This window comes from Aquila chrysaetos, chromosome 2 (assembly GCF_900496995.4).
Source record: "Aquila chrysaetos chrysaetos chromosome 2, bAquChr1.4, whole genome shotgun sequence".
Lineage (NCBI taxonomy): Eukaryota > Metazoa > Chordata > Aves > Accipitriformes > Accipitridae > Aquila > Aquila chrysaetos.
The window spans coordinates 67,270,944-67,415,122 of NC_044005.1; the positions used below are offsets into that span (position 1 = coordinate 67,270,944).

Here is a 144,179-nt window from a genome sequence, read left to right on the forward strand (position 1 = left end):
GTTTTATTTCATTTTTCTGATTTGTTGTACATCAAAATCAATTGTAATAACAATTGTCATTGAACTGCTAGTTAATATGTTATTTTTTAATGTGGCCTTAGGCAGGATTAAAGATGAAGACACCCCAAGCAGGTGAGCTGAGTTGCTCTCAGACTCCATTTACATTTTTAAACTTGTAACTCCTTTACACGTAGTGGGAACTTAGAAATTCATTGCACCTCTGTACATCTACATGTAGAAATCTGCTCTGAGATGTCTTAACTGCAGCCAGGTCTTTTGCCTAAAGGCTTGTTATCCTATCCAAAGACTTTATTGGAATTATATTATATGTTGAGACAATGTATGTCTTGAAAGGAAGCTGTTGTTTTAGTCAGTGTGAGAATTGACATGGGGTGTTTTGTGGTGCAGTGAGCCAGGATGCAACCAGCTAATGGACCCAGAAGTAGCATAACTGTTTGTCTGTCTTACCTTCTCTATTAGCCTTGCTGAGAGGTGCTAGCCTGCTCTCAGACTCACACTGGCTGCATGTTTGGTTCAATGAACTGTTTTGTGCTGAAGGACCAGCCTATGTAAAGCTTACGTGGGGCTTATTGCTTGTTTCACTGCGTGAGGAAGTTGTCCCCACAGCAGCCTTATCACCCCCAGATGTGGTTTCAGGATCTGTAATAGCTCCCTATTGCTGGCAGCGTTAGGAACCTGCACACCTTCTATGCATGACTGGGGTTTTTTTTGGCGTTTCACTTCAGTGCTGTGCTTTCAGAAGCAGATCATTAGGTCGGCTGCTTCTGACATTCAGGGGCAGAGACCTGGCTTTCCAAACACACAAGGCTTTGTGTTCAGTAGGTTGGTGTATCCAGGGGGAGTTTGTAAGTGAGACAAAGAAGAAATGGATAATTTCAGGAAAACAGTTCTGTTTTAAAGACAGAAATTTGTATGTTCTGTCCTAGGTAGAATTTTTGACATGGTATTTGAATGCGAGAAGGAGAAATGAGAGGGGGGGAATGTATAAAATGTGGCAGGGACTTCTTTCCCGTATACTATTAAAAAAATTAATCTGTCTCTGTACTTGTCAAGGATCAGTTCAAGATCATGGTAAATTTGGTTTAAGTAAATGGCATAAATTAAATAAACTTTTAAAGAATGTATCCAAATTATCAAAGTATTATAAGCTCAGGAGGAAAACAAATTTGCCTGTCTGATAGAAAGGAAAAGGATTTTTGAAGACCCCAATCCATTCTTCAAGCTGCACAGTAGCCAGACACAATATTCTGTCTTGGATAAACTTTGCGACCACTGGGGCCAAATGCTCTGTTCTACTGGGAATACTGCATTATTTATTACATTTATCTCAGTGACAGCTATTTCAACTTGTTGTATATATTTTTAAAAATAAAACTGACACTATTGTGTTAACCATTTGCTATTTTAGATACAGTTAATCTCTGCAAATGTAGGTAGATAAAGCAATGAAATGTCAGCATGTAAATTACTACTCTAATCCTCTGAGAACACTTAAAGATAATTTTTTTTTGTAAGATTACATAGACCTAATAAAGCCCATTTTCCAGTAGCAAATATCTTGTAAATTCAGAAAAATCAAATGATTGCTCAAAGACTGCTGCATAATTATGTTGCTAAAAGCAAAGCAAAATAACCTCAACTGTAGTACCATACTGATTCAGCTCTGTTGCTTGCTGTACACAGCAAATGCATGCGACAGTCCATATGAATTCAGTCTGACCCTGAACACTTACAATAATTTCATGTGTACAGCTTAAAAAGAACTAAAATTCTGTTTGTGAGATCTCAGCCAGAAGTCATGGGAATGACTAGCAACAATCTTCAGATCAGGCTCCTGATGAGAGCTACGGCAAGAAAAAAAAGAAGACATTAGACCTATGAAATAATGATCAAAGACTATAGTACACTTAGAATGTTCTCTTTTTATTTTAAATATACCTATTACAATAATTTGTTAGGCTTATATAGAGCACTATTATTTACATAATTCAGTGTTTATCCTTTGGGGAGAATTCCAGTGTTCAATAAATAAGAGTCAGTGAGCTGCTTGTTAACCATCTTGGAATCAGAGTTCTGAAATATTGATTTCACATAAATGATGAAAGTCCTTGAAATGGTTACAGTTACCTGTAGTTTCATACAGTAGGTATCTTCTGACTGCAGTCAATTTGTGTTGAAAACTCTGAATATAGCTATACGTAATCAGAAAAAAGTTAAACAAAAACATCAAATTAAAAAAATACTGAAAAACATCAGTGAACCTCTAAATTTTTCAGATGCATCTCAGGCTGATGATATTGTTAAAAGGGAACAAAGAAACAGTTTGGTAGAATCCCTGTTATAAAATGTCTAGATCATGGGGCAAAATATACAATCACTAATAAATAAAAAATACAGCTTTTTACAAGATCTCCCTTTAACATGGCATCTTAAAATGTGCCTGCAGGTAAGAATGGTTTTCATTATTTTTATTAAAATTCAATTTTCCATGGTTACTGTTTCTCACACATGAATTTATGCATTATATATATACTGTATAAAACACATAAAAGATTAAGTTGTCAGTACAAGGAATATCATTAGCTGAGAACATGAAGCAAGGGTTCACATCAAATCCCACTCAATGCTATGTGTCTAAGCTCAAATACACAAGAAAGGGACTTCGGTCCTGATCTTGCACTAAGAGAGTAAATGTGGTCCCATGTTTCTACATACAGAACTTACTATCTTTACTGACATCGTACCAGTCCTGCACGTGTCAACCAACCTATTTTCACGTGACCCACCACAGAAAGTGGGCTTGAATCAGGACAAGCAGCTTAAGGGTTTTTCTCCTAATTCTCATCAATATATTTCAGAGGTCAAGTCCATGGCACATTGTGCGAGTGGCTGAATATCTATGACATTCAGCTATGGCACCCAGTTTCGTTTCCCCAACATACAGAAAGACAGAAGGGGAACACAGCTCATGACTACCAGACATTTATCCTAGCAAATGTAACATTATCATCATTATCATGGAATAGAAACTATCATTTATTGACAGCGTGCCTGCTTGCTCAACAAAACATCTTTGATTTCAGTAGCATTACAGTTTGGCAAAGAATAGTTTCTGAATTATCTTTGTTACAGTTTTGAATCTCTGGCACATTTAAGACACCCACCCACCTATTCAAATAATATTTTAAAGCAAAATTAATGTTTGATATAAAATAACAGTTGTGTTGTAAATGTGGAAAAATAGTCTACAAAAAATAAGTATAAAAGTGATCTCAAATTTATGAATATGTTTCATATAAACAAGTCCAGATGACTAATCTGTGTGTTAGAAATGGCCCTTGGTAGGCTGTGTCACAACAGTACATCACATTTTTCACAGTTTACAATAGCACAGTTAGATTCACAATGTGATGACACCTTATATAAGAAAAATAGTATTTTACAAACTATACATTTGGCATCTATTTTTAGATTTTTTTTGTTTCTTTTTCAGTTCCTTTTTTCTTTTTCCTTTTTTCTTTTCTTACAAAATAGTGCAAAATTACAGTGCGTTAATAGAAGATTTTGCAAATCCTAATAAAAAACAGTATATGTAACTGTTTTGTTCATTCACTGGAAACAGTTTGGCACATTAAGATTTTGTGTAGATGGAAAAGCTTCTCACTTTCTTCTCTTCAGTATATCCACTGAATAATTAAAACATTAAATTACACCAAGGGAGTTAACTGTCCAAACTTTTTAATCTCATGTCTTATAACATGTGTGTTACAAAACAAAACAGCAAAGGCAAATGTAGATTTTGAGGTTAATTTATTTGCCAAACAGCATGTATCATACTGACTTTTCTTGTCATGTTATAAAGAAAAGGATTGATGGGAACATTTTTCATCTGGTGACTGCTAAAGTGTTTAGTTACAGCTTCAAGGCTCTATAGGAAATTTATCCCAACTTTAGATATATAAGGGCTGGATTACCATGTATCTTTCAAATTTTGCTATCACGCATGTCCCTGTATCTGGATCCAAACAGGCTGTATCAAGCCAGGGGGATAAAGTTTCACCAAAGCCTGTTTTCCACTGGACTAATTCATATAAAGAATAACAAACAATTGCTTTTGCTGCCAATTTGCAATGATGAAATTATTTTCCTACTAATTATTTACTTAGGAATGTTAATGAAGAGTTCCCCCATGTATGAATAGTTCATTTGTACAGACTGGCACCATACCTCAAAAAAATGCCAATACTCTTATTACTTGGAACAGCAAAGCCTTCTGCATAATCATAAACAGGCATGGTACAGGCTGCAGGAGTGAGAGTGTCCTAAGCCACCCCGTGAGCGTGCCAAGAAATGCACAGAAGATGTCAGATGAGTCCCTGGTCAGTTCTTTGCCTCCTTGGCTGAAAGCAGGAATGAGAAACCTGACTGAGATCACCAAGTCATCTACCAGAGGTTGCCAAACAGTGGTCTGTACCAACCTACTCATAATTCAGGCTATTAACCTGGAGGTGAAAGGCTCTCTGCCATACGAGCAAATCTCTGAACTATTCACTGCACAGAGACTGTTGGTTTCAGTTAATTGCGTAGAGAATATGGTGACATAAAAGATTCCCAATTAATTACCTTTCCAATAGAGTAATGAAGTGACTTTTTCCAATATGAAAACTGCAGGGTGATGTCTCTAGGCCTAATTATTTCTCATGAGTTTATGGTTTTATCATCTGTATCACTCTGCGGCATTTGTGCCATGAATTAAAATTACTACTGCATGGTTTATTTAATACATTTCTTGGCATTTCTGTACCTTTTATGAACATATCTAACCAGTATGAATTTTACACTGATTCTCTGAAGGTAGAATTGGCTATAGCACTAGAACTAGTTATTCAAATATTAGAAGGGAAACATCCATGCATAAGAAGGCTGGTTTTTACCCCAGCCATTCCACCCTTGGCTCAATCCTTTATCACTAGCATGGAATCTCCTAAATTACCTGCTGACTCTGGTGGAAGATTTGCCTGAGCAAGGAGTGAAAGATGAAGATGAAGCTGAAATAACTATCTTGTATGAATCATATTGATTGATTTCTAACATTTAAAAATCACTTATATTAAAAACAAACAAATAAACAAAACAGAACTGTCAGCCAATATTAATGAAAAAGCCCACCAGCTGGCCAATAAACAAATACTTCCCCTGGACTCTCTTCTCAATAATGTACGAGATTTGACCAAGGAAACACTTCAGTATTTGATTAACTTTCACCGTTAGGTTTAAATAGGTCAGAAGCCTCCTTGTCAGCCTGCACACACACACTCTTGTTCCCGCTTTGCACACACAGTTAGTTGATCACTCACAGAGTCTCATCTAGACTGAACCAAATACTTTCCTCCAAAAGGAAAATTGGGTATGGCTGAGACTGACTCTCTCTAGGGCACACAGTCCAGTTTAAAAGGATGCACATGTGACCAGGTTTTATGCCTTCTTCCTAGGACAGTCCTTGAAACACCATCTCAGCAAGCCTCAGCTCCTCTCACCTCCTTATACCTTAAGCAGGTTTGCTCACCCTGCACAGCACAGGCAGGCTGTAAGGTGGAGTGCCATGCTGGGTGGTTGGCATGAGGTGATGGTGGCACATATAGTAAGCTGAAGCAGAAGAGTAGGGCCAAGGGATATTGGATAGACACTAAGCCAGAATTAGTCCAAACAGTTTTCAGTGTGGTGTAGCCAGTCTACTCACAGGGTGGACACACATGAAGCAAAAGAGGCCACACAAATTGGCCTCTGTTGGCTATAGACTGTGCTTTCTGGCACAATTCCCAAAGGCAATAAAAACATACTGTTTGAAGCCCCAGTGCATTAAAGCATTTAAGATGCTCTTAAATTTAAGCACGTGCTTGAGTCTCATGGTCATATGCATATGCGTAAGGTCTTTCTTGAATCAAGTCCAGAAAGTATTGTTGCATGAGTACATGAAGATTTACTTCAAAATCAAAAAAGAAAAGAAAATAAGAATAAGGATTCTTGAAGTCAGATAAGAAATGTGATTAGCTTACTGACAGACTTCAGTCTTGTCTCAAATGTTATTTTTTGTCTAGTAAAAGAGATAATTCAAGGCCAACAGGAGTCCCATTCTTGAATAATCAGCAACAGTTATTGGTTATTTAACTGAAGCTTGCTTGATTAGAGATGGAAGAAAATTACCTGTTATGTTTGTTTTTTTAAAGCCCAGTTTGAGAAACAAACACGAGTAGCTAGAAAAAGTAAGTAGTTGATCTGTGCTCAGTAGTGCCAATTTCCCATAACTTGCTCAGCCTGCATGAACTCTACAAATCCCCACATTCTTGCTCTCTCAGTCCAACCTGCATTTTATTTGATCTGTTTCTTAAAAGACAAATATATTGCTGTATGTGTCTCACACAAGCTCAGGCCGCTTGTTCATTGTGAGTACAGCTGTCTTGGATGGCAAGAGGTATGCAAAGAAACTGGCAACCAGGATTCACCAAGGAATGGAGATCTCATACTGAGCAAGAGCTGCTGTGTCTGTGAAATGAAAGGAAAACTCTGCTTTAAAAGGATCTGCTGTCAGTTTTGTCTGATGTCTGTTCACGTTCAGTGGGGTAGCAATGCATCTGCAGTTAGTATTGTATCTGTTTCAGGTCTTATTTTCCACACTGAGAAAGGCAGTAATGTTGGTAGCTCAGTGCACGACAGAGAGCCTAAAAACATCCAAAAGAACCCATTGTAAAAGAAAGAAAAATGATTACTCTCTGTCTTCAGAAACTGCTGAGTTAACTTGTGACAAGTGCATATGCAAGGTTATTGTGGGCTGGCAAATAAAGTAAACTGAATGCCTGGGATAAAGTTGTTGAGAAAATAGTAAGAATTGGTATGTTTTCTCATCTCTCATTTCTTTTTTTCTTTTACATCTTCATTTGCCAGTGGTACCAAGGCATAAATAATGCTTTGTTCTCTATTTTAACTAATTCAATGTAATTTACCCTTCTATAATTAATTGATTTTCCCCATGCTCCTTCATAGTGATTTACTATTTGAGTCTATTTATGCTGGCTGTTCATGTAGGGTAGCTCACTGAAGGAGCACAGACATCACAATGCTAAATGTTATATACAGACTGGAATCAATCTTCTGTGAGTTAGGTGTGTAGGTCTAGGTAGACTGCCTTTATGCATGCATGGAGTCCAGATGTTTTACATCCATTGCTTCACATCATTTACCACCTAGGCTGGACATGCCCAAAGATGCTTTATCTTCTGTCAGTAAAACTCTTTACATCCAGAACCGCTTAAGGCTTGATACCTCTAGATGACTTTAAAATCTTCATAAAATGGCTGGCTCACTTATTTTCCAGCCCACAGTCCTCAAGAATGTCAGTGAGGCATTAGGCTCATGTTTCTTGTTTAGAATTTGGTCATGTTTCTTGGTCATTTCAATCTGGATTAGATTCCTCTCCTGTTCTATCAATCTTTGAAACAATTTGCAAAGTAGACAAGCCTTGTGTGGAGTTTCTGTGAAGAGAACAACTCTCTTTCCAGTTCCATCAAAAGACTTTCACATTTGTTAAAATGCAGCCCAAGATTAGCCGTGCTGACTGGATCCAGTGCTCACAGAAGTAATGACATTACTTACAGTCTTAAAATTAGTATATATTTTAAAACTTTCCTGTGTATACACTGACTGATATTTTTAGTAACAAGACATCTATCTTATTATTGTGCTTACTTGTTATTAATATAAGAAATTATCAGCTGAATCTTAATGCCAAGAAACCAGTCTGATTTGACATAAGGATTTGTAACACACAGCACAACTCCCACTATCTGAAATGAGGAATTAAATAAGGGACTGTGCATGTTCACCAAGGGGTGAATGTACTTCCACTGAGATCAATGCAAAGAACTTCCAAATTCCAGCATCAAGGGAATCACTTTATCCAGCCAAAGCAGTGGCATATTCAGTGACTGAGAATTTCACAGTCCTCCTGAAAACAGAAGGTATGATCTCCTACAGGACAGACTGTAGGCAATAGCCACTTGCTTTCAAAATGATAGAAATACTACTCACATTACATCCATGTCAGCACTTTGTTTTTAGAAGATTGGGTTTCATTATATTGCATTAATTTGCAAGGTAAGATCATCTTGTTTTGTACTGGAATGCTGGTGAGTTTAGGAGGTTCACAGTATATTGCAAACTAGCTTTTAAAGACCACAATAAATAGTATAAATAAATATCTGGATCAGAATACAACTTTTGACACCATAGGGAGAGCACAAGTGTTTCTATAACCTTTCTGTGTAGTTTCCTGTTTTAGAAATTTAACTACATTACATTACTCTTACAGCTTTCTGTGTTTCTATTCCAGCCTGGGGTAAAAAAAAAATCTGACAAATCACCTTATCTTTTGCTAAATGCTTATCATTGTTTATCCCTTTTTCCTTTACTTCAGCAACGCTGTTGTCTGCAAGTTTAATCTGAAGTACTTGATCAACTACTTTGCTTGATCAGGGTCTTAAACATCACATAAACTAAAGTTTTTCCAGTTAAACTTTTTTTTCTTTTTCAGTAGAAGGTGTTGACCTGAAAAACCAAGCTGATTGGCTTTCACTTGATGCCAAAACATATCCATACATTTATGTCATTAAACCAACCTTGTACATATAAATGTAGATAGCAGCAGATATTTAACTCCTAGCTGAAAGAAAAAAGTAATAAAATCAAATGACACATATTAAAAGCAGGCATTTTAAACAATCATGACAATCATCACATTTTCATATTTTCTATCAGACCAAATTTCATACTTAAGAACCTATTTATATATTCAAATTTTGATAGCATCTGCTGCTCTTAAGAGTGCATTTGTTTATACCTGTCACATAAAATATTTTCAAAACCCAAAATTCATTAGCTTAATGAGTTGAATGGTTGAATATGTCAGCCTGATAACTTATTTACTGAATTTTAACATATTTCTTTCAGAAAATAAACTGGTCATTTTTTTTTCCACATTCATGAGTCATAACAGTGAGTTGTCCAGCTACAGTTAAAATTCAACAGATCTTCACAAGACTGGGGAAAAATTCACAATTATTCAAGAAATTATATGAGAGAAATTTCTAAAATTTCTCAACAAGTTATTTCTAAAAATCCATTATTACCAGCTGAATTCAGTGCATGAGGCTGATGTAATCAAATGCCTGTGTTAAGATCTGTTTATCTCCGTATCAGTATAACACCACTTAAAGCCCTGGTTCAGGTAAACAATACTTGAGACACAATGAGACTGAAGGACATGCTGCATTTAAATACACTCAAAAGTTGGATGAATCTGGACTTTGGTCACTAAGGTTGTTCATCTTCTCTATAGCTGACTTCTTTATTCTTCGGAGGGTAAGAACAGACATATTCCTAAAGTAACTTACTGGAGCTATTTGTTAGGAAACATCTTATTTTTAGAAACAAAGACTGTCTACTACAGTAATACCTTTTAAAAACTATATTTCTAGGTTCATCACCCTTAAAAAGGGGTGCACTTGATCACTCTGGAATAATGGTAGGTATTGAACTTTACTGTGTTCTTAAAATGTAAGAAGAACCATAAAAAACTTTACTGTCTTTTGAAATATTAGACACGTTTCAGACTGGAACAGCAAACTATGTTCTTAAGGTTCTCTCTGGCATTTAAAAGTTGTGTCCTCATTTTCCAAACAGGTTAAACAGCAAATGTAATGTAAAAAATAAAAAGGAAGTGTTAAAAATGACTACTTTAGAGTGTAAGTCTGGGACATATTTCACAGAAAGTGTGGAAAATCTTGTTTAAAAATTATAGTAAACAATCAAATATTCTTCAGTGCACATAATTAGTATGTACATTATAATTTAAAACTGAGTATTGATGACTGCTGCTGCTGATCTTTTAAAATCTCTTCCAAAATAGAAATAGGTTAGCCAAGAGAGGATAGCTGATAAACCGTGACATAAGGTTCTCTTTTCTTTCTCTTTTTTCTCTTTTTCTTTCCTCTCCACTTGGACTGAAGTTTCTTCTGGCTTCTTCAAAAAAGTGCACGCACACACACACACACACACAAACACACACACACACACACACACACACACACACACACACACACAGAGATTAATTCCAAAACCATTTTTCTAAATTTCCGATGGACTTGTATTCCTGGTGTCTTTTCACATGATCACAGGCAAGACATGCATGTGACTCCCAGAATCTAGGAAGATGCACTGAGAAATCCTTCTTCCAGTTGAAATAACTAAGGTACATCTTGTTATTTTTGTCAAGCATCAGAAGATATTCTGCCAGCTCTCTGGGGGAGAGAAAATCTTCCACATGTATGAAAGAGTCTGCTGGAATGTAATTCTCATAGTTTTCTCTGGAAGGGCCCAGTACAACCGGTACTGATCCAGCCAGAAGAGCATTGTAAAGTTTCTCAGTAATGTAATCTTTGTGGATTGAATTTTCAAAGGAAAGGTAGAATTTGCAAGTAGAGATAGTTGGAATCAAGTTTTTATCATTGACATAGTCTCCAAAGGCTTGTCCGTAGGTATGGATTTCAATGTATTTGCTAAGCTCATTGTAATACTTGACTCGAGCGTGTTCAGGGTTCCAGTTACTTACAACCCAACAGACCAAGTTTTCCTTACTTGGCACTTCAAATGTAAAGGAACTTGTACCAACCATCATGAAGCCGTAAGGCACCTGAATATCTGAATCACGCCGGTAAGTCAGGGTCAGGTTAAAGAGGTGTTCAATGCCACTCTTTTGTGGAGTATGGGTTGGAGACTCCAAGTTCATCCAAATCCACTTCTGGAATGGTGGCCTGGCTTGCTGAGGTAAATTAGTCAGATCCCAGCTAATGTCCCTGTGATGGATGAGAACAGCATGGGATCTGTTATATAGAGAGCGGTCAATAGTCAGATGGCACCCGTGGATATTGAACATTGTTTGGCAGGATGTTAGGTCGAATGTCTGACCAAATGGCCAAACCCAGATCAAAATAGTAGTTTCATTAAGATTATCAGTTTTGGAAGAAAAGAAACTCTTCATTTTCAAAACTGAACTGGCTGATTCTATAGGACCAGAGATCCAGCTATTTGTTGGTTTGATATAAATTAGTATAAATGCCATGAAACAACCAAGGACAATGAAGATAATAAAAAATGGCCGGAAAATTCCTTTAGATGTCGATGTCATAATTTGTTCTGAGAAAAAAAGAGAGGAAGAGAAAGAGAGAAAATAACATCAGGTATTAAATTGCATATATACATTCTGTTAAAGCAATCAGACATCAGACATCAAAATGGATAGAACTTCAATAACACTGAGCTGTAACCTTAGAAATGTCCTTTGAGTGGAGAGGGTATGGGTTCTTGAATGCTATTCATGACAAAGTGACAATATTTCTCCTCTTCACATTAAAAGCTAATTCACATAAATTAAAAGCAGGATTTTAACAATTTCATACTTGATATAAATCAATATGTATCTTGAGAAGTCTTTTTGCTTAGAACCTAGGCCAAGAGTTTAAGAGACATACAAGACAAGACAAAATTACCCTTCGATTCTGTCCTTGTGTCTGTGTAAGGGATAACATGCTGCAGATTTGGTCCGTTCATATCTGTATGTATGTACGTATGGAGGATATTTGATTAGAGGAATGAAAAAGGAAGGGACTGCAACTTTAATTCTGTAATCAATAAGAATGTTAGAATACTAGTTCATGCCTGATGGCTACATAGGGATGAACATTCATGCCTTCTCCAGAGGACTCCTGAAATAGCTAGGGAAGGAAAGCAGCAATAGAGGTTCTCAGCTCTTCTGTTCCCATATGCAGCCCCACATAGTTCCCACATAAAGAAAAACAAGTAAAAAGATGTCCTTAAATATTTGATTATGTTTTTATGCCACAGCCCTGTGTTAAAAATTAGGAGAAGTAGATATATGCTGCATCTTTATGAGTTACCATTTTTAACATGGGGAAAAAGGGATGAAGAGTTCATATAGCCTCTGTTGTCCTCACTCTAGTTGTCTCTTCCTTAAATAAGTGATAAATCTCTTTCCAGAACTTCTCTTCCATATAGTTCTTGTGAAACCTAGCAAAGTTAGGTTGCTTATTGCTAATCTTTGCTCCTGAACATAGTCTTACAACTCAGAGGTGTTCTAAAAATAAAAACAGTTAACCATGTAAAGAGCAGTATGACATACAAGAAAAAAGGAGTGGAAGTTAGTTACCAAAAAGAAACGTTCTGAATATACTGGCCTAAATTCTACAGTGCATTTCAATGACTATAAAATTTGTCTGGCTTTCTTTTTTTTGCATATTTTTCAATTATTTGTGTTTTTGTTATCTTTACTAGCTAGCTGCACAAAAACTTTTATAAAAATCCCACCCCTAAATACATATGAATAAATAAATAAAAAAAAAAGTTCAAAGTCACAGAAAGCAGAAGGAGAATTTCAGGACTTTTAAGCCAGTTTCATAGCTCACCTCCTCTAACCCATGAAATAAGTAAATTCAGAATGAAGACATGGCAGAATGTGATTCAGAGATCTATTAATGCAACATAACTTTGCTGCTTTGTGCGTGTAAAAACTGATGTGTAAGTGTAGCACTACAGTTACAAAAAAATGCTTTCACATTCATTATTGAGGAAAGGGAAAAGGAAGGAACGTCATGCTTAGCTTTACTCTAACATTGTATCTTGAGAGAAAAGGAATTTGCCACAATGTCTTCCCTGTTTTGGGAAGGCAGATGGTCTTAATTCTGGTTTTAGTTATAATGGTGGGTTAACCTTGGCTGGCTGTCAGACACCCACGCAGCCGCTCTCTCACTCCCCCTTCTCAGCAGGACAGGGGGAGAAAATAAGATTAAAATCTCATTGGTTGAGGTAGACAGGAAGATCACTCACCACTTACTGTCACAGGCAAAACAAGCTCACCTTGGGAAAAATTAATGTAATTTATTGCCAGTTAAAAAAGATTTGGACAGTGAGAAACAAAGACAAAAGTGAAAATAATACCTGCACCACCACCCCCCCCCCCCCCTTCCCCAGGCTCAACTTACTCCTTCATTCCCAACTCCTCTACCTCCTCCCTGCCCGTGAGCGGTGCAGAGGGATGGGGAATGGAGGTTTGCAGTCACTCCACAACGATTCCTCTCAGCTGCTCTTTCCTCCTCACACTTTTCCCCTGCTCCAACATGGGTCTTTCCCATGGGATACAGTCCCTTCAGGAAAAAAACCTCTGCTCCTTTGTGGGCTGCCCATGGGCTGCAGTTCCTTCAGGGCATATCCCCCTTCTCTGGTGTGGGGTCCTCCCCAGGCTGCAGTGTGGATACTGCTGCATCGTAGTCCTCCGTGGGCTGCAGGGGTATCTCTGCTCCGGCACCTGGAGCGCCTCCTCCCCCTCCTCCTTCTCTCACCTTGGTGCTCACAGGGCTGTTTCTCACACTTTTTTTCCTCACTTCTCCCTGCCACGCAGTGTTTTGCCCTTTCTTAAATCCGCTTTCCCAGAGACGCCGCCATCTTGGCTGGGGGCCGAGCGGTGCCCTGCGGCGGGCGGGTTGGAGCCAGCTGGAACCGGCTGTGTCCGGCTCGGGGCAGCCCCGGCCTCTCCTCACAGAGGCCGCCCCGCAGCCCCCCTGACAGTGCCTGGGCACCTGCACCCAATGCAGTTATAGAAAATATAGTGGTATGTTGAGTCTGACTCTTTTGTGTTGGCCCCTTTCTTTAGGATGTAGTTTAGCAGGTCCTCTCTGCTTTGAGCAAAATGATCCTGAAAGGAATAAAGGGGAAGAACTGTTGTGTCCATGGCTTTTCCACTTATCCTCGTCGGTTTAAATCCCTCTGAAAGAAATATGTGGTTTTACAGCAACATCACATTGGCTTTTTTTAGCTTAAGTTGATTTTTCCTGGAAAATATGTCTAGAGGGGAGGTTATGACCCACGAGAGCAGAAGGCTTCTTCCCTGCTTTAGTGTACTGAAAGTCAGAATGGGGTCTCTGAGGAAGAAGGGATTTAGGTTGAGCAGCTCTAGGAGACGAAGCACAAGCAAAAAACAAGAGGCTGAGCTGGTCTTCATGTAACTCTGTTCTTTGTTTCTGTGCTGTTGAAACCAACACACAGAATAGGTGTAGCTTTTCACCGAACAGACAGCTTGAGCTGAGTTTGAACAATAGGTTGGGAAAGGTGTCTATTCACAGACATTGTTCATTATCTAGTGATTGAAATGGATGAGAAATCAGAAAATGACCTTAACATTGTGCCTTGTAACTTAGTCGCCCTACAGTTAAAAGCTCTTTGACACAAGCGTCTCTGTTAGGGATTATTTTACACTAAGCTCTTCTGCTAACTAATAAAAACCTCTGCATCATCACATGGCAATTCTTGCTACATCGGAAATGACCAGATATTATGTATTCTGTTCTCTGCTTGAAATTCTAGTGAGTCCATGGTGTTGCATTTGTGTAGGAAGCTTTTGAATTGTAGTGCCAACGTGAGGATAAACGCTTGCTGTTTGTGGTACCCAGGGTACCAATATTAACATCTCACAACACTAAACAGGTGAGTTTACCTATTTTATCCCTTCTAGACCTGTTTCCTCGCATTGCTTTTCTGCCCCGTGAACTCATGTGCCCCCTCCTGGTCTGGGATCATGGTTCTTAGATTTTGCCTTTCACTAAAACACTAGCCTACAGTCAAGATAGTTCTGTTTAGTTTTCCATTCTTTGGATTCAGAGAATTAACCATTCATTACACAGGCTCATACATCCATTAGATATACAGGCATCACTGGCATGCTTCAGTTTGAAGCTACTACTAATGGGATGATGGAAGAGGGTTGTAAAAGCAAGATCCATTAAAGCCCGCAATGAAAGGCTTGCAGGGAAGCAGCAGAAGACCTGAGCAGACCCCTAAAAATACCACTTACCTAAACCCCGAGGAGCTGGACAAGATTTTGTCATGGAATTCTATTTTTCTATTCCATTTTGTGTTAACTCCAGTAATAACTATTAAGACATGCACTGGGAATAGCAGTATTTTTTCAGGATGAAGTGCTAACCTCAGATGCAATAACTTCTGTGCTTCATAAAGCAGATTGAGGAACCTGTGGAATAGACCAGCAAACTCTGCCTTCATGTCCTGTACACAGTCAGGCAGCAGTACAGTGAAGGCACGTGTTACGTGTTAAGCACCTGTTGACAAATACTATTTTCTTGAGAAGTAGCTTGTCCGTATAGCTAGGAAGTATTGGTTGTGTTTTTCATTTGTCCACTAGAATTCACAGAATATTTTTTACACGATATTCTCCAAAATGTGGAGTCTTCCATATTTATTTATTTCCTTCTTCTCTTTTGTGCACAAGATAATCATTGACCTCCCATTGTAATTCTCACTATAAAGGTAATGCTAAGGAGACTTGTTACAAGACACCCAGCCAACTAACCTTAGCTCACCATTCCTCTTTCATGGCTTTCCTTCTACCACAGAATCACAAACTTCCTTTTTGCAGATCCCCTCCCCCATCAATCTCTGGCATGCTAGACTCTGAAAAGAAAACTGTCAAAGAAATGTGTTTACTGAGACTTTTGCCAACTGGAAGGATTCAGTACTTTTGATAGTTTTGTTATAAAGTACATTTCAGAGTGTTGTGGCATAGCAAGTATTTTCTGGGTGCTTTTTTTCCAGGTTGAAAGTATAGTATTTCATCAGTACAAGACTATTTTTCTTGGTACAAAACTTAGCAAGGCTTCTTTTTAAGTGCAAAACTTGGCATTCAATCAGCAAGCAACTCCATTTAGTAGCAACACAAACAGTGGGATGGTAACAGGGTACCAGCAACATTAACCCTAAGCACACCAGGCAAGCCTTGCAAAAATATATCTATTTTGTGATGCATCATGTTCACTAAGAAAAAAAAATGGAATTTTATGGAAACTGTTTTATCATGGCTTCATTACAACAGTGACTTCTCAATCATTCCAGAAGGGATAGACATTTTTTTTCTGGTTCTCAATCATTCCAGAAGGGATAGACAATTTTTTTTCTGGTTATGCAACACTACAGGAGGGAGAAAATGTAACCTTTTTGGTCAATAATATCAATGCCTGTTTACCTGGTACGTTTTTACATCAGTTTCTCTGGTATACACTCAAGGTTTTTCCAGTAGCCCAAAATATGTCACTACTTGCAGAGGTATAACTTTTCTTAGTAGCCTAGTATTGAGATTTTCCAAAGGAAAAGGACAGTATTTTAAAATTAAGCTAGAGCAAAGATTTTTGAAATAATGGACATCAAATAATGAATAAAAAAATCACTTGTTGCTTTTCTCATCTTAGAATTCTTAAGTGTTCAGAGCTAACTCTTATCTTCATCATCACTTGGTCTCAGTATAACTCAAGATGAAATACTTAACAACCTCAAGATAGTCTCTGAAGATCACTCCTGGGATCAGACAGGACATTTCTGGCATAAAGGACTTATCAAGATTGAGGAGCAGGACGTGGAGGCAAACAGAGGTGTCAGAGGTAGGCCCATTTAGAAGCAGACAGCTAGCTAGGTAGATACCCTGGAACTATTAAAAGGACAGTCAAATACTGTGGCAACTGAAAAGAATCACAAGCAAACAATTGTTATTGTTAGAAAGAAGGCTCATTTGAAATTGCTGTCCCTGTCCTCTGGCACGTTTCACCAGCCTCGGCCATGGCATATCTGCATTTATGCTAAGAGCTGTGTTTTCTTAGACCATACTTCCAATTAGCTGGAGTTTTTCACCTGCAGTATTAAAAGAAAACTGATTGCCTCAGGATAGCCTGAGTGTGACTTCTTATCTCCAAGTCACTGCCATGCGTACATGCCCCAAACTGCTTTTGCTTCAGCTGTCTGAGCCTGAAGAATGCTTCTTTTTATTGGAATTAACTCTCAGTGCTCCCAGTTAAGCCTCCTCTGTCGCAACTGGAATGGTGGATTTTTTTCCCCGCCACTACCCAAACATGGGCATACTTCCATGCCTTTCCACGCCTGTCCCACAGATTTCTGAAAGCAGCCCAGTATGAAAAGGCTCAACAGAGCTGCATACAGTTACAGGCTGAAAGATGAATGAGCTGCTAATCTCAGACTGCATATTTTTATTCTATTGTTTGCAACATTCTTTTTCTTCCCCTCTCCACCTCCTTTGTTTTCGGGTTATTTGCTCAATTCCTCAGATTCCAGTTTTGTGTATTTGCACTTTGAGAACAGTATAGAATCATTTTATTCAACAGTAGTAATTTTTATTTTGAACAGTTTTAGAAAAATGATCTAAGAGCACCCCGAGGACAGGTAGCCATTAAGATAGATTGCTTAGGGATGGTGCTGAACCTATCACTGGAGACTGTTAAGAACAGGTTAGACAAGCACCACTAAGCAATGAGAGATCAGATTCTGCCCCCAGGTTCTGGGGCTGGGCTAGATGACCTCACTTGATTCCTTCCAGCATTGTGCGCAGTGATAATATTAAACACAGATTCTTGTAAAATGCACCTAATAAAAACACAAGCTGGCAGTCTAAAACTGCAAAGAATTGCTGAATAAATGATTAAAAAAATCCCCCATCTTGAAACTTGTCTTGCAAACTATGAAATAGCCAGACTGTACACAGTGAAAATATGAAGGAAACTGAAAAATTACATGGACATCAACAACAACAAACAAGTCAGTATTTTCATGTCAATTGCTAGCTGGGGTACTGCTGCTTTTTGAGAATCTCTGAATCTTGTCCCCTCAGGCCTTGCTGAGGAAAACCCTATTCTCAGCTCCCTTCTCCCAATTGCTGTGCAGCACACAGCATGCTGCTATGGCTCAGCAGCCCCAGCCTTCCCCTGTGATTGTCATCTATCTTCTCCTTCTCCCCATGGCAGTCACACACTGTCACTCTCCAGCTGCTTAGGCAACAGCTCAGTGGTTTCTTTCTGTGATCCAACTGTACAGCAAAAGGCATTAACCAGGGACGGAGTGTCCCAGAATAACAGAGGGAAATGGCTACAGCACTGCTGTCCATACTGGAGTGACCCTATCTCTACCCCCACTGCCACATATGAAGAAAAAAACCCCAAACAACCAAAAATCAGTGGAATTAGCCCCAAATCCTACCAGCAAGGAATTTTCCAGACAATCTGGCATTAGTGTCAGGACACCCCACTTCACACTACAGCTGTGTCGCTTTCTAATTAAGAGCTTTCAGGTTTGTCTCAGAGGGAACATGAATACTCTCCATTACACCCCTGGCACAACTGGAAAACACATGCATGCAAACCTGTCAGAAACCTCAGCAGAATTGCCAGCCTTGGTAACATGCAGAGACAAGACCTTTTTTACCTTAAATTCCACGTTGGCTTGTCCTCATCACATCTAGTTTATGACCGATAGTGTTCTGTGAAAGAGGTGGTGGCTTTCCATAGGGTGCTAGCTACAGAAAAGGGAGTTCTTCACCACTGTGGCTTAGTAGCAAACTTTATGTGCCTTGCCAGGAAAGTGCTTTTTATCTTCCTGAAGATAAGACTCATCCTATCTATGCAGCACAAGCCAGTCCACACTTCTTTCAAAAGCCCTGAAAAGGCTCTGCACCAAATGAAGCTGATCAAAGAAAAGCTGCTCCAGAAGCAAGTAGTCTCTTTCTCAGTTCTTTCCATGTGGTTTGGGGACAGCAAACTGCTGTTCTCTCTGATTCTGCCAGAACTGCAGAAAGAGCTCTTCAGTAGCTTTGTGGCTGGCTTGTAAAACTGCAGCCGACCAGCTGAAATAGGAATAACATACCTGCACAAGCTATGTATTTGTGATGGCCACCAGCCCACCAGAAAGCCCTAGTTAATGCACGGTAGCTGTGAAAATGGTGTGAGCTAAGCCAAACAGAGATGGGGCATAAAGTGGCAGAAGAAGAATCATAGGTTTTCTGTGCATGTGCTAAACTCCACATCCCAGAATCACAGTTGCTGGCTGATTTCCTAGTATATAGTTCCCTAGTACAATGGAAAAACACCTCCCCATGCAAAGCAGACAAATCAGAATCAGGAAAGAGCAGAGAATGCCTGCTTATAATAGTGAACACTTACTGTAGGGGACATTACTTCTGTGGCAAAGCAAGACTTTTGGAGCTCTAAGCACCAGCTGTTTGTGTAGATATGATTAGAGGCTGTGTGCAGTAGTTAGACTGCTGAATCTTGCTGCATAGGCAAGCTCGAAAATTTTAATTGGGATTTAATGCTGCTTTTTTTGCAGATACAACTGCATAGATCTGGAGGATTCTGCCAGTGGCAGCATAACTCCTGAGACAGCTCTGTAGCCTAAAAAGAAAGCCTGAGAGGCCTCTAAAAAATACCATAAAATCCTCATAATCTGATCTCTACTTAACATTTCACTTCTCTGCCTGCCTAGCACCTTTTCCTTAAGAAACATTATACCTCTGGGCTTGGGATCTGTACTATGTAACTGTTTTTTTAGGATGCAAGTCAATGTCCTTGCTTTAATTTGCAAAGTCTTAAGTGCTATGGATACTAGTTGCCAGAGAGACAACAACTGCCCTAGAGAGAAAAGAAAGCAACTGAAGTGCTCAAATCAGTTGCAATCTGCTCTGTGGTTGAAAGGGAGAATGGCGTTAACTGATACAGTCAGAAGGAAAGTGAAGAGAGGTGATGATTTATAGGCCTATTTTTTTGAAGTATGTCCATATTCTTTGCAAATAAGACTTTTTCTTTTTTTTTCTTCCCCTCACAGAGTGGAAGGGTGGACATTTGTTTTAGAAATCCAGCCAACCAAATGGGATTTCTTGACTATTCTGAATAAAGAAGTAACTAAGTGTTGGTCAACAGGATTCATGATGGCCAAGAGTCCTTATCCAGGTTCTGCTATTTGTTGTCTAAATGACTTGAGCAGAGATCCTCACTGCTCTAGCTTTCATAAAAGAGCCTCAGTGACTCAAAGCTTCAGGTTAGAGTCTCTGTATAGAGAATACAAATCCTTCATATTGTAAGATACTGAGTGCCAAAAACGATGGTTGCTTATTTTCCATCTGGGAAAAGTGCAATTCAAGTGATGTAATGTAGAGCATTTGTGAGTGTAAGGACATCAGCACCAAATTCACGGACAATTAGAAAAATGGAAGACTAGCACCAGTCATTTTCCCATTTTGTGCCAATAGCTATGTTTTCAAGGTGACTTGTGTTGGTAGTGCTGAACATTTTAAAGAAAGAGGCTGGTAGGTTTAAGATAGCAGGTGATTATACGAAAGGACTCTTAAATGAAGTGCTTTGTCTTGCTGGAGCAAACATATTAGTGAGTCACCATAAAGATTAGCCAAGTTTGGACACTGAAAACAAGAATAGAAGACTTTTAAGAGTCCAATCCAAGTGGCTCCTTACTCATGCACAGAGAGAAAGAGCAAGATCCACACAAAGTAAATTCAGAATCGTTCCTAATAAAATCATAAGAAGTTTAAACATATGCACACACACAAACAGAAACAAAACCATAATCCCTCCAAACCTAAAACATTAAATAGCAAGACCGTAAGCATATTTTAAAGAGAATATATATTTTAGGTAGTACATATTGTAAAACCAGCAAAAATAACAATCCCTAAACCTCTCAAACTGCACACTCCTCTGAGAAAACAAAATCGCAGTTGAGAGAAACCAGTGGTTAATTTCTTGGAGTGTTTCTTTGTGTGCATAACAAAAGGAAGAGCAGAGAGCTGGAACTACTAGTATAACAAGCTAAGAATTACAAAGCTTAACAAAAAGTCACTGAAAAGACTATTTCTGTAGAAAAGAAAAAAAAGGAATCCTTCAGTCAAGAAATAGCAAATACATAAGAGGAATGGGTTGAAGGAGCAATAGTCTGAAAAAATCCTCCAGTAGTTACAAACACCTACATGTTCTAAGGTGATGTTTTCTTGTTACCACTTACTGTCCAGGTTAACGTATACACCGACGCCTCTGAGAGCAACTCTCAAGGTTAGAATACGGGAATGAAGAATATTCTGCACCGGCTGTTGACAGTACATTGTACAAAGCAGATCAGTAAGTGCAGACATCACACTTCTTTTGAAAAGACTCAAGCTATTTGCTATTTCTTAGCTTATTATATTCCTTTTATGCTTGTAAAAAAAGAGAAGTTAAATATTTGCAGTGTAAGTTAAAGCAATTCATTCTGATGTTCAATTACGGGATTTTACTGTCATACATTATTCTGCTCTTAATAGAGCAAAAATTCCATAATGAATTAATAAAATTTTTACCACTACAGTAACAATTTAATGTAAAATTATTTACTATATCTTGGAAATACAATTTGCCAAACAGTCTTTTTCCCATCTTAAGGTTTGCAGCCCATAGTCTTTCCCCGGTACAACCCTACTGTACATATTAAAAACAGGTATTTAAACAGGGCAAAGAAAGAGTTTTCATTTGTTCGTACTACATGAGGAAGACTTTATATAGCCATCTTACTCAGTAACTTTCTAAAGAAGGTCAGCAGAGATAGCTAGGAAGAAATAGGAAGAGAAAGAGAGCGAGCAAGGGAATAATTGGAAAAGGGTAAATAAATAATAAATAATAAATTGGAAAAGGGTAAAAAAAGGAGCTAGATATGAGGTCAGCAGCACTCTGTTTAATTCTGTATTCCTGTGCTTTAAGGACATTGCTACAAAGAAAAGTGAGGGCAGGCAGTTGGCTTTGCAAACAGTCTGTGGATCCCTGCAGTGAACACAGCTTAGCAAATGTGGGTAAGACTAATTTGATGACAAGAATGATAAGAGGGACCTAAACCCCTGGTTGATTAGGCTACCCCAAATCCTAAGGAGCCCCAAACCAGAAACAGGCACTACTAGTAGGGATCAGGGGAAATGCTGGTATCTGGCTCCAAAACTGCAACCCTGAAAACCTCTGTTCATTTGTCTCTTAATGCTGGTCATGCTTAAACTCTCCCTGGCCCTCTGCCTTTCAGGCTTCTGTGCACTTAGCAGCCTGGTGCCAGCACATCCCCAGAAGGGGCTCATTCTTCACAGGGAAGGCCATTCAAAATCGATAAACTAGCTATTCCCCCAGCTCTCAGCCCTAAGGATGTAGATGTGCCTACAAGAGCAGACTCCATCTTAAATGCACTGGTAGCAGCTGCTTTTTGTTTGTCTGGTTTTAAAAGAAACAGGCATAGGATGAAGTCCCTTTATGCACCAATTGAAGCTATGACCTATGAGATATGAATCCTACTTCAGCCTGAAGTGATTCAGACCTAGATATTTCACTTCCCTCAAAGATTTCCTAGCTCCTAGGCGACAATGGCTGTCGATTTTAAAATGTGTGAAGAGCTTTAGGATTAGAGGCAAAGAATCCTTTCCTCCATATTGGTGCCCTAGCTGCTAATCAAGACACTACTATTTTCCCTTGACCTCTTTCTGTCTCTTGCCTATTGAGTCCCTAATGATTTATGCCCAGGGGCACATCTGCAGCAGTAGAGGGTGGAGTCAGCTTCCTTCCCTGTGCAGTTTTACAACCCTGTAAAGAGAAGGTGGCAGAGGTGGTTTGAATCTCCTTTGCTGGAAAGATCACAAAAACCGGTCTGTATTTTGGGTGAATCCTCCTCTGGCTGTGTTTCAAAAGGTGCAATTCCCTAATTTCTTCATAAAAGAAAGGGGCTAGCTCCCTGATCTCAAGGGAGGATTCCCAGCTTTGAAACCCAAGGAGGACCCACTCCTTCAGAGCCACTGGATGTGGCTTGGTGAGGGATGGAGGAAGACACATCCCAGTCCTGTTCTGGGCAGCCTTTTCCACTACTTGTGCTGTGTGTCTCCATCCTTAGGTGCCTGATCTCCTGCATTAGGTAGGTGGTCTAGGCACCCTAACAAGGCTTTTGGGCTAGCAGCCAGACATGCTAATGCTCGGTACACAAGCTGGTTTTTGAGTGCAGCCTTTGGTCTGCATGGTCAGATGCAGTCAGATGTCACACAAAACAAAGTTAGAAATACTACAAAGTCTCCCTCCTGGCCAAATTAAATGGAATTTCTGCTAGAAACGTATATCGTAAGTTCTCATAAAGGGAGTGAAATCAAAAGCAATAATAATAATGTTAGGAAATCTTGATGTTACTGACCAGCATCTTGGTCTGATGCAGGACAGCACAGTTTTGCCAGGGCAATTAGATCCTGTTGGTGCCCTGACAAGTCTCATATATGGGGCAGAGAACAAAGTGGTAGGAGGACTTCTGGGCTTTTCTACAGTTTAACCTGAGTTTAGTTGAGTGGAATTTAATTTGTATTAATTTAAGTGTTAATCACTTTCTATCTCATAGACACCTATAGCATGAGGCTAATGACATTTTCCCTCCGTTAATAAAATGCTTTAAAATCTACAGATTAAAAGTGCCATATGAGCAAAATAAAATGCTGCTCTAATAACAACAATACTTCCACTTCTGAAATACCTTCCCTTAAAGAATCTTTTGGACTTTTACAAATATTAATTAAGTTTTAATCACAGCACGGTCAGAAAATTATTACTGAGACTGCTTTATGTAGAGTAAAGGAGGGGTGGAAATCAAGTCCCAGAAAGATAAAGTGATTTTCACAATATCATAAAGATTTTAACAGATATTTGACAATGATGACTTCAATTTACATGAAAACAGTTGAGTCTGTGGGATAGAATATTTTCCTTCAAACAAATGTCACTAGAAACTAGTCATATCATGTTTATTCAGATCAGATATCACTGGCATGTATCTTTGTTTCCAGTCTCTGAAAACACATCCTAAACTTCTTGATTGTAGTAAATTAGTAAAGCGAAATGGAAGATTTAATCAGATTAAAGTCAACGACCCCTTGATCTGTACAATAGGAAAAACCACAACCCTTTTTCAGAACTATAGTCGAAACTCTGTCAGCAAAGCTGGATTTGCTGAAAAACAAGAAGTATCAGAGATGAAATCTTGCTCACAGAAACACTGGAAATCTTTCTATTAATTTCAGTATGGTTAGGATTTTTTTCTTTCAGTTGATTGCAGCAACATATAAGAAGTGAGAAAAAGAGCTCAAAAGCTATTCCTTTGTGATTAAAGTTAACTTAGAAATGAAAAACCTAAGGCAACTCAGGAGACAGCAAGACAGATGTAAGTCAGAGCTCAGGGAATCTAAACACTGGAACAAGTTGCAAATAATAAACACTCTCCCATATATACACATATGCACAGGCACACACAATCTGTAACTATACAAAAGATTTAATTCCTTATTAAAAGTGTGTCTCAGTTTTCACACCTGCAACATTTTATAAATATAAATATATACTTTTATATATATATATATATATATACACACCTTTTATGTGGTATTTGTAGCACACTTAATTCCTAAGATTCCCTGAAATGTGTCTTATCAATTCTGATTTATATTTCTTTGTATCCATACCCTTACATTCATCTGTATGTATGTAGTATATACACATGAACACATATGCTTACGAATATATAGGGAACTACTGTCCAGCCTGCTGGACGTGAACAGAGGCAGTGGTCCTAATGAGATGTGCTACTGCTTTGCAATGTGACAGCCAGCAGGTGCAGAAGGCAATGGAGCGACTACTGCTGCCATACTGGCAAATAGGAGGGAGAGAAACAGAGCATTGAATTCACTCAGGCAGTGAGCCAGGGAGGGGTGGATGGGAAGAGGAGGTGGAAAGTGGATACGGGGATTATTATATATGAGAAATAAAATATTTTTCTTTCTTAACCCTTTTATCAGAGAGGACATGAAAGAAGGCATTGCTCTCAAACAGTTCTGTCAGCAAGAAGCACAGCAGCATGCTGAATCCTGCAATCCTGAAGATTATTTACAGCATGAGATGCATGAGACCTCTGTATACGTATCTGGAGATGGGAAATCTGCCTTTAGACTTTTGGAAAAACTCTAGCAAGGAAGAGAAGGCCATCACTCAGACTAGGATGCTGATGAAATATGTCATGGGGGAATGGGGTGATTTTACCCACGAATCTTTCCAAATAAGCAAGCAAGCATGTTTATTGACATAGTTGATACGAATAGAAAGCTTTAAAGATAAAGGATTCTTAAAACCCAATTTAGTTTTCATTCATATTCTGCCCCTTTTTGCATTTTCAGCGTCAGCAATGATTATCAGCTTCATTGTTTTTACCAGTCAGTTTCTTTCAAGTTTTCTGTGCTTTCAGGTTTTGAGTCATGAATATGACAAATATGGTAATTGTTTACAACCAGCTATTTCTAGTGGATTAATTTTAAATGTCAATACAAAGGTCTAAGATTTATGTGTGTCTTTAAAAAAAAATAAATCTAAGGACAATTTAGAATAAACTCTTTCAAAGGTTTTTTCCACATATCTTCTGTTTATTTTCTGAGTTGTTCTGTTCAGGTTCCTATGTCATGTCCGACACCTTAGCATCTGGTTCTGTTATTTATTGTTCTGAAATTATGCTCTGCAATGCCAAAAGGGAAGATTAAAATGTAAGTAGAATACGTGGGAATTTATTCTATTTAAACGATTCCGTACTCATAGAGGTCGTTGTTTTGCTCTGTTCTGCATGTGAGAATGAGAGGAGGATGACCTGAGTGTGCACATCCTATTTGCTTCCTTAGCGCTGCTGAGACTGGCTGCCTCACTGGGAAAATGTATCTTCAGCAGAACTCAGCTTCTGTGTAGGATCAGTCTCTTACTGACTAGCTCCTGTTGCAGGACCTTCAGCGATAGAGAGGGTTTCTTTTGCAGAGCTTTATTCATCCTGCAGACTGATTTACCACTAGAGAAAGTTTGGCCAAGTCAGAACAAGGAAGGCATTGTACGAATATATATGAAGGCGGGAGGAGATTTTATAACTCAGTCTTTGTTGTTCATTATGGGATAATCAGCAGGTGGCAGCTAATGTGTGCTTCCATAATAGACAAATATGCCATATGTAATTGTAATATACATATTAACTGAATGCATTTTGCTTCCTTTAAACAAGTAGAAAAAAAAATACTTGTTTCGAACTGTTAGAAGCTAGAAATATGCATTAGAAACCTGAGGTTGAAAACCTAGCTGTGAGTCATTTCTACCTTATGTCAATCTGTTTGAGCATATATTTGAAGTGAATTCTAAATTTTATTTCTTGGATGCCAAAGGAGTGGCAAAGAGCCTGAAGATGTAGTTGCTGGTGGCAGCTGGCAGTGAAGAGGAAAACATACATAGTATGTTATAAAGTGGGTGGCCCCTTATAAAGCGTGAGAACCATTTCAGGCTGCTGTAGGAACTCTGGCTGTTTTGGAAGCCCTGTTGCTGAATGCAGGTAGGGTTCATGCCACAGGACCTCGGGGTGGTCCAGCCCTCCCCTTGTTTTGGGGCTGAATATTCTCATGAAGCTCTGGAGAAGTTTTGAAACAAAGCCTCTGACTACTTCTTCTTGGAAAGGAAAATGGTTTGTGCACACCTAAATCTCTTTAAGAACTGAACCAACAGACAATGAGGGGAAGCAGTCAGGGAGTCCATTTCATAACTGCAATATGGCTTCAAAGCAGATCACTAACGCAGGCAATGACCACAGCAACAAAGACACAAGAATAATTAACCATGCTTGATTCTTTCTTTGCAATCTCAACAGTAAAATATGCCAAAGGTACATTTGCCAAAGGAACAGAAATAACCCGACATATTAGCTGTATGCCTAATGGTATATTCACAGTTAGTGCATCTGCGAGTTATTTCTGTGCTTGTTTGTAGTTCCTAGTGAGCTCCCAATGACACCTGTTATTAGCAATTGATACAACAGATGAGGAGAAAGACTACATTTAAAAATCAGAGAGGAGTACTTTTAAAGATTGAGTTAGTTTGGATTTTTAGAGGTGTAACTACGTGCAGAATACTTTTTCTAGATTCTAAATAATGTAATATTAACTGGTCAATATAGTTTTTCAGGTACTCACGAAATATTTAGAAAATTCCTTACAGTTTAAAGGAAGTCTTCCTGCTTTTAGCTGTTTGTTTGAATGTCAAGGAAGCATTTATTCAATGTCCATGGTGTAAGCATTTAAACAGAAAGTAAATGATTACTTAACAGAACTTGTGTGCGATTGACAGATATTGGAATTTGACTGCACTTCTGCATTATTTAAGATGATAACAAATGAAATGTGTGCATCCAGAAAAGCTGGTTTTGGATGGATGACCTTTACTTGCTGATGAAACTAAAATGTAATAAATTACATTTCAGCCTTTCTGAAACTGGCGTATAATGCTGAACTGAACTGTAAGTATTTCACTAGAAGACTTCTAATAGGTTCTCAAACATTTTTGCTTTTTTTTTTCCTAAATAGAGAATAAAATACGATAATCTCCCGGGAGACTTCTGGAAAGATACTTTAAATTGCCATTTTGTGCAAGGAAGCAAGACAGAGTTTTGCAGAGCTGATGTGTTGATAGTATGATTGCTCTAGCTAGATTTATTTTTCCATTGGGATTTTACATCACTGTTTTATTTAACTGCAATATATAAGGGAAATTACATAAAAGGGATTCTGTTCAGGCAAATGTGGCACAGAATTTAGCTTTGGAATACCTTGATTTACAAAACCTAAGAACAATAGAAATGTTTCCACTGTTATTATTGTTTGAAATGCAGAGGAAAGACTTTTTATTTCTTTTACAAATTCCTGCAGTGTATATGCTGTTTTCCTCTGCTAGCGGAGGACAAACTCAGATTTACTGGACAGTAACTATAAACTATGGTGGAAATGACTTTCTTGTTTTCATTGGACAAGGTGAATTAAGTGCCCTTTGTTTCCTATTCTCTCTCCATACATTCGTTATGAAATGATTTTGGATTCTGATGCATTGGGCATAAAACTATATTTTGATCTGTGAAAGTTCAAGGAGACTTGATCACAAAATGTTTAATTTTTTTTTTTTTTGTCCATTATCAGTTTGTCAAAACAAAAACTTATCTCAAGAATGTCAGGTCTGTTAACATTTTCTCAGGGAAAAATATCAGGGATATTTTTTGTCAGATTTTGAACAAACTTTCAGGGATGCCCATAGGTGCTTTAATACCAGTGGATGTCATTAGGGAGGGAATGGTTTGAAAGATTTCAATTTTGCCCTGGTAAAAATGAGAACATTTTCAACATCACAAAAATTTGCAGAGGACAAGAAATCATTCCAGCTATCAATTTATGGTATCCTTAATGGCTGGAAGATTTCTCATCCTCTGTCAAGCCTGGAGGACAGGTACACACTGTCACATGCTGTCAGGATGGGATGTGACAACAGCATCACATCTTTCTTCTGAGGTGTACAACTGGATTACCTTCTAGAGGAAAGCAAGGGTGGAAGAAATACATCTCACCTCAATACAGACATAGCCTGAGTAATTAGTAGTTTCCATCAGTAGACAACCCAGCAACTGTTGCTCTAGCAGCAAGCACCCAGAGGAGTACCATGCTTCCCAGTGTCCCTTAAGCTTTTAGGTAAGGGTACTTCTTTTAAGGCACATCAACAGAAGTTTGAGTGTTCTTGATAGGGTCCAGCACGTTAATCCAACAGCAATTATTACATACATGGAGATTGCTGGAATAAACACCCGTGAGAAGACTAGGAGAAAAGGGTATGGAAGCAGTGGATTTTTTTTCTTCTGGTACTACTCCTCTGAGAGAGGGAAAAGATTATCAGTGCTCAGACAACTAATGCTAGATAAAGAACTGGAAGCCTTAGGACTTCAAGAGTGTTCAGGAAAGACAGGATCTCCAGATTCGCCCAGAGTAAAGGTTGCAGAATAGAGGCAGTTTCTTGATACTGTTTTTTGTTTGTTAAAGATATTTTATATCATATACATGTCCTACTGTGTTATTTAAAATGGGTTCAGAATTGAAGAACCATGCTTTACCGTGTTATTTACTATGCAGAATTAATTTCCATGCCTAAGAGTGTATACTTGACTAAGGGTGCTACAGTTACTTTCATAGAGACATGGTACAGCACGAATTACATCCCTGCTATTTCCTGCAGACTTCTTTCTTAGTCTTACATGCATTTCATACCAGCCTCACTCTGCTCATTATTCATTACTAGAGTTATTCCTTGTTCTCACAGCAGCAGACACTCCAAATTAAAAATGTCTGCAGGATCCAGATCACTAATGCTTTCAGGTGAAATCTTCGTCCAATTAATGAGCATGAATTAAAATCCCATGAATGTGGTTATAACACTGGTGTTTTGCATACATTTTCTGGATCTATGATTGCAGGCTTCATGTAGATTACTATGTAAATACCTCGTTTGAAATAAGAGACATTATGTTCTTCCAACTGTGTTCAGCTCTGTCTGCTTCCATCCCCAGTTCCCTCCCTGCCCTGCTTCTCAGGTCTTCTGGGAGACACTGGATGCAGGTGACAGTGCTGCCGCCAAATGATGCTGCTCTGAAGCACCAAGTCACTTTTTCCCATGTTCCTTGCTACGCCTGTTCTAGAGCCCTGCTCTGGCGAGGTATCCAGCTGTCACAGGTCCCGCTCTGATATTTAGTGGAGCTCCATGCTGGGCCTCGTTTTTAACGTTTTTACTTTACTAATTGGGAATCACTGTTCTTGAAGTTTCCCTAATGGTTGGCCACAGTATAAATATGGCCACTAAGCTATCAAGATGTCTATACTCCAAACTGATCAGGCTATGATGGCATAAAAAGCAGCATAATAAACAAAGCTACAGAATGATACAGAGAATAACTAATACCAAACTGAATACAGCACACTAAAGTAATTCCTGCTGTAGCTGCTGAGGAGAAAAATCACTTAGATAAAGCAAAGCAAGGGAGGCTTGGCAAATAAATGATACAGTGAAGGCAATTCTTAGCCCTCTGTCTTTTGACTTTAATGGAAAAGTCTCCTAAGCAGAATAATTCCAAATGGAGGATGAAGGAGGGGTAACAGAAGGACGTTCTTCTAAGGGCAAAAGGATACGGGCACATATCCCACAAATGTGGGCTTTCCTGGTCCTCAGTCATCAGATGCCTTTTGCTTGGCATCTTTGAAAGCTGTTGTTACCCCCTGAATAATAAGCCCCTCTTTCTCTGTAATAACGGTAGCAGATGTTTGCTACTGTGCATCGTAAGTCTGCAGGTATATTGCCATTGTAAGTAGAGAGTATGAAACCCAGTATTTGAATGTCATTCCCACAGCTCGACTAACACTCTGTCACTGTCATTTTAGCGTCCTAATTACATCAACATTGTCCTTTGTGACTCATACTGCAGATTTCCAATCAAAATGTCTCTAATGAGGGAAGTAGCATTATGGCAATCAAGCAGCAGAACAACATCTCTAAATAATCCCAGCTTGTTCAACATCCCAACTGCACTGTAGAACATAGATCTGAACAGCTAAACATGGTAGGAAAGTACACATCACTGTGAACTGCTCTGGCTTAGATAGCTGTTGAGGAGCAATTAGATATGGATGAGAATTGCCAGACTTCAGTGCACCTCACACCTGGAACCCCATAACATTGAATGATGGTAAAGAAACAGCAAAACAATATAATTTATGGCCATTAGTATCTTCCCTGTATGCTTGCATATGTGCATATGAATTCACACAGAAAAAATTCCCACACCATAGACTTATTAGAAATGTTTTCAGCAGTTATTTTTTTATTCAATGGCGTGGTAAGCCTGAACCCAGGAAGCCTTAGGTTCCTGGCTACCGCAGCCCTATGAATGCACAGAGCTTCCATTTTTCCAAGGAAATACATTTCCAGGAATCACAGCTGCAGAGCAAAGCTTGAAAAAGTAACCTGGTGTACCCCAAAAACTAAGACAAAAAAATACAGTACTGATTACAAGAAATCCTATCATGGGACTATGGGAAAGCAGCTCCTGAGTTTCACTGTTTGGTACTTCCAATACAGCTTACAAAACTCACTTCTTGTTCTCTCAAGGCAGAGGGCTTTTAAAGTGGAAGGTTTGAAGTAGTCTCAAACAAATGCTCTTTTTTTTCCCTTTTTTTTTTTTTTTTTTTTTTTTTTTTTTGATGCCACATGGATCTGAACCATGACTGCAGACCACTTTGTATCTGGAGCAAAATTATGCTGAATACATTTGACTGCAATGCTCCATTAGGAACTGGTTTAGCAATTGAGTAGGCCCAGAGTAGAAAAATATTTGGGTGATATTCTCTGCATTTTGGAACTCATCAGAGATGTGGAATGGATATGGTCTGAACTGCTCTAACTCTATTACTGTCACAGGATGACTGCTATAATTTAGAGAAATTTGCCATTGATTAGATGTCCCCATGCTGTTTTACTGCATGTTAGGGCTATGCTAGTTAACATGTGCTGTGAAGTATTTTCTGCACAGTTTGGATTTTTCAGTTTTTCTCCTAAAATGATCCATGAACTTTAGTAGTGGAGAGTCCCATCCTCTGTTGAGTACTCCAGGACTAGGACACTGGTAAAACAAAGACTCCTGCCTAGGCTTGTCTCTTCCCTGAGAATGGTATACCCACCGCTGTCTGCACAGGATTGCCACTTGGTAAAGCAAGAAATGCTCGTGGTTTGCCAGCAACTCTAAATCACTGTCTTCACTTCTAAAGCATGAAGAATGGGTTTATTCTGTGATAATGCAAAAATACACAGAACTTTTTTTCTGTTGGGAAAGATATGCTGAAATGAAAAAAAATGTTTCAGAGCTACCTAAGCTATAAATAGCTAAGTGTCTTTTTTCTTATTTCGTTCAAAAAAAAGAACTCAGGATGCTTACATAGCTCTCAGATCTGGGATCTGTTCTTGAGCAAGAACCTCATCCTCAACCATCAGAACTGTTTGTTCTGAATAGGACATTGATCTGCAGCAAGTCTTCCCGAATGCACATGTACTCCCCATTCACATTCTAGTCTCTTCCACAGATTTTCCTCTGATTCTCAATCTTAATACTTAATCAAGGTATCAGTTTTTAACATTGCTCCCAAAGGATTGCTGACTGTTACAGCATAGGTTTGGAAATGCCTGTATCTCTAAGGCATAGTTAGAAGAGCTGTTGCCTGTAAACAAGCCTCTTTTTCAGAAAAACTGTGGAAAGCATAATGACTGGGCTGGTATTAAATTTTGCTATGAATGAAAGATTTATGTTATATAAATAAAACCTTCCTCTAGACCAACAGGGAGAGGCTTATCTCAGTGTAAACTCGTTTACACATTTAAAATATCATTTAGTCCCTTTACATAGACAAACACACTTTAGACTACCATAAAAGAGAAGCTATGATGGTAGTTTCGACAGAGATTGGAAATGAGAGCAACCTATTAGGAGGATACTCAGAGTTTCAGTGTGGATGACATTGTACCTGGTTTGCTTGAGTGGTGGGACAGGTGACAGCAAGACTGGCAGGTCAGATCTTATGCCTGATTTACTTTCCTCAAACATAAAATGGAGTTAAAGAGACTCACCTTCTTTGTACAGTATTCTGAAAGTACGTACAGAAATTATCATGTAACTAAGACTGGTTTCCTTGTACTGACTGAATCCTCTGTTAAGTAAGTAATTGGGATCTGTGGCAGCTTTAGGCTTGCAAATTAGCACAGATGAGATCCAGCAGACTGGAAAAATAAAAAGCGAAAAGTGATCTATCAAATTACTTCCTAATATCAGTGTCATGCCAAGTGCACGAAGTAGGTTGTACTGATTGCAGTAGAAACTGATTTGCACCACTGGTAGGTCCATATCATCACATTATAACCTCAGCATGTTTGCCCTCCAAATAAGCCCAAAGTAAGTCCTTTTTAGTTCAGATATCATGTGAGCATGAGCTGTAATCTATCTGAGTTAATGTACCCAGCCTTTCAGCATGACTTCAGGAAGGCTGGCTGCACTGATGCCCTTAAACACAACCCAGAGCGGAGCCAGCTCACTTCTTGAGTGTGGCCAGAGAAGTTATAGAGCATAGAGCTTATATAGCATAGACATTGTGACAGTCCTTACGAATCATAGTTCATTAGCACTTCTATTAATTTGTGCAAAAGGGCAGTGAGGTCAGAACTTTGCTCGCAGAAGGCACATACAGGTAATAATACACTGCAGAGCACTTGTGTGTGAAGGCTTTGCCATCTGAAAGATTGCCATGCACTTTCTTTGATGGACACCAATCTTTTTAGGTTGGTAAAATACAACCTCTATTCTAGTATAACTTGAAAACCTGGAAGAAGAATTTCTTAGTCTCAAGATAATATAAAGAAGGGATAGATGGAACTGATGGATACAGAGGAAGAGCAGAGTAGGTAAATATACTCCAAGTTGATATGCAGTACAGCTATTATTTTTCCATTTCCTCTCCCTTTGTATATTGTATGTTTAGAGACTTTGTGAAAAGACAATGAATATGCTATATGAAAGCAAATGTTAAGTAAAGACATATTAATGACAGGAAAATGACCCAATCTTTCATTCCATTTTCTAAAATACAGGAGCGGATAGTATCAGCAGTCTCTGTTCATCTGTTCATTACTTTCAGAGATGTTTCAAGTGCTTTTTAGCTGACATGGATCTAAAAAAAAAAAAGAAACCAATTAAAAAAAGTAGACTGCAGCAGTTATGCATTTGTAAAAAGAAAAAAATGTATTTATGGAAATCTGTCCTGTGTCAACTCCTTACTGCATGTTACTGTTGTATTATGCCATTGCGGCATGTTGCTATTAAGACACAATAACAAAGAAATATTTTGAAAAGGATTATAAAGTTTTTGATTGTGATGGACTCTACTGTCCCCAAAGCAAAAGTTACCCCTGCTTCCTTCCTTAGTTCTCTTCTCTCAGCTACTTTAGATTATTTCCCTAAATCACAATTTCCAATTCAGAGCTATTTTTTTAATGACATACGAATTACAGCTGTGATCACAGGTAACCCCTTTTTCTGTGTCGTAACTTTGAAATTGTCCATTGCAAATCTGTAAGTACATGCTCTTTGTAAACTCATAATATTGTTTTATAAACTTAGTCATAATGACAATAAGGATGAGTGAAGCCCCTTATTTCTGTTTTCTTCCAGAATCCCTTCTATATTTGAGCTAAAAAAGGAGGAGCTAAGAAAAGAAAATGATGTTGTGACAACCAGAAGATTAAATATTAAGGGTCAGCAAGTGTTTCCATTCTTCTCTGCAGAGACTTATACATAAAATTAGCTTTTTAAGGCTTCTTACATAGTATTTTGTAACTATGTTTTGGATAATATTTTATAACTGTCCTGGTTTCAGCTGGGATAGAGTTAATTTTCTTTCTCTTAGCTGGTATAGTGCTATGTTTTGGATTTAGTGTCAGAAGAACACTAGTATCAGTTGATAACACACTGATGTTTTCAGTTGTTGCTAAGTAATGTTTAGTCTAAAGTCAAGGATTTCTCAGCTTCTCATGCCCAGTCAGCAAGCGGGCTGGAGGGGCACAAGAAGTTGGGAGGGGACACAGCCAGGGCAGCTGACCCAAACTGGCCAAAGGGGTATTCCATACCATGGGACGTCATGCCCAGTATATAAACTGGGGGGAGTTGGCCTGGGGGGATTGCTGCTCAGGAACTAACTGGGCATCGGTTGGAGAGTGGTGGGCAATTGCATTGTGCATCACTTGTTTTGTATATTCCACTCCTTTTATTATTATTATTGTCATTTTATTGTTGTTATTATTATCATTATTAGTTTCTTCCTTTCTGTTCTATTAAACTGTCTTTATCTCAGCCCACAAATTTTACTTTTTTTTTTTTTTTTGCTGATTCTCTCCCCCATCCCACTGGGTGGGGGCGAAGTGAGTGAGCAGCTGCATGGTGCTTAGTTGCTGGCTGGTGTTAAACCACGACACTGTTTTACACAGAATATAAGCAAATCACTCAATTTTAGACTAGAAATTAAATAAATACAATTAATTTTAATGGAACTCCTCTACACAGAAAAAAATTGTTAACTCTTACAATTTGCATCTCATAATGATAGCCACATTAAAATTTCTCATTTAATACACACTAATGTTTTTGAAAACAGGTATAATTTAAGCTATAGCTATACGTTGCACAATTCTGCAAAGTCCCAAATTAAAACTTTAAGCTCAGTGAAATGCATTAGGGTCCTATTTGCAGAAGTGCTAAGGGGACACTGTTCAAAAGCACCTATCATCCATATGCTTTAGAAATCCATCACTATTTTCAAAATTAACCCAGACGTTTTAATTGGCATTTCAATCTCCTAAAAGTTAGGTGTCTGTTCTAAGCTGATTGTATAATCTGCTTCTCATATTAAAGGAGAGAGATAGACATCTCAGTAAGTAATTCAGCTCATCATAAAATAACTGTCTGGGAGAGAGAGTAGATGCTTATTTCTTATTACCCCTTGGGATGTAAAGTCATTAATCCTCTTTTGGAGTCAAGTGGATGAAGCAAGGTCAGTGCTTTCTGGGTTGGCAGGTGGGGGATGTAAGGAGCAGCTGTCTATAACACTGTTCTGAAAAACAGAATCAAATCCAAATCTCTTCTGTGTTTGATTTGGTTTCCTATCTTCTAGGAAAGAGTCCTAACAACTAAACTGTAAGGAGGCATTCAAAAATAAAGGTCTTTGTGCATCCCAGGTGAAAATTAAATACTTGACTACTGTAGCAGAATGTGAACCTGACCAAAACACTGTGGTTGTGGAGACAAACATCCTCCATCTGTGATGCAATACAAAATACAGCAGCTTCATGTGAGAACCTGCAGAAGGTGTAAATCCCTGCTTCAGAACTTCAAACAAAGCACATTTTAACCACATCTCGTGTCATCATAGGTGAGTACTTCCAGCAACATGTCAAATAGTTATCCTTCCGCTTTCTCCATGCTGACTCATGTGAAGCTCAGGCACGCTCCAAAAATGGTGATGGGGTCCGAGTATGCAGGTAGCACTGGGAGAACACATTTTGATTTGACAGTCCTTACAGGGTAATGGGATGCCGCTGAGGTTCTGACAGGTCAGTCACAGTAGAAGGGTGTGTGGTTTCATCAGAACTCAGGAGCCAATATGTGGACTTTTATGCTGAAGACTTCCCTGACAAAAACTTGGATGCAGAGGTCTCCAGACATGGGAAGCCTACATGGCAGCTGAGAGGGTGTAGTGTCTCAAAGGTCCCTAAATGTTTGAATGTAAGAACATAAAGTAGACGCCTAAGTCCGCATGTTGTTTTAGGTTTCATCTTTGATGAAACTTTGACTCTTTAGGCTCTATATAAAAAATTTCCAGAAGTACCTATAGGTCAAATGTTTTCCTTTTATATCAGAACCTAAAAATTCAGCTAATATGCCAGGGGGAATTTTCTAAAGTTTCTCAGTATTATTGTATTCAGTGATTAACATGCATACATTCAAATCATGCCCTCTCCATCCGTTGTACTTGCTTTTGAAAATGAGATTTAAAAAATTGTTTTATAACATGTTTTTAAAAACTACCCTCCCATTTCTCTAGAAAAATGCAGAGCTGTTGTTGTTCAAACAGTGCCTTAATTGTCATAACAACAGGTTTGCTTAAAATGTCATGGAGAAGAAATAAAGAAGAAGGAGAATGTAAATGCTAGTCTTTTAGGGCTTTGATATGTTTGAAAATGGAATCCAATTAAACCCCTATATTTGCTAATCTTTGTCTTAATAAAGTTGCTGTGGGTGTTACTGGCTGTTTATACCATGAAAACATGGAGAAACAGCATGATTATTTTCAGATTTGTGTTTAGGTTTTGTGCCATCATGATCACATAAAAAAACTGCTTGAATGGATTCAATATTAAAATCAGCAAATAGTTTTAAAGGAGAGAAGGTAATTAACTTCACTTCTTAACGATGCTTCTAATTTAGACTATGCATGAGATGTATCATGAGTGAGAGAGATGTTGCAGAAAAAGACTGTTCTTTGGCTAAAAAGCCAAACTGGGAATCAGCAGTTTGATTCTATTTTCACATCTTCAGCAGACTTACTGTGTGACCTTAACCAAAGTATTTAATTATTCTGCTCTGCAGTTTATCTATAAAATGGAAATAATGACAGTCAACTTGCTGAGAGGTTGCGGGGATTAATTATTTAATATTTATATCTTCAGACAGAATACAGATAGAATTGCAGAGTATTATGACTGATTAACATTATTTTGCTATTACCAAGCTCTGAGATTATAGCCTGGCTATTTTATTGTACAAAAATCTTCACTTTTCATAGTCTTGCATCTGACAACAACCCCCCCTGAAATGTATTGAGCAACAAATGTAAAGTCCTTCTCTTGGTCCTTAAATCTAATTAATGCCCAAATTACTCTCAGAAGCAGCAGAGAACAATAATGTGCAAGTCTACCTTTGTTGCTCACACCTGCCAGTTCCACGGAAGGATGCGTGAAGGGTACCTTCCAGATAATGTATATTTACCACAATCCAATGGTTTAAAAAAACCCAAACCTACACAGAGCACATTGACTGCAGGCTTAGCATGCAGATCCTAGAGACTGAAAAAAAATAAAATATTTTCTGCTTCTGGTCAGTATGCTCATGGGCAACAGACAAGATTTGTTTTGAAGGTGATGCTCTCCTGAAGCACAGATCTGGCCCACACAGCTGCTGAATCTGGCGACCTGAGATAGCATATTAAGCAAACCTCTCAAGCAGTAGGTAAAAGAAAAAGGCTGCATATATGCCCCAGAGGTGAGCCAAACGCACTCTAATTGATGCTGATGAATTGTTCAGAGAAATTACAGAGTAATATACATGAGGTACAAGTACTGCCATTTTGAATCAACAAATAATTACCAACAAACGTCTTTAAAAATTTCCTACATAGTTCTATTCAATGGTAATGAATAGCAGCGGTAAATGGTCTTTTTAATTCAAACACTTTCTTGCTGTTATTGGCTGTACGTCATGAATTATTACTTTGAATTGGGGTGTGCTGACAAAGGTCTTCAACTTCTTTAAATATCTGATGCAGCTGAGCAAGTTGAACTTCCCACCTGATTTATTTGTCAACACAAACTAGAAGAAGGTGGCATGTATCCTTTCTGGTATTAAAAGGAATGAGGCATTGAGTAGACGAATGCTATCCCTGTGACCATATCCTAAGATGACTCCTGCATATCAGCATCTGCTCCTGATCACAGGCAGGGCACACAGCAAAGCCCGGGTCAGCTCACAGCTCAGCTGTGGTCTCTCCCTACACATGTGCAAGGAAAAGTGATTTTAACTGTAGAGCTGAGGTGCAGTTTGGAGAACAAAGATCTCATGCAACTACTTTGGAGAAAAAAAGAGAAAGGAAGACTCCATTCTTTCCTAGCAAGGCACCCAACAGATTTAGACTAGACAAGAGAGAAATGCAATGATTTTATCTATGCTACTGTTATGTCTGAGGATGATGCCACTGAACAGGGAGTATATCAACCTCATAGCTTAATATGAAATTTTTACAAATGCATTTGATTCATGTCTTCATGAACAAAGAGGTTCCCTGTGAAAGGAAGATTAATTGCATAAGCCTAGGGAGACCATGCGCTGTGGTGTTTAACCCAGGGGTAACAGACACGAATTAGCCTATGATCTTGTAATGACGCTACAAGCAAAGTTTACGCTATGTGAAAGGAGCAGTCTGTAATGGTTCTTGAAACTGAAATAAACTGTCTAAATGACTTTTCTTATTTCATCACTTCTGTGAACTCTGTTTCTGAGTGTGGCTGTACAAACACAGATACATTTAAATACCCTAACCTATATAAATGGCATATAGGAAAGAACTTCCACCTGTGGCTTGAATCTCTCCTGAGACTTTGTATAGTTGTATCACCTTTGGAGTTGGAAACTTTGTTTCTGAGTAACCCTAGATCCTGCCCTGTTGTAAACAAGCATTATCACCCTCAGCTCCCTGGGGAAGCTTGTATTTCTTGGTCTTCATGAGCAAATGAAAGTCCTGCTAGTTCTACAACATGAAAGAGTAAAACCAGGAATAGCTCTAAAGCATCTCAGTTCTCATATGACTGCTGCTCAGAGACAGAATCATACATTAGGCAGCCAGAAAAATTAACACAAAATTTCACGTTTTCATTAAATAGAACAGAAATGAATGTTTTGAGGGCAGCTACCCCCCCCCCCCCCCCCCCGCCCCGACCCTTATTCCAACTCATAACAGCAAGAAAAGCCTGATCTGCCAATCTAAAATAAAAGCAAATTCCCCCAAACAATTATCTTAAATGACAGAACCAAGTTTTCTGGTCAGGCTGTCAGTCCCAGTCAGTCACCTTACAAAATCTTACTATGGCCTGACGGGATATATGAAAGCCCTGATAGAATTAAATCTGGCCAGGGACATCAAAGGCAACAAGAAAAGCTTCTATAGGTATGTTGGTGATAAAAAGAAGACTAGGGAAAATGTGGGCCCTCTCGAGAAGGAAACGAGAGACCTGGTTAGCCAGGACATGGAGAAGGCTATTCTTCAGGCACTTTTTTGCCTGAGTCTTCACGGCAAGTGCTCCGGCCACTCAGTCCAAGTCACAGAAGGCAAAGGCAGGGACTGGGAGAGTGAAGAACCACCCACTGTAGGAGAAGATCAGGTTGAGAACATCTAAGGAACCTGAAGGTGCACAAGTCCATGGGACCTGATGAGATGCATCTGCAGGGACCGAGGGAAGTGGCGGATGCAGTGGCTAAGCCACTATCCATCGTATCTGAGAAGTCATGGCAGTCCAGGGAAGTTCCCACTGACTGTAAAAGGGAAACATAACCCCCATTTTTAAAAAGGGGAAAAAAGAAGACCCAGGGAACTACAGGCCAGTCAGTCTCACCTCTGTGCCCAGCCAAATCATGGAGCAGATCCTCCTGGAAACCATGCTAAGGCACATGGAAAATGAGGAGGTGATTGGTGACAGCCAACACGGCTTCACTAACGGCAAGTCATGCCTGACAAAGTTGGTGGCCTTCTATGATGGGGTTACAGTGTTGGTGGATAAGGGAAGAGCAACTGTCATCATCTACCTGGACTTGTGCAAAACATTTGACACTGTCCTGCATGACATTCTTGTCTCTAAATTGGAGAGACATGGATTTGATGGACCACTTGGTGGATGGATTGGCTGGATGGTCACACTCAAAGAGTTGCAGTCAATGGCTCGATGTCCAAGTGGAGAGCAGTGACAAGTGACGTTCCTCAGGGGTCGGTATTGGGATCAGCAATGTTTAGCATCTTTGTCAGCAACATGGACAGTGGGACTGAGTGCACCCTCAGCAAATTTGCCAATGACACCAAGGTGTGTGGTGCGGTCAACACGCTGGAGGGAAGGGATGCCATCCATAGAGACCTTGACAGGCTCAAGCAATGGGCCCATGCGAACCTCATGAAGTTCAACAAGACCAAGTGCAAGGTCCTGCATGTGGGTTAGGGCAATCCCAAGCACAAATACAGGCTGGGCGATGAGTGGATTGAGAGCAGCCCTGAGGAGAAGGACTTGGGGGTGTTGGTTGACGAGAAGCGTAACATGACTTGGCAATGTGCGCTCACAGCCCAGAAAGCCAACCGTATCCTGGGCTGCATCAAAAGAAGCATGGCCAGCAGGTGGAGGGAGGTAATTCTCTCCCTCTACTCCACTCTCATGAGACGCCACTTGCAGTACTGCGTTCAGCTCTGGGGACACCAGCATAAGAAGGACATGGACCTGTTGGAGTGAGTCCAGAGGAGGGCCACGAAGATGATCAGAGGGCTGGAGCACCTCTCCTATGAAGACAGGCTGAGAGAGTTGGTGTGGTTCAGCCTGGAGAAGAGAAGGCTCTGGGGAGACCTTACTGCAGCCTTCCAGTACCTAAAGGGGGCCTGCAGGAAAGATGGGGAGGGACTTTTTACAAGGGCATGTAGTGATAGGACAAGGGGTAATGGCTTTAAACTGAAAGAGGGTAGATTTAGATTAGATGTAAGGAAGAAGTTCTTCCCTGTGAGGGTGGTGAGGCACTGGAACAGGTTGCCCAGAGAGGTTGTGGATGCCTGACCCCTGGCAGTGTTCAAGGCCAGGTTGGATGGGGCTTTGAGCAACCTGGTGTAGTGGAAGGTGTCCCTGCCCATGGCAGGGGGTTGGAACTAGGTGATCTTTAAGGTCCCTTCCAACACAAACCATTCTATGATTCTATGTAATCGGGAGGATCAAAAACTCTTAGGTAAATCCTGCCTGCTGCTTACTTCTTGAGAACAAGATCCTAGATGTGGTGATCCCCAATGTGAAAAAGTCATCCTAGGGCTAAGGTCTTTTTGTCCAGTAAAGAGAAAAAGGAATCTGCACATTCATGCAGAGAAGTCTAATATCATTATAAAATAATTTTCTTTAGCATGGAGAAAAATCTAATGCTATCACATTAAATATGTAGCAGAAAATAAAACCAGTGGATTAGGACACTTTCCTATCTATTTTTAATCTCTGCTCTGTGAAATTTTCATAGATGTATTGTCATGAGTAGTAAGTATGAAATGCAATGACATCAAAAACATTCTAGACCTAGTCTATAGACTAAGTTGAACTGTATAACCTGAACTGGTATAAACAGGGTGCAGGGCAGTGTATATACACCTCTTATCTGTACATGTCTTCTCTAACCTCTTTCAAAATAAGGCTCTAAAGGACAGTGTCAGTGGCTAGGACGTTGCAGACTATGAGGAGCTCTTTATTGGTCAACAGCCAGCAGCAGCCTGGGATCTAAATTCATGCAAACAGGCCATTGCAAACATGAAATGAAAAGAATGCTCAGGAAATAAAATCTGTCCACAATAAACACAGATTCAAATATGGTTTATGAAAGTGTTGTGGCAAAACAAATATCAGAATAAAATAGTTAAGTAAGTAGGGAACAAAGATTACTGTTTACTTATTTGGTTAAAATTATAATTTCATCTTTGTCATTTAAAATGCTATTAGTAACATGCAAAATGTCTTCAGGACAGATTCATAATCTCTTCTATCAAGCTCAAAGAGAATTAAACATTTGTCATTGTGAACATTTTTAAATTTACAAAAAATAATATAGGGAGGAAAAAAGTAGAATTTCATATTATTGAATGACAGCTATCGACATGACAGCCACTAGCCATGACAAGTGAAAATGACAGATCTGAGCCATGTAATAAATAAAGTCTAAATGTGTTGAGTAAACTAAGGATGCAAACAGAAAAAACCCACTATTTCTGACTTACAGGTCAAAAAATTCAGAATGCCCTTTTCAGGACAAGATGCAGATATTTCAGACCAATATGATTATATTTTTAACACATGTCAATTACATTTACAGCCCTGGATACACATTTGCAATCTCTCAGATTAATCTAAGTAAGTAAGTGTCAGATGTGATTTGAAGCAACAGAAGGAAGCAATGCAATTAGAATACCAAAAAGGCACAACATGTTTAGCCCTTTTTTGCATGCAGTTCTGTCCAACTTTGCCATGTGTTCATCACACTTCTCTGGTCCGAACTCCAGCAAAACCAACCAAATGTGCAAAACATGAGGTGTCTTCTTTTGTAGACTCATAGCCTTTTTTTCCCTTTCCTCGCCATTTTGAACCCATTAAATATTTCATTTGTAGTTTATGTCTTTTAAAACTTAAATAGAAGAGTTTCTTGTTTTGAAAGGTTACAAATGGGAAAAAAAGTTGATTTTTATAGCTTCATACACACTAGAAGATTCCACTTAGTTCACTGCCATTGACTATGTCAATAAATGCCTCAGTGTTGCTCTTGATTAGCCTCTGGTTTTCTCTGGATTATGTCAAATTCTCCTTCAACGCTGAGGTCAAAGCTTTTTGAATATTCCTGGCTTGCTGTTGTGTAGGTCAAGGATTTCAACTGAGTGTTGTAGCTTGCATTAAAACTGTCTGTTTGGTCTGCTAAGGACACAGCTAGGCCTGCGCCAAATACACAGGAGGTTTTGGAACACAGTTCCAGGAGATAATGATCATGCTGCACACCCTTACCTTCAAGCAGTTGAAGAACCCTTGGGTTAGAGCATTTATTAGCTATGTGCTTATAAGGCCAAAATTGTACTGTGGGAAAACATACTAACTTAAAATGGGATTAACAGCTACGTGCCACAGTGAGATTTCCCAGTGAGGGACTCTCCTGGATTCCCTGAGCAGTTTCTTACAGAAAATACTGAAAACAGATAGCAGCACAAAACCTCTCAACTCTCTACACTTACCGATGACATTTTTTTCCACTCCATCTCCTCCTACAGGCTTTTCTTTCAGTCTCTCTCTTTACCCCCCCAGGGAAATCGAAAGTGAGTGTGTGTCTTCATTCTCTTTTGCTTCTTCTCATATCACATTAGCTCTCAGTCACCTGCATTCTCATGAGCTCTCAGTCTAATCCGGAATCGTACTCGTTAACTTACCAGAAACAACAGTTTACAAAGACATCACTAGTATAATGTACATAGTACAGAGTCAAGGTCAGGTTGCTTAACATATGCATTTGTTCAGGTGTTTTTGACTTTCTTCTGGCAAATGTGAGTTTGGGAAGTGGGTTAGCAAGCTCAAGGACCTCAGAGATCATAAAGGGAATAATTAAAAGTAAGTTCTTTAGCTGCATGTGCAAAACTGGGTTTTCAGTCTGGGCTTTTAAGATTTTTTTTATTGTTTTAAAGACTTAATTTTTTTTTTTTAAATATTAGCTAATATGTATAGAAAAGACATAATGTTAGAGGGCATTACATTATCTGAGAAATACTGAAGTATGTGTTAATAGTGACTGTACTTGTGGAAATGTGTAAAAGAGTAAGGTTAAGACTGCAAATGGAAGCTGTCATTTCCTGAGGGCTCTAATCTATGCTGTTACATATCACTAGAAGAATGGTCACTTTTTTTTTCCTAATAACACACAGAGAAGATTTAGATGATCTGGAAATCTGAAATACTTTTTTGTATACAATATATTTTATTATGAATACCATTAGTTCTGTGGAATTTGCTTTGCACTTTTCTATTGAGTGATGTCTTGCTTGTGTAATAGATGATGGACAGACCGTACTCCATAACTGAGTTGATTTGGATCATGAGGGTGTCTCAAACTTCTTTAATATTTTGCAAAAATCACAGAATCCTCTCTACAAAGGTGTATGTGTTTGGCTGGCTGATGTACTACTTAGTCATAGTTTCTAAAATAGTATTGAAATAACGTATATTTTGGCAGGTTCCTGGAGGACTCCGTCAGAACAGAAATTTGATTGTATTTGCATTATGAACATCCACATGCAGGTGGAAAATTTGCCACACGGAGTATTTTGCCTGAGCCAAGATACAATAAATGATTGCAACAAAAGATAAGAAGAAACATAAGAAGAAAGACAAAGATAACAGAAGTAAGATCATGCATTTAAGTATGCATGTCCAAATTGCTTCAGAAAGCTTAAAATAGATCTATATCTGCCATCCTGTTTGCTGGTGAATTCATATCAGAGTACAGTCTTTTTTTTTTTTTACTTTTTTTTTGGTACTTTTGTCTGTTTGTTTTCTTTCCAAACAGTGTGTCCTTAGGTGTTAATGGGAAGGTCAGCGCTAGGAATCTATTGTAGCATTAAGGGATTGCCTAGAAGGAACTTGAAAGATGTTTGCCACCACAGCAGCGAAGTGAATAAAAATGGACGTGTTCCCAGGTGGTGTGCAATGGCAACACAAAGGTTGACTCTGATGTGGTAGGAAACAGGGCAAGAATGTAGAGCTGCAGAACAGAGGCAAGCCTGCCATAATAACTGTCATGACTATTTTGGCAGCTGTATTTTATATGAGCAGAAGAGTGCAGTGAGGATACTGGTTAAAAACCCAAGAGAACAGATGAGGGCTTTAGCAGCAATAGCAGGAAAACACAATGTAACCTTCTTTGGAGGAGCGAGTGGCCATAGATCGCCTTATCATGGCAACAAAGGCAATGGAAAAGGAGGAACTGAAAATTTTGTCTAGCAACTTAAGGGGTCACTGTTTTTTATACCGTTTGGATTGTTCAAACACTCTGCAAGTACTGCCTCATGGCAATCCAATTTAATGGTGAGGAGGGATAGGCCATCTGGGTAAGAGAAACAGAGTATCCCTATGTCCACAGAGTAAGTCAATATTCTCACTACTGCCCCTCAGTTTATTCCTTTTCTTTCCAGTGTACTTTACAATTGTTCTATTTAGCAAATATTTCCCAGCATGGTCTTAAGTCTCTCCAGGCTGATTTCTATTTGCTCAGTGCTTATTGAATCCCCTAAATGATCCAAATTCTTTAAATCTAATTGCATTATTTATTAGCTTAGTGCTTTTTGAGTAGACAACTAACTTTGCACATATCCTCTGAGGTGTTAGAACTTGTTAGGATACTGCCTTGGCTGCCATGGAGGCCAGCATCGTCTTCTCTTTTCCCTTCTCCAGTGTGGCCACCACAGTGAAGGTGCTCTCACCTTGATGGTTTAAATAAAAAGGACTTTCTCTGCAGGATATGTCCTCTTTGAGCACAGGTGATGAGGGAGCTTTATAAAATGCATTTATACTCAACAAGTAGAAGTTAAAAGGCACTTATTGCCAGTCCCAGGGATGTCTCAATAAATGCATTGCTACTGGGTTAAATAATTTCCTTACCCATTTTTCCAATCAGTTTTCTCCATCAAATCACAGGTACATTATCTAAACACAAAATAGCCCTAAATTGTCCTAGCATACTACAGTCCTTTCCCAAACTGAAAGTTTCCATCCGAGATTACATTTCAGAAATCAGCTTTCCATCCTGCAACTACTCACTTCTCTTCACTTTAAACATTAATCTCTAGAGGTGAAATCATCTTAAACAGTTTTTGAAATAAATCCTGCACAGTAGTTAAGTGTAACTTCCTCTGCTCTGAACTCATATACATCTTCTACACATTTCTGCAGGCAGCAGAGTGGCCACTTTTTTCTGGCTTTTCTCAGTAGAATTATGCTTTTTCTTTCTGTAGTAGGTTGATTATAAGCCAACACTTGTGGCAATTTTTGTCATTTTTTCCTAGTGAACAGGAAAACTGGAGAATGAGACAATACAGTGCTCAGTGTCACCTGCCTTAAGAACTAGAAAAGGGTTCAGGCAACTACAATTTAATGCTGCAATGCCTAAAACTTATGCACTCAGACCCAAGTGTAATGTTTGCACTGAAAAATGCACTGTGCTACTGAGAAGTGGAGCACTTGGAGTGGGGTTTGCAGTACAAAGTCAGGTGTCCCTGTTCCCTTGAATGAAGGGGAGGTCTAGAAGCCTACAAGAGGGATTTACACCTGTCAGCAGGTGAAACACTTTGATTCTTAAACCAGTCCAGGGCAGGGTGAATCTACAACTCTATTTCTGTTACAAGTAAGCATCTTAAGGTGGTAGGTAGTCATGTCTCTTAAACTAGGACATGGACACTGAAGCCCAGCTCCTGAACTTGGCTACCAAATTGTGTGTTGACTGATCTTTGCTTTCTATGGTGTGAAGGACACATGACTGTAGAGTGCAGCACTCAGAGTGTATGGTCTCAGAAGAGTGTCCAAGCCAACAAGCAGTAACTCATTGTGGAAAGATGTTGGTGAGATAACTTTTCTTTTTTCCCTGTTGCAACTTGCCAGCCAAGAATACGAAAGACACGGAATCAGTTTGAAACCAAAGCCTGAAAGGTTCACATCTTGCATATCTTAGGAGCACAGAGGGTTTTTTTTACAGCATTCAACTGAGAAAGAGTGTGCTAGGGGTCTCCTGCCAACGTGCTCAATTGTAGGTACTGAGTAAATATATTGTTTGAGTTGGAGATAATTGAAAAAATGAGAAGTAAAATCTGCTTGTGTTGAGGAGGCATAAAGCCATCATAGCTATGTTGCCTTAAACGCTCATCTACAAAACAGAAGAGGCCACCTGTGAAGCTTGGACGCTACCTTGAATTTAGACTTGGAAATGTTTATTTTTTCCATTTGAACTTTCTGAATGTTCACACTTAAACTCAGCAGAACTACTCATGAACTTAGCACTGAGCACATGCAAAGTATTTGGATGCCCATGGACACAAAGTCAGATATATGATGCTCAGTAATGGGGATGGGATTTTCAAGAACACCTATCCAGGTTAGTATAGACTTGTCTCCCTTACCTTCTAACTCATATATACAACTGGAATGGCTACTTTGGCTTGAAATGATGAGGTCTGTATCTGCTTCTGGTCTGCTGGGAAAGCCGTTCTCTTTGGGAAAGATCTTCCTAAGTCTTGTAAGCCGTTTTAAACTTTCTCCAGCTTCATCCAAGACAACCTATTTGTTCTATATCTTGACACTATGTAAATCCTCTTGATGGGAATTGGGCTGCATGATACTTTCTAGAATGGAACTAGTCTCTTGAGACCTGAAAGCCTTTCTACATTAAAGTGCTGGTGGTTGATAATTTCTTTCTTGGTTCACATAGGCACAAAAATACCAATAAGCATCTCTGTAAATTCCAGTAAGTGTCTAAGTACCACTGAAAAACTGATTAAGACTTACTAGTGTTCTATTACAAAAAGGTACACTGTACTACATAATTGTCTTTATTAAGAACTAAAATGCTTCACAACTGTATAACATTTTATCTCCTTTTGCTGCCTGTAAGTTCAGCTGGCATATAAAATTAAGTCATTATAAAAAAAAAAAAGAAATTTATGACAAAAGTGAACATCTAGTTTTTTTATAAAACAAATCTGCTGCTTCAACCTCAGGTAGTTTCTCTTTCAATCATCATTAAGCTGATTGACAGTCAATCCACACTGTTCATCAGAAAAGTTGAGAGTGCCATTTCCACCACAAGTTCTTCTCTGTCACTTTTAAAAGATCTAATAACTTCCTTTACCTTTCCAGCTGAAACAGCATTCACCGTATCCAAGAATTTTTTTTTTTTTGCATTTTTTATCCACTGGTTATCTTACTTTGACTTTTTATTTTTGTCAGTTTTCTGCTTCTTTTCCATTGTCCCAATTTATTCTGATTCTGCTATTGTTTTTTTTTTTCCTAGAACTGATCTTTTTGCTATTTCTTTTAGTTTGTAATATATTTTTTCTTGTGCTGTTTCCTATGCTTTTCTTTAACTAGTGATGATATAAATGTACTCAGCTCACAAAAAAGCTGGTTTAACAATACTTTCTTAATTGACTTACTTCAAGACACAGAATAGATTTTAATATATTTTGCAATGCAAGCCAAACATTTTTTATGAATTAATAGCTAGAATCACTCTGTGTTTCTCCACAATTCAAAATATTATAGAGATGTTAGTATTCCTTACTGTACTAAGTTTCTAAAGGAACTGTAACAATCGTTTACATTAATGCATGTTGGTAATTCTACTGAACTGTTACTCACATGTGTAGAGCTAAGCACATGCAAAAACATTTCACAGGAATAATTTTAAGACAATAATCATCTTTGTGTAGATATTTAGAGAATATTGTTCTAGAACAATTTGGATTGAAGTGTCAGATTTTTGGTTTGTGAAAGGCAAAACTAAGACAACATGCACATCTTTTACACCTGCATGTGAGTACTAAAATTTTTGGCACCGCCATCTGAAAAAAATGAGCATCAACTTAGATAGCTGTAATGTGGACAATATCATTGTAGCTTGTCTATGTAATATATTAAAAAAATGATATGTGATTTCCTTCTGGAAGTTCTGCTTGAATGAAGAGTTCATGATCAATTCCCAAATTGAGGCTTATAAGAGTATTGGCCCCAGCATACATGATAGTGTCCTGTGTCCTTTGAAGACGCTGCAGCTACGTGTAGGCAAATATGATAGATAGCAGACCAGGCTTAATAAAAATCAACAACAGATTTGTTTGAATAAGGATTGCATGATCAGGTTATTTACTAGCAGGCTGGCAACTGTCCAAGGCTACAGGACCTTAGAGGGAAAGAATAGTCTACACAAACAGTGAAGACAGGCTGAGATTTATGGAAAATATTCTTTTAAAATTTGAGAACAGTTGTCTCCGGGATATATAGCAATATTATATTTCTGCTATATTTCTGCAGTGCTACATACTACAAGCCTGATCTGTGTTGGCCCTAGAATCTTCATCTCTATGTATTAGGTCAAACTATATACTTCACAGCTACTCCTTGCTCGCTGTTTCCTGTTATTATTCCTTACAACAGGGACAAGTGACACACATGAGTTGGCAGTATTAGAACTAGCACAAGATAAGTGACTTTATGCTGCATTTCTCTCTCATCCACCTAAGAAGATTAAGTGATGTAGCATAGATTTTATATGCAGAAGACTTTTCTTGCAGTGAATTATAAAATGCTTAAATCCACTTGTATGAAACTTTTCTCTGAAGTGAAATGCTCTTAATGTTGCAAATGGGCAGTTCCAACCAGCTCATGTTTGTCCTTTTGTTAGTGTGTCCTTCACATAGAAGTGATTTATGCCATGAAAAGAATGATATAGCTAGTGCAGACTTTAACACATATCCAAACAAAATAGTTGCATTACGAAAAGGATGTTTTTCTGTGTACCTGCACAGGAATTAAGAGTATTCCACCACTATGAACACTGACAAAAACCAGTGCAACTGTCCTACCTGACACTATTGCGCTACCAGAGAAGACACTATTGCCTTATAGAAGAAACCAGATTCAAATACATGAATGGAATGGGTAAGGGACATTATCCATAATTAAAAAAAAAAAAAAAAGTGTTCCTTAATCTTTTGGGTAAAGAAGTACATTGGTATTTCATTAGAATCTGGCAGCAGAGGATGTGAAAGGGAGTAGCGAGGGAGAATAAATAGATACATAAAACACTTAAATGTTAAGTTAATTTTTTTTTTAAATCACCAATTCACTTTTAAAATTATGAAATAACAAAGACATCAGTTATAAGAACTAATAGTAAAGATCTCTATGATTCAGCTTTGCAATTCCACCTGTAAGCAGCACTTCTCTGTATCTGCCAACTTTCAGAGAGGGGATGCTTAGTTTCAAAGAAAAGAATTAAATAATTTTTTAAAAGTCCCGTTAGTTTACAGATCATCTTTTGATAGATTTAAACTCACCAGTATTCATGATACACTACTAAGCTGCAGATTAATAATCTAAAATGTTTGGCGGTTGCATGAAATGCTGGTTTGGACCTCTTTGTAGTCATACCACTCAAATCTCATTATCTTCATAAACCAAGATTATCACTTTACAGTTCTGCTAGAAGTTAAGAAAAAGTCAAAACCCAAAACAAAATCCAAAGTCTAATTTCACTAGCACCAGTGTGTATTTTCTCACAGACTTGCATGAGAAAATCATTTGGCTTGGCTCCTAAACCCTTTCTATCTGCTACCTTTAAGCTACTGAGAACTGATGAGATGGAAGCAGATAACTACAGACACTAAGCATGGTCAGAATCAACGCTGTGACAACCATTGCCTTATTTTCTCCAAAGTTCTTTACAATGAAAAAGACTCCTTTGCTTGAAAGTAGAGCTGTTCATTTTTCTCAATGATCCAAAGCCCACAGGAGTAAATGGTTTGCCTGACTTAAATTAGTTTTGCATGAATTTCTGTGGAATGACAAATAATGGTTCAAAAAAATCAAAAGCCATGTTGTGGTGAACAATTCTTGTGTGGAATTACATCATGAATGATGATGGTCTCTTAAATACCATATTCCTTTTTTTTTCCTTAAAACTTGGCCTTTTTTAACCTTTAACAAATAAAATGAGCTGAGAACAACATGGAGTTCAAATTAACATGTGATTTCCATTGGTTTCCTCTAAAAACTGTTAAACAGTGACACTGTGGCCTTTCATGTGAAGTTTTGATTATAGGCACATTTAGGCTACAGTACTGGAAAGGTATATGCACCTGCTTACCATTTTGCATTGAAAAGAGCCCCATTGATTTTAGTGAGTTAAGCTAAGCCTCTGAGCATGCCTTTGCAGGATCAAAGCTTAGCTGCTTCAAATTTCAAACAATAATAACATGACATGCCTAGGTTAAACTTTTCTGTTTCAACAATCTTTCTGTAGTTGTTTTTGTTAAGTATTCTGTTCTTTGTCCTGCCTCACATAATTAAAGTTGTAGTTCAAACTCGTACTTATTTAGTGATTTATTAAAACAAAACTCAAGCTAGCTATGCTGGGTAACTGGTTTTGTCAGAAAAACACAGCATGAGTAAAGCAGGTCAAAATTTTTGCAGGCAAAATAAACCAAACCAACATGTCAGGTAACAATACAGAAAACTTGGGACTTATTTAAAGATACGCACATAAGAAATCTTAGAATGAAACTGGAAAGACAGAAACAAAATTGTTTTCTCCCAGATTAAGTGCCTATGAATTGCACAATGCAAAGATTGCCCAGCTTTTTCAGTTTAGAGCATAACATATTTTTCAAAGCCTGAAATAGCTCCATAACTGGATATAAAATAAGTAATGGAGTAAAGCACAGTGAAAAAGTTTCCTTGTTTCCCTCTAACAGAGTCTGAAAGTGCAGGCAACCCAATAAGACTTATGTGCCCTATATTTTAAATCATTTGCAGGAACCTTGCCACATGACTGTCTCACCTCAGAAGATTTTTCTTCCTTTCATTTAGACCTACTTTGTGCATTCATACCATACTGGTTTGCTAGGTGGAAAAGTCAGTGTTTTTAAAACTGACTTTCTGATTTGGGAGCTTTGCTTTGTAGGTACAAGGGAGAGTAGTCAGACTTTATGTCAGACACTCATGAATCAATCTAACCAGACATGTCTATGGTGGAGGTTAAACTGATGATTAGGTACAGACAGAAGTGAGCTTTATTGGCTGGCATAGCATCTAATAGCTTAGAAATGACCAAGAAAGCTCCATTTTATGAAATGGCTATAATAATCTAAGGTGGATTAATCTTGTCTCTTTTTTGTTCTGATCAGCCTTCAATTTGCTTGGAGAATATTATGCATAAGAGAGACAGTCTTTGTGCTCTTGGTGCCTGGTGTTAGAGGACAGAGTAACCTGTAGAATCTGGGAGGAAAAACTGTAGGGAAAGTCCTTTTCAGTCTCCACAGGTCTGGCATGTCACATTCTTAGTTTAGCTAGGTTTTTTTCAGAGAAATTAGTAGCTATGCTATTGAGCATGTATGAACTGAAACACCTAACACAGAAAAATCCAGTTTGAATGACTGAAATTTTACAAAATGGCAAGAAACTGAAAAAAAAGGATCTTTTACCTGATTATATCAAGTATTAGATCTGGCTATCATAAATGACATGGCCTTGAGGTTTTGGAAACTGACTTTTAGGCCACTGCGTCACTTTTTTTTTGCCTTCAGAAGACATTGTCAGAAATCCTATGTGGTGGCACTAATTCCTTTTGATTTATCCCAGATTTCTCCTGGAGTAAGTGAACGAAGTACTTGGTGTTCTTTCTCAGATCCTACCTCCTGTCTCCTGGTTTTGGTGATCTATGGACTTTTCCAGATGGTGAATAATCTTCATAAGGTAAGACAATAAATCATAATCAGAGAAAAACACTGCAGTCTGAGGCTGAATGGGAGCAGTGTGGTTTCCTGTGTCTAATGATCTTCCAGCTATACACTGGAACTACCTGATCATCCACAATATACTTATTCTACTGTTGCCATGCTCTATCTTCCTAGCACTGAAATTAGCAGCACTTTTGTTTCTCCAGCTGCTCTACTGACTAGCAATTAAATACAACTAAAGACAACTACTTACTTTACAATTTGTCTGTGTAACTGGGCTGTCTTATCATTTGTTTCAAACTGTGCATGATAATCTCTATTATAGAATACAATATGGAGGAAAATTTGTAGTGGTGCAGAGGAATTTAGCTGTGCAGCTACTATTGACATTAATAGAAGTCACACAGCTTGATCCCTTTAAAGTTTGCTGGAATTTAAGTACTTAAATATTCAAAAAATTGTTTAGGAAAACAAAATACTTCTAATCAACTCCCATGTCAAATATTTATCTGTATTTAGACACCTTGATGCCACTCCTAAGTATTCGCCCACTTCACCTCTGTCAAGTGAAAATCAATTTCTCTTGTATCAGTTTTGTACTATCAGCCAAAAAGTCTTTAGCTTGCTTTCAGGATAATAGTGCCTTTTGAATAGCTGATCCTTTATTTTCCTCATTCACTGAGCACTTTCCAACTTTTATGCTGAGTGAGTCAGAGGTCCTTTGGGAAAAATAGTATTTGATCATGTAATTAAAGATTTTATATGCACATTCACATGAGGGTAGACTGAAGGCTGACAAACAGCCTTGATTCTGGCATTTCCTAGCTACCAGTGTTTTGGCTTTCCAACCCAAGTAACATTCTTCGACCTACGTTTTGTGGGTGAAGAATTGATTCATGTGAGTGAACATTTGTAGAAAGTGTGATTTGAATAAAGAAAGGAATAGTCTGAACTAAATTCAAATGTTGCACAAATTCCCGAAGAAGGTGATTTCATTGTGCATCATGTAGACTAAGCAACTTGTCCTACTTTGCTCTCAAAATGCACTGACTTGACATCATCATGTTACTTTATAACTTTCTGTGCCTCTGAGGCAACTCCTCTGCTCTTCATCATAGCATGTAATTATTTATCTTCCTCCCAGGTATGTTTATCTATGGCTATCTGTATATTCAGCCTGCAAGTTAAAGAAGTGACTTGATTGAATTTCCAAGTTAGTCTACAGTAGATCAGTATTTGAACTTTGTAGTTTAAAGATAGGATAATAGCAACTTTGGAGGGATTCTTATATGCTGTTACTCAGCTATGCTATTTTTTGGTAGAAGAGAGCCTGTTTGGTGCAATTGGCTGCATTCGGAAGTAAAAAATATACTCCTAAAAATACCTATGGAAGCTAGATCCTAAGAATCTTATAATCTCCCATTTTTTTTTTAGTTCCACTATTGGATCTATCCTGCCTTGAGGGAACTGAGACCTTTTCTGATAAGAAACCCTTGCTCAGTTCTCATTACTCACTCCAGCAGCTTGATGGATATTAACTGAATTTGAGTTCATTAGATGTGAACAGATACCAACAGGATGGGATTTTTTAACTGCCACTATTCTGGGATTACATTTGAGTCTGCAATTGTCTTATTAAAAGTAAGTAAGTGGGAAAATAAAAGCACACAGGCAATTGCACATATAAACCTAAGCTACTGGGTCATAAAAAGATGACATATTTACCATAATTTTAACACACTGTGAAACAAGCAGCAGATATTGGTCTCAGTGAACAAAGCTCCATCCTTTTCTTAGCATCTGAACCTGTAGATTTCTAAAACAACAATGCCATAATAAAGACAAAGGTGCCTGCCATCTGTTCTGTTTTATGAAGATTATTTGTTGCCCTTGTAATCCTGGAAAGTTTCCAGCAAATGTTCCAGCAAATTTGAGCATAGAAATAATCAAGTATGAGGCATATGACCATTATTGTGTCTGATGTGCTATAAAACATGAAGCAGTGAGGAAACACAAAGGAGAAGATAAAAATAGAGCTCCAAGCAGAAGAAAACAAATGTTAACAGAGATAAAGGATATTTGACATTTTTTTCCATTTTCACTGAAAATTGATAAATCTATACATAGAAAAAGTCAGTGATAAGGTTATGACTTCAAACACTTAACAGCTAAAGAGTATGCTGTTGGTGAACACCTGATCAACTGCACAGAGGTCCCTGATGGCTCTAGGAGAAACTGCACTGCCTGAGAGGAGCTTAGGCGACTGTGAGGTTTGGAGCTTGTGACAAAGATGACAACGTACTGACATCATGTGTAAAATGGATGGCAGCAACCAGCTCTAACAAAGGAGATGGAGGGAATACATAGCTGACACTTTAAACTAGGAAGAGATTACTGTAAAATCATTAGGTTTGGAAGGAGAATTGATACCAGGTTAACACATAACATTTTTATCTCATTTTGTGAGACACTGCATAAATTTTAGCTTTACTATATTCACTTGAGTGTCTGAGGTTGTCCAGTCCTCGCTAAGAACTAATGAAGTGCTTTCACTGTTACCTGTTCAAAGATGCAGCAGGAACAATTTCAGACTTTCCAATAAAATGTCTTCTAGAAATAAAAAAAAAGAACCAGGTGCAAGTAGATTTAGGAAAGCATTCCTCTGACCAGTAGATTCAGATTAAGAGGAATGGTGTTTTGAACAAAATAGAGAGCTAGCTGTTCTGATTTCTATTCAGATCCTTGACACAGTCTTCCTCTTTGGTCATGGAGAAGTCTTATATGAGCCTGGATAGTCTGCTAGAAGTTGAACATCTAACAGACAGAGTCCCTTGGAATCTTTTCCATTTGGGCTTTTTTTTTTTTTTTTTTTTTAATCTGATTTCCTAAAATTTGAATTGGAAATCTATGAAATTACAAGAAAAAAAATTGAAAATACCAGCTACTCCTCAAAACCTGAATGTAAAAAAGTCTCAGATTTCTTCTTCAGTTTGAGTTTTGTGAGCTGGGATTAGATGTGTAGTTAGTGCCTCTAGAATCTGAAATAGAGCTACTGCAACATCCAGGCTAGAATGGTCATGCAAAGTCAACACTGCTATCTCAGTTCTCCATCAGCGTAACTATGCTTACTCTCGCAACGTTCTCCTGAATTGCTATTAAGATGTTTGACCAGCCAACAAACAAACAAAGTGTTTATTTTGAAAAGAAAAGAATAAGGCTGTGGTCCATGGTGAAGAGAATACAAGCTGCCAGAATTTTCAGGGTTACCAGAGAACTAAGAAAATATACTCCAGTTCAGGATTTCTTTAGATGTTTTTGGTTTTGTAGTTAAAGCCTCTTTTCATGTTAAGATATTCATAAATAAACTCAAATAAAATAATATGTTACAAAGAGCTGCTTTTGAAGATGCATCATAAGAAAGAAAGAAAAAGAGGCAATACCTCTCTGTACCACTCAGGGGAGGACACAGTCCTGGACAGGAAGGCTTCAGAGGGTATTGGTGAAAACAGAGAGAGACCATGAAATGGAAGCAAAATAATAGAGAGTCCTGGAGGAACCAATTTATGAGAAAGATCAAAAAGTTAGAACCAATCTATAGCTAAACAGTGACTAAGGATAAAAGAAAGCAGTAGAAGTTGGCAAGCTTTATAGCCATGCAGGGAAATGTTACTGGAATAATATGGGGGTTTGGGGGAATGGTAGCCCTGTGAATTCATTCCAAGATGAGCTGGTAGAAAAGCTCAATAGGCTGACTAACATTAGGAAAACAATGGGAGAAAAAAAAAAGTAGTGATTGGATACAGATGACACAGACAACAGGACCAGATTTTTAATTTCAAATTCGGTAGCATATTAATGTTAAACTGGAGCTGGGAGAAAGAATTGGTGGTGCTGGCTACTATAGTGGCTGGCCTCAGCCTACGTCACTTGCCTTTTTTCAGTGATCATCTCTATCACACTGGGCAAGGAAAACATAAGGATCATGTATATCTATGATGCTAAATTGCTTGTGAGGCAGGAAGGATACAAAACCTTCATTCAGCCTAAATTCACTGCATGGGGCTGTGGAAAGAACTGAACCTTGTTCACTGTAATTAGTGCCTGACTTTCTGAATTTGTCTGCCATAATCAGACATTGTATGAGGATAGATGAATGACCTCTTACTCTAGTGACCACAGACGTACTGCCATCCACTTGGAAAAAAACCTTATCGTTGACCTGAAATGAAATACTGAAGGACTTTTCTGGTGTGTGAGTTGATGGAAAGATCTTAATACCAGGCTTCCAAAAGGGCACTCTTGAGTTAATCATATGAATTACAGAGTCTGGCAGGTACAGCTGTGGGGGAAAAAAGACAGGAGGAAGGTGTTCACTTTCTTCTCTTTTGGATGAGATGAAACTCCCTGGATACTCTAGTGAGGGAAAAACACAGCAAGTATATGAATGGACCTGTCTGCCAATGACAAGCCTGGCTCCAGGATTTCTGGCACTGAAAAACCGATGAGTGGGATTTAGCATATCAGGAAAGAGAAAAAGTATTATCTGAAGATTCAAACAAACTCCATACTGCTTTCAACAAAGGTGGGTCAGATCCTGTGTTCTTCTGAAGCAGCCCTATTCAGAAGCAAAGCAAACCCCAAAGTTGCACTTAATCATCAGTGAATGCCATATGAGGGCACCAAAAAGGGCACTTTCAATAAAAATTCATGTTAGTGTGGACTAAGAATGGCTTAACCTTCATGAGCTCTCTGGTTCTGACTGTTAGTTTGACTTGTGAATGACCATTACCCACCTGCACCAGTTACAACAGCTATGAGGCTGCTGCACTTCACACAGGATGCAACTGCTTCTCCAGGAGTCTCTTGTGCCTGTAAAGCCATATTTGTGCCCCAGACCATAACCTAAATAAAGTTCTTTCAGTGCTGAACATTTTTACATTTAACACACAGAATCTGTATGAGCTGGGTATTAGAAAAGCCAGACACTTGACCAAATTTCATACGAGGAGATACTCTCTGTCACCTCTTCAACTGGAAAAACTTTCAAAGACTTCTGTCTTTAGATGACAAAGGTGTTTCTTGGTGAGGAGTGTTTTGGTAAGATTTTTTTTACCTTGGGGAACAAGTAAGTAAGTGCTAATGGGCAGGGATGCAATTCAGAGGGACCTAAACAGGCTGGAGGGCTGGGCCAGCAGGAAGATTTCGAAATTCAACAACAAATGCCAAGTCCTGCACCTGGGAAGAAGATCCCTTGCAATGATATAGTCTGGGGACTATTTGGTTGGGGAACAGCTCTACCAAAAAGGACCTGGGGATCTTGGCTGACAGCAAGCTGAACATGAGCCATCAGTGTGCCCCAGCAGGAAAGAAGGCTAGAGGCATCTGGGACTGCGTGGGAGAATAGCCAGTAGATCAGGGGAAGTGATTATCCCACACTATTCAGCACTCAGATGACACCTAGGTTCTGTGGCTAGGTTTTGTGTTCCCCAGTACAAGACAAACTGAAAAACTGGTGTCGGTTCAGTGAAGGAGCACCAAGATGCTCAGAGGGCACTTGCCCTGTGAGGAGAAGCTGAGGAACCGGTGCTTTTTGAGCCTGGACAAGAGGTGGCTTTGGGAGCACTTAGCAGCTCCCCATACCTATGAGGAGGTCATTGAGAGGACTAAACCATGATCCCCTCTAGAGGTACATGGTGAGAGAACAAGAGATTATGGGCATAAACTGAAGAGAGAGGTTCAAACTAGATATAAAGAGAAACTTTTTCATCCTGAAGACAGCCAAGCAATGGAGCAGGCTGCTCAGAGATGTTGTGCAGTGTCTATCCTTGGAGGTTTTCAAGACCCAACTGGATACAACCCTGAGCAACCTGGCCTGACCTCAGATCTGAGACTGCTTTGAGGAGGATATTGGACTAGAAATGTCGTGAGGTCCATTCCTACCTGAATTACCCTAGGGTTCTTAGTCAATAAATATCGAGGAAGTACATGAAGCACAGGAAGGATTAGGTGAGAATATTTATGGTAAAACCAGATAATAGTCTGTAGGCTGACTCCTGTAGTCTTCATTCAGGTGAAATTGCCAGTTCATTTGGGCCATCTTGAATTGCCTAGGCAATTGGAATCTACTGAAGGATTTAAATAAGAGTACTACATTGAACTGAAATCAGAGAGGCCTGTAGCTAACGATTTTACTAGAGCTATTTAATACCCAAATCTACTGAAATGTATCACAGACTTCTTGAATAATTTCAGCAGGACTTCAGTTCCACCTTATTTAAAAAAAAAAAAAAAAAAGAGTAAGCTAATTTCTGCTCACAGTTACACTAACTTAAGTGCTTGCTTTTCCACATTTTTGCATATGCAAAGAGGAGTACATTCACTGATATCCTTTAACAGTAGCAACTAAAATATAATGATTCAGTGTGCAATCAAGGGAAAAAGAGCTGCACATGGAATTGATATTACTTTTTTCTGGTTTACCTGTATGATTTATAAAATCTCTAAAACCCAACCAACCAAAAGTTTTAGCAGAAAGAAAAAAAAAAAAAAGTACACTTTTAAATGGATTGCACCCCAGAACAAGATTCATCCCATTAATTCTGTGTATTATTTAATCAAGCAGTACAGAACTCTTGTTATGTTACCAAGCCATTTTAAAAAGCAAGTTAATCATGCTCAAGTGACTGACAATACAGCAGCACTTTCCCCAGGCTTCATTTTGAATCTAATTTATTTAATCCAACAAGCATAGTAATGCAGCAAGCAAGGTAGTCTTTTCTAGTTTAAGTAAAGATGTGGTGGGGAAGAAACTGTACATACATCAGAAACTATAAAATTTAACTTCCATCCACAAAATTATTTTAAATAAAAGGACATCAATTTTATCCTGTAATTACCTTTGTCAAGATTGCCAATTTTATACGTAGGCTTTGCCAACAAAAAGTTGATTTTTTTTTTCCTGGTTATCTTCTCTGCTGCCAAAGATACTATATTTGAAATAAAAGGCACTCAGAATACACCTGGAAAATCTACATTTAAAATCTGTACACACTATCTATATTAACATACATTATTGTTATAACAAAGGTACAATAAAAGCAAATTTGTTATGAACTGGATTAACTCGGTGTAAGAGTGGATGCAGATTTTAATTTATGTTTGCTGTGCTGGGTTAAGAGTCTCTGTAACAATAATAAATATAGTTTAAATTTATCTTTTTATGTATTCACTTTCCTTTTACCTTTGAAATGCTTCCTTTATTATGTGTATTTTCTCTTTTCCTCCTTTTAACTTCTGGAAGTTATCCAAGTTATCTCTATATTTGAACTGCACATTTCCTTTTTTACTTATTCTGTAAATCCATCCTTCCTTTCCCTTCTTTGGTACAGATTCATCTCACTTTTATTCCAATCCATGACTAGACATTCGTTACTCTTAGGAGTGGATGTCACGGAATCTGTAATACCTCATGAGAGATAATAGCATGCAGCAGGAGAAGCATGCAAACTATTGAAAAGAGGAATGGAGAAAAATTCAGTATAGAAGGGTGGCTGAGCTGAGAACAGGCAGGCAGTCCTCACTGTCCCTTAGATATCAGGAGTCTAAGACTGAGAGGTGGAACAGCTGCGTGATGAAACATCAGCACAGAGCAGCTGTTGTGATGGCCTTGTTCAAGACAAATAGGAGGAAGGCAATGTCGTATTATAATAAAAACCTTACATATATATATATATATGCACCATCATTTCTATTATATTTCCTTTCACTGTGTTTCTGGTTTCAGAGCTAGAAATTGTCTAATATTCCTTTCTGTATATTTTGATATCAGAATTGATCTCTTTTTAAACACCGTGCTTCAGTTATCAAGTGCATGCTTTCACCACAGGCTGCATAATTAAAAGACTATTGTGACTATCCTAAAATAATGAGTAATGTGCAAATTAAATTGTCTGTGGAAGATGTTAAAAATTTCTAATTATGGAATTCGTCTCCCTGGAATACGAAAACATAAAAGAAAACAAGTGAGAGCACTGCTTAACTTTCATTCTAAGAACAAGACTGTAATTATGTACAAGTTATACATAAAAAACAGATATCAAACTATTTATTACAGTTATGTTCAGAAGTCCTATTAGAAACATGTTTCTGAAATTATATTAAAAGACAAGGGTATATACTTTTTATCAGAAGAGATATGATACTTCTGTCTTCTAATGAAACAGTTACATGAAACTACCTGCATTGTAAAATGACAAAAGTATCACTTTTCTTAAATTGAAATTAATTTCATATCATATTAAAGATGGTGACATCTATTGTTTTAAAGTTTGGTAGTTTCCTAACTATTTACCTTGGGATTTTTAAAAAAAATCCATCAAGCAGTTAAGGATAACATGAGTCATTGTCACAAGTAATAAGGATATTTTGACTGCAAAATATAAACATTTACTAAGATTTATTCAGGACAGGAAGAACTGATTTTTACTGGAGGGTGAAAAGAAAAAGATACTTTTTATGAGGACTTGAAGTACTTATACATCATACACAAGTTATTATAGAAATACTGCGTGCTTTCTGATAAAAATGTTGAAATAAACCAAGTTAGAGGAAAGCAGGTTGTATTGGTCTGTATAAGTCACCATGCGTGATCTCTGTCTCAAACTGACAGTTTTTAACATAGTGACCTGCTGTGAGTTTAAAACACAGAGTGCCTTCTCCCAAGTTTGATATTAAGGCACAAAGATTTGAATCCTCATTTTTGCCATTTTAACAGAATAGGTGGTCATACCCTACTGCCGTGGGTATAACATAAACCCCTAGGTGTGATGAGTTATATTAGCCAAACTTCCCAAGAGAATTTGGGATCATGCTTCAACAAAATTATAATAAGGTGACAAGCACATACCTGAAAGAAAGAAATACTGCCCATTACAGGTACACTGTGTAGGCCATATGGAACTGAAATTTCACAACAGGAATGTAATTTGGTTTTAAAAATTAATGAAATGAGCGGGTGTGGGATAACATACTATGAACAGAAAGCCTTTTAAGCATGAAATGCTCAGAATAATGGGGAAGTTACAGCTCAGAATGGAGAAACACAACATAACTCCACAGAGATGTTTGCAAACAACTGCCCTGCACAGTAGACCTTAATCAAATATGCTGTTCAGCTCTTGTTTTTAAGATCCCTAATAGCCATCTTTTTTCATTCATTAATATTCTATGAACTTCTTTATAGAGAAGGAAGATGGGACATCAATGTGTGCCATCATATACAAATTATCCCAGACTCTCAACAACTTCTTCACTTTCAGTGCTTGTGCATGGGGTTTTGATATTCTGCCAAGCGCTACTGCTTCTGTGACAGTCCAAAATACCTCAGCTTCCCTTCCTTTCCATATGTTTCTTCCCTCATAGGAATAACACAGACTTTTGACAATGCAGGGGAGGAAGGGACAGGTCCTGTCCTGATGACTAACAGAGATTCTGCAAGAGCCATCCCACTGGTAGACCATGCTAACAAAAAGTGGGCAAAGAGGAAAAAAAGACACGTGTGTCGTGTGACTCAACACACGCTTTACTAAAGGAAAATTACCTCTTAAAATTGTATTCCCCGCACATTTTGGAGTATGTGTAGGCACAGACATTTTAATTAGGATTTTGTGATCCCCAAAGGGGAAGACCTCCATGAGATGAAGCAGTGCTTCAAAAGTGTTTTTACATTTTGAATTGGGTTCTTGGAGTTAGATGCTAACATTCTCACTGTGTTCCCTGAAGTGCCACTATAGGTGTCTTCATTTGTAAGATCACATGCCATTTCCAAGATAAAATGCTATTATATCTCCAACGCTGCACAGATGATCTTATTTTTCTTAGTACCTTTTTTACCCCAGTTTTTAGGTTAGTGCTACATTTTGTAATTCTAAATAAATTTTATATTGAACCACATTTTTTACAGTTTATATCGATCATGCTTTTATGTGATATTCCCTTTGTTCTGATGCATATGTTTTAGTAATTGTCACTGTGTACATTTCTTATATCATTAGCAGAAAATGTTTCTCTTTTGCAGATAAATGCTTCTCTGACATGTAATCTATTCATACACTATTTCATAACTCGTTTTTTGTGTAACTCAAAGCCTGAGTATAATTGTTTTGTGTTTCTTTGCTGTCTATTCTTTCAACTGAAAACAGTAAATACTACTTTCTCCAAGTACTGAATATGTCTTCAAAATACTATTAAACTATGTAATGACTGGGAAGTATCTAAAAATATGTGCTTAGTACCATATTTATAATTGGAGGAATACAAATATAGGGAAAGATGCACTTTTCCATCTTTGCAAGTTGACATATGTTTGTGTTTCCAGTTGCAAAAAACTAATTAACACTGTAATTTAATGATGCTCAATAACAATCAAATATTTGTGCTGAAACACAAGGATCCTTACCCAAAGAAAATAAGCCAAATTATTCTGCATGTAACATAATGAATATGAGAATAAGGAATGAGGGTAGAAGGACAGAACAATAGAAGTAGAGGAGTTCCCTGCATATGAGGATCAGACCCTTGTCACAACTTGGCTAATGTTTCGCAGGATGGATCCAAATCAGGACTATTTATTATGCTATCTAGATAAATGGATAAAACATATCTAAGTAGATAACCGACTGATGAGATTCTTGCGGACATCACAGAAGAAAATGTTATCAAGAAGAGATTTAAAGGAAAGGGTAGACGATCTGTAGCTATTTCTAGAATGATGTATAGGTAGAACACAGAAGAAAGAAAGGGTCATATGAGAAACAAGAACAAGAAGTTGAGGTTGATGTACCCACACTGAAGAAGTTCAGGTACCCGCAGAGCATGCAGACAGAATTACCATTAAATTCTGCACCTGAAGGATTAGCTAGTAAAATGCAGAGAGTGTAACTTCTGTATAATCCTACTGGCAGTGCAAAAGAGCACAAAACTTGAGAATGGTGAAGAGGAATTAGAACTGAAGGAGTAATGGTAAATACAGACAGTGACAAACTCTTGTAGATTTTTAATCTGTATGACAAAACCAGAAACTGATTTAATTTTCAGGTTTTAGGAAGAAAGCTGTATCAAGGAAAATAGCTCTTGGAGAAGATATAGTTGCAATTTATTTCTAAATGCATTGCTCTGTAGTCAAAATGCGCAGTCATACAGATACTGTGTTGCAGGTCTATATAGTGACTTGGAGCTGTGTTTCACTTACAGACTGATTATTGAGGTTTTTCACAGGAATGGTTTACTGGGCACAGAATGAAATACAGTCCTCCAAGAACATGCACAAATGACTGCCTATAGGATAAAGAGGAAATAGTGCCTGAGATAATGTTCAATTTGAGCAATGTTATTCAAATGCAAAGCATTAAAAGAATACACAAATCTTGTAATACAATTAATTCCAGCATGTATGAGTAGTTTCAGCCTATGGAATCTTTATAACTGTAATATTTAATTTCACATAACTCAGTTTCATGCTCTCCAGTAAACAATAGAAGAGAGAACAGTAACCTAAAGAGTATCTGAACAAGGGACTTTATCTAGGGCTGTGCTACTTTTTGAAAAAATAAAGAGCAAAGAGACACAGTCCTGTTTTCATTCAGATCAAGAGCCTGAACTTGTGAACTCAAACAAGCACCTTCATACCCATCTGGATTCTGCAATCATCTTTGCTTTGTTGCTAATGGGGATGAAGTTATTTGCCTGCTCAGTGAATCCCAGAGCTAACACCTGGTCCCTGTCCCAGCCCCTCGGAGTTGTCAGTATGGAGGTATGAAGGGTAAGTCTAACTTTTGCGCCTGCCTAAAAACTTCGGTTCCAGCAAGTAAGTTCTATTAATTGAAACAACATTGTTAAAGAATTCAAGAACACATTTTCATTTATTCAAAAGCTCCCAAATCATATTTCCTCTTTAACTCTGGTTCTGGGCCATAACACGTCACAGGGACCAAGCAATTTACTGAGCACTTAATTATTGAGTGCAAATTTTCTCAAGTGCCTAGCTAATGAGTTTAGCAGAAACAAGCAAAGGAATAACAGAAAGAGGTTCAACACAGGCTAAGTTTTATGAAATTAATGTCAGTGCCTTAGCCAATTTGCATGTGGGTAATACCTGTCTATATTTCTTTTGCAATTACAACTTGAAAAGATATGCTTCCTTTTTCACCTTTGAACTTCTCTATTTTGTTTCTACGTGCCATTGATCTGATGCTGCATTTTAACTCCAAGATGAATTCTTTTTGTGGCTTCAATTAACTCAGTGTCCACTAAATAAGGGTCTGATCTTTCATCTTCAGTTCACATCTATACTCTTTATTTGATTCACATCTATACTCTTTACTTATCTGGGCTATCCAGTAATAAAAGTAACAGTTTGCAAAAATGACCTTTACAACTCTAAGGCACTTTCAAATGAAACAGGAATCACTGTTCTATAGCAGATTCCTAGACTCTCTACTGCAATGTGTTCCCTCTTTTTGTAACCAATGCTATAGTACTTAGAGAAGGATTTTAGAAACTCCCATTGCTTTTTCTAAATACGTACTTTCCTCAGTTAGGTCTTTTCTCCATATCTCACAGCTAGATACTTGTTTAAGCTTCAAAACATGAAGCCTCAGGACTTTTCATAATGTTTGTAAGTAGTAATGGTAATAATTATGGCAGGTTTTGGTTTTTATTCCCTTTTTATTGAATCACACAAGGAACAATGCAAACATGGTCATCTCAAGATTGTTCTCACTATATTACATCTTGTGTAACCACTCACAACTCTGCTAAGTTGGTGTAAAGCCCTACAACATCAGGACCGTGCTGGTCTATGTCCCTTCTGGGATCACTTTGCACTGGTAAACACGTGTGCTGATAAAGGTGAGGGGGGAGAGAAGACAGAGAATCAGACCTCCCCAGTTTAGACAGTTTAATTTTGGATCATAACTGGATTCCTGTAAGTTATGATCCAAATAAGCTAAGTGCCTAAGATCCAGTAAGCTAAACACCTACTAAATTCTGTTTCTTGGATGAAATTTCAGAAACTGCTTCCATTTTGCTTACAATACAAAATATATGTTTCTAACTTGATAGTAGTAAGATTCCTTTATAATGTGGATTATTGGAAATTATTTTAGACTTGTTGTCAAATAGACTCACTTAACTATTCAAAAAGCCTTGCAATTTTCATTCTGCATCAGGAGAGAAAGTCTTGAACAGTGAAAGGGGCGGGTGGAGAGGGAAACACTTTAGTTGAACATGCCGAAGGGTAACCAATAAAGAAAGAAACCACTCACCCTTTAAAATTAAATCTCATTGTGTGTGCTGTGTATTCTATATCCAGGGCTGTTCTTTTTGCTGTTCTTGAAGTTCTCTTCCAGTCCAGAGCCAACAGTTATTAGTGTAACTGATCTGAATTAATTTACACCATATTTCACAGCATATATTTTGACAAATAAGGTTTTATTCAAATAATCCATATCAACATATAATTATCAATCACAACTTTCTCCTGGAATATTACCAGTAAATTTCAAATAAACTGGGTGCCTGAGAAATAAATATAATTTAAGCTCTAAATAAATATAATATAAGCTCTATTTCTGGAAAACTTTGAGATCAATACTTCTGAGGCTGTGGAATACTCTGGTTGTATGAATATGATGTGAATTAAGTTATTGCCATGACTGATGTGCTAAAATGCATTATTTATTATTTCATCCCATTCTTACTGAATCTTCGGCATGTTCTGATATGTAACTCGAATTCTCCTCATTTTCCCCCAATTATTAACTGACACAGCCTACAGAATTGCTCTCAGGAGAGTCTAAGGCAAAACTTCATTTGCTTCAGTAGTGCAGGGTAAATTCTAGCAGTCTTAAAATAATAAATTTGTTTAAGAACATCAATTTCTGAACTGATCTCTTTTATGCTTAAGTTATATTCCCTGTAAATATATGTACTGATAAAAGACATGCATATGAAACCAAGGCATGTGTACCAGTAAGTGTATTATTTGAATATGAAGATGGGATTGGAATTTAAATGTGAGATACTAGGATATGTCTATAGTTCTCTATTTCTGGATATTTTCTGAAGTCCTGAGCCCTGTGTGAATATAAATTCCATGATCTTTGGATTGGGAAGTACCAGAGCTAAAGCTGATGAAGATGTGAAAGTTGATTATGTTCCATTTCTATGCTAGCTATGCTAAGCTATGTTATGCTATGCTATGCTACTCCTGACAAACTGCATCTATTTACCAGGACTCCTAAATACACTACTTTTATCTATAAAGAGACTTCAAAGGAACAAAGGTTTCAGCTTGGCCAGAAGGGGGGAGAATCTGGAGAATGAAGGATAAACTGCTTCAAGGTGGTAGTACATTTACTTGATGGAGATGATCCATAGAGGAAAAACATGTACAAGTAGAACCAACCACAAGGATTTTTTTTTAAATCTCATGGAAATTTAGGGAAGGAATGAGGACAATCTCCTGAAGAGGAGGAGGAGAGGTGTTCCTTAAGAACCAACATTATGATCAATGTTGGCTGGCAACCTGGGGAGTTTAAGTTCAGTTCTGAGGCATCTAGACTGGAACTACGTGTAGACTGTAGATCTTGTAGATCCGTTGTAGGTCTGATCTAGATCTAGATCTAAACTGTAAAGTGACTTCACTACAAAGGGTAGAACTTGATTTAGAAACAACTTAGAATAGTTTTTGCGATGTCCAAACTACTTTTAACAAGACTTGCCATGAGTAGTAGAGTCTAGTAAATTCTTGTAAGGCAAGAGGAAAGAACTAGTAGATAAAACAGATAGAAGGGTAGGAACAAGAACTGCTGGAGGAGGTATGAAATACTGGGTGACCTGAACAAAAGAGGCATTAGAAGGCAATGCATGTGCTACTCTAGTTTTGGATGCTGTGTATTGCTAATGCTGGTAGATAAGCATGTTGTCCTTAGATGTTTACTCAGCAATAGAGATGTATAGAGGAATGAGCTCTGACTTTAATATAACAGGTTATTGGAAATAGCTGATAGACTGGACTAGTATTTTCCATATTTCTTACATTAGAATCATATTTAGCAGTGCACATGTAAGCATACACCTATGGCTTCACCAACCTGGGTCTTAAACTAGGATACGGTAGCGTTGCAACAGCTTTGAAAGCCAGCTTCTGACTGTTGGGTATGTATAAATGCTCAATCATAAAACAGCATTAGTGAAGATTTTATGTATTTTATTTCTTTTTTCAAAATTATGAACTGTGGCTGATCAATAATACTTAGAAAAAGTGTGTAGTGCATGATTCAAAAATAGATACATAGTGTAAAATATGGTTTTGCTCCCTGCTCACATAAAACTAGAGTAAATATGGACAGAGAGAAGGAAGAACATATAATTCAAAGGTAAGTAATGTTTTGCTCTTGGAACAAAACAGGAAGCTCTTTGGAGCAGATTTACATTCAATATTTTTCTATAAGAAAATAATGAGTTGTCAGAACCCAAACTGTTTGGTGAAACAACACATTCAATGAAATGTTTTTTTAGGGAAGTGCTCTGCAATCCGGAATGAAACCTCTGGTCAAAACTGTGAGCATGACCAGATTCCTCCTGTCTAAATGATCTTTAACTCAGGATGGGAGGATTAAGGTAAGATATTGAAGAGCCTATTCAAGTATCTGAATCAAGAATGACAACTCATGGCAATGAATCTAAGGTCACACATATAGAACAAAAACCAAGCCAGAGCGTGAGGATGGCTTATGCCCACATGGCTATGCACAAACCTATTTCTCCTGAAATGGGACAGATTTATCAATTCGGACAGCCTAACTGTTTCTGTGTGTTTTCCCAGATCCTGAACCATGTTTCAGTATTTCCTAGCACCAGAGAAAATCAAGCCAAGAAACATGCTAAAAACTGAGCAGTCCAAGATGATGCTAGTGACTTGCTTGTTTTACTAGTGCTGATTTAGCCTTAGTGTCCTGCATTCCAGTCTTTCCTTTATTTTCCGGGTTATTATTTTTAGAAGTTCAGCAAAATGTAAATATTCCCTTTAAATAGAAAAGGGCATGAGAAGATCAGCTCAAGAGACTTCAGTACAGTCACTTCTGAATCCCTGAGTACAAAGGCACTGGCAACAAAGCATATAAAGCAGGAGAGGAGAATAATGGTGGTCATTTTGACCAAAATAAGGTCAGCACTGAGAAAGGCCTTAGCCTAGTTTTCAACAGCTGTTACAGAGAAATCTGTGGCAAGTCATCAAACATCCATGTGACTCACCTCTCTCCTTCATTTAGTGGTCTTAGTACGATGCTTTCAACAGCAGAGAATATCCCTAGGTGGTTTTACTCTTCTGATTTGCAGTGCTAGTTACTCAGGCACTTTGTCAAACTGATGCTGCCGCTCTGATGCTTCCTCTTCTGGAGCTTGCTTGTTGGAGCTGGGAACCTCTATATGATGCAGCGGTGAGCTGCATACATACCCTTCCTAGCGTTGATTGAAATAGCACTGTGACACAGACGGCTACCCTATGGTGCTATGTGGTGTATAAGGAGGCATATGTTGTTTTCTCCTCTGAGTACCAGTGTCTTTGTAACCAAACACTCAGGACTGGAAGCACTATAGTATGGTTTAAGCTGATGCTACTGCTCATGCTTATAGTGAGACAATGTGTTCTAACTAGTCTTTTAGGTACTACTTTTAGATGTATGACCATGTCTGAAGCTGCTTTTTCAAAATGGGTATCATAACATATTCAAATTATTGACCATACATGTATTTTGATTGCAAAACTTTCTAAGTATTTCCTTTCTGCTAAGTAATGTCATCTGTGATGATGTTTTCTTAGATAATTTTTTCTTCCAAGATGAATTTATGTTAGTCTTTTTAATACATCTACCAGGTTTCACAAGGTTCAGGTTTTAAGTTTCTCTCTTGATACCCTTGATAGCAACAGCTATGAATATGTCTTATTGATTCTATTTTCTTTCCCCAAATCATTATTACAGATGCTAAGTAAAGTTACAGTTACCAACAAAACTTATAGGAAATATTGGATAATTCATCAGATAATGCACTCATGCTTATTCTTTTAATTTAGTCCTTCAGAATTTGAACTATATGGGTTCATAATCTACCAGGACAAAGACAACATTTGTATACAGATTTTTCATGCCTCTTTTTTTTTTTTTTTTTTTTTTGCAATATATATTGTGGAAAGAAAAAGGTTTTAAGAATAAATGAATGCAAAACAGTTCTGCCCAACTTTTCACGAAGTTCTATGAATTCTTTTGGTGTGAGACCAGGCAGATGAGCTACATCTTACTTTGGCAGTTTAATGGCACGTCACTCTATGTAGATAGTAACAGCATAGATTCATACAATACTTTGTAATCCTTATAAGAAGACCTGTCATCTTGTACTATAGCAAAGCATATTATTAAGAATCATTTAATCTACACATCACTGATACAATGCCACAGAATAAGATTGTAGCATTTTACCTGCACTTCTATAAATCATGTCTGAATTTTCAGCTCTTTTAAGACTGATAGGATTTTAGTGTGATTGTTATAACTGTACACCATGATAAGAATGTAATTTAAAGTAATTCCCATGCATGTACAAGATCCTTTTATGCAGCTGCTTGAGAAATTTTTTTGTTAAGTACAAAACATGAAAAGATATGAACTTAGAGGGGTAGCCCATGTACTTAATTTTTGAAACAGAGTTTTTGAATGACATTGGGCCAGGAACAGTCTTCCCATCCAGCAATATGACACAGAGAGATATGAGATATTCCTTCCATCCTCCTGTCTTCTTTCCCCTCAGGATAATCCATCTTCCACTAGCATCTTGTCACAGTGCTTTGCAGTCAATAGGAGAAATTGATATTCATCATGAAAACAAAATGAATGTTCCTCACAAGTAGCATCCAGAACTTACTCACATTTTAAAAACATGCACTTTCCTTAAACTCCATGTAATACATAGTTCTGATGAGAAAAATTGTTTTGGAGTAAATGTCTCAAAGGAAGTTCAGTCACTTCTTGCTACACAGCCTACTGCACATGGAGTAGCTAAAGAAGACAAGAGAATTTATTTGTATTCTAATGACCTTTTAGGCAGACTGCATGGAAATCCTGAAGACTAGTTTACAGATAAATTAATTAAGATAGCACATAATATACAAGTTCAGACTGTGGTCTTTTCAGAGTTTTTCTGTTTGAACAAGACACTAATTCTTAATTTTATTCTTAAAAAAAAAAATAGTACTTCTCTGTGTCCCAAGACAAGTAAAAGATTTAGGAAAGCAAAGAATAATGATTCTCAAAAGCACTTTAATTCCAACCTCAAAACAAAATAATAAAAAAGTCTTTCATTTGTTTCTTGGAGAAGCTCTTGGTATTGGGTAGAGTGCAAAGGAGATCATCAGGAACTCATGACTGCAAGAGGTGCTGAGTTCTGTCATGCAATCATAAATCTTTTTTTCCTATTTTTTCAGCCATCTTTTCTTTAAATCATAAATAAAGGCAAAGTTGTTAATGATGCATTAGTCCAAACGTTGGAGAGGGAGTGAGAAAAAATGAGAAATGGTATTCAGAGGGAGAGGGACAAATCAGAAAACTGGTAAAATAGAGCAGTGATCACAAACTACAGGAAGGAAAAGCACCCGTTGTTTATATATATATTAAAATATCAGTTCTATTTGAGTACTTGTGTCTATTTCCATGAAATGAAATGACATGTCAGCTGAACCCATTACAGTCTATGCAGGAGAGTGATAATGATAAAACACTGAATTTGAATGTAAAAGCAGAAAGCACAGGGTGGGTAGATATGGTCACTTTTTGCCTTATGAGTATTGGAAGTCTCCATAGGCTGGTATTGACTGAATAGGCCTATCAGATCACATGGTGTCTCCTTTTCCTTTCGACCATAAGTAATCACTACTTTTTTCCACAGTTGCGGTCCTGTAACAGTCATTGATCACTTCATAGTTTTTAAGGCCAAAAGAGAACACTGCAGTCATTTAGTCTGACCTGCGATGTGACACAGGCAGTAAGACCTCACCCAATAACATCTACATGAAGTCCAATAATTTATGGTTGAATACAGTACACCTTTTAGAAAGAAACTAATATTGATTTTAAAATGTTGTACGATGGACAGAAAATCTACTACTTTCCTTCCTAAATTGACCCAATGGTTATTTTCTCTCACTGATAGAAATGTGTCTCATATTTCCACTTTAAATGTGCCTATCTATAAACTGTAGGCAGTGGTCTTTGTTGTAGTTATAAATAACATGATATCCGTTAGGCCTCTCCTATTGCATACCCCTATTCTATTATTATGTTATAGGTCAGTCTCTACTTTCCCCCTAATAGATAGATTACTTCCTCAAATATTTCCTTGTGAGGGAGGCTTTGAGCTCCAGGATTCATTCTTTTGAGGAACAGAGCTAAAATTTGGGTTTACAGCCTACTCCTTGGAACTGTGAACTAGAGATCTTTATTGTACAGAGACAAGATAAGTTTTTGAGTCTTGTTTGGTTCTTAGCTGTATACACACAAATAATTTAATCCAATATCTGTTCTAATGACCTTATGAAGATGATTGTGGACCTTGCAAATATTTGTCTTAATAGGGATACAGTACCTGCAGACTGGCAAATGGGATAGAATTCACAGATAGCTGAGTATGAAGAAAACAAACTATATTAAAGTTATATAGTCTGAAGAGTTTTTCTTACCAGTCTGAACTATCCAACAGGCTGCAGAAACAGAGATTCTCAGGAAGGAAGAGGTTAGAGAGTATGAAAATACGAAATATTTTCTGGACCATAGTACCTACTATATTGGCACTGGCAACATCATTCTGATTGCAACTTAACTTCATCTGTATGTAACATTGTTAGAAATGAGAAATATATATTTTTAATTTAGTATACACTTTAAAATCTCTTTTTTTTTTTAATTATTAAATGCTAGAAATTATGTCTAAGCTTGAAATGTTCTTAGCAACTCCTCAGATAAATGCACTGGCTAATTTTCTGTCCTTATATTCTCCACAAATGTATAGTAGAGGTCCTATTTCACAAGGGCCAATAAATTCTCTAATTTGGAAATTAATTTCTAGATTTTGAACAGTCTTTTTCTGAGTAAAGCTTTCTCTCTTCTTTCAGAACAACCCAATTTCCAGCTTAAGCTACTGTTCTCAAGCACCTCAAAACAAAATGAGACGTGCTGGATATTCTGAATTGTTCTAATGGCATAACCTAGTTTCCACAAAAAGGTAATGGGAGCTTTATCAGTTGTTCTAATGGAAGATAAAATGGCAAACTTGGAAAAAAAATTCTAACCATAACGAATCAGCTTTTTTGTCTATGCTAGCTTTGCCAAGTTGAGTTGTATTGAGGAGCCAATCTAGAACTGGCAGGATACCTGATGCTGCAACTACCATCCAGTCTGTCAGAAGCCCTTCTTTTTTGAAAGCAATGCCACACTTTTATCACTTGAATTCTCTTTATTTCATTTGCCGTAAGAGCTGTTAGACAGTGTTTGAACGCTTGGTGAGGAAAACAGTCCTGTGTTTACAAAGGACAACGTAAATAAAAACTTGAGGTTTAGACCCCGAAGATGGCATTTAACAGGTCATACTCAATTTGAAGGCCAGTAACAAGTGAGCATCACAGGGGTCTAAATGGGGACCTGTCCTCTTTAACATTTTTATCTGTGACCTGGAGGAGGCCATGGGGTGTACTCTTTTGATTTTGCAGATGGCACAAAACTGAGGGCACAAGTCAGTTCACTTGAAAGCAAGGTTGCCAGCCAGAGTGACCTACACAGGCTGGAGGAATGGGCCAGCAAGAACCTTTGAAATTCAATGAAAATGTTAAAAGTCCTGCACCTGGGAGGGAAGAACCCCTTATGATGATACATGTTGGAGACTGGTTAGGGAGTAGCTTTGTGGAAAAGGACCTGGGGAACCTGGAAGACAGCAAGCTGAACGTGAGACAGCAGTGTGCTCTGGCAGCAAAGACCAACAACATCAGAAGCTGTATTAACATGACCTCAGCCAGGAGATCAAGGGAAGTGATTACCCTCCTTTACCCAATATTTAATAGACAACATCTAGATATAGTGTCCATTTTTGAGGCTCTTCCTTCTCCTGCACTCATCCCCCACCTCCTCAGTCCAGGAAAGGTATCAATAACCTGGAGAGAGGCCAGCAGAGGCCACCAAGATGCTCAGGGAGCTGGAGCACTTGCCCTGTGAGGAGAGGTTGAGGGAGCTCAGCTGGAGAAGAGGCAGCTTTGAGGGGACTGAACAGCAGCCCAGTAGTAGCTGCAGGGAAGTCATTGAGAAGGTAGAGCTAGTCTCTTCACAGTAATGAACAGTGGAAGGATGAGAGACAACAGGCATTGGCTGAAACAAGAGAGGTTCAGACTAGATATAAGGAGAAATGTTTTTTGCTGAGGACAGCCAGACAGTGGAATGGGTTGCCTGGAGAGGTTGTGCTGTCTCCATCCTTGGAGGTTCTCCAGGCCCAACTGGATAAAGCCCTGAGAAACAGTAGGTTGGACTGGAGATGTTCTGCAGCCCCTTCCATCCTGAATTATCCTTTGATTTTAACTCTTTATAAGAGCTGATTGCCCTCACAAGGTGCCTAAACGGCTATGGAAAGAGCCTTGCTTGGGTTAACATGCCTGATTTTTAAGGTGATGATGTTAAATAAGAATGTCATCCTATTAGGGAACGCAAACGTAGCTAACGAACTGACTGAGTGATAATATTAATCACAGAAAAGGACTCTTAAATAATAAGCCACTTCTCCAATCTCACCCTTATAATAGTGACCAAAAGTCTTTTCCCTTGGAGAAGTCGTTTCTGTAAATTCCTATCATAGGTATTTATATATCTTCCTCCTTCACCCACACATTCACACACACCCTAACAATGCAGCAGCAGTATCAGCACTTTCCCCTAGTTTCTGAACTGTATTATGCCTATTTTACTTACCTCAGTGAGCAGGAGGTTACTATAACTCCCTGTTTATGGATGGGGACATGAGACCCAGAAGGACTTTGCTCTGCTGGTTTCTAGGCTACTTCTATACACACTGGACTACCCTCCATCTTTATCAGATGGTCTTCCTTGAAAATTATCATCCTACATAACAGTCTAATCAGATTAAAATGATGAGGACCAAGGTGCTGCTGGTCATGCTTTATTCAAACAGTGCCTATTTCCCCCATATCTTATATGCTGGCTTCCAAAGCAGTACTTGGCTTCAGGTCCAGTGCTCTTACAGATGTCTCTGACTAGGATTTGGCTTTTAGCCCCTTACAACTATGAGCTATTAATTCATTAATAGAAGAGTAGTTAAATTACAAATGCAGTGTCCTTTGGTGTCAAGAAAGACAAATGTCTTAAGTGACTGCAAAGTCAGAATGGTTTCAAGGAATATAAAGAAAGTTATTGTCTGGAGTACAGATGTGAGGTGATGAGATGAACACAACAAGGGGAACTGATAGTCTGAAGGGAAACCTGATAGACAAGGGTAAATTATGCATGTTAAATTCTTAGATGAGTATTTTCCTATCTCTATTAAAATGTAGGATAAATAGATATAGGATGGAAATGGCCTTGAAGATCTCTGTAAAGAGGTTAGCAAGAAGTGGCAGGAGGAGACACACAGCCTTCCTGTTCTTCTTTACACTCTGAAATGAGTAGGGGGAGGCTGGAGAGCCAGTCATGTCTATGAGCAATATGAAAATTTTGAAGAAAAAATATTGACTTTTTGTTCATAGGAATAGGAAAAAAGTTATGTGTGTTTTAAGCCTCTTATCTTCATTCTTTCCCTTCAGCTATTAGGAAATTAGTAAATTCAATTTGTAAATAATCAGTGAACCTTTCATTTACATGATTCTAGTACACACACATTAACAAATTAACAAAACTTTGAAGAACTCTGTCCTTTCTTGATTTTAACCTCCCAGTCATGCCATCTGGTCCTGTGCAATGGCTGCTTAAATTGTTCATTTCCTTTTTAAGCTGACCTTGGGTTGACTTCTTCACATTTCACATAACTGATTAAATTTAGTGGCAATTATTTTCAGATATTCTAACATACTCTCAATCCTTTTTCATGTACTTGCCAGAAATCTAATTTTAAAATAAATTTTACATATAACATTTTTGCTATTTGCTTTGCCTGTATAATTATACTTGCACCACTGTGCAGGCACCTTCAGTATGTTCAAAACGAGTGTGAAGATTTGCCGGTAAATGTATTCACAAAGGTAATTTTGGCATCATCTTTCAAATGTACAGGTAATGATGAAAGGGCAAACACACATTCTTTAAAATTAAGCCTGTAGTAATACATATGTTCCAATAGATTAATGTCTCAAGTAGTGCAACGTGTAAAACGCCATCTCAGTCATCTACTCTGTGTTGGAAATTTCTTGAATCTTTGCCATATGCTGAGGCAATCCCAATTCAGTAGGCCTGTCAAATTACTGAATAAAATTCAAATGGCATGCAGGTATTTTTCTCAATAACTTGATTTTGTATTGTCATTTATACTCAGAAGTTATTATAAATTAATTAAAAGACCATCTGAAACCCCTCAGGTAATTTTCAAACACAAGGAGAACCTCCCTTGTAGTGATACTGCTGTCCCTGTCAGTCTGTGAAGATATTTTAATCAGGCACATTAATTTTACTCCACTAAGATGAAAGGGGGAAATATATGATTATGGTCTGTGCCTACTGTCAGTAATGCATAAATCTACTGGCATAAGTAGGTTGCACAGGGTGTAAGTCAATGGCACAAACCCAGTATATTATTTCACTTGAAGTATAGCAGCCTATAACAAAGTAAAAACACATTCTGTGTAGGCTGTCATGTGTAAGAAAGCCAAGATGCAGAAAGATTTATTTGACACCTTTGGCAATTAATATACATATGTGCTATGATAGCTCGTGGAAGTGGTTGGCAACAGTACCCTCTAAAATAGCAGTTTAGCTGAGATGCTCAAGGATTTCAAGAAAACCACTGATTACAAAAGATGTCTGTCTGAAAGATGCTTCTTTCTCCACGTCTCTCTCCCAGTCTTACTCCTTAAGGTTCTCGACATGTGACAGAGTTCATGAACTGTCATACTGCTGGATGGACTGGAAGATGATGCTCCTCCTTCTCAAGTTTTCTCTTGTTTTGGTTTTGTGCATGTGAGACACCCATCACTTCTCCTTCTCCAGGCAATTTTGTCCTCAGATGCCCAATATCTTCTGCTTAATGAAAATACTGTTCACAGGATAGGTCTTTTACTGCTTTCCTGCTCATGCTGACTTCTCCATATTAATAATTAACCACTGCAACAGGTGCTTGAGACTTATTTTGATTTCATTATATCAGTATGGAGCCAAGGCTCTAACCAATTAACAGTGGCTTTTTAAGATGTTAATGTCTTCTGATGCTTATTGACCTACTGCTGGCTGTTATTGTTAACAAAAGTGAAAGTGCATTGACTACTGAGTTGCCACACTTCACAACCTGCGACTTTAACATAAAAGCCATTCATTTCAGTTTAGGATGATATGCGGAGCCACAGTGTCATGACCGAGAGGATCATACACGTTTACTTCTGCTACTAAAGCAGAAAAAATCTGGACCAAATAAATAAGGATCGTAATTTCTTAAAATATGTTACCATGAATCAGGACACTGCATTAATCAGAGCCATCTGAATTTTTCCTTCTGAACCTATTCCATTTTCCACAGAAGAATTAATTTTTTTAGGAGTGGTTCTTCTAGAATGGAGAATGACAAGGAATTGCTAGCAGCTTGCAAACTAGGCTGGAAAGAAGGAAGATATGTTTTCATTAGAGCTGGTCTGTAGTTTGGTGGAAGCTTTTCATATCTTTGCAGGAAGTCATGTTGCTTTAGATATTCCTAATAAATTATAATTCTTATCATTGAATCCTGATTCCCTGCCATGGGTGTTTGAATCTATAATCTTGGTAAGTGAGAGTAAAAGTAAAGTAAAGTAAAAAATGACAAAAATTATCAGTTCACTCATGTGCTTTGCAGTTTTGTATTCTTATCTTCATAGGCTTTTTTTAGGGCAAAAATCCCAATGTTTCATGTTACCCACATGTACATGAATATGACAGTAAGTGTTAAGTGAACTGCTCTATAGAAGAGTCAGTACTGACTTGGGCTTTTTTTTTTCTGTTACTGTACTGAAACTGTGCAGGACCAGGGCAGAGAATGGAGGAGAGCAAAAGAGAAGGGATCTCACTTTTTGAAAGCTGATCAAATCAACTAACTTTAACACATTTCAGTGTTTGAAGGAAAGCATATATCTTCCAGGCACGGATACAATGATTGCAGTTGTGGTCCTAGGCTCGATACCATCTTTAAGGTAGGTGTAGATGTTTGTAAGGTCAAAGTGTGGCAGATAGCAAGCTGCTTTAGGGCTGTTCCTGAGGCTGAATTCCATGCTCACTCAAAATTGAAAATACTGTACCGTACACTGGATATGCAAAGTCATGTCATTTTTGCTTTAATTAGCCTTTAACCACTGTTTTTTTAAAATTGAGAATGTCATTATCCAACGCAGGACTACAACCATTGCCTTGTAATCTAAGTGTTTAAAATTCAGCTTGAGAGGACTGTGTTAAAGAGTCAAAAATAAAGTAAAATAAAATAAAGCAAATATCACATACCTAGACATCTACAAATTAAAACATCTACAAATACATTGTTTTGGATTTTTTTCCTATTTACTTAAAAAAAAAAAAGTTTTTTAAAATTCTGCATAGTATCTTGGTTTGGTTCTCAAAGCAAACATAAATCAGATCAGCCAAAAGAAATATCCAGTTATGAAGAATGCTGGTGATAGTGCCTGTCTCAACATTCACTAAAAATCTTCTCAGGTTCTATAACCAGATTTAAGACCACAGGAGTTTTTACAGTTACAGTTTTTGACTGGTCAAACAAAGCTCTAACTAGTGGAATATGAAGTTGTTTTGTCCTTTACTAAAGGCAAGGAGAGGCCCTACAACAGCAACCAATGCACCATAAATGGAAGACAAAACAGAAATAAATCTCTGTTAACTACAACACATCACACACAGGAGTGCTTTAAATTTGGGTCTGGACTGTGAGAATCCCAAGCTTCTGATTAACTCTCATTTTGTTTACCTCAAACAGGAGATCAATACTTTAAAAACAAGAGCTAGAACCACAACAACAAAGTATGACCATTTCTGCGATCATGCACAAAAGCACTTCCATGTATCTCTGGCAACCTGATGGCAAAATTAGCTGAGTAGGTCCAAATTATACTGCTAATAAATTTTTGCACCAGATACCCTGTAGAGAGACAAAGAAAATTAACAAAGGCAAAGGACAGAGAAAACAACATATGGAGAGAAAAGAGAAGAAAAGAGAAGAGAAGAGAAGAGAAGAGAAGAGAAGAGAAGAGAAGAGAAGAAAAGAAAAGAAAAAAAGAAAAGGAAGAAGAGGACACATAAGAGCACAAAGGAAGTAAGGGGTAGAATTGGAGAGGGAAAGAGAGAAAGGAGAGAGATGGAGGGAGAATGAATGTGTTAGAAACAAGGAAGCTTTTAGTAACACTATTCCCTGAGCTTGAATTTGTTCTTTCTTTTTGCTTATAAGGGATTTAAAAGTATGACCTCACATGGAGAAGAATCATTCTATTTTTTCAAGGAAATTTTATAAGTTTTATTACAATTTGCACAATCCAATGCATATATAGGGCACTGTGTAAGACAAATTGGTGTCAGATCCTATCTTGACTATATATGGAATTGCAGATGAAAATACAGAGAATTAAGTTTAGCACAGCATATCTAAGCCCACACTTAATGTCTTCCATGGAGTGACTTTTCTTTCAGGGGTGCTGAAGACATTCATATGAACTTCTCATTTACCAGTGCAAAGTCATATAGTTCCAGATAAATGACCATGCACAACATGTAAAGACTAACTAATCATGCACAGTACTGTTTTGGATGCATTCTAGTAGCTTTGGAAGCAGCATCAAAGCAAGCATCACTGTAGGGCTCACAGGCTATTTAGAGGAATACCAACCTACTGACAGGGTTTAATTTGAAGAAAGGAAACTGCTCAAACTGCCCAACTGGGAATTCAGTTAATTATATCTTGTGGAAGTCAAACAGATGAGAACACTTTTCTTTTAAAAAGCTTAAATACTTTTTCACTATTTACCTACAAAACACAGCACTGGAAGAAGGCAGTACTTCCAGGCTGAGTCAATTCAGGTATAGCTTATTCTTTTGGGGACCAGTGATGCTCCTATTATCAGCAAGAGAAATTAATTTTTAAGAGGTAGTTTAACAGTCTCAATTACTCAGAGGAACTGATAGTATAATAAGATGCTGGTAGAACACCACTCCTGCTAAAGGAAAGTTACTTTTAAAGGTTAATGGCATATAATTTACAATAAATTTCTTTTCTTGACTGTAGCAAAATGTGCTGAACTCTCCCAATGCTCAGACTAAAAAGCATACTGATTCACATTTTTTTTCCCAGGTCTTGATATTCCTTTATCACTTTACTCTCCTAGAACTTTGCTCTAATGTGACATGCTGGGAAAGCTACATTAGTGAATCATATTAGCTACAGCAGTACTTACAATACAGTCTGAGGTTATAGTCTTAAGTAAGCAAGTATTGGGTCATTTAAAAAATACATTCTGTTGCTCTGCCACTTTTAGAATGAAATATTAAAAAAAAAAGAAGAAAGCTATGCCTTTTCATTCTTACAATGTACTTTCTGGCACTGAAAGAATCCAACACAAAAAGAATTTCTTTTAATCTTGGGCCCAATTTAAGTGTCTGCACTTAAATTTAGTGAGTAGGTTAATGTGCCCCCAATTGGATCTCAATTACATACACTTCAGTTCTTGCATTTAGATCATTGTTCTCTTTAACAAATCAATAAATAATTCAGCTCCCTAGGGAATAAACTATTAAACCAAAATCCAGTGGACTTTAAGAGAGGTATGTTTGAACTTTCTAAATAATACTGGAAGTCTTTCAACAATTATCGTGCAGAGCTTGTACAAAATCACGCTGTCATTGACACCATCTTGCAGTTACATCGACACCACTTATTCATTTTGCCAGTACAAGCCATTCTCTTATAATTTATTTTTTCGCACGTGTTTATTTTGGTTAACAAAAATGAAATGGTATTGCTCAATTTTCCTCAGCTCGAGTGAATGGTCTTTTACTTTGCACCAGCTAATTATCGTAATTTATTCACGGCACGTCCCGAAGCGGGCTGGGTGCCAGAGTCCTTTTCAGGGCTGTGAGAGCACTGGTGGACCTGCGTGTCCCTGCCCAGCTCCTCCAGGGCTACCCCTACCCTGCCCACAACCCCGGGCCCCATTTTAGCACCCTCCAGAGATGCTGCAGGGTCTCCAGCCCTGTTCCTGAACAGTTGTTTAGATTTCCTGGTTTGTCCTTGGCCGTGGATTGTTACCTTGGTTTTGGCTGACGTTCCTCAGCCTGTCAGCAGGGCCTGTTGCCATCACCACGGCGCTCGGCTCAGCTGGCTGGGGCGCTGCGGGGCTGCGCCCCGTCAGCGTGGGCACTGCCCTCCTGCACCACGGCTGCCCTTGGCCCCCGGCCCCCCGGCCCCGAGGAAGCCACTGGCCCGCACAGAAGCCCGGCGGTGAGCTCCGGCCTTCTTGAGCCCTGAGCTGGGCACCACGGAGACCGGCCCCCATGGTGGTCCCATAGCCCCTGCTGTCCTCCAGACTCCGAGTCTGCGCCCAGAGCTGCCCTTGCCCCACACTGTCCCCAACCCTTCCACGCCGGCTGAGAGGGGTATGAGCGTTTCTCCATCAGATGCGCTTAATACTCCCTGCTTTACCCAGGGGACAAGCGGTATCAGCCCGCCCAGCACCATTCACTCCTGGCTCTCAGGAAAGGTCCTAAACTGGGTCACCTCCTGTATGGAGCCAGTGGCTGCCTGTGACCCTTACAGTGGCTGCCTGTGACCCTTTGTGTGCTTGTGAGCCACAAGCCCTTACAAGGGAAGAAGGCTCAGAAGAGATGGATATGGATGATGTGCTCCCAAGGCTCAGAGAAGAGGGTAGAAAGTGACCACAGTTATGGTAAAGGAAAATGAACTTGAGCAGGGGAGTTGGACTAGGTGTTCTCAAGAGCTCCCTTCCAATCTAAACGATTCAGTGATTCTGTACAAGAGGCAATTCAAAGGTGTGCTGCAAAGCCAGAGAGAGTAAGAAAAACAGAGCTGGCGAAGGAGCAAGAGAAGTCCAAGGCTCTTTACTTCAGCTTACGGTTTTCTACAAAACCTCACCCTCAGAATTTGCACCTTTGATATAAATAATGTGTACAAATAAAAATTGATATAACACTAATTGAAAGGTACACTTAAGCCTAAAATTTGTGACTCACTTCATACCTTACAAGTGAGAGGGATAACATTGTACTTACTCAAAGCTTGAATTTCTGCTTTTCAAAGAGAAGCATTGATCCTGTGGTGCTTGAGATGACTTGATTAAATCCTGGAACCACTGAAGTCTATGAAGGTTTGACACTGACTGGCAGAGTTTTGCATAATTTACTCCTAGTAAGAGTCATTACATATATATGTTGAAATTCCTATAGTGCACCTGTCAATGAATTGATTCCTCCCATTCCCCTCCATTTTTAAGTTGTCTTACTAGTGTGTGCATCTTCCTTGGTGGAGAGTGTGCTTGCTGATCTACTCTGTCTTTTCCATAGCCTCAGGAAAGCTCTGGCCTAGTCTGTACAAACTCCTGTGTCACCACTATAGCACCGTTAGCACCACAATACTGAGTAATTTACTGAACACACAGCCTATAGAACTGAAATAAAGCACTGCAGCTGCACGATACATCTGGATTCTTCCTCATACCATGGCAACAACTCTGCCAAGACTCCTCAAGTACTCAACAAAGTCAAATGAGCAGAATCAAATGGACATTGGAGACACCACATAAAATTCTGCAATTCTGGTCTATGAAACACAGGTGGGTCCCTAAACTGTGCAGTCAAAAAATTAAGTCTGTATCCCCAGCATGCTGCAGAGTGTGCAGGAATGCTTAAAGAAGCATGCTGGGCTGCATGCTGCAGACTTGTCCACACAGCCCTGGTGTCCAGTTCTGGGGACAGCTCATGGTCTCTGTTTGTCCCTAGACATTATGACAATATGACACTGAACAAGTTCCATTGTGGTGGACCCTACATCAGAAGTGAAATTCTATTAAAGATGACACCACATGAGCAAGTGTTAGGAAAAGTAGAAACTATGACAGATTGGATTCACTCTCAGCAAGATGTGACATGCTTCGCCTTTTACCACTGACTGGTGTAAAGAAGGAATTGTGACAGAGCTGACTTCCATCTAATGCAGTTTGAAAATCCTCTGGCAAAGGGTAAGGAGTGATGAGAAACAGAGAAATATTCCATGTAAGCAAACAAATGAACAAAAAAACTTACAAACCAAAACATTTAGAAAAACTATCTCTATTACAGAACCTAGTTACTGCAAACCTGCTGTTTTCAGCACAAACTTTACCATTATGTCAGAAAATTTAATGCTGACAGCAGAGCACAGTTATAGAGCACAGTGTCTATCTGTAACCACTGATAAATTTTCGGTATCCTAGTCTTGACTACTACATACCTGAGATCATCAATTTACCTTGGTGTGATACAGGAACTCAGGATAGTGAGGGGTTTATTTACTCTCTCCAATTCATATGGCTGAAGAACTAATCTGTGTTTCTGAAAGACTGATGCTCACCATACGTATTGTACTGTCTAATTAACATGAGGTATGAAAAATTTGTGCAATGGGCTGACGCCCATTAAGTGCATGGTTCGAAGGGTACTCCCCAGGCCAACTGGAGAGAGTAGAGGTTTTATTAGTGGTTGTAGCTGAAGAATAATTAAGTATCATGAGCAAGTATTCCTCAGGGCTCAATTCTAGGGCCTGTCATCGTTACAGGTGCTGCTAAGGAATTCTATTAAAAAAGGATCAGGAATGCTTTTTGTACCTGCGCTTAGTAAGACAAATGCAAAATTGTCTTTTTGACAAGATTTTGCTGCCTTCCTCAACTGTACATGGAACTACTCTTAAAATTCACTCTAAATTGGGCTGATTCAGAATGCAGTAGATTATTTGACAAGTTATATAGTACATTTATTATACTTTATATATCTCTTTATAGCATACTCACAATGAATATTTGAGTGCCTTCCAGTAGTGCATTAAGCAATGTGACTAATGCTTGTTACATGTTTATTCTTTCATTCCTCTCCCCAGGGGAAGATGTGTCTACTGTGCAATGTTTTGTTTTACAACATATAATGCTTGTCTGACTGTTTGTCTAAATGTTTATGTTACAGAAGGAAAGGTTAAGAAAATCCAATTTGCACTTGGAAAGGAAGGTGGCACTCAAACTTGTGCCGGTCCTTGCCTCCTGGTGGAGTCGATTTCTCAGTCTCAGACTGGCCCCAGCAAAAGCACTGTTTTCTATTTAATAAGATTTACCGTCCTTGCAAAGGTTTCCCTTTGCCAGTAGAACAAAATCGTCAATCACTGTTTTCATTCTGGGACTTCAGTTTAGATACCCTGGGCCCTGGCCACGAAAAGACTCAGAAGAACAGTGCAACTTTGAATCCAATTCAGTAGCTGATGAGACTGGAAATAATATTCTGTAAACTACAGAAGCTGCTTGTCAGCTGGAAGAGTTCAAAATTCCCCACAGCTGACCATTTTCCTACCAGAAAGACTGTTCCTCTTCCCACACAACGTTGCTGTGACCTGCAAAGGCACTGCAACCCGGACTGATTTTTATCAACAGTGGGTTTCTGATGGCATATGCTTTGGCAGTTCTGTTTGTGCAGGAAGTTTCTGAATATGAAAAATATAAGGATTGGCACCATCTAGACCCCCATAGGAAAATCAGATTCCTGGAGAAAATAATAGCTGGGAAAGAAAAGAAAGGACTTGTGGTCCTGTTTGATATATTGTAGAAAACTCTTGAAAGACATATTCTCTGAATGGTCTTTTTTTACTAATTTTTCAATACAATGTAGAATTATTTAATAATTAATTAATGTCATGAACCACAAGCCACTAGATTCTGATTTTAAGCCTTTGCTCTGCTAAGTTTGTAGTGAGCTGCAGGTAATTTTGTAATAGGAAAGTATAAAAAAGATACTGATTTCAGTTTTATCTTTGTTTTACGTATATTCTATAAATAGTAAAATTTGGTCATAAAATTCTTACTTCATGCTTTATGGTATTTTTGTACTTTAGTTGTATTACTGTATATTTTATATTTCAGAGAATATAGTGTTTCTCAGAGCAATAGCAATGTCTTTCCCAGTAAAAGGCAGTATCATAAAGGCCCCCAAAGTTATGGCATAACTTCTGGAGATCAGCTTTGCAGCAATCAGGACCATGTTCCCAGCCTAGAACATCTGGAATGGCCATGAGGCTCAGGATTTGCATATTGGTGAAACTGAAAATAAAGGGTTTGAGCAGATGTTAGAAAATTCAGAAAAAAAAGGCTACCTGCTTGCAGCAATGAGGGGATCAGTGTTTGTTAATACACATCACTCTTGTCTTCTTTTTCATATGGCAAACAGCTTCTTGTGGTTTTTTTTTTTTTTTGCAACTTGCAATAATCTTTAAAATGCAAAAAAGAGTAGTGGATCAAACCTTTTCTTGCAAGTATTTTCCAGGGAGAAAAGTGATGACTATTCTAAGAGATTAACATTTTTTTTCTTCTCTGTCCTCCCTTTATATTTTAATAGATACTAATTATAGTTTGTCAAAACTGTATCTGAAATGCCTGCTGTTCTGAAAGAATATAAAAATAAACCTTTTGTCTACAATACTCTACTACAGAAAAAAACATATGTTCTTTTTTTATGTCCTGTGTTTAAAAACATAACATCAATGGGATATATGTAGGCAGATTAAGATTCCTTTTTGCATCTTCTTATACCATGGAATATAATTTGATGTTGGTAAATGTATCTCTCTAAGATTGCGGTTTTTGTGATCTCACCACTTAGTTACAAGTAAATCAAACAAGGATAAGAACTCTGATCCTGATACTGTTGGTGACAGTGAATGACCTATCATTTACAACAGCAGAGCAGATGGGTCACATGGTTTAATTAAATGACGTTGCTGTGGGCCATAGGATTGAACAGAAGTGTTGAAAAGAGTTTACTGCAACTTCAGTGCTACAGAATTTGCTGCTGAGAAGTAAACTGAAAAAATGTGTACTTGGGAAAAAATGTAGGATGAGAAGTCAAAATTACTCTGTACTCTAACTTCAGAAAAGAAATCTACTGGAAATCTGGAGATCTACTGCTGTTCTTTTTCTTACCTGACTATCCTGTTCTCTGATATTCCTTTATATTTAACTGCATTCTTAGCTGGATGAACGAAAATAAGTTTATTTTCGTTTTCTCCTATTTCTTGGCTGATTCATATCAGTTGTAGCAGCATCAGTCTCAGAGGACCAATTGCAGAAAAAATCTATCTGTACTGGGGTCTGCTTTATAAAACACACCTTCAAAAGCTTCCTTATAATAGCAGCTTTTGTAACATCTATATAACATCCAACACTGCTTCATTTTCCCTTTCTAGGGACTTGAAAAACTGGAATTGATGATCACCTAAACCTCCTGTGTTTATTTGTCCATCATCTTTGGGTTTGATCCTTCCAGGGGAAACTTGCCATCATATTTGTCCCAGTTTGAAAAACAATTAATGATTTTTTTTCCTGTTTATATCAGGCAATGTTTCTATCTCAGGAAATAAAACTCTCCCTGGTAAAGTTCTCCACACACACATTTTGAAATCTGGTAGAAATTTCAATCCCTCCCATTTAGGTAAAATTTATTCAGTCAGGAAAAGGATGTGAAAAACCTTACTAAGATGACCTGAAGAGGGTTGGTTGTTCTTTAGCAAAAGTTAAGAGGCCTAACAAAGATGAGGGTGAGAGGGCTTGTGATTACTTTTTATAAATATATCAGAGTAGAAATGGGAGATAAAAGAAATACTTAAACTGAAGGATGGTAGACATATTGATAATTTAGTTAATGAATTCCACTAAGTATCTATCATGTCCTTAATTCAAGCAGGAAAACTACTTTTCTCTTAATTGAGGTTCCAAGCTTCTTCTCAGTTCAGCTGGGAATTGGGCTATAGCTTCAGACCAGAGTCATGACCTCTTGCTGTAAAAAAGGTCTTGCAAGGACTCATTCAAATACTACTTATTATAACATATTTTGTGTTTTATTTTGTAATTAAGTTTATGAATAAAAAGTTGTATTATTATTCCTGCATATGTGTCTTGTTCCTTTCCCCTACACATTTCTCAAAATTAAAATAAGATTCTACCTTTCTGAAAGAGTCTATGGATATATGTTATTCACTCAGAAAATTAAAATGTATACCACAATCAAGTAGTATGAAGGTATTTTTCAAATCAAATGGAAACCATATAGAATGGTACAGCCATGATATGCTACAAACAACAAACTCCTGCGAATCCTTGCAGAGTGCAAACTCCTAGAATGACATTGGCTGTGAAAAGTAGTAAAATAAAACAACAGGCATTCTGTTATTTTTCTAAGTTATCCAGTTGTCACACATTTTAATGGCAATGCAACTCTTTGTGCATACAATTATATTCGTGATTGCATGCGGTGACAATTGATATAATTGAGATGTTAGTGGAACGTTTATTCATCAACCGATAATGTCTCAATTTAAAACCTGCACACAAACTAAATGGGACAATTACTGTCAAGAGTTGTAACGATGGGGACTAAATCTGTAACTGCTGCTACCTGTAAAAAAACAGTAATAAAAAGCGGTCATCAGCACTGTCACTGTACATGTTGACTGCATCCTAATTTAGTATTTGCTCTGCAAATCTCCTACGGTGTGTATGGGCTTCAGTTTCAATAAGAAAGGGTGTGAACACAATTTTAGATTGTTGGCTAACAGCCAGCCATCTCTTTTTTTGGGTTCAGCTTCATCAAAGCATTGCTGTTCCTTGCATGTGCTTCAAAGCGCTACAGAAAGTGATTTACCCCTGCAGCCCAGAAATGGATCCAGGCCTGCAGTCACTGCCTCAGAAATCATGTCACCATTATTCACCCTTGTGAAGATGTGACCAGTGATCAGTACACTAGGATTCACTATCATTTCTATTTTGGGATTTACCGGATATCGTTGACCTGGATAAACTGGAAACAGTAACGACAGAAGTAGGTAGTCAATATGACCACAATCTGAGGGATTAGAAGAAACATGAAAGAGCATGGAAGCTACATGATGTGAAGCAGAAAGAGGAAGAACTGACAGATAAGGACAGAGCAGAATTAATTAATTAATTTAATGGAAAAAGGGGATGGAAGGAGAAGGAAAATTCCAGAAAGTTAGAACTAAGTTAGCATTAGAATAAAAATGAGCTGTAGTTGGAAGAAGTTGTTGATGAGTTCAGCAGGGACTGATGAAATATATTTAACTGATGAAAATAAAATCCTGAAAAAACCTGAAATCAGAGTATATGAACTACTTAAGCTTGCTTTGTGTTGAGGATGAAGGAAAAATATGGGAGGAAGTGACCTTGAACTTGAATTTTGAAGAAGAAAAACGATCTGTTCTATATGAGTGGTCAATTGAAGTCTATACTCAAACCCATTTTATGAAGAAGACAGCCCAAACAAAGCTTGATCTGTGGAGCTCAAGCCTAAATTTGAAACAACATGAGAGAAAACAGTGTAAATTATCTACAAAATATTGTTCCATACTGTCCTGTTTTTTTATTATTATTTGTGGAAAAAGGCAGATGGATGAAATAACGTTTCATTTATAAGAGTCAATTTGGGGTGTAGGGCCTTGTAAAAGCTATGGAAAGTCAAATGCATTGAAGGATCACTGCTTAGAGCCTGGAAAGTTGGGAAGCAGAGCAAGTATCGAGCTTCTAAATATCACCATTAAGCAGGAAATACATATGCAACTAGATCACCTAAATTTATGTACCAATTACAAGCAGGGATTGCATGCTTAGCTGGCTTTCCTCAAAGGCTTACCCACCTCTTTTTATGCTCCCAATTACACAGACAATTGCTATTATTAGGCAAGCAGTACAGGCGTATCTGTCAGAAAATTCATCCTGCAAAACTTAGAAGGAGAAAAAGATTGTTGGGAAGTGGTAGGCTTTTTACATTCAGTCTCAGACAATAGGAGCTGCAGTTTGAAGTGTACATATCCTCTCCTATGTCACGTAACTGACATGGAATTCGGGTTCTTCTAAAAATGAAATCTTACTCCATTGAAATCCATGGGAGATACACCACTTGCTCCCTGTCTCTCCAGCAGCAAAGCAGGACCTTCAGCAACATTCTGCTGGAGAGGACACTGAAAACTGAGTAATAAAGGTGCCATTTTTTTGTGTTAGCTTTTGTTGATCTTTATGGTATAATCAAACAGGACTATCATTTATAAACGTAAAAAAATATGCTAATCACCAAAAGTTTGGCAATATAATACAGAGATATTTATGAATAGGAATATATCTTATAACATTTTGTATAAAATGTGATTGCTTCCATTTCTAGTGAATTTGGGATGACTTCTACGAATATGGAAAAGGAAGAATTCAGGGCATTTTGGAGAGGGTGGCAGTTTGTTAAAGAAAAGTTTATCTGGTGTTTTTACATTTATTAGATTAAGTTTGCAATTATATTGGTTTATTTGAAGAGCTTCTCTTCACAAAAAGATATACAACCGTGTTTCCATCTGTTCAGAGAATCAGAGCAATTGTAATTTGGGTCAAAGATGCCGTATTCAGCTTATATTGTACTTGGTAACAAGAGGAGTGTGCTGCAATACCACTACAACAGGCTAAAGCAAAAAGCCACTATGTGTTAACTTGAAAAACAGATACAACATATTATGAGTGCTTGAAAAGCAATAATAAAAGCTAAGAAGTGGAAATAATTTGTAGTATTTTCATATTTTGTCTTTGCTCTTTGGAAAAGATCAACCAAAGCAGGACTTCTCTGAGGGATTGTGTTGGTTTCCTGGTCACTTCCAATCAAAACAAGATATTTATTTGGTAGCAATAGATAAGACAGATATCAGCTGTCTGGATCATTTTCCCTGCTTATTCTCTTCCCAATGCTAGTTTGACTTGTTCCCTTCTTCACTGCCAACAACTCTTCAATCACTTTTCCATGTCATACATTCTTCTGTGCTATGTTTCCTGTTGTATCACGAACTTTGCAGTGAAAATATATTACAATCCAAGAGAAGAAGAAAGCAGCCAAAGGAAGCAGCCTAGGCAATAACCCAACAAATCAAGATAAAGCCAGCTGTTCTGTTTGACTTCCTCATGTAGAAAGTCATGGAGGAATAAGAATTGAGAAGACTTAGTTGGGAATGATGAGTTTTGTGTTGTTGCTATGTGTGCCTTTCCATTACGTCCCAAATCCTTCCCCTTATCATTCCCTGCTAAACACCTCTTCAACACTGCAGTCGTCTTCTTGCTGTAAAAAGCCCTAATCACCAGCAGAGAAATCTCTGCCGCTCTGGTGATGTAGACCCAAATTCCCATTTTGGTGCTGACCACCACTTGAAATGTTTTTGAACTTGTCCTTCTCCAGTCTGGGCATCGCACAGGCTTTCAATATTTGGGAGCACACAAATACCAGGCCTGCTTGTGAAAAGGGAAAAATCATGTCTTAGAATGTGATAAATATTGCCAGTCACTTGATAGCCACTTCTACCTATCCTAACTACAAACCTCCATTCCCAGGAGACATGCTTTACATTAATCATCCTATGTTACGTAGCCATCGATTATGAAGATGATGAAAGTTGTGGCCTTTGTGAGGTTGTTATTGACAAGTTTCACCTTGCCTCGGTGATGACTTGCTCTTATTTTTTTGCCTCCCATGCCTGTTTCTAGGCACACAAAACAATATTTAACCTTCGGGTATGTCACAGATTCAGCTATGATTCTCTGTTAATTAGACAGTGTTAGTGTTTATAGGAATGCCCCTTTTTATTGGGTTTGAATATCTTTGCTTAAGCATGCTTTATGCAGCAATTATTGAATTTGAGTTCTCTGCAAACTAGCTATAATTCAGTTTCTCTCCTTTCTGTGCTTACATAAAATACTATTAGCAGCTTCTTTAGGTAAACAGAAAAACGTGTAAAATGTATCATTAGCTGGGATATAAAAAAAATGAAATGTTTCTATAGAGTAACTAGTTTTGATTATGCCTGCTTTTCCCACACATTTGTCAATCTATTTTCAGCCCTTTTCTCATAGGCACAAGGGATTCTGCACTATAATAGCTTCTTCCCTATCCTCAAAGGAAATAAAACTGATAACACCCTTTTCTATTAAGCAAGCAGTGAAGTCAGTGTGCTGACAAGATGTTAATTTTTTTAAAGTTTTCTCATTTCCTTTTTCTAATGCTACTTCATTGTAGATAATTGGCCTTGTGTGCATGTATTTGTAGTTTTAAACCCAGATGGCAATTGTGTTGTCACTTGTTTTCCGAGTTTAAAATATTTGTAAATTCACCCATCAATACTTCAAACATTCATTTATATATTTTTCACATGGGATTATTATACACTTAGGTTTTATTCTTTTAAAAAGGTTATGCTGCATTAATTCTTCAAAGTAATGCCAAATCATTCAATTATGTCCTTAAATGTAGCTTTTTCTTGTTTTGGAAGAAAGCCAGTTTCCCACCCTTTGCTCTCTCCTTCACTGTCCCTGTCCACTAATTCCAGTGGTCATGAAAAGAGTTTTTCTTTCCTGACTGCTTCAACATTGAGTGCTCCTCTCTTGTTAAAAAAGTCAAGCATTTCCTACTAAAAATTAAACTGACATTTTTATTATACTGCTGATTCTGCTGAGTGAGAAGACCTCAGACAAAGGGAGCTTGTATAAGGGAACTATTCACAGGAGGCACTTCGTTTCTTGGGAATGGGAAAAGCTTTACCTAGTGACAACTAAGGGCAGCAAAACAGAACAAAACTGAATGCAGTAACAGTGCCTCAGATTTCCGAAGCTGAAAGCAAAAGCGATCGGTTACAGGCTCTAGCATTGACCCTTTAAAGGTAGGAGATAATGAAGCCAAATATCAAACAATAAAAGAAGGTGGGTCAGGCTAGATGATGTGATATTTCCTCTTCGCAGCTTTTAATGCTATGATCATTAAAAAAGGTACAGAAAAAGGAAGACTGAAAATGTCATAACTGCAGAAGAGACATTAAACAGATTGTTCCCTGCTAGTAAGAACCTCAGCAAGACTCAAAACTGGGATGAAAAAAATTTATGTGTCTTTGCTAATAAGTCAAGGCTTAGAAATTACTATTTTGCCTAATTCGGTATCCAAACACAGCCCCCGCCTTGAACTAATTTGGCTGCTCATGTAGGATTAAAAAGAAACAATTCTCCACCTGGTATATTTGGCTTTAAATAGAACTAGAGAAAATTATTTTTATTATTCATTAATTTGTTTGGCTAGCTTTAGTCCTATAGAGTTAGATGCTGTTGCAAGGAACTGAAGGATAAAATCTCATGGGATCAAAGATGATCCTTTTGTTTGGATATTTCCCTCCCACGCCCCTTTCTTCAGCCAGTCTAACATTTTCCTAGTACTCATGACCAGGGCACAAGAATTACAACTCTCAGTATCTGCTACCTCCTGTCTGACAATGATGATCCCTAAATCAAAGCATAAGCAGATTGTAATGATCCCATAGATTCTCTAGAGAGAGGATTGTCTCTTTCTCTTATTTAACTTTATCTGTGCAATTTAAGTTCCACTCACTGTTAATGTCACCAAAATGAAACAAACAAACAAAAAGTATAGGTTTTTTATGTAATATAATACTTCAGCAACAGTTTAGAATAGAATCTGAAAATTTGGTTAATTCCTCAATAGACAAAGTGATTTCTTTGACTACTTTCAGAAGTTTACCAAATTAAGTTTGGATTTATTATGTATGATTTCTTTAAATATATTTGAATATACAAGATTTCTTAGATTTCCCAGAACAGATAAATATGTGGAGTCCTGTGATGGGATCCTTGAATTTGGAAGGTCTTTCTAGCCCCACGACTAGGCTTCACACACTGCAGGTCCCCACAGAAGTTTGGTGTGGAAGTTTTAGCTCATCAAACTCTGAACATGCGTGAAGAACAGCCTTCACTTTCAGCTGGCATTGGTCCATATCTATAGACATGAAAGATGGGCATCTAACTGGAAATTATATCTGGTCCCATCCCCTGACAGTGCCCACTTCTTTGTTTTCCTAAAAAGGAACAACTTAATTTTAGCATAAAACAGATTTAATTTTTCTGATTGAAAAAGATAAATGAGCAATTCATATACAGTGAGGTGACTAGCATCCATTCATTGTTTAATATGTGAAATAAGTGTCATTTCATGCATATCTTGGGGGGAAAAATGAGACTATCCTGTAGGTTATGAACCCCTTCTCAGAAGTGGGAAGGGCAAAGGGAAAGTGAATTTCCCTCTTACAATGACATAGGCTGAGTGAATCTGCCATAAATGACATGGACACGGACATGACCACTTTTGCTGCCAGTCACACTGGTTTTCTTTTTTTTTTTTTTTTAAGCAAAGTCCAGCTCAGTCTTTTTGAATACTTAATATGTGACTGCCCTCAGGAGATTTTGGCTGGAATTTGGGGGACATTTGCATTTGTATACTTCAGAAACCAGGCTGTATAAGCTAGGTATGTGGCACCTATCTCTTCGTAAATCATTTGTCCCTTAGAATTTATGTTAACAGATCAATTTTTTTATAGATCTACTTTCCTTTCTTATTAATTTTAAAGGAAATTTCTATTTATCTAACTGCAAACACATTTAGAAATTATTTTGGTAATTCAGCCATTGTGTTTTCAACAATTTATCTGCAGTGGCTGTTGCAGTCTTCAATATTTCTTATTCCTTCTCTCTCTTTGCTAAGTATAAAATTGTTTTATTTCATTTTTTCTGTCTGTAGTTGTTTTCTTTAAGACCCTTCTTGGGATGAACAGTCTTGCTCTGTTACATGCTCCCATTATTTCTAGTCAGTAAAAAAATCTCTTTATCCCTACGTCTTAGCACATTGAAAAATCATTGAATCACCCACTTTGAATGATAAATTCATCTTAATTTCTTACTGATAAAAATCTTTAATCATAAAGAGACAAATCCTCTTGGACATAAAGTTGTCATTCACTAACCAAGTTTCTCTCAATCTTCTTAAAAAGCAGACAAGCCAAACCAAACCAAACCTTCATGAGGCTGGGTTCACAGGGAAATGCCACCTCCCTGAGAAAATGGCAGAGCAGGCATGTTCATAATCATTTAACTACAGTAAAATTTCAGGAGGCCAGGTTAAACTACAGACATCCAAAAAATGAAAAGTCACATCTTAAACTTGTCTTTATTCACTACAAATTCTCTTCCTTGCAAAAAAAAAAACCCCAAGCAAAAGCCCACCACCCCCCTCCCCCCCAATCTATTCAGGATAGATTAAGAGTAAGAAAACTTCTATTCTTTTAATCATTGAAGCAGTATTTGCTTGTCTTCTATATCAATCAGTGGAGTTTAAAGGTCTTGGAAAACAGCCTGCATGAATAGCAGCATAAACTACCTCCATTCAAAAGGAACTCTGTAAGAAACTGTTTTTTTAAATGATGCTATTTGTATAAATAAGAAAGTTCTAAATTTAGAGTTAAAAAATGGATTCTTAATCATTAGTGCAATAATTTCACCCAGAAAACAGACATCTTGCATTTAGTATCACAGCAACAGCTTTTTATACTACCTCCAAAAATATATGCTGAACTGAGTGTAATTACTTTCTTAAATAAATAAAAATTATTGTTGCTGTGAAGAGATAGTAAGAATCAAAGCCAGAATAAATTTGAAGGGCTGATAAAAAATAGATTATGCTGACCATACCCAAGCAATTTTCTAAAATTATCATTAAAGATCTAATTATATGTGTGCAAAGTTTCACATTATTTAAAGTAAATCTATGTATATTCAGCATAATTCTGTTTCATTTAGCACTCACTATGCATCTATATGAAAAAAACTACTTTTTTTATCCAATGCACGCATCTTGACACAGTTATAAAAATAATCATAATTTCCAAGGACTGAAATTTATCACTTTTGCCAAGAATTGGCAAGTTCTGGAGAAGGGACTGATAACTATACTATGGCTGTAATACACAGAAATCGAATGACATTGAATGCAACAGTTATGTCCCCTTAATAAAGATATATACAATATATCATTGTATACAATTATAACATTATATATATTTTTATATATATATAACATATATGTACACATTATAACAAAGATAACAAATGTCAGTTGTGGATTATTTTGGCTAGGAATTTGGGGATGGGTTTTCTTTGCTTTGGAGAAAAAATGCATTTCCTTAGTTAGAAAATAGTTTAGAAAGCAATTTTATTCAACAGGTGTGAACAGTAGCTGATCAGAATTTCTTGGAGGACAGGTGTTACAGGGGCCTTTTCATTCCCTTTGAAAATTGGCATATATACCATGGTTGGCTCTATGGTCCCTGTGAAGAAGCAGATCTATTATCCCAGACCTTCCAAGACTATTTTGGGAACCTGACATGGTGTTAGTGAAGGACTGTGAGGCTAAAACTTGTCCCTTCACCTCTGTGGTCAGTTCCTCATGACAGCTCCCCAGCTGCTGGGTGTTTGCAGAGAAGCCCTGGAGGGCACCTGAGGGGGGCTGTGTTGGGTGCTGCTGGGTGCTGTGAGCCAGCATTACCAGCTTCAAAGCAGCAGGGAGTAGCAAATCTTCAGGACATCAAGGATCGTTTCTTTCTCTGGATGCTCCAACTCATCCGTGATGCTCTGACCTTCCACAAGGCAATTGGGTCACACAGAGCAATGGGAAAGACATTGTGACGGTGTTTCCTAGAGGCCTGGCACTTATTCTATGTGTTTGCAAGGCTCCCTAAATGGAAGACTACTAAACCAGAATAACAGGAAGAGTATGAAGCAAAATAGGCTTCCTTTGATACTATTTGCCAATGTCCAGAGCAAAATTGTGTTAACTGCAAACCACAACTAGCATTCAAGAAGATAAAATATTTCAAAATACATATGGGAACTGAATTTTCTCTCAGTTACGCTGAAGTCTGATCTCCAGCATTAGTCTTCTGCATCTCATCCAGTGGCATCTTATAAGAATTGGCCAAAAGGATGGTAACTCAATTCTCAGTATTCTTCACAGACTTTCTCAGTCTTGTACCAGAAGAAAAAGGGTAAAATCTACCTAAACAGCTATATTTATCTGCATAGTCAGTTGATGATCCTTCAGTAGATATAACAGGACAAGAACATAGTGATCCTTGAGTCATCTAAAGGATACACCGTTGGGCTACAAACTAGCTAGGTATCACATTAAATGAATTGAGGTTTTCTATTTTCAAAATCCATTTGCCAAAAAAAAAAAAAAAAAAGCCTGTGAACCAGACCCCATGTTAATGAGACTGTTACAAAAAACATAAAAAAATCAAACAAGTGTGATCTAATATTCAATAATCTGAATAAAATACAACAAACCAGAAGTTTTCCTGAAAATATTAGAAAGAAGCAAATTCCTGTATTTCATATTACCATGAAATCACTGATTTTTTAAGTTTTTAGAATACTATGGTCTAGAAAGTAGTATGGGAATAAAATTCAAAAAGGAAATGATTATTGCTTGTGGGTATTATTACCAGGAAAAATATGAACATGTCATTAATTTCTAAAAATATCAAGTAGATAATATATTTAATCTGCTACAGCACAGTGTTGATAATAAATTAAGACTATGCAGATGCTTATGGAGTGACAAGTTCCTAAAACAGTAAAAAACACATAAAGCTAAAACTCACATACAATCCATTGTGATTAATGATAAAAGAAATTACTTAGTAAACATGAAGCGTGACAGAAATGCTACTTCCTTTTTTTCTTAGGCAAAACTCAAACAAGAACCTCTCCTGTGAAAGTGGGAAATCATCAGATACACAAGATATTAAACAATACCTTCTCTGTCCATATGGAGGGCTCAGAACGAATGTTGGCAGTACACTGCCAAGGACTTGAGTATTTTCCAAGTGAAAGGGATAGTCAGAGGAACAATTTCCAGTAAGTGGCATGTGCTCATGTGCAGACCTTTAGCTCTTAATAATACTGATTTAGCTCTCAAAACTGCAGTAGAAAAGTGCATACCTCTAGTATTCTGCCCCCCCCCCGCTATTTTTGTTACAGTTGAGCACCCAGTGATTCAGACCCCTTTCTCCCATTATTTTTTCTTAAATTATAATTTAAACTTGCATCCACTCATGCTTATCAAAACTTTCAGCAACTTCTGCAAAAGCAAAATAGAAAACACAGATGAAAATACTTGACCATCTGGGAACATACAGTAGAATAAGTACAATGAATGAGGCAGTAATACACAAAGAGCAAGACCTAATGAGCAAGTAAAATATGCAGAAAATCAAAGGCCTAGCGCAGAGCATTATGTTTGTCAGAAAAAGCAGCTGCTCTGGGAAAGCTGCAGCTCATGGCATCAAATCATAATGAGTCAGCATCACCAACTCCCCACACCCTATCCCATAACAGAAAGACACGCAGACTAACTGAAGATTCAAGTGTAAGATTTAGGTATGAAGCAAGAAGATGAGCAGTCAAGGGAAGTACTACTTTGCAAAAGAATATAATTATAGCATTAGAGGTTTCTGTCTGATTACTCACCCTGATTTATGTTCCTACTGGTGAGTAGTCACACCGATGTCAACAGTACTACCTGCCTAAGTATATGATCATCAAAGTATGGGAGGTAAATTGGGATTAAGATTCACCAAGGTTAAGATAGTTCAAGTTGTATCTCAAAAAGATAATTTCTTAACAGCTCTCCCATGAAAACTATTCTGTGTGGAAATGGAGTGGTTTTATTCCTACTGGCCTTGTTTTCTTATCACAAGAAGTAAAGCTCCTATAAGACAAAAAAGATGCCTTTATTTCTGCACAATTTCATAGTTCTAGAAAGGGGTGAGAAAATAATTTACTTGGAGATTTGTCTAATTATATAAAGATTATGTATAAAGTTGAAAAGTCTCCTGCCCTGTTTCTGAAGCACAAATTTTTCTGACTTCAGTGGATTCACTCAAAATCATTGCCACTCACCAGGCTCCATCTTAACTGCCCCAGTGGTGTAGATTGTTTTGTAGAACTGCCAGAAGAGCTCAGAAATGATAATGGAAGCCACATAAGACTATGAGAGGGGCTCAAAAATTATGTGATTAAAAAAGAGAGATATGCATACATATTTTAAAATATGCTTTTGATTTGATTTGTTTTGTTATGGGATATATTTTGAAGTTATTGTCTACACTCATGATATCTAGAAACCTAGGATTTGGAAACACATCATCCTACATCATCGTCTGGTTACAGATATGATTAACTTGATGTCCTGGTTTCAGCTGGGATAGAGTTAATTGTCTTCCTAGTAGCTGGTATAGTGCTATGGTTTTGAGTTAGGTATGAGAAGAATGTTGATAACACACTGATGTTTTCAGTTGTTGCCAAGTAGTGTTTACACAAAGTCAAGGATTTTTCAACTTCTCATGCCCAGCCAGCAAGAAGGCTGGAGGGGCACAAGAAGTTGGGAGGGGACACAGCCAGGGCAGCTGACCCAAACTGGCCAAAGGGGTATTCCATACCATGGGACGTCACATCTAGTGTATAAACTGGGAGGGAGTGGGGGCGGGGGAATCACTGCTCAGGGACTAACTGGGCGTTGATCGGCGAGTGGTGAGCATTTGCACTGCGCATCATTGGTATATTCCAATCCTTTTATCATTAATGCTGTCACTTTATTAGTGTTATCATTATCATTATTAGTTTCTTCTTTTTACATTCTATTAAACCGTTCTTATCTCAACCCACAAGTTTTACTTCTTTTCCTGATTTTCTCCCCCATCCCACTGGGTGGGTGGCAGTGACTGAGCGGCTGCATGGTGCTTAGTTGCTGGCTGGGGTTAAACCATGACATTGATTAACTTCTACCTACCCTCATGACCCCATCAGCTGATTGTTATAACTTCTGAGATCCAACAGTTCAATTGCTTACATTAATATATGCTCATATAACTTGCTCATAATTTCCTTCAGGCTAAAATATCTAGTCTAACTTAAATACTTTAAATAGTATTTGTTGGCTAACAGAATTGAGAAGACAATAATATTTAGTAGACTTAGAAGCTGGGAAGGATTTTGCATAGAAAGTGTACTGTGTATGTTCCTAGCTTTCTCTTTTTTTCTCTAATGGCATTTGAGATTTTCATGCAACGCTGTGATTTTCTAAGATGGAGCATTAAGAAAAAAAATCACAGCACATACCATAAGCATGTGCCCATAAGCAGCAGGGAAATTAAGCCGTGGATTTGTAAGAGTAAAGTGAATGTGAAGATACTGCTGCTATAAAACCAATTTTAGTTCCTTCTTTTGTGTGTCTTGTTACATTTAACTCAAAAGTCCAGTAAGGCACTTGTGTGTATATGAAAGAATTGAAGTCAACTTTCTACTCCAAGAAGATGGAGCAGGATCTCAAACCTGCTGTCTCCGTGCTCTTTTCCTGGAGCAAAGGCAAGTTAGGGAACTAGAAAAAGTTCAAATGCTCATGCTGTCCTGACAGTTCATGGGAAGTGGCGCTCACAATTCCCTCTCAGCAGATCAGCTCCCAACTCATCTCTGCTGAGAATAACAGTGATAAAATCAGTTGAGCCCTACTTTTAATTGGTTTAGGATTTCCTTACACATAGATTTTAATCTCCCAGACTAGAATGACTTTTAGGTGAAACAACATAGAGCCATCCTTGTGAAAAAGAGTAGTAAACCAAAATGCAGAGCCGTCTCCATCCCAACGTAAAAGACATTTCCTTTGGCAAAGACAAATTTGATTCTACCCAGTCAAAATACTTCCTCTTATAAAACAGTATGTAGCACTAATATTACAGTGTCTAATTTAACTGACATCCATTCAGCTGGCAAAATGATAACTGCACACAAAGTCAGACTTGCTTTGCAGGCTTTCAGAGAAGATTGCGGTTTTATCCTCCATAGCCTTGCAGTTCTAAAAAGAAGTATTGATATGTCATGAACCGCTTCAGAAAATCTTCTTTGGAATAGTGCTGTGAGCATTTATTGCAAAATTCAGGTTATGTATCCTTTCTTTTTAGCAGCAATTAATGGTATGCACTCATCTATTAGCATTCAGCTTCTATTCATTCACAGAAATTAAGGAAAGGACTTTTCTGTAATTAAATTAAGATGCATTACTACTACTACTTCAGAGCTGAGTACCAGGATGTTCTCACTTTTTCCCCAATTGGCATATTCCTTAATATATATGTGCATACATATAGAAATGGCAGGACAAAAGGAATGATTGCACTGCTTCTCAGGAGAGCATATATTCTGTAACAGAAAATGGCTTGTACAAGATGTCTCTAAGCTTGCTGAATTTTTCTGATAATTTGTTCAAAACCAAGTAAGAAACTGGAAGAAAGTGGTAAACTGGAAGAAACTTGCTAAATATATAGACTATTTTACTGATCTATTTCCTATAAACAAATTTCATATAAATTTAGGTATTGTGCCAGTGAATTAAGCCAGTTTCAGCAGTGTTTCTTAACTCAGAGTGCAGTGTTGCATGAACACAGCTGTGCTGCTCCTAGCCCCACAATGGCTTCTGTGCTGCCAGCTCAAATATCTCTGTACCATACTCATCCGCTTTCCCAACTGCAGGCTGCACAGCAGGCTCCTCTGACTCCTTTCCTGGTCTCTACACATAGCCCAAGTCAACCACAGGTGATGATATTGGAAACTGAAAGTCTTATATAAATATAATTTATAGTCTTAAATAGTACCATCATATTTTTTTAAAAAGGTAGACATATGCTCCATGGTACTCACTGAAGCTCCTTTATAGTCCTATATAGACTCTCTCCTATGCAGAGGAAGGGACTCTAAGAGAGAGGTCCAGAACGTGCAATGAATTGCCTTCTGGAGATGCCTTTCTCTCTCCTAACTACAGAGGAAGCCTTGAAGGTTAGCTTAGTTTTTGGTGGCTAAAGTTAGGTGAGAGGAAAGCCACCCATGAGTACATTTTTAACCTCTCCAGGATCACAACTTTTGGTCAATTATAGTATTACAAGTAGGATCATGACTCTGAAGGATCGTGACTGCTAAAGAAATACAGAAAGAAAATGCAGAAGAAGAAAAGAGTCAAAGGTGCAGGTTAGTGATAAAAAAGAGAAAAAATACAGAAATTAAAATACATTGCCATATCTGTATTTAAACCTAAAATTTTAGGTGGCTTTGCATGGAAGTTTAGGCTGTCTTTTAAATCAGTTAAATACTTCATGGTCAGAAGCACATCTCTAGCTTCACTCACTGCCTTTAAAGAAAACTCAGGGATTTCAAAATGCAAATATTTAAAGTTGGCTTTCCCAGACGTATTGATGCACAACCAATCAGTAGCTGAGGATTTGACTCTAACAGGGAACAATGACCATTTTGGCATATCTATGCTTCAGAAAGAAAAGATAGTTTTCCAGAACTGAGAAAGAGACATAAACACAAGAATAATTTGTAAGATTAAGATATTGTGGAATAGATATATTCCCGTCTCTGGACTGTAAGTCTAGGACGAATCCAAGTCAAAATTGGTCTATCGAAGAATTGTAGGCTACTCATCCAAAAGGAATTACACATGCAACTATGAAACTACACATTATAATTAGAAAAATAATCTTTTTCAACTTGTTACAATTTAGATAAAATTTTTGCATGAAAACACTTTTCTTTGGGTTGGAGGCAGTCATAAAAAGTTAATAGGGAACGGCAGCCTACCACCAACAGATTTGCAGGCATTGACAAAATAATTATCTGGGAAATTCTAATGCTCTTGTCAACTTACTCCTGCTTCAGAAAGGCTTCAGTCTAAACAAGGAGTAATAAAGTTTAAAGGTTTGTTCTCTTCCATTATCCATACCAGGGAAGACTTACCACAAGCATTAGGGCTTTCACTGAAGTGATATCTACAATTTGATAATGGCTCAAGGAGCATTAGGAATTATGAATGCCTAATTCAACTTGAACAAATCGGATTTTTAAGGACTTCAGCAAAGCTTTTTTAGTGCTACAGAAACCTATGTAAGGGTTTGCTTTGTAAAATAAGATGTAAAAACTAGATTAGATTGAGTTATCATGTTAGGACATAGTTGCTTTCAAGGATACAGGAGCAAACATGATAAAAGTCTCTGCTATGAAGACTTAAAAATCTTAAATACAAAGACTGACAAAGGACTGGTAAAGTAAAGATCTTTTTGAGTAAATAGTCTGTCAAAAATGACTATCTATTGGAAAGTGATAGATATTTACTTTCGTCCGAAGCATAATTCCCTGGACTAACACATTCTTCTACTCCCTTGGACATTAACTTATTTTATGCCTTTGCCACAGACTTGAATACCTTCTAACAACAAATGGAGACAAAGTGGTGAAGTAGTGTGGGAAAGCTATATTATCACTCACTGCACTATATCTATTATGTGAAAGGAGAGATATCTTTAGTTTCCCAAACCGGATACTAAGCACTTTCTATAAAACATTAAATTTGCTGAAGGTTTCCAGGATTAGTACCTCTCTGTATTTCTAAAGGCTCCTAAGCGTTGCTTTTTAACACCCTAAAATGAAATATAAAGCCTATCAAGGGGTTTAGTTGCCACTTTGGACAATGCCAAGCTGAGTGTTCAGACACCACTAACACTTCCCAGCCCTCAGGCAACTGCAGCCCAGTATGTCCAAGCTCGTGGTGCTCACGTGCCAGGTCCCTCAAGCCCCGACCCTGCCAAGGTGCTTGGAGCGCAGACTCTCTCACAAGAGGCAGCGGTCTCACCCTGCAGAGAGCACCAGTATGTTTTCTGAGAACATGCTTGCCAGAGCAGACGTCACGTGCATGGGGAAAAAAAAAAAAAAAAAGGCAGGAAGCAAGACTTTGCAAAACCACAGTAAATGAAATTCTCTCTTGGGAGACAGACATCCCCACTTCATCTGATCTATAGAGAGTATTAGATTTGAGACTGTCTGCCTCCCAGGAGGTCCCCATTAACCAGAAAGTACTTGTTATTTGGCAAAACAACTTTTTCATTTTCTCCTCTTGGAACTGTGCAGTTTGCTTTTAAATATTTATTCAGCCAAATAGCAAGCAATTGACTACACAGACCAATATTAGTCCACTCTTCTGTGAAGAAAGGAGGTCAGGTTTAAGTTCCTCCTCCATTAGCTATTTAATCAATTATCCAAATTGGCAAAGTTTCAAGAGGAGAAAGTCACTAACTTCATTCCAAAATAACCATTTTGTCAGTAGTTAGGGCACATTTCTGACCTGAAAGTGCCTGTGAGTGAATTTTTTTCTCCAACTCAGAAGTGCGGGTATGTTTTTAAAAGGTCATTCACCTAAATGGTAAGTGCTCTAATTACTGGATACTTGGGCATCAATTAGCAGCACATTCTAACTATTTTGGAGAAAAGGCAGGTCTAGCTTATATGCTTACTTTCAGGGGACAATAGATACTTCCTCGGTGCTGAATGTAGATGCCTTCAAGGTGTAGGTTTTACATGTATTACTGTCTCACCAGATTTCCTTGAAGGAATCCCTGCTTCTGCTTGCTGATTTCTCTGGATCCCACTCTTACTCATCTATCTCCTGTGCTTTGCACAGGAAGCCTAACTCAGGGTAGAGAACAAGTCTTTATAAACAAAGTACCTGTCAGTCAGACATTGCAATGCTTGACAGTTGCATCCAAAAAGAAGTTTGGGTACTAAAAGGCAGAGCAATTCATTACTTCACTTTTGGTGTCTTGTCTCTACCTTAGATGAAGCATCCATATGTAAGTCTCTATGAGCTGGACACCATCCCCGAGGAAGGTAAGTGGTACACAAAGGGTAGTGGGCAACCTGCACACAGAGCAGAGAGCTATGTAAAGTCATGACACTGAAGAGGCAGTTTGATAAAGAGGGGAATACTAATCACAAAGTCTATTTTAAGTATCACCCAGCCAGAAGTTAAGCACCTGCTTCGGATTTGAAGGAGGTGCATCTACCCATCCAGGCTTCAGATCATGTTAACAAAGCAGACATCCGTTTTTTAAACTATTTTTTTTTTAGAAACTGGATGGAAGAGGAAAAGAAATGGAATAAAGCTTTTATTTTAAAATAAAAAAGAAAGATATGCTGGTGCTCCCCTAATGACACTGTGATTAGATTTGTTGTCCAAAATGTCGGTAGTCTGGGTTCAGTTCTGCTGATTCCCTGCTCTGCCTGTGGAACTGCAACCTGCTACTCCCAGATACTGTTCTGAGATAAAACATTGGCCACACCTGTAGGAACCATGTCATTACATGGTCGGAATGGGGGAATTAAATATTTATTTGCCCACACAGAGGAGGCGAATGACTCTTTAGCCTGGTGCCTGACAGAGCTGCCCAAGGAATGGGTACCTGGTTGCAGTACTTAGTCCATGAGCTGGCATGATAAAAGATTTACATTGAACCTGTTCAGTCATCAGAAGACTTAAGGTTCTTCTGTGGACATACATAAATAAAAATTTTAACACTAAAAACTGAGCTGGGAATGGGCAAGGCAGTCGTGGAGTTTGCTGTTCAGAGCCCAGGAGACTGCCATTTGACTGGGAGTAGTGTGGACTTGCAGTGAATCCCAATTACCGTACATTGGTTTGGTTTACAAAGTGTGCGTGAACTAGATTTCTGCTGAACCAAAGTAAATTGGAAGCTCTGCTTACGGTCTGTACCAAATGTACTATAACCTGCAGTGGGGACAAAAGGATCTGAACTAATTAGTCCTTTGAACAGCCTCAAACTACATGCAGGGTAATAACATTTGGTCCAAGACAGCAAACTAAATCCAGTCCGCGGTAAAACACATTGATCACATACCTTAAATATACGGACCTCAGCACCAGCTGCTTTGATCTTCAGCTCCTATAGTGCTGAATTGCTTGCTAATACAGACAAATACATCCAAGTCACATTGCTGCTGCCTAAAACCCTTAATGTATTTAGCTGTAAGTCTCTGTGTGGATTTTGCCCTCAATTATCACAGATGACTATTAGTGAAAACTTCAAATTCCCTCTTTTTTTCCTGGGTCAAAAAACCCCCCTTTTCAATAATTAAGTAAGAAGTGACAATCTGGGAAACGATGCAAAGGAATAGATGGAAATTAAGAACTAAAATAAAACAAATCTGAGGAATAAAAGAAACAAAGGCGGGAAGAAAGTGTCACACAAGTTAAGGAAAGATCGGTAATGATTAAAAGAGAGCAGACTCGAACGGAAAACAGGTGGTAATGAAGCAGGAGGAAATATATTTTGAAGCAATACTTTGTAGAAAGCTTAAAAAATATACATATCAGTAGATAGTGTAGTTTACTATCTGGACTGATCAGTGACTATTCTCTCAAGTCTATACCAGCCTTTTCTCACTGCTGCTGAAATAGCCTGTAATTATCACATATTACCTTCCCTTCACGGCATCAAAATCGTTCTCCGCATTTTGGGGAAAATCTGTGCTAAAACAATTTTGTACTGTAGGAGGAGGCATGGCTGGAGCTGGGGACTGGGAACCTAGTGCCTCAGCTTCCATTTCTAGCTGTGCGTCTCTGACCTTCAGAGAAACATCATTCTGGAGTCATTTTTTCTGCTTACCTGAAAACTACAGATAATCCATAACCATTACACAGCATTAAGCACTTACAAAAATGGGGCACAAACATCAAAATTACTTATTCTATAACAACCCAGTGAAAGGAACAAATATTATCTGCATAGTAATGCGAGCAAAAAGGATTACAAATTAGGCCGATCCAACAAAGTTCAAGAAAAGAGATAAATTCATAAATCCACCACAGGAAAGTGCTCTAATGGGGGAAAAAAACAAAAAGCTGACTTTCAGGAAGGAGGATTTTAACCAGGTGGGGTGCCTAAGGAGCTCAATTGCTATTGTGGACCAGGAGGAATAGGCGTATGTGTGTATGTGTATATGTATATTCCTATATAAGTGTATATATATACTTAAAAAATTATACAGTTAAGACACAGTGTTTCTGTTGAGTAGATTAGACTATTGTCTTTATATACCTTTACACAGAAAGCTGCAGGTTTTCCAACATCCAATGGGATATCATATTCTTTCCTGTAGACCTAGAGCTGAATGAATTTTTTTTCAGAGGAGAATGAAAGAAAATTTAATGTTTTTACATCAAAACATCTCTTGGAATTGTGCAAATTTCAAGACAGAAATTGTTTTGAAAAAGTGAAAAAGGTATATTTTTCAGATTTCCATTCTGAAATAGCTTTCCACTGCAGTGTTTTTTTCATCATACAAAATAAGAGATTATTTTGGTTTTATCATAATCAATCAATCTCCTAAATTTATCTACAACGAGATTGCCCTACAAACAGAATTATGGACTGAAAAAAACCCCTTCTTAATCTGTAGAAATGTTCAACTTATGTTTTTGTTCTTTTCAGAATAGAAAAGTGGCAAAATTGTAAAATTTCCCATAAACAAAATTATATTTTCATATGGCTGAGTGCTTCATTACTAACTATGCAACAGACTCATAACATTTTTGTTCCCTGTATATCTTAGGTGTTAAGGAAAACAGAATTTGTTCCTCAGCGATGAACACTGCATAATATGGTAGCAAAATCATTATTTGAGAAAGTGAGTTGTCTCCCCAGCTAGTCTGTTTTGCCTCATAACAAGATTGAGAGGAAAGTGGTGATGTGAAAGCTAATTAAATTTGGGCTTATTTGGAAGTGTCAAGATGATGTGGGATGAAGCAACCTATTTTAACAACAGGTAGTCTCCCAGTTTCAAGTTGTACTTCTGACTGGCATTTGTCTCCACATTTTGTAATCACTTCTTATAAATGTGAAAAAAATGTGACTGCTGGTATCTTCTTTGGTTACCCACTGATGTAGTTTTTGGGTTTTTGTCAACTACTTCTTTCCTTTAACTGAATTGAGCTGACTCATTCATACTGCAGTTTATATGTACTCACACATACCAACAATTTTCCTGTTTATTTCATTGATTGCATGAAATTAAATTACTCACAAGCTCATGCTGGATATTATCAACTGTGTAAAAATTCCCAGCCCAGAGTTTCATAGCAGTGCTGCTGTGTTTCGCTCCAATGTGCAATCAGTTTGGAATTCCTTCCCATTGACTATTGGTGCCACTTGACATGCAAGGCTTAAACTTCTCATGTCTGGAAAGATCTAAAAACCAGATGTAATTATTGTTGTTAATGTTTTTTTCCATTATGATTGCTTTAACAATATGGATGCTCTCAGCTGCTTGCACTTGCCTACCCTAGGGTACCTGTGGAAAGAAGGCTCTTCATCTCAGTGGGGCCTTAAGGAAACACACTATCTTGCTATGTGCATTCTAGCTGGCAAAACATTTTAAATGTTATTTTGAAATCTTGTCATTGCTTTCTCCTTAAATACTCTTTAGTTAGACTCTCAAATAGTATCAGCTTGCTGCAAGCGGGCATGCGGGCCAGTGCTGGAGGTCCAGCAGGTCAGGAAGGCATGTACAGAGCATCCAGGCTCGGCGAGGCCAAGCTGACGTGCGGAAACCTCCCCTTGTCTCAAAGTAGTGGGGAATTTTGGCTGTGTCCCCCAGGAAGCTTTGCTGGGGAGGGAGCTGGTCGTTCCTTCGGTCCCCACGCATGCTGCGCAGCAAGGCTGGCCGGTCAGGAGCTGTAGGGGAGGCACGGAGACCCTCCGGGAAATGAAGTTTGCTTCCTTCCCTGAGCACCTCCCTTGCAACTCTAGTATCAGTGCTAATACTTAATGTAGGACATCAGCTGTCTCTCAGCATAGCTGGTTGAGGGAAGTGTTGTTTGGGGCAAGCATTCTCGCTTAAAATTCTCCTAATTATTGCAAGTTCTAGAATTAGCACGTTTGTTATGCTCCAAAATGGCATTTGTTGGGTATTACTGCATTTTCTTTCTCCATTCAGCTGAACAGTGCTGCTTAAAACCTCTTTTTTAAGTCTGGTAGTTGCAAGAAACTAATTAGCATTTGTGTCAGAGCAAGCTTACTTCGTTATACTTAAACATTGGCCTTTAAACCATGGGTATTTAGAACTGCCGAATAATAGTCTTAAGCAGTTAGTTTGTGAAAATCTTGTATTGCCAGCTTAAATAAATCGTAAAATTGGTATAGCCTAGGTTGATAGCCTTGGCTGTTTAGCTGATAAATTTTATTCCGGACATAACAATACAGGCAATAATAATAACTTGATTGCTTTCTAAGTGTAGTTGGACATCCTCCCATTCCATTTAAACGCAGTATTCAGCAGTAGCGGCCATAAAATATTTCACATTTCAAATTCTTAATTTCAAAAGTTTATGATTTTCCATTTTGCAAAATAAATTAGGGATCTTCTGTTATTGACCCATACTAATGCCACTTCTAATTTCAAAGCATGAATTAATTCTACTGAAAAAATTTTGATGGAGAATTCCAAATCAAGTTCTGCCATCAGTTCTACCCTCTCCCTCAAAGGCAAGACTTCCACTGCTTTGCCAAAGAATAGCGAGGACTCAATTCTCATAAAGTCAGAGTACTTATCACATGAGTAACTTGATGTACACAATCAACCACTTTGTTGGAATATGCACATTCATAAAGCTCTGCATCTACACAAACTCTTTCAGGATTGATGCCTTCATTCAGCATAACCTTAATTTTAAGGAAGGTCTCTCTTCTTCTGTAGTTTAAGCCACTGAAGAAACTTCACTGAAATCTTTTTCTGTCAGAATATGCAGTTCCACTGAAATCACAATGCTCCACGAAATTGAACTAATTTTGCTGAAGTCTTGGTTTGAAAGAAAAACCTCAAAAAAAAAAAAAAAAATTAAACTGTTTCTGTTTCACGTCAGTCTATCCAAAACAATTTGGGGAAGAAACTTTGTTTTTTGAGGACTTCTAAATTTGTGTCTTTCATTTCAAAAGGAGACATTTTTAATTTCAAAAACCTCTGAAATGTCACCCTGGTAAGTAGAAAAAACTGGTTTTGTTGCTTTATGAGGCTGCTTCACCCCGTGGTGCCTGGCATGGTCTACTTGCCACCTGCACCCATCTGTCCTTCGTTAGTAATCTGCTCTGGGTACTGCTGTTGGTACCTGACTTCCTAAGATGTGGTGACTCATCTGAAGAAAGTCTTTGAATATACAGGGAGTTAATGCTATTTAATTATTTAGAAGCTATTTAAAAATATTTTGAACTCCTACCCAGTGTCTTCATCTGGGGTGAAAAAAATGGGTGAAAAAAAGCTGCAGGAGGAACTGTGGGGAAATGTAAAGACAAAAATGTAAACAAGATGCTTACTGATTATCATAAATACAGGCAGATTTCATTCAAAGTAGTTGAAATCTCCAACTTGAATAGTAGTTCAAATCAGTAAGAAAGACACCATGTATTATATGACTCTATTTAATTTTGAACTAGATTTATGCTTTTTAGTGATTTTCTTAAAGAGTATTTAAGCATCTCTCACTCTTAACCATTAAAGCACACTAATCAACAGTCAAATATAAGGATTATACAAAATTTGATACCTTTTTTTGCTAATCACAAAGAAGCCTACATCCATCATTTGTTCAGATTTTTAATTTGGCCATTTTAATATGATAAATGATGATTAATGTTTTAATATTAGCTAGATGCTTTGGGATGGAGGTTGCTATCTAAAGTGCAGAAAATATCTTCTAGGACTGTTTTATTAGGTAAATAAAACAACAATAAAGGTGCTAGATAAATACAAAATCTAAAATACACATTCCATATTTAAAAAAATCCACACTCATTTCCAAAATGAAAAAAATAATTTTGAAGGAAATGTAACTTTTATGTCATCGTGTCCTCTGAACTTTAGGCCTTATAGATATCTGCCTCTCACCTCCATTCTAACACTGGAATGGGAAAACAGGCTTTCCTACGGTTTCAGTTCTGACACACTTTCTCAGTTTGAAACTCCTGTAGTTGCTGTCCTGGATAAACTAAAAGGAAGAAGACATCTGCAGAAAAGACGAGAGACCTTTGAACAGCTGGATTATCACATAAATATTCATTTTCAGTGTTCAACTGGCAGCTTCCCTTAGTTCAGTGGCTTTACTTACATAGTAGGTTTAGGTTGTAGTATAAAACAATTACAATAGTTTGAAGTTGAATGTTTTTTTTTCCAAAGGAGTAGTAGGCTTAATTTATACAAAATAAGCCATTATACATAAAAATCCATTATAAATAGTAGATTTTTATTAGTTATTTATTTCATTTGTTTTCTGACATTTTCTGCTGCTGAGTGGCAGACATTAGGGGGAAAAAAAACAATGCCCCAAACATTAGTATTGGAATGTTTTAATTTAGGCAGGTATAGGAGTACATGGTTATATTATTGTCTACTGTCAGATCAAAAATGTAGCATTAGGTGGTAATGAAATATGAACAAGTATGAGGCTGTTTGCTTATGAATTGTATGTATATTCCAGAACCAAATATATGACAACATGGAATTAACAGTCTCTCTCTACAAAATAAAAAAAAAAAAAAAGAAAAAAGTGTGAAAGTTCTTTTTAAAACAAAAGAAAAATATTTGTGTGTTATTAATTCATTTCACCCTGCTCCAATCTGTGAAATACAAACATGTATTTCCAGTAACATATCCTTGAAGGACTAAATGTCTCAGGGGACTGGTAATCACGTTTTTTGGAGCCTTTCACCTCTAGTTCACTGATTCAAATACAACCAACATGCAGTAGTGACGGAAAATCATTGCCATTTGAAAGCTGGTTTGTGGCCTGTATGAAATGAACTGGTTATTTCACTCCATTTCTTAGAGGATCTTGAAAACGCACTCGGCACTTTCAAAAGCACCAGCACTGAGAACCCCGAGCTCCTCGCAGGATCTGGCCAGGTCCCCGCAGAGCCACAACCGGGGCTGGTTTCTTTGAGCATGGCAGAGGCCCAGGCTAACAAATAAAATCTCGTTCCAGGCAAATTTCCTCAGTACGCTGACCACTTGGAGCAGAGAAGTCCTTAGTCACCTGGAAGGTCTTGGTGGGCAAACATTTTCTCCGCGTCGAGTACCCAGCCAAGCCGGGCTGCAACGGCAGCTCCGTGTGGGCTCACCGCACGGCACTGCTGCTTTCTATGCCCTACAAATGCTGGGTGAAAACTGAGTTTCGCTTTCCATTTCTGCCAATCTGGTACTTTTCCTTAGCGTTAAATATACTTAATTTAGGAGGAAAAAAACAACAGAAAGACACCACAGAAATGACGGGGGAAAGTGCATTAGTTTCTTTTATTACACAGAAGTACATACCTAGTTAGGAACAGTTAATAAATTGCCCTTTGTCAAGATCATACTGACCATATTCTAGAAAACCTATCTGACAGTAGTTTTTCTCATTATCTGCAAATTATCTCAGTTCTATGTTTCCCAGTGAAGGCTTTAAATTGTCTCCTTTATGATTTCATTTCCTGTACGTCAGGGACTTTTCTTCACAAAGGTATATCTCTTTTTAAGAAAATATACTCATCATTTTTTCTGAACATTTAATATGTTGCATTAGGAGCTTCCTCAGAGGAAAGAAAGAAAAGTCTGTCTTCATTAACCACTAAATATAAAGTGGGGAAATTAAAACATTCGGATGTCATGTCAGCTATATACATTGTCTTCTATGATGTCACATTTGATTTTCTTTCCTTATGACTTTGACAGCATCATATTAAAAATTTGATTGCACAATGACAGTACAGGCTTTGAATTATTCAGCTTATGAGTGCACTCTTACAGGAAGACTATTTTGTATTTCTTGCCATTTCTGAAAAACTGACATTTAAAAAAATGTAAAAGGAAAGGGAAAATTATTGCTAATAACTAATTAATAACTCAAGCTTGGCAAAGGTAACCTCATTTTAATGGAATATCACACAAATTAAAAGCAGATTAAATATAACATGCAACGTATTTCAAAAGTCACTTGAAACATAATTCTCAGGGTGACATTTTAGCCCCAGTGAAATCGATGGCAAGACTCCAATTCAGTTTCGGTGGAGCCAGGACTTCCTCCTAACCAAAGAAAGCCTGTACATTTCCAATCTGGTTTTAGTAACTATCTGTCAGAATTCTTGTGATAATTAATTAAATTGGCTTTACCCATCCCTTCTCTTAGAATACCCTCCAGCTACTAACGCTTACTGAAGTCAATGGGGCTTTTTCCATTTGACTCCCACAAGGGAGTCAGACCCTTAAAGTTGGAACCTCTTAGTTAATTTTTGCAATAGTCTTTCAGGGTTTATACTGTGTATTTTCCTATGATGACTAGGTTCTGCCAGCTTTCTTTTTTGTTCCATTTTACCTCTGTCTAGTGTTAAATAAGTGCAATCTGTTGGTTCATTTGTATCAAATAACTTCAGCTGTAACCCTTTTCAGAGTGACCAAATTTGTCTTTTCTTCATTAAAATTTAAGGTTATTTTAAAATCAGTAATGATATTTTTAAATCATTGAAGTTGGAAACATTTGCTCTCCAGCTTGATTAAATTCAGCTAGTCCTTTCATATCAGAACCATAAAACAAATAATGCCATTTTAAGAAACATGCTATTCCCACCACCTAAAATGAAATTTTAGTGGTATCTGATATGAAAATGTCATTCAAAATCAAACCCTTTTTGCAGTAAATATGACTATTATTTAACTAGTTGGTCCCAATAAAACTGCCCTTAGCTATACATACTTTATTCTTTCTCACAAGAATTATCTCAGCTGAGCTGTCTGGGCAGGTAAGAACTATAGTCTTGAGTACAGCTCAGGAGGGTAAAGTGTAGAATATTCCATAGGAGACATGAAATAAATCCTTCCAGGTACAACAATGGGGAAAAATACAAATGATCTTTTCACATCCTGGTTCCTCAAAAATGGTTAGCACAGATGTCTTTGATTCTGCTCGCAGCAGTGCCTGGGAAGAACCTCATACCGATTTAGCTGGGATCAGATTCATGACCACAGTTATACCAAGAAATGTGCTCGTATTCCCTCAGAAATATCTGAGGTTTACTCAAGAGTTTAGTTTGTCATTAAAAATATATATTTTGCTGTTCCTCATCTCTCTTCCAACATCTTTCTCTTCCAGTTTGAAGATGACAAGAGTGCCTGTTTTCATTATAAGCAATGGAAATTAGTTATGGATCACTTACTTACATTATTTTAGTTCACCTTTTTAACCTGAATCTAGTCTGTTTCAACACATGAATCATCCGGGGACAGCATTTTTTTATTCTTAAATAAACAGTTACACACTTGTGTTGTTTTCCTACTGACAAGCCAAACTTATTTCCAAATGTACAGTTGGAAACAAGATATCACAATTCAATAACATTTCACCCTGCAATATCAGTTTGCAAACATTCTGCTGGAAATAAAAACGCGGGAGCTTCCAGGACAAAATCCTTCTGCCCTTATCATTTAATGCTCAACCTCTACTCAAGCAAACTCCAGTTGAAGACCACAAAATGTACCTATACAAGTGCAGAGTAAAAACTGCAAAATAATATAGCCCTCTACCAAGTTCATGTGTTTTTAACATCCATCCTCATCAAAGGCTTCACGGTTTAAACACTGTTTTCAAAAACACTACTGACTAAGCTGAAATCAAAATCAGAGTGTTTCCCTTATAACTATTTGTGGTTTGACTGAGAACAAGTTGACCATTACAGGTGACAGAGAAAGTTATTTCCATAATAACCTTTAAATCTTATTGTTTCAGATTGCCACCCGCCATAGCAGTTAAGATGTGATGAAACCTTTCTGATGAGTCTCATACAGATTCCTCTCTGTATTGCAAGAGGAAAAGTCATCATCCTGTAAATTGTACAGAAAAGCTAAATCTACAGAATTACAAGCTTTCCCTTCCCACAAACGTTGTGCGTTACTTGTATGTAGAACCACTTGAATCCCTTTACCCAGTGTGAAGCAGGACTAAGAAGTCCTCTCTCTGTAAGTGAGAAAGAATACTATGAAAAAGTATAAGTGAAACACAGGAAAAAAAACAACGCAAAACCAAGCAAAAGCTCCAACAAAATTTAACAAAAGGCAGGAATTGTGGAAAAAAAAATGACGTTTTCCCCCAGCCTCTTTCAGTCTTAAGTGTTATCACAGCACCAGCTTCTGGAGAAGGGAGTGAAGCTTTAGTGTGAATCTTATATTCATACTTGTTGGCTATTTGGCAAAGAGGCAAGAGGTTGCTCTTTTTTTTTTTTTTTTTTTAAAGGCAGTTTCCAGGTCTTTAACATTACTCTGAGCCAGAGATGCTAAATAAAAGAAGGAGGAAGCGCTGCTGCCATAACAACCCTTCGACAGGGAACTATTGGGATACAGATAGTTACTACACTACCTACAACCAACCGTGTGCATCATGACACATAAAAACCAGAAAAGGCTTCTCAGCCTCAGCATCCCATCATTTGCACTCTCGGCTCGGGGCGGCGAAAGCCAAATAAGCACAGACTTCTCCCCCCCGCTCCCCGCAAGTACCCCCCCCCTCCGCGCTTTAGTTATTGATTTGGGGGGCAGAGGGAGAGTGTCAGGAAAGTCCGTTTCAGCGCTGAGTCCTGCACGAAGCCGCCCCGTCCCCCGCGGGAAGGGCCGCGCTCCAACGCACCCGGCGGCCCCGGGGGGGGACCGGGACCCTCCCCTCGCCTCCCGGGGGGGTGACTTCGGGGAAGCAGCCAACTCTGCTGAGCCGGGTCCACCCCACCTTCACTCGGTCCCTTGCAAAAGTTGAGGTGCTGCCCCCTCCCCCGAGCCGCCCCGAGCCGGGGGGGGGGGGGGGGGCGGGGAGTGGGGGTGGGCTGCGGACGGCGGACGGGGGGGGTCGGGGCGGTCCCGTCCCCGGTTGGGGAGCGGGGCTCTGGGGGTGTCTGTGCGTGCGTCTGTGCGTGTGCGAGACCCCCGTGGGAACGGGCAGCGGCAGTGCCCGGGAGGGGCAGCGGGGCGGGAGCCCCTTCCCCCGCAGCCCCCGCGGAGCCCCGGGGACACCCCTGCTGCCCCGCGGACCTTCCGCCCCCGCGGGGAGGGCGCAAGCCCGGGCCGGGACCCTCCGTTCCCCCGGGGTCGGGGCCAGGCGGGAGCGCGGTGCCTCCCCCCGCGAAGCCCAAAGCCCAGCCCCCCCCCCCCCCCCCGCCCCGCTCATCCCCGGGGCCGCTCCGGGATGGGAGGCGCGGGGGAAGGAAGCGGGGGGGGGGGGGGGGCGGAATGCACGGCAGGTGCTTTTTAGGGTGGTGTGGGGGGGGCAGGGCCCGGTGACTCACCCGTCCGAGGCGGGGGCTGCGGGTAGCGCGGCGGCGGCGCTGCCCCCGGGGCGCGGGGGGCGGCGGGGCAGGAGCAGCAGCGGGCGCGGGAGCAGGGGGGAGCGGCGGGGCCCGGGCTGCTCCTGGGCGCGCTCTCGCTGCCCATCCCCGGCGCTGCCGCCGCCGCCGCCGCCGCCGCCGGAGGAGGATGCGAGGGAGAGTCAGCCCCGGGCGCGGGCACGCGCAGCGGCGGCGCGGGGCGGGGGGGGGGACGACACACGGACACGGGGAGGGGGGGGACACACGCGGGGAGCGGCGCGGAGGCGCGCAGCGGAGGGGGAGCGGCGGGGAAGCGCGGGCGCTCGCTCCTGCAGCCCGCCGTCCCTCGGCCCTTCATCCCTTCGCGGCTCAGCCCCCATTTTCTCCTTCTTCCACACCCCTTCGCCCTCCATCCCTCATCCCTCCGTCCCGCGTCCTCCCGCCCCTCCATCTTTCCATCCGTCCATCCCTCGCCCCTCCATCCCTCCACCCGCGATCCCTCCATCCCGCATCCATCCCGCCATTCCTCCGTCCCTCCGCTCCCCCGGCCGCGGAGCCGCGGTCCCCGTGTCCGTCCCCCCCCCCGCCCCGCCGCAGGGTGGCCCCGGAGCCCCCCCGGGGCCGCGGCGGGTGCGCAGGCAGCGCCGGTGGGCGCGGGCGCGCCGCTGCCCCGCCGGCGCGTCCCCGCGGCTCCCCCCCGGGAAGGGCGACCTGCTCCTCTGAAGGGCAGGAGGTCCCCAGCCCCGCGCCCCCGCTTCCACCCCCGCCCCGACCCCCAGGGGAAAAGCGCTGCCGGCGCTTGCCTGTCCTGCTCTTCCTTTTTTCTTTCTTTTTTTTGCCACCCGGCAGGAGGAAACCAAACCGTGCTGTGGCAGGGAAAAAAAGGCGGTAAACAAGAGGAAAACATATAGCGTACAATAACCGTTGACTGTATGAGAAATAAACCGTACGCTAGAGTAGTTCTTAAAAGCAATCTTTCAAGCCGGCTCCTGAAACCTAAAGGACTTCCCGGATGTTTATTTAGGATCGAGAGTAATTATTTTAACATTAAAAATAAAAGAAACAACAGCTCAAAGTGCATTGTGTAAGCAGGAGACCTGTAAATCAAGTATGTCAAATAAACAAGCGCACCAAAAGCTGGCTATCAACTCTTTATCCTTGCTCTGAACTCTCCCTGCATTATATAACGTTGATAAACTGCTGCGAGTACATTTAGGAGAAAGGTACAGCGATGATGAGACCACAGCGCTATTCATTGGAGTACATTAGTAGCCTTACCTGCCAAGTAGTTGTTTCAGAGGTTCATCTGTGCGTTTCTCATCAGCCCTCCAAGTAAACAATTTACTAGATGCTCGATGCAGACATATGATTCCCTGGTGTCGGTGTCTCTGTCCTAGACGCTTCTGAATGGCTTGTGGATTATTAACTTACTATGCTCTTCTGCTCTGCCTTGTACCAAGAGCTGTGCAGGTATCAACAGCTCCTACTTGTAAAGCCAGGGAAGAGAGAGATTGGGTGGATTTCCACGTAGCTCCACATTTCGAACTGCTGATTTGCTGCTGTAAGGGCTACACTCATTTAGAGAATTTTTCTGGTCTTCTAACAGGTTTATTCCAAAAGAGAGGCCTGACCCAAAGTTCACTAAAGACAATATGAATATTTCTATAACCATGGTGGGAATTGGTTCAAACCACTGTGAGCTCACTGTTGGCGTGAAGGTGTTTCTGAGTGCCACTATTCTAGTAAGAGCTAGTAAGAACTCCCCGGGAAAAAGAAAAATTACTAAGATGTGCATCTTTTTCATAAACTTGTTGAGAGAAGGTCAGGGACCTCTTTCTGCTCCCCTGCAGCTATTGGCAAAAATACGTGCTAGAAGGCAGGCTTACAGCCCCTGGCTAGAGGATGTCCTCTGGTCTCTGTAGGCTCAACCAAGCCACCAAATACAGTAGGCAGGGGGAGGGAAAGAGGGGACACTGTAAAATTATTAGGTCCAATTTGGGGCATCTGTAAAGCCAGTAGAAGCAGGACTCGCTGTTTCTTTCTGAGGCATTGCTGCTTGCAAGGCAATTCTCAACAAATTAATCTTTCAGTGTTTTTCTCTTCTCTGGTCTCAGTCCTGGGATTAGATCTGAGCATGCCTTTAACTCGCAGATTCCTGTTATTTCCCCTGTACTTGTTGTCCCCCCCTGCTTCTTCTGCCTTCTCCAGCAAGGGCTCTAGGCTATTAAGAGAGATGGAAGAAGTGAGGGAAGGGAAAGTGGGCAGTGGGAAAGATTTGGGCTCTGCATAGATAATGACATCTTTGAGCAAGAACTTAACTAGCGTGAGTGGCACAGAAATTGGCTTATATTTTTTAACATAGTTAATACAGGGTTTTAGTATATTTAATGCAGTTTTTAATACAGTTAATTTTTTTTTGTTCCTCTCTCGCTCTGTAGTTGCTGATGAATGGCTTCAGCAGGGACAACTGAGCCCGGTGTAATAGTAGCCTGGTAGGTGGAACGATTCCTGAGAAATGGGAGACTGAGTGTTAACATTTTTTTCGCTGAGATTCGGAATAGGAAATGAACCGCTGAGGTCCTGCCTGTTCTCAGATGAATGACTTCAGCTCTCTCCTAGCTTTGACTACAAATTTAGTCTGCATCAAAGCAAGCACATATATGCCCACAGAATTTTTTTTCACCAAAATTATTTTGTTGGAAATTTGTCAGTTCTTCAGGAAATTACAGGGCTCGCTTCAGATTCTTGCATGCTCTTCCTGTATACGTACAAGGATTTATGTTCATGTACAAGGATTTATCAAGATTTTCTGTTTTTAAATTATAGCAGCATTTTGTTTATGAAGAATACAAACATTAACCCTTACGTTTCAGAGTCACTGTAGTGAACTGGTTTATTCTGAGGCTGCACCTCTTCTATAAAACCTTTGTGTGAGAGCACTAAACATTTTTTTCTCATTGGAGAGAAAATGTAAATGTTTTGTGATTATACCATTGCTACAAAAATTGCCTTGGCAAAAGCTGGCTGCTGAGCTTGCCACCTTAGACTAGAAATACACTTATGTTGTTTTCTGAAGCTTCCAAAATATTTTCTGAAAGCACAGTTTGATAGAAGGTTTCATTCACATAATGGAAAAGATGTAGATATTAATAGATGTTTTAAAAGTAAAAAAATATAGATAGAGAGTGATTTTTTTTTTAAGCAGGATATAGTAAAGGTCAAAAGAAACAACAAAATTACAAAAATAATAAATAACAGAACAAAATACACCAAAATGAATCAATCCCCTCCCCAACCAGCTCCCCAACCCCCAAAGTAGATATTTATCAAAATCATGTAAACAAAGATGAGGATTTATTTTTTTACCTAACATGATCTGAACATTTATGTGAGGCATGTTTTTAAAGTAAGAACATTTAAGCACTTACTAAAAACTTACACGCAGTACTGAAATACGTGCTTTTCCATTGATGTTGTTTCCATAAAGTTAGTCCCACCAGTGTCTGCAGGAGCAGGGCTTCTCTTTTCAACCACATTCGTTTTGGAGGACCCAGAACCCGTGCTGGTGAGAGCCCTGTGTGCATTTTCCTATTTGTAATTGATTGTTGGCTTGGGGGTTAACTGCATCATTTAAAAATCTATCATCCTTTGGCCTACTGTTTTTGACATTCATTAGTTATGGCTTGCCTTAAACTTGGCCCTGATTCTACAGCTGGGTTGACTAATGCCTGTACCTGGCGCTGTGCAATCAGCCTTAATGACCTTGATGAGCACAGTGGCCCACTGCAGTTTGCAGGGTTGTGGGACAAGGATTAGGATCCTAGATCCGGACAGGAACTGTGTTGTACAGTAAGAGCTGAATCCAGGCTGAGGCTTTGGATATGATTAAGATAAAAAAATAACACAAAATATTACTAATACTTGAATCTGAGAAAGAACTGTATGTTCTCAGTTTTTACTTTACAGCACGTTGAACACATTTAACTCTGATAGCTGAGTGGTTTAAGCCTCCATTCTTAGGCACATTTATAGCATTTGCTAATGCCTTTATTTTAGAGAAAATAAAATAAATCACTTATTAAAATATCTTCTAAGTGGAAATGTAGCTAGTGGGCTTTATTATAGCTTTCATTTATTCACAGAATATTTTGTTTGCTCCATATGTTTTATCAAGGAAAAACAAAGATTAAGTGAGATTAAGTAGTCTATGGTAAACTAGAGTGGTTTTGGTTTGGGTTTTTTTTGCATGTGTGTGTGCATAGTGCCAGTTTTATTGAGTAATGCTCTTTGCTGAACAGCGGTTTCACATTGTACAGGACAATCAGATTTAAAATTTAAAATTAAACACCTTTGCACTACGGGTCATAGGATGATCCTGAACAAGTGTTTTGCTGTAGCAGGACACAATAAAGCAAGGACTTCACTCATGAATCCAAGCTGGTCTGGGGTACCACTACCTATAGAGAGACACGGTTTGCTGCATCTAAGCCTCAATCTCCACTGACCAAAAAGGACGGCTGTGAAAAGTACAACTTCTCTAGTTAAGACTTTCTATCATGAATTTTTTAACAAATGTGATCGTCTTCTCATACTAAACACAAAGAACTTTACAGGTAAGCTTATATCAGCTGGTGAAAAAAGAAACAAAGTGTGAGAGAAGAAATGAAATGCAGTTACCCCTTTTCCATTACTGCAACAATTTAGGAGAGGGAAGATATCATCAGAAACCAAACATATAGGCACTGGTATAACTTTCTTCCTATTTTAATCAAATGTAAAAGGGACAAATAATTGAACTAGGGAACTTCAATATACTTACAGATTCTCATAATATGCAGTAAATCTTTACAGTTCTACTCTTGAAGGAGATTCTTGAGTAAATAATAATGACTTTGGCCTCTTGCATAAATGAAGATGGATGTACTGAGAAAAATCTAATTATAGATTTCTCCTGCCTTGACTCCTATCTTGTGCACCTGTATTATATCGTTGATACTTCATATATATATTCCAGCAGTGGTGTACTAAAATGAAGCTTAATGCAGGAGAAAAGGAGCATAAACACATCAACAGATTTTTTTCTTTAATAATTCAATATTAAATCTAGTGATTTTGGAAACAAAGAATGTACCAATTTCTTTGAACGTTAGCTAGTGCTACCAAGTAATACAGCTATGCTACAAACTCTAGTCTATTCTGTGTATCATGAACAGAACTGTTCACTAAGGGCCATGTCTTCACTAGGAATGATTTAAAGGTATTCCTACAGTAGTGTACTGTAGTGGCAACTCTTTCCTAGTAAGGATGCAGCTTATCTTGTGAAAGCTATATATTGCATACTTTATCTGATTACCTCTGAGTTAAACAAGCTAAACAGCTAAACAAGTTAAACAGCTAAAAGCTCTGGGGGTTTTGTGATTTTGGTTTGTTGTTTTTTGTTTGTTTTTTTTTTTTTTTTAAATGCAAGTGGGCTTATAACAGGAGCTTCTGGAAGACATTTTCATATCAGTGGCTCACAAAGCTACGCCAGCAGAATTCTACAATGTAGGCATAGCTTAATTTCAGATTGATACAGTGTCCTGGTTTTGGCTGGGATAGAGTTAATTTTCTTTCTAGTAGCTGGTATAGTGCTACATTTTGAGTTCAGTATGAGAAGAATGTTGATAACACACTGATGTTTTCAGTTGTTGCTAAGTAGTGTTTAGTCTAAAGTCAAGGATTTTTCAGCTTCTCATGCCCAACCAGCAGAAGGCTGGAGGGGCACAAGAAGTTGGGAGGGGACACAGCCAGGGCAGCTGACCCAAACTGGCCAAAGGGGTATTCCATACCATGGGACGTCATGCCCAGTATATAAACTGGGGGGAGTTGGCCTGGGAGGTGGATCGCTGCTCGGGAACTAACTGGGCATCAGTTGGCGAGTGGTGAGCAATTGCATTGTGCATCACTTGTTTTGTATATTACATTTATTTTATTATTATTATTGTCATTTTATTATTGTTATTATTATCATTATTAGTTTCTTCCTTTCTGTTCTAATAAACTGTTCTTATCTCAACCCACAAGTTTTACTTTTTTTTTCCTGATTCTCTCCCCCATCCCACTGGGTGCGGGGGAGAGTGAGTGAGCGGTTGCATGGTGCTTAGTTGCTGGCTGGGGTTAAACCATGACATACAGATGGCAGAATATTGCAAATGTTATTGAGTGCATTAGTGGAAGAAAATATCTGAGGTCCCAGCTTGTCCGGCATTTTTTACTGCTAACACTGAGGGGAATAGAAATACACCCTTCTCATGTTAGAGCCCAGTCTGGTTGGGCAGAGCCTACAGTTAGAAAAATGAACAGGTTTTCTATTTGAAACATGGTTCTGTATAGATGAGATCGAACTAATGGAGACAAGCAAAGCATTAAACTCCATAGTAACCCTTTTTACAGTGTCCTTGCAGGGACATATTAAGCTTTAAAACTCTTTTCACCCATGTGAGAGTTAATCCTCTGTTCTCTCTAAGTGTTTTTCTTCAGTATCCATTACAACTGTTAATGATTAATTATAGATCTGTCTCTTTGTTATGCACTCTTCTCTAACATTCTGGGCTTCATTCATTTGTCTGGAAGGACCATAAGCTGTTTGGAGTCACAAGCCATCTTTCTGTTCTCACGTTTTACAGTATGTAGGACAACAAAATCATGGTCCACCAGTATGGTTCCAAATAACAGCTAGTAATAATGATAATGTATCAGCTCCAAATCCTGTATTCACATAGGCTACACAGCTGGGAGATGTGAAAAGCCTCAAACTCCTTTGATGTTAGAAAAATATATAATGGAGTGGGAAGCATCATGAAAAGTTTGTGCATGCAGACAAGACAATATTAGTAGCCCACAGAGGGATTTGAGGAGCTGCCTTCGGGCTGACTGTAGGAGATGTGGTGAAAAAAAACCCACTTGGTGCTTTGGAAACTTCCACCTCAAGTATATGTACAGTCAAAGGTTTTAATTCCAGTTAATGATAAGTTAATGTTCAAATCTTCTTTGCAAATTTGCACAGCAAGTAGGAGAAAAATTTTGAGTGGTTTTATGCTGGTTGAAGTTAAATACATAAAAGCATTCATATACTTTATGAATCATTAGAGAAACAATAGTCACAAAATCCACTTGCATCTAACAGATTGAAAGTACGTTTGGAAAAGTGTCAGCTTTTTGGTGAGGGCATAAGATTGAAGAACAAGTCGGACAGTGATTACAATTTTTGTCACAATGTTCCACTTGAATAAAATCCATACAGTAATTAATATATTTTGGGTACCGACAAACTCCAGAACTCCATTGGTGCATTCAGACCATGATCAATCATACTGGATGTCAATATTCACAAAGTCCAGTTTAATTCACTCCTCTGAGGAAACACTTTCCAGAAACCTAGCAGCTATTACTAAACCCCAAACCAGCAGATTAATCAGAATATTAAAATAAAAAAATACTAATTTGCATAATTACTGTTGTGACTGTGGTGGTCTAAGGACATAAGAGAGGCAAGGTCTCTGGTGAGGGGAAAACTCTCTTGCAAAACAAGCTGATGGATTTAGAAAAGAAGCAGTACTCCCATCCCACCTCCAGTTTATTACCTCCCCTTTATTTGAATAATATTGAATATATAAATACTCTGTCTGATGAATCTGAGACATGTGACTGCAACAGGACTATTTGCAGCATGAATAACAAGCGGCAAGATTAGGTCCTGTCATGTTGTTTCTAAATACCTAACTGAATAACCTACTACAAATCAGAGTCTAGATGCCACTGCCTGAATTTATATGAACTCTAAATCCCCCTCTGGAATTTTATTCAGGGGAAAATCAATGGATATGTGAATTTTTGAAATGCAAGAGTTTCAAAGTGGCTAGAACAAGAAATTTCTCTTCCCCTTTTTTTCAGTTGCTACCATGTCAATTATGATCACTCTTAATTGACTAAAATCTCCCAGACGGAGTGTCCAATATATAGTGGTTTGTTCTCTGTCAAGGTTTCTTAACTATCTTTTAAGCTGCATTGAATTGGAGGAACATACAAATTAGGATGTAAATTCATGGTTGATACAAAGGGATACCCCTTCAAAACTAAAGGCATACATTTATTTATAATTTTGTTTCTGTTTAATGCTGGGAAAAAAAAACAGTTACAAAATCTATTCTTATCATCTATATTACCCTTGATGAGGAATATAGTCTCTGGAACATCTAAAACCTTCACTTGTTTTGAAAGTATGACATTGAAAGCAAATGCAAACAAACAATAACAAAGGAAAAAACAGAAATGTCATTGCATGCACCTGAATGTAAAGAATTTTCACACTATAATGTAGTTCACTCTTTCCTTCTTCTTTGATCTGTTTATTATTTAATTTATGATAGAGTAGAAGTCCAGGGCAGCGTTTTAATGTATATTCATTAAGGAGCAGTGCAGATATATAATGTTAAAAAAAAAAAAAAGATACATAATAATTGCCTGTAATTAATTTTCCTGAAAAAAGAAAAAGGCACACTACGTGCTCCAAAGATAGCTGCTGCATGTTTAGTTCAGTGACTGCATGCTATACATCTTATGGTATGTGCCCATCTTTAGTTCATTATGAAAGGCAGCCGAGTATGTATACACTCGTTTTAAGCCCAGAGGAGATGACACTGACTTAGTCTGGGTGCCTGCGTATCGCAGGACAGACAATGTTCCTCTGCAGGTAGGAATTACTCTTCCCTTTTGCTATCTAGTGCCAAAATTTATTGTTTGCATCCCATCCTTTGGAAAGGAATTCAATGTTAAATTAAAGACTTAGTTATAGTAAATTTGCCGCTTTCCTTGGTAAGCTGCACCAATGATTAATTACCTTCCTTTCTAAAATTTGTTTCTTCTTCCTAATTTGTACTTTTCTGTCTCCAGCTTATCAAGAAACAGAATCTTGTCATGCTGTTGTCTGTCAGATTAAAGTGCCCCAAATATCAGAACTCTTCTCCTCTGGGTCCTCATGAACCATGATCAAGTCGTCTTTTAAACTTCTGTTTGATACACAAAGTAGGTTGTGAATCAGGATAGCAGACCTGATGATGAGTCTCTCGAGGTGCTGAAGTCACTCTGGCTCAGATAATGGTGTGACATTCGGAAGAATTTCTTAAGGGTGTCTGTATATTTTTTAATAATTTGTTTTAATTGTAATCACACATTCTTAAAAAAAGCAAAGCAAAGCACAGTTCCCATCCCTCAAAATCCTCTTCACAGGCCTGATTCTCCTGACTAGCTATAGCTTGAGCTGTATTTTGTCTACCTTATCCAAACACTACACTGTGGGGTAAATCGGCACATGATCAGATGCAAAGATGTTTCGGTAGCTTTCTCACTCTTGTTTCTGAATGCTTCAAAGCCTTTAGCTCAATGTATCTTCCTGACAGCCCTGTGACACAAGATAGTGTTATTATCCTTTTTAAACAAAAGGAACCGAGGCACAGAGTGACTTAGACAAATGCTGACAAAAATATCAATTCATTTAGGCTGCCAACTTTCAGATACTCAGAGGCAGATTTTTGAAACCTTAAGAGTGCAGGTAGGCAAATTAGTCTGAGGAGATGATTAGCCTAAGAAGATGCTAACCCCTCCTCATGGGTGTTAGGCACATAACTTCTCAGGTCCTTTCGAAAATCTCCATAGGCATGATTTTTGCAATTTTTTGTGCCTAAATATATTTTAAAATATGGCCCTTGGGAGCCTTGTTTTCAGAATACTTAGGATTGCTATAGCACTTTGTATATCCAGAACACAGCTCAAGTACACTTCGCTTGCAGATGTGAGCACTCACCACTTTTTATAAATCAGTCCCCCTATGTCTTGGGTTGAATATTTACAAAAATTCTCTCTTCTTACTTATCTTTCACTCATTAACTCATTTTTTCTCCAGTCACCGTATACCATTCTTTACTTTTCCCCTTTACTTGAATAGTCCGGTTACTTCAGTACTCAGCAGCTCATGTCCTTTGCCAGGAGGAGAGTCATGTTGATGGTTTCTTCCTCCTCAGCCGAGTGTAGATTTAGGGCTCTTTTGGCTTTCTAGCAGAGCCTACGCCTAGCTCTTTCTTCATTGACTTGCAATTTCAAATTACTTCTGAATTTATTCTATATGATGTATATTATGTATGTCAGGTACTTGTTTCCTTGTTCTCTTGGCGACTCCTAAAATCAGTTTCACTGAGCTCCAGGAGCTGCATTCCTTTAGTGCTCAGTCGCTGATAACAGGCAAGCTGTGTACAGCCCTGAAGCCTCTGGGCTTGGGGGCCCACGCTTCCATGGCCCCTGTTAGCATCTGCACTTGTATTGCACTACACCACGTTGTTATTCTGGAGTCATAGATAATTCATTCCACACATATTAACTACAAAAATAGCTACCTGTAACCAGTGCCTATTACTTACAGCAAACACATCAACATTACAAGAGCAATAGGTGCTGCAGCACAAAATTACAGAAAGCTAAGCAAGGCTAAAATAAATTAGGTAACGTCCACCTGGTCTTAGGCAATTGTAGTTTCAACTAAGCAAGCTGAAACAAACCTTGTGACTGACAAAGGCAAGACCAGACAAGGAGAGTCTGAAAAGCCTCATCCTGAGTCCCTGCAGTTATTAAAAAGCCTGTAGCCTGTTACCAGCCATGCTGATACTGCATTTACTTGCTACAGGGACACAGGAGTTACCTCATTTGGGACTCTAAAATTAGATTAGGTGAATCTAGCCTTTGGAGACCAAGCTACAGCCAGGCTACTACTAACGGTGAGGAGGAAAAAGCTGTGTTCCCCAGCCTGCCATACTCTTCATGGTAAAAATACAGCTTCAGAGCAATTTGGGTTGTACCAGTCATCAAATCCAATATAGTTTGAAATCCTAAAAGTGTAATGAGCTTTCCAACTTTTTAATTCCTAATGTTGAATAATTTCCTATGAAGTTCCAAGAGGTAAACTCCTACTGTAGAAGTTGCAAGGTGGAATTGAAACCTCACCACTAGACTTTTTTTTTTAAGTCTTAGTCTAAATTCACTACTCAAAGGAACGACTCAGTTGATTGGCTAATGATGGCCCAAGCTCTGCTATGAATTAATAGGTAAATGTAGGTTGGACCATGAGGCTGAGAGGAGGGTCTTTGCAGGGGGAGTGTAAGCCATACTGGCACATCTGGGCGGTTCCCTGGTGTGGGCAGACTCCCCCTCCACATGTGCATGTGGACCACAGCAAGAGTGTATAAGAGTAACAGTGAGCTGTGCCAGTACTGCAAAAGTTTAGAAGAGGAAAACCAAGCAATGCATGCAGTGCTCTAGGGTGTTGCCTCTACCTTGCAGACCACGATTTGGTGGATCTGCAGCATCAATGTTTCCAGGTGTAGCCTCGTCCAGGCTGCATGTGGAATGGAGTAGTTTTCTTTTTTGATATGCACCTCCAGTATGCTGAGGGTACTCCAGTACCAGAAAATGTCTGCATTTGGGAGATAAGACCAAGAGGATGCTGATGGAGCATTTTGATAAAGCAGTATTGCTGCAGCCAAAGGCAGACGCCTGAAAACATGATCTAGGTCTTTGGACTTCCAGCCAAACCATTAAGCAAGAGAGTAAAACCAAACTGCATAGAATTAGATTCCAGGCTCAAGCTCACATCAGTACCTCCTTTTAAAGACACTGGCAGTTACCTATCTATATCCAGAGGCAGAAAGTGGTCTTTAATAGTAATTAAATGACTCTTGTTTATTGCCATCGGTTCATTAGTGTGGTGAATTGATGCAACCTGCGGGAAACCGCTCAGCAGGCAGCACAAAGCACTCTGTGAAATGTCTATGTATTTCAAATCTTGCGAGCTTGCAAAACCCGAGGATCACACAATCCCTAGCGAACCACTGAGCTGGGATCAAACACTTTCAAGCTGATGGCATTGACTGTAAACCATCTTATGCTGTAACAGCATACTATGCATGTAAGGTGTGCTGCTCTTGAGTAATGGACAGATATTGCAGAAGGCACACAGGAATGTTAAAAAGTACTTACTGTTTAGACTTTCCACCTGAATAATAGAAGGCTATCTTTAAAGACACACACCTGTAAAATAATATTTCGGTATACATGGTAGTAATAAAACATGATTTTAAGTAAGCAGTGATTATTAAGAAATTATTATATTTAAATTTCTTATTAATAGGTTGCAAAACTAAGTACAGATTTGGAAGTCTGAGACAACTATACAGCATGCATGTCTTAAATCTGGTCATAGGAGGGGCTGGAGGCACATCTTTGGAATTTCTTGGGTTTTTTGAGGATTGAAAATAACATTTTCTTCTCTTCATTTAACATATTTTAACAAAAAATAGTCATACCACAAATGAAACCTTAATGAAAATAGCCTAGGTTCCTGGCTGACAATAGTGAAAGAATACTTTCTGGCACATTTAAGAAATGCAAACTGGTGTTTTTGTCAAAGAAAGAAGGCCGTTATCTACATTCATCTAACATTATCTGTTCTTTGTGAGCTCTCCTTTGGATCTTCTGCTCATTGTACTGTTTTCTGTTACCAATCAAATCCCTTTACTCAACAGAAGATCATCATTTTGCCACAGAACAATGATGCACTAAATGAAGGTTCGCTTTACTCAGAACTACACTGCTCTATACTGAAACAATTTAGGTCTGCTCTACTCTGCTTAACAGCCAAACCATGAGGCATTTCTGATGCAAAATACCATCAGGCTTAAATTTTTTCAAGCATGTCTAAAGTTTGATGGTCTCTCCTTAGCATTTTCCACTAGCTGATTGGATGTCTCTCAACTCAGGATATAGCCATGTAAATGACTTTTCGCTTGGTTTGGAATTACCATAAATATACTCCATGACAGCTTTTGAGCTACCATTACCAATTATGACATATGAAAAGCCAAGGATGGTGATGGGGGAGGGTGGCATTTTTGCTGATTGGGAATACCAGAGATTATTTTGAGACTCAAACATTTGTAATTTAGTTCCTAAACCACTCCATGGAGGAGGTAATCAGGGATAGATGGCCCTGTGCCTAATATAAATTATTTTTCCTTCTATATTGGATTATTCATGCTGGACTGAAACTAGAGTGACAGACGAGTCACTCGATAGAAGTTTCCTTCTATCCTACCACAGACCATTGATGATGGAGGTTGCACAAGGGTGCAATATGGTAGTTGAGAATTGAACCTTAAGCTTTGGTAACAGAGAGGTCAACAGTTTCTTGAATGTAATTAGATTTTGTTAGGCTATCTCTAAGCTTTTGATACTCCATTTATTATCAGTTTATTGGAACGAATTCCAGGAGGGAGTCAAATGACCTCTGCAATTTTGTCTGACAGTTATTTTTGATCCTTTGGACATGCAACATCACATCACATCAGTTCAATAGACCAAATTCTCCCCTGAAACAGTCTCAGGACTGTCTCTTTGTGGCAAAGGCCTATCCACTGTAATCCACTGTATCTTCTGAGAGACACTGAAGTGCTAATATAAAATGCACTCCATTATTAGTTCAGATTCAGCTACTATATGTATTGCATATATATATTTGGAATATGATTTTGATCCATTTTATGATCAGTCTTTAATTATCTTAGTGTTTTCTTTTCTTTACTTAGTTCTTTCAGTATAAGTGCAGCAGAAGGAAGCTTCTTTTTGCAAAGTTAGGTACCATGTACTAAGGTTAAGGTTTTCTCCTCTGTTTTTTGTAGGATATAAATTGAGTTTCAAGATGCCACTTAGCTTTAATACTTACTTATTGGTAAGTTTAAAATTAGTCATAAAGAGTTCGTCTTACAGCCCATTGTGTGGATCAATATTTTAGAGCATGTTTTAGACATTGAGTTGGCTTTAAAGCATGTCTAAGACAATGAAAGATTTCTATTAGTTGCAGTGGTTTTGGGATATGTCCAAAGCTATATTGACTGGAATCACTAGGAAAACCCTTTCAGCCTCCAGAATTAACCTACTTTATAACCTCAGTGATGTATAGAAGAATAAAGGAAATAAACAAAGAAATATATCTTTGGCTGACACTGGACTCTTACAGCTTCTTGTGCAACTCACAATTTTATAATTCAGAAAACTACTGTCCTTACTGTTTCTTTACCTTCCAATGAGTAGTAATGTGGAGACATGGTTTTCTTTGTATTTTCTTTGTTTTTTCTCTATAGTTGGAAAAGGGCTTATTCAAGCTTGAAGTGCTTAAATCAAAACTGCATGTCTTCTTAAGGGCTACATTCTTGCTCAGCTACAAGCTAAGGGACTGAGTAATGCTAACTTGCACTGTAGGGAAGAATATTTCTGTTCATTGCAGGAACTATTAGATTAAATTGTTTGGCCTGCACTAGGCAGCAGGTTAGACTAGATGATCTTAGTTGTCCCTAGTGGCCCTAAAATGCGAATTTGTAGCTTGCTTCTAGTTGCCACTTAAGTCCTTATCACTATTACTTTGAGTATTTTGTAATTCTCAGAATTAGCTCCATCAGTCTGAAATTACTGCATGAAATACTATTTTAAAGAGGACCTTTTTCCTACTTAATGATAATCTCAGAGGTCTGGATTTACACTGGGAATTTTGGCTCAGTGCAGCAGTGAGCCAAACTACCACTTCAGTTCTACTTAGCAGCATCCCCAGCCACAAGTTAGTTAAGTCCATTTTCCACACAAGGATTAGAAGAATACTTTAATGAGCGAGACGGTGCCTCAGAACAGGATTCACAAAACCCAAAAACTTCTAAGGCAATTAGGAGGAGTTGCTGAAGTGAAGAACTTGGCTTAAAGTCCCCTTCTTTGTGAGACAGAGATGCCTAAATCCAAGCTGGGTCGACACACATTTGTGCACTCAGTAACTCTTTCCTGGGTTTAGATACTGAAGTCAGTACCTTTTTGTAAAGGGCTAAACCACTCATAGAGCAGGTGGAAGTTTCAGTCCCCCATTTGCCATCCCATCTTTACTATCAAGCGATAGGACATGATGTGACATACTAACGTTAGTCTCTGGTGATTATATCACTCTTATTTATATAAATACTTTAAATATTTATTCCAAGCCAATGCTCAAATTTATAGTCTACTAATTCATGCGTACTGGTCCTGGCTCAAGGTCAGTGCAAAGTGAGTGTGTTGACTCTTGAGTGGTCAGGGATATCTTGTCCTGTGGGTTTATGGCATGTGGTTAGAGCACATGCTCTAGATCAGAACCCCACAGCTAAGGAAGAGTAAAGGTACTTGCGTGTCCCACTGCATTTTAGGCACAAAACAGACACAGGACTGTTCATTGTGGCCAAGAATTAAGTAATTAAGTGCCATAGGGGTTTTGCTGACAAAAAGGAGAATCTTTAAGTGACTCCCATAAGGCAATTTTAAAATTAAGTGCCTGAAGAGGCAGCTGTTTGACCAAAACCCCTGTTCTTGATTCCTGATTTTTTTTTTCTCCCCAGAAATTCTTTCTTAAGGTGAGCATTTAAAACCTGAGATAAACACTGTGCCTGTGCCATCTCTGTTCTGATGAGGGGCCAGAGTGCTGCAGGTACAAAGAGGTGTTGTGCTAGAAACAATTCCCAGACACATCCTTCCAGAGGACAGAAGTGAGAGAAAAGGCTCTGGAGTTGCATGCAGAGAAATGATTCATGGGTCTCATTATTGGAGATATGACATGCTCTCTCTCTCCAGTGGCCAGTTTGAAACATTGGCTGGCAGAACAAAAGGCATCCTGCTGTTGGTGCAACTGGCCATGCCTTTTGGGAATGTTTAGTGATGCTAGTAGTGGGCTGAGTCCCCCTCACTGGAGAAAAAATATCAGTCTGACTGCTTACATATACATACTTTCCAAATGGGATAGTATATCTGTGGCTTCTGATTCTTTGAGAACACACATGGGAAACTAGACTCTGGCCCATCAAGTAGAACTTGGTGGCTTATTCCCATCTCGCTGGTACCAACCCTGGGAACTTTACTGCAGAATTTAGTACAATAGAATAATAAAGAGTGTGAACTTGAAAACGTTTCTGTTTCTATTCCCTGGCAGAAAATGGAAACCTATAGCCTAGACTGACATGGAAAAAATTACAAGTTTAAAAAAAAAAAAAAAAACAAAAGAGTTAAAATTAAGAACTTACTTTTACTTTTTTTTTGACAGAATTATGAGAAACACTGGCCATACTCTCAGTCAGCTTGTACTGGCACTACTCTGTTGCTATGACTGGCAGCAGTGAAAATTGACTTTTAGCAACGGAGACTCTGACCCATCATGCTTCCTTTTAATCAGAATTCTGACTGTGGCAAATACAAATGACATGTTTACTATAAAATGAGTATATGCATATACGTATGTGTGTGTATCATCTGATGAATAGAAAACTGAGAATCTTTTAAGGACCAATTATTTCTAAACTAAACAGAATATGCTTCTAGCTCTTTTTCTGGCACAGACATCCATCAAACAATAACAGGGCATCTGTTGAATAGACATGCACATGCAATGCAAGCAGGCTTAATTTTTATTTGTTGCTCATAAAAGATGTTGCCACAGTTTTATATATTCAATTTTGTATAAACATTTAAGTGAATAAATGAATAAAGTACAGTTACAATGAATAAATGCTAATAAAGATCGTGATTAAATACAAAGCAATGCAACAAGAATTTCAATAGGTTGAAACTGTAGTCACATCTACTCAAAAGGGTGTTAACAGTATGCTTCAGGCTCCCTGCCGTCATTTTGAAGCAACAAGAATGCCTGTTGCCCAAACGCTTCCCAAATCAAATAACTTTATAAACTGAATTTCTTCCAGAGGGAAATTCAGGTATTGATTATTATCGTTAACATAGAGCTCTGCTTCATGGCTTATTTGAATGGTTTATTTATTATTCGTCTTTTAACAGCTTGCAGGGGAAAAGTTTTAGTGCATTAATAACACATGTAGAAGGCACAGAAGTACGGCTTTACTAATATGTTGGGCATTACACTGGTTTGGATGTACAGATTTATTGAGCGCAAGAATGAAGATTAGTCCTAATCTTAAACTTATGGGAGAAATTACCACCTATATTGATGTTGAAACACCGTGTTCTTTAGGAAAATATAGCTTGATTTTTTAGATACGAAATATTTAACAACCTAAATGTTTTTGTCATATTTTTATTTAATTCTTCCAAGAATTAGTCTATATTCATTTTACTACTTAAAAATTCTTTGACATATTAGTTATCAGTTGATTTCAGTGTTTAATAAATAACAAAACATTCACAACTGAATCCTACCAGGCTGCTACCTCCAGCAAGAACCCTAGCTCTCCCAACCCAGGCAAAGAAAGAGGCTGGACCATACTAGAGCAATAGATAGTCCCTCTGAGCTCATACAAAAAAAGATGCATTAGGTCTCTTTGTTGTGTTAATATACTCCTAAATCTTATGTCCTATTTGGCAATTACATGCTACTTTGACTTTAAGATGCTGGTCTTCAGTCATTTTAATCAGCTGCTGCCAGATGCTCAAAGAGAAAAGTCTGATAAGTGTTAGCAAGTACTTACTAAAACGCTTACATACTAAAAAGTGTAGCTCGGCCAGCCAGTCCGCAAGACTATCTCCTATGCAGAATAAGCTGGGTGAGTGGCACCCACATGGTTTAGTTTACTACAGGTTTAAACATTTCCTTAGCAAATTCTTTCCATGTTCTCATTGCTTCTGCTTACATGCCTCGATGGTCAATTCTAATGGCTTTTTGTGTTAAATGTCCTCTGAACCCTCTCCCATCAATTGGGTCAATTACGGGACAACTCATCTGTTCTTTGCAAGAATTATGGGATGTTTCTTGAGAAGTAACGACAGCTGATTGATTTTCTCCATGTCCTCAGTTCATGGTAAATGTGCTTGTGTCAGAGCATAACTCAGGGGCCTTCCCATCACAGTCTTTCTAGGTAGTCTGAGTTTCAGTTAGTGCAGGTTTAAATCACTTCTAAAAGCAGATTAAAGGTTATTATTTGTTGATAGGAAATGCAGTAGTACTGACTGGCAAAAGCCTCAGTTAACTCTTAGTGAAGGAATCACTAAGTGTGGGTAGGACAGTAAATGCCAGGGTGCATTTGTTAAATGGCACATTTATCTCACCTAAAAAGTGCAGCTGAGAGGAAAAAAAGTGGTCATTAAAGTAGCTTTACTTCCCACCTGTGACCTTAAAAGGAACTTCTAGTAAGTTCATAACCTAAGTGTACAAAGTGCAAAAGATGCCGTCCCTTCTCCAAAAAAAGTTTACAATTTGAAGAACTGTTCTTGCTACCAGGGAAGTCACAGCATTCCATATTTTTTCCAACCACCAAATCCTAGGAACCCTTGCAAACACAAATAAAGCCTCTTTCCTTGAAACCTGTATCTCTAATAACTCAAGGGTTAATGATATTATACTCAAAGCTTTGCACAACTTGCAGCAGTACAACATATATCTCCTTTCGTTATGACAGCATAAAAAGTTTAGTGTTGCTGCATAATTATTAAAATTAACATCTTTTAAAGCCTTAGCTGAAGATAAGGACAAAACCTCTTGGTCTTAATAGAATAAATGCTAATGGAGCACTTCCTAAACTTTAGTTTCATCTTGATGTTATTTTGATTACTTAAGGAGGATCTGCCCATACCTCTTTGTTGCGCTACTGCACAAGGTTCTTTGGAATGAAAATCCCTCTGTGTACATCTGAAGCAAAACAGCAGAAGACTCCCCGGACAAGAAACTAATGAGTGGAGACCAGAGGAAAGAGAAGTGCAAACCCAGATCCTGACACTTGTGCCTAACAGAATTCTCAAGGGAGCTCCTCAGTAGTACATACAGGACTGTGTATCTCCAGAGAAACTTACTCTGCAGGGTTATAAGAAGTGATAATGTGAGCAGGACCTGTATGTGGGCTGAAAAAGGACCTAGACAGATGCTGAACTAACCGAAGGTACAACCTTGTATATAGGAATTCCTTCCCTGAAATCCACATTTAAAGTTGTTACATTTACTTTTAATGTTACTGGAAGTTGGTAATCTGTGCATGCCTGCTGGAATTTGTTTTGAAAGCAAGCTCTGGAGACACTGTTAAGTCAACAGTGAAGCTGAAAGGAAAAGGTCCCACTAGTCCTGGAGCAGATACTCCTGTAAAATCTTCTAAATGCCATTCAGAGATATCTCAATGCCATTGAAAGCCATCAGAAAAAGAAATTAAAAAGAAGTTATGTACCTGATTATCTCCCCTAGTCCTTTTCATCACAATGCAGGGATTATTGATCCTCACATTTGAATTTCACGTGCAGATTATAGCAACAATAACATACAGCGAAAGCAACACCGGACTGAAGTTTTGCAAGACCTTATAAATGGAAGTGAAAAAGGTGGCACTGAAGAAAAAAACTTCAGGAAGGCAATGAAAGATTCAGCACAGAAAAATAGGTGAGGAATACTAGTAGAGCCGGACAGCATGCGTAAAACTGTTGCAGCGTTGCTTTACAATCAGTTAAGAGTTTAAGCAACATCAGGGTAGTGGAAACTGTGAAAAGATATTGCCTTTATCCTTCCAGGATGAGCTATGAGGAGAGATGAGAGAGAAGCTGTATATTATATCTAGGCTACTCACAGAGGAGACATCACCCTGCCTGTTTCCTCTACACGTTTATTCCAAATTTGAGTATGGATTGTTTCTAATAGGAGCAAAAGCCCAGAAGACCAATTTGACACAGCTCAATTAGTTTATTGATCAGAGCTATGAGACCACAGCCAATCAAAACCATAACATATGTGTTACCAACCTCTGCTGGCCTGTTCCAGTGGTTTGGGTGAACCAAAGCATATTTTTCTTGTGCTGAGTAATATTCATATCTTTCTTGTTATGAGGTAAATCTGCAGAAAAATATTTATCATCCTTTTGATACTTATCAAAAAATGAGAGTGTTGTCTCCGAATGTTGTACACAATTTAAAGATACATTGATATTTTATCATTTGTACTTTTTTTTTGCCATTTTGACTATACAAAGCCCTACTACAGCTTTTTTGTTCTGGACCTTGGGAATCATCAGCGTGTGATTGACGATTTACCATCAACAGCAGACAGGTCTTTATCAATCAATATTTAAAAATAGCTTAGCTAACAAAAGATGCTATTTTGTACTTGTACAGGTGCAGGTTAGGCATTGTCCTGCAGGACCTGCAGGACAGGCAGGTGCTATAGATACGTTTTTTGTAATTTTTGCATTTGTCAGTTTTAGTAATGGATCATTTCCCCTTTCAGCATTAGTGACCCATACAGAAGAGAACAACCTTCTGCAGTGACTGCCTAATCATTTCTTTTAAGTATTAGAGTGCACCGTGCTGCACGTCTGAATCTCTGCTTGATCTTATGAAGAGAAGGCTCATGAGGCAGGGTCCTTCAGGAAAACCCTTTGCATAACATATACACAGGCTTCCGCAGGAAACCGCCTTTCTGTAATTTCCTAGCTTTTGAGAAACTCTGATTTGTAATTTTAATATTTTTTTAGCAGAGAATGTTGGTCAGTATATATGGATATCTGTGCAATTGTCTGCATTTTCTTTGAAGCTATCCTTAGCTATTTTTTCCAAACAGCTGAATTTTAGACTCCTCTGTCAATTAAACTAATTCTGTGTGCTTTTTAATTTTTTTTCCCCCCCAGCAAAGTGCCTTGAAAAAAAGATGTTTTTCTCTAACTTATTTTGTGATTGAAATATTATTCTTTGCCAGTATGCCTGGTTACTTTCCACAGCATTCAGTTCTAATAAACATAGCCTCCCAAATTCATCATTTGTCTGCTGGGCTGCTTTCAGCTTCTTGTGTGAATGCACAAGCAGCAGTCCTGCTGTACCAGTTAGATACACATTTTCAGGGGATCTGACACTGCAGAGAGATAATTGTGTTTAATTTCAGCTTAGGAAAGTCTATTGTAAAAACTGGAATATAATCAAGTCACAATTAGAAAAGCAACTGGCTAAATTTCTTCCATTAAAAAAGCAATAAGGAAGCATCACATGGAAATCCATTATTAATGAACTAATACATACTGTACAGAACAGTAATTTGTAAATTGCTTTTAAAATTTAAACAATTTCATTTATAGGACAACCATACAGATCACTTTTTAAAACAAATACTTTAAAATTTGAACAAACACGAAGGAAAAAACAGGGTTTCATTACAACAGACCATGTCAGCTGACAGGATTTTTCAGTATCCAGTATATTTTCAAGGATGCAGTAGACAAATATTAAAGGTAGAGTGATTTAGAAAACATTATAATTTTCAAGTACGCATCTCTTCTGTATTATTAAAGAGAGGGTTGGTATTTGCAGTGACATAGTAACAGACAAGGAAGAAAGAATGGTAGAATATCAGGAGTGCTAGGGACAGAGGATGTCATTCAATTATCCCTCTAAGGCCTATGGGATTGTCTTTTCCCTGTTTTGTTGTTGATGTCTGGTCCCTCCAGCTGTTCCTTTACAACTTTGCCTCACTGTAGCACTTTTAGATATTTTTCTGCATGCCTCTCCTAGGGATCAGGAGTCTCAGAACAATCATAATCCCTGGCATAATGCGTGAGTTTCAGAATGAGGACAGAATCGTTGCATACAAATCAGGATGGCTGGTAAGCCTGTACAGCATCCATCTATCACTCTGTGCTTTCACAGGACTTCACCGAATATCTCACACTAACCATATTAAAGGGGCTTTGTCAGCAGTCATGTTAATAATATTTTGCCTATGATTTTGAAAATATAAAGGGGTGATAGTAGTCTGAATCACAAAGCTTTTCAAGAAAAGTAGATTAAATGGACTAACTAGGGGAAAAAAACCCTCAAGTTCTCAGTGGTTTTAGGCAGCAAAACATGAGGTATGACTTCTGAAGCAACGATGATACAGCCAAGTTTCTATAACGTTGCACAATTCCCTTGCCTGGAATTTATGAGAGAAAAGGCTCCTTCTTTTTAGCCAGACGGTGTCAGGTGGCAGCATTTTTTGATACTTGAATTTTTTCTGTTGGCTCCTATTTTGTTCTATCATTCCTTGAGATTTTGGATAGGGACCTTCTAGAAAGAGAAGGAGGAAGCATTCCAGTATGAAAATCTACCAATCTTTATGAAGATTGCAGAAAGATGCTGAGGTGAATTAGAGTATGTTAACTTCACTGCCACCTGCTGGGAAGCAGTCATTTTTATTGCTCTGGTTTTGTTGACTGATAACATTAAATAGTTACAAGTATTGCATGCAGTTCTATCCTGCTCATGCTCAGACAATTTTTCCTGATTGGACAGAAAGCTTACTGGTCTCTGCATTCTTTCAGATGTATTCTTTATGCTTGATAAAATACACTATATCATCTTCAGATCCAAATGCCATGTTCGCCCATTATTTTGAATTTTTCTTCCTCACTGATTCACTCCGTCTAGCAGTTTTATTTTTAGGCATGTTTGTATGCATTTTTCTTGCTTTGTTTGTTACATGCCATTCTTATAAGATGCTTTTAATGAACCACAATAATCCATTATGTATATTTTCCCTGCTTAGACTGTGTGGAAAACCTAATGTATAATTTCCTTTTCATGTTTCACTTGGTTTTCTGTTTTCCCCTAAGTTTCTTCATTTCTTTTCTCTAATCATTTTTTTCCTGCAGGTCATAGTTCTTATAATTTCCTTATATGAAGCAGGCTTTTGGCACCTTTTGGAAAGCAAAGCATTGAATTAGACATGAGAGGGACATATGTCTTTCCTAATAGTCCCTGAATGCTACAATATAATTAACTACTATAATATACCACACTATAAGGAGAAATCATTTTTGTGTAGATGGCGTCCTGTGGAAGTGCTAACTTATATTACAGTGGAAAAATATAGACTCCATTGTCAAAAGACAAAGGGAGAGTTGACGAATGGCACCAGGATACACCAGGAACCTGGAAAAAACTGCAGCGGTTCATCATACTGCTCAGAGAGCCTGAAGTCACACCCGCGTTTGGCATGCAAGTAGCTTCCAAAACTACGGTCCCGTATCTCCAGTCCTAGTCCTTGCATCTCAGCGGTAGTGGGAAGCTCTGCCAGTACGGCACGGCGGAGCCCGGTGCCTTGGGGAACCGATCACAGAACGAGCTGCCTCAGAGGCTGGACTTGCGTGACCGTGTTAGCAGTACAGAAGGCTCAGGTCCATTGAGCCCAGGCAGAACATATTCTAGACCAGCTGTATTGCTTTCAATACCTGCTTTACCCCAAAACAGTTTAGGGGAGAGCATAATCAGAAACAGTGAAATGGAACAACAAAGGGAAAATTTTCCAGTTGAATACGTGTCCCAGTGAGTGCTGCAGTGCTATGACTGCAGATGTCTGCCGAGGAGCTGCTGTCAGCTAGTGATTACTATGTTTTTCATCCGTAGTGACAGTGAGATTCCTCATATCTTTAAATGGGAGCAACTAAAACTCAGGTGTGATCGGTACAAACAACACCTTACAAGCATGCCATTGTCATACCAGCCTGCTGTTCTCTTGCTTATTGTAGTACGTCATTCTTCCTAAGGAAAGACTATTCATTTTACTGTTGATCACATCTGAACTCAGATATTCAAGGTGGAGTGGCTATGCTCATAGAGGTTGTCATTTTTTTTTCTTATTAATGAGCTTCTGTACCATAGCAAGATTTATGACATATCTGAAAAAGTGAAGAGAGTGTTCCTGTGATTTGGTTAAGTTACTGTATTTATTCCTATTATTCACAGAAATCTGCATATAATCACATGCCATTTTTTAAGTAAATCTTTTGATGCTCTGTCCGTCAATCCCTGACCCTCAGACTTGCAAATAAACATTACTTAACCAGAGGAAATCATGATGGAATTTACACTTGGAATGTTAATTGAAATATTTATATTGTTTATGGATTCATACATGAGAATATGTTACAGTTACCTAAGGCATTTCAGAATTTGAAGAATATTTTGTAGCATGCTATTAAAAACAGAAGTCTAATATTTCCTGCTTGCTTACAGCTTTGGGGACAGCAAGCACAATCCTTCCTACATTCCTCCAGGTGACTAGTGTACAAACTGGATGAATCTAGTGACACAGCAATTTATGCTGGTAGACTGGCCTAAAGAAAGTAGATTGAAAATAGATACTTCCTGCACATATTATCAATCTGGAATGTACTCTTTTCCAAAGCCACTTCCATAATTCCTGAATCTCTATAAATTTCTAAGATTTAGCATTCTCTTCTTCCTGTAGTACATAAAATCAAGCTGTTATGGAATTACAAAGCTTTCTAGCATTGCACTAGTGCCAACAAGGATGGGGATATTTCATTCTAAAGGGCAGTCTTGTGCCTCAGACACCTGGGGCCAATTACACTGAACAATCACAGCTTACTGTGATTTAAACAGGAATCAAAGTCACTGAACATTTTACAGGATCAGGCTCTTTGCTGTTAATTCATTCAGTCTACAAGTGCTGCTTGGTATTTTCTCCTCCACTGGATCTTCAGAGTCTGAATTTGGGACACCTGAGTTGGCTCTAAATTCAATTAAAATGGTTTCAAGAAATGCAAAGAGGATCATTTGCCCTGGCTGTTCAGAAGGAGAAAGCACTAAAGGTTTCACTTGAATACCTTTAATATTGGCTTCTGCCAGCATTTCGTATTTGTCAAGAAACCTAACTTTCAATAATGCAAACAAGAACAACCTGAAATTCTGCTTGAATGTAAGAGAAACCAGCTAACTATTTTTCATCTATCATCTTCTAACAGGATTTGGACAGGATGATACATTTTTTGCTATTAGAAATTATGCTTGTCTGATAAGACGTAATACAATTTGTGAAAAGCTGCAACCACAGCTTACAATGCCATCATCATTTTCTTACTGTTATCCAGTCAGCTTGTTGTGTGTATTTTCTTTATACATCAAAGAATATCCTTTGATGATAGGTTGTGCAGCTGCTTGTACGCAGGTGCCCTAATACCTGACTGAGAGCCCTAGAGCTACCACAGCACACTTAAGAATAAAAAAAGTTAAACTTTTGGTGTTTTAAATAATTACCAGTGATGCTGTATGCTGAATGTTAGTAATGATCTTTGCAAAATTCTAGTCACATTTCCCCTTCCGTTTGCCATTTGCTATAAAAACTGGTCTAATTTAGCAGTAAAAACCTCAGTGGGCTACCAAAGATCAGGTTCAGGCGTGAACTGTGACACTCGGCAGCTTTTGCATTAATCCCTTGGATATGCTTGGTATTCATCACAGGCTGCAGTCTCCGTACTTTTAATATGTGCTTGGAAACATTAGTCAGGTTTGCAACAGAGTGGGTAACTGTGGCTTCAGGCTGCTTTCTTTTTTTAAGTTGTAAGTCCTTTTTTATTTTGAATGAAGGAAGTGACAAGTACAAGCATACGTTTTCACAGACTGGGGCTTAGACATACTGCCTCCATCTTTTTTGTTTACTCTTAATATCTTCATTTTTGCTGACCTGGAGAATCTTAAAATCTGAAAGTGAAAAAAAAAAAAAAATTAACAACTTGCCAAAACCCATGCAATTTTGCTCTTTTTGACTTGGCCACTAGAGGAAAAACCCTGAGATCTTCCCAAGTCAGATGAAACACTTGGCATCACCAGCAAGAAAAATGGCATACTACAGCTTGTCTAATGGTGGACACTGGACGTGGAACTAGAGTGCACGGTCTCAAGCCATTTGAGCAGCTTCTTCTGGCAACTTTCCACCTGTAACCAAGTCATCTAAGTAATTGCACTGTCTTGTGTAGCATCCCATCTCCAGCCCTGATGTATGCGCCCAGAGGAATTTGGGTAGGACAGATGATAGGATTACTGCTGCCCACTCCAGCTCTCCTTAAAAAGCTGTGCCTCCCTTCCAGCAGCATAACGAAGTAGGAGGAATATCTGCCTTTTAGCTCTTGCGATTTGCAGCCAATGATTTTGGTGTGAATAGCAATTGACAGGAGCGTGGAATAATGAGGTAGTCTGCACACTTCAGCAGCAGAAGCTCACCCTGTGCAGCTATGCCTGCATCTTCCCAGGAGCGGGGCTGCACAGAGCCCTGATATGACTCAGAGCCCTAATTAAAACACTGCTACCAGCAGCAGTTTGAAATATAGTTGCTATGACTTAAAAATACTTACTGTCGAAAGGATTTGATTACAGTTTTACTACCAAGAGAAGGTGAGGCCAGATCATTTTCTAACCATTCTTAAAAGCGAGTATGGGAGGGACCCAGTGCTGCACTGCACTGACCCAGTGATGGGGGCAAGAAGCAGCTCCTATGTCCATTCTTTGGGTTGATCATATTTCCAAGTAAAGGAAGAGCTCCAAGATGATGAAGCACGTTGATTTTTTTTTTTTTTTTTCTTTTTTCTGTCTGGAAAAACTGCTTCCATTTTACAGTGTTTTACAGTTAGTCTAATTCCACTTTTGACTGATCTTTTATAAATAAATTGGTGTTTAACAGAGCTGAAAAATGTTTCCAAACTCACTGAGCACACTAAAGGCCCTGTTTTGGGCAGCAGCTGTAAAACAAGCAATTTTGTTTTATAATAATAATTACAAGCCTGTCAGCCTATTTGGGGAACCTTTGAACAACTCTATCTGCTATTTGGTCAAGAGATTATTTGACTGAGGTCATGAACTCTTTCATCCATACTGGCTGCTTTTCTGCATTGCCTGACCAGAAGAACAAAAGCTGCTAGAAATCCTGCCTCGAGGCAGAGAGCAGCTGATCAGCACCTGTGTTTGGCTTCTTGGTGGATCCAAAGTATTTTTAAGTGTTCGGGTTGGTAAGTTTTCAGGAAAGTTCACACTGCCAAACCTCATTGCAAATATTTAACATTTCATTGCATATTCATGAAACAATAAATATATTTTAGGTCCTGATGCTTCATTAAGAAAACAAGAAAACAGGCTGCATAATCCACCCAATATTTAAAATAAACCCATCAACATATTTTACATAGGGTTATTTTTCCTTACCTATTATTTTTAAAATAATCTCTTCCCATGTTTGCATATCATTGTAATTTTTTATTGTTTTGCATATTTTTAACTTTTTTTAAGTTTCTGAGTTAATTTCTTCTTTCTGGCAAGAAACAACTTAAAAATCATCAGTTGAAAATATGGTGAGAACTCTGTGCTTAGATAGCCTCATTACCAATATCAAAGTTCGTGTTTTTTCCCAGAACTGATAGTCATGTGAAAATCTGACTTACATTTATAGTCCTTGAAAAGAGAGGTTTCGATTAATAAAATGTCAAACTAACCTTTTTTCCCTTCTCAGTTAAAGTTCCAGGAGCTCAGAGCATTTGGCTTTTCTGTCTGTTAACACAGGAACTGCCATCCTTCTTCTCTGTGGATAACACAGTCCTCTTTCTGTAACCCCCACTCATGCTGAAATCAATGAGCTACCTGTTTAAGCACGACCAACCTATCAGCTCTCACCGAAGAGACTGAAGACGTTTGTTTCAGAATGATTTAACTGTAGTTATTTATGCACTCCTCTCCTCTTGACCGTATCAAGGCAGTATAGGTATATTGGGGTACAAGGTATGAAGTCTTCAGTGTTAATCACAGGTGGTACAAAATACTGCAGATTATTTTCCATACTAATAAAGGCTTCTGTGAGCAGCTCCTAGCTGTTGTGTGGGCTATACAGCATTTATTTGATGCTAGATCTCTGTTTATATCTTCAAGAATTTGATGCCAAATTCTTCTTTTGTTGCCAAAGTATGCAAATGGCCATCACGGAATACTAGGACAAGACGATGGTCAACAAGTATGCTTCTTCAACACTTCGCACTAGGGACAAAGTGAAGGACAAAACTTAGTGGCTGGTCTGAGATTTTGGATTTAACTGTTCAGGGACTACCAACAATCACCGATGCCTTCACCTTTTCATTTAAATGGAAAAATTAAGCCAGCAATTATAAAAACATGCAGTGACACTTACCATAGAACAAAGGGTGAAACAAAAAAGAAAAGCACCACTAAAGCCTGACGCATCTCTGGACATGCTTCTCCTTCTGGGAAAAGACTCAGAGAATGAACAAACAACACATGACAGATATATAATACACTGAGTGTATTAGTAATCACAAGATGACTATGAGTCATTGATGTGATATGGTCATGAAAAAAAAAGACAATGAAGTTGTGAGACGCAGCAGGTCAGGACAGACAGGTAAGACACCAATAGAGACAGCAGTAGGACTTCCTCGGACATAGCATACACAATTCTAGTCCCCATGTTTAACAAAGATTATTTTAAAAACCACAGCAGACACAGCAACAGTCTGAGAGATAATCAGGGAAATTAATTTATTTCTTGCAGGAAGGAAAACTATAAAAATCCAGATTATTTAGGTGAGCAAAATACTGCCAGATATGATTGCTCTCTACAAGTACGTAAGAAGGTCAGTCACCAGCCTGGGGAAGGTAAAAGTATTTTAGACTATGTTAGCATAAGACAAATGAATAAAAAATGGTCAATCAATCAATTTGGGGGTAGAATATAGGAGCAAGTTTCTAAGCTTCAGGGCAGCGAGTTTCTGAAACACTCTTTTGTGATAGGAAAGGGGGAAGCAAGAAGCATAATCAGTTTTAAGCAGGATACATTTAATAAAGGGATTACCTGACAAAATGATGACTGGACTTGGTGACCTGGACTGATCTAGTTCCATGCCTCTATTTTGTAGTCATATTTCTTGACAAACTAAAAACAGGCTCTCATATATCACAAAGACGAGTACAGTGTAAGGGAGCAGAATAGACAAGGACAGACTATCAATAGATGAACTCATGTTGGGTTTTTTTTTCTGTATTTCTTCTTAAGCATTGTTATTGTTTTTATTGTTTTCTT

At 38.5% G+C, this 144,179-nt stretch overlaps 1 protein-coding gene and 1 long non-coding RNA gene across 6 annotated transcripts; one reads left to right on the forward strand and one right to left on the reverse strand.

Moving 5' to 3' along the window:
- Positions 1 to 1,923: 1,923 nt before the first annotated feature.
- FUT9 (fucosyltransferase 9) lies at positions 1,924 to 116,713 on the reverse strand. 5 transcript variants are annotated; one of them, XM_030029531.1, is made up of 2 exons: positions 116,528 to 116,713; positions 1,924 to 11,268 (listed from the first exon to the last, which is right to left on the reverse strand). In XM_030029531.1, the coding sequence occupies exon 2, from the start codon at positions 11,258 to 11,260 to the stop codon at positions 10,181 to 10,183; it is 1,080 nt and encodes a 359-aa protein (XP_029885391.1). In that variant the 5' UTR covers positions 11,261 to 11,268; positions 116,528 to 116,713; the 3' UTR covers positions 1,924 to 10,180. The 5 variants fall into 5 exon arrangements, with proteins under 5 accessions (XP_029885391.1, XP_029885382.1, XP_029885409.1 ...); XM_030029522.1 differs by lacking the exon at positions 116,528 to 116,713 and adding an exon at positions 115,232 to 115,445; XM_030029549.1 differs by lacking the exon at positions 116,528 to 116,713 and adding an exon at positions 70,518 to 70,643.
- LOC115347901 lies at positions 14,555 to 25,406 on the forward strand. The gene is made up of 4 exons (XR_003925686.1): positions 14,555 to 14,628; positions 16,404 to 16,592; positions 19,816 to 19,940; positions 24,833 to 25,406. It is a non-coding gene; the product is annotated as an uncharacterized LOC115347901 (long non-coding RNA).
- Positions 116,714 to 144,179: the final 27,466 nt, after the last annotated feature.

Excerpts from the sequence above, each read along its gene's own strand:
- FUT9 (XM_030029522.1), bottom strand. The coding sequence starts at position 115,376 with ATGGGCAGCGAGAGCGCGCCCAGGAGCAGCCCGGGCCCCGCCGCTCCC. Across the intron at positions 11,269-115,231 it reads GCAGCCCCCGCCTCGGACGG|AACAAATTATGACATCGACA; the intron begins GTGAGTCACCGG and ends TTTTTTTCTCAG.